Raw genomic sequence first — 144,179 nt, forward strand, 5'->3', positions numbered from 1 at the left:
AAACCAAGATTACAATTCTTCAGAAGTTTTATTGGTTTATTTGTCCCAGAGTACACTTGCTCCCTCTCTGCTCTGGTCATACAACTGCATACATAATAGGGATATGCATTAATTGTATCGTAACAAATACGTCTTTACAACAAGCTTTGACATGAAGCTGCATAAAAAGATATTAGGAAAGATGATCAAAACATTAGTAACTGTGGTAGGCTTAATGAGTGTCTTAAATGAAGAGACAGAGGTACAACAATAGAGACATTTTGGGTGAGAAATTGCAGACTCTTGACAGCTGAAGGGATGGCAGCCAATGATTGAGCAATGAACATCAAGGATGTGCAAGAGGCTAGAATTGGAGGAATGTAAAGTTTTCAGGACTGTAGGAGCTTATAAAGGTTGGGTGGCAGTCTTTTCTAGGCCACTGTTAAAGGGAACACAGGGTTACACCTCTAAAAGCAATCAAGTTTTCCAGCAGAGGAAATGGGATAAATTGATTATCGCTGTTGTAAAGTTAATTTTCAGATAAAAACTTAGGAATTGTTAATGGTATACTTAGAACAAATATATTGTAATGTATGAAATGCACAAAACTTCCTTTAAAAAATGCAGTGACTTTGTGCAAAATGTTTTTGTTTTATTTGCCACAAAATGTTATGATCATGAACCACATATTGAAATGTATCTTTGCATTTTGACATTTTCTTATAATGTAATTGTGAACAAAATGATGGGACCATTTGTCTTACACTGTTTCTTCCATGAAAGAATTTTTTTCCCGAACAGTATTTCTATGAAGACTTTATGCAATATAGTCAGAAGAACTGATTATACCCAACTGACAAGTTTTCTTGCAAACTGAGAATAGAACGTTTCAGTATAGGATGTGAAAAATAATTTAAAACCCAGAAAACTGAATGTAGTAAATTATTTCAAAGATTTTTCCTGTTCCACAGGTAGAGTCACATATTTGCATTTTGTTGACTTATTTACTGTTCAAAACAGTGCAGAGTCAGCTTTCTATATGATACAAGTGGCCCGAATGTGTATTGCAGGATGTAAGGGAATGTTAGGTGTCAGCCAACCTCAAGGCAGTAGTATGTTCAAGCAATATTTTGTTGGCGAAAGATTAACTTCAGTGCCATTTTCAAATAATACTTTTGATGTATTTAAACACTGTTCAGAATCGTTGATCAAATTTAGAGCACACTGAATTTTTTAGTAAATCGCATCAATCGCTGCTGGGGTGACCTGATAACACGAGTGTAAGTCTAGATTATACATTTAATTGCTGATTCCACCCCCACTCCAGGACTTCAGCACAAAAAAAATTTGGACTAGCATCTCAGTAAGGGAGAGGTGTTATCTCTTGAATCAAATGTTAAACTAAGGACCATCTGCACTCTTAGGTAGATAATATTTATGGAATAATGCCAATATTTGTTCCTCAACCAATATCTCTTAAGTAGATTGCCTTGTTTTTCATTGCTCTTTGTGGGATTTAACTGTGCACAAACTGGCTGCCATTGTTTCCTATATTGCAACCGTGACCACACTTCAAAAGTACTCAATGTCCATGCACCCACTGTGCTGTAAGGGATTTTAACCAAGCAAAAATGAAGGAATGATGATGTATTCCCAAGTCAGGATTGTGAGTGACTTGGAGGAGGACCTCCAGGTGGTAGTGTTTTGCAGCAACTGATATAGAACAATAAAAGATTCAGTAAAATGGTCAAAGTCATGATCAAAGAAATGTTTTGAAGCTTTTGAAGAATGGATAAAAGAGACATAAGGATACATTTCAAGACAGTAGGGTGAAGCTAGCTGAAGACTTGATCATTTCAAATACAATTATGTTGGAAATAAGATAATGATAAATTCACAGGATTATGGTGATAGAGCAAGAGGGTGGGCCTGGGTAAGATACTCTTTCAAAGAGTCAGTGCAGACTCAATAGGTTGAATGGCCTCCTTCTGCACTGAAGGGATTCTATGAATTCCATGGAGAGGCCAAAATACAGTAAGGTGTAATGAATGAAGTTTACAGTCAAAGTGAGCGTCAGTGGTCACTTTGATCAGAAAAATCCCAAGGCTGTGGACAGAGTTATGTGCATTGTACTTAGACAGGAAAGAAAGGTTACAGATTGAAAGCACAAAGCATTCAAAAATAGGCTTTTTGAGAAGGTATTAATAATGGCAGCTTTGCAATAATCCAGACAATTAGGTGGAGATATGTGTTACAAATTGCATCTCCTTACCCAGCAACCATACTTTCAACCAATTCCTTTTCATAGGGACACAATAAAGTCCAAATGAAAGTCCAGTACCACATACAATTAAATACAATGATCATGCTTTGAATTAGATGAAAACAATGCCATTATCAAGTACTAGGTTGAGGAAGAGTGTCAGGGTTGAAAGGCCTGAGGAAGAGGAAGTCTGCTTTATGTCTTAAAACTATCTGGTGAGGGAGGGACGAGATGGAGAGGAGGCTATAGAGTAATATGGGTCAGAGCTGGAACGAGAGATAGGTTGAAGTGTGGGTGGAAGATTCTGAGAGAAGTAAGTGGATAGTCTCAATATTGAAGATTCCAGAATTCACACAACCCTCATAATAAGTTTGGAAGATGAGGATGGAGGAAATGCAGAATGCTTAAACCAAATTCAAAATCCTTGGTTACTTTTTCTCAGTTACATCCAAATAACTTTGATCAATCCATAGCTTCATCACCCTGGTTCCTCTGAGTGATACAATGCTCAATTATCATACCAAGTATTGGCATACAATTGGACTAATATAACCCATTGTGATTTTACAATGTGTGAATCCAATCATCCGAATATTGGCCATTTGGATGAGGCCTAACAAGGAAGCAATAATATGTCCTGACTCATGTGAATGCAAAAATTGTGAACACCTAATTAAATGAGCTTGAAAAACAATATGATCAACATACACATAGGGAGGAGCAGACATCAAAATGCATTACCTGGAAACATAAGCCCTTGCAATTCTCTATTGGTGACGATGTGGACCCATGCAAATTGCTGGGATGGATGGATGATATTCTATGCTTAAATATTATTTTACTTCACAGAATGTAATTTTTATAATGTTGGAATTTATAAGATAATGTGTTCTGAAATGATGTAGGATTTTGCAGGTTATGATCAGCTGTTTATAAGTGCAGAAAAAAATAGCCTTTACTATTTAATAGAGAATATAAAATGGTCAACAATATGATGTACTATCTAAACTTGGAATTCTTGGAATTCTCATTCTGGAAACATGAAACCATTACATGCGAGTTATTTCAGCCTTTTACACTGCAATGTGCTTTATTTTTGTTGTAACATCAATACGAAAATAAAAACAGAAGAACATAACAATTAGGAGCTATAGGCCATTTAGCCCCTCAAACCTGCCCACTCAATAAGCCCACTCAATAAGATCATGGCTGATCTTTTCGTGGACTCAGCTCCATTTACCTGCCCTCTCACCAGAACCCTTAATTCTTTTACTGTTCAAAAATGTATCTATCCTTGCTTTAAAAACACTCAATGAGGTAGCCTCAACAGCTTCACTGGGCAGGGAAGTCCACAGATTCACAACCCTTTGTGTGAAGAAGTTCCTCCTCAATTCAGTCCTAAATCTGCTTCCCCTTATTTTGCGGCCATGGCCCCTAGTTCTAGTTTCACCTGCAGTAGAAACAACTTGCCTGCTTTCATCTTATCTATTTCCTTCATAATCTTACATGTTTCGATAAGATCTCCCCTCATTCTTCTGAATTCCAATGAGTATAGCCTCAGTCTACTCAGTTTCCCCACATAAGCCAACCCTCTCAACTCTGGAATCAACCTCGTAAATCTCCTCTGCACCCCCTCCAGTGCCAGTATACCCTTTCTCAAGTAAGGAGACCAAAACAGTACACAGTACTCCAGATGTGGCCTCACCAGCACCTTATACAGCTGCAACATAATCTCATTGTTTCCAAACTCCATCCCTCTAGCAATGAAAGGCAAAATGCCACTCGTTTTCTTAATTCCTACTGCACCTGCAAACCAACTTCTTGTGATTCATTTACAGGGATACCCAGTCCTTGCATACTGCAATTTTTTACCGTTTAAATAATAGTTCATTTTGCTGCTGTTCCTACCAAAATGGATGACCTCACATTTACCAACATTGTACTTCATCTGCCAGACCCTTGCCCACTCATTTAGACTATCTATATTCCTTTGCAGACCCCAGCATCCTCTGCACACTTTGCTCTGTCACTCATTTTAGTGTCATCTGCGAATTTTGACACACTACACTTGGTCCCCAACTCCAAATCATCTATGTAAATCGTAAACAATTGTGGTCTCAACACTGATCCCTGAGGCACACCACTAGTCACTGATCACCAACCAGAAAAACACCCATTTACCCCCCACTCTTTGGTTTCCGTTAGTTAACCAATTGTCTATCCATGCTAATTCATTACCTGTAACAACGTGTACCTTTATCTTATGCAGCAGCCTTTGGTGCGGCACCTTGTCAAATACCTTCTGGAAATCCAGATACACCACATCCACAGATTCCCCATTATCCACTGTGCACATAATGTTCCCAAAGAATTCCACTGAATTAGTCAAACATGACCAACCCTTCATGAACCCATGCTGCATCTTTCCAATGGGACAATTTATATGCAGATGTCTTGCCATTTCTTCCTTGATGATAGATTCAAGCATTTTCCCTACTACGGAAATTAGGCTAACCGGATTATAGTTACCTGCCTTTTGTTTACCTCCTTTTTTAAAAAGTGACGTCACATTTGCTAATTTCCAATCTGCGGGAACCACCGCACAGTCCAGCGAATTTTGGTAAATTATCAGTAATGCATTTGCTCTTACTCCTGACATCTCTTTTAGTGCCCTAGAATGGATTCCATCAGGGCCAGGAGAATTGTCCATCTTGAGCCCCAGTAGCTTGCCCAACACTACCTCTTTTGTGATAATGATAGTTTCTAGGTCATATATGATAAATAAAAGAAACTTCCTACAGCTTATATTCAACTCTTATAAATGGATGGGAAATCATAGTGATCACAGAAACTGTACATTGAAATTTCTGATATTTAATTTTGATCAGTGAGACTCCTAAATATTACATTGGAGATACATGCTAAACGATGATAGGGCCAATTTTTAAAAACAATTTGTGACACTAGTGAAAGCATAAATTCATCAAGTGGAGAAGGTCAGACATCTGTTGCAGTACTAGCAACTGTCCCAAACAGGGAGCTTTACTTGCAAATGTTCTTCATGACAGGAGCTTACTGATATTCTCTGTTGATCCCTCATTTAACAATGTGGTCAGCCACCTCGAATCAGCAGATTTTTAAAAAAATCATTGAATTTGCTCCATGCACAGACAGAAAATTGGCACTGCAGGCTGTTGAACAAATTGCAAGCATGGTTTGTCAATCGTGGATGTGTATTGTCCCTATATCTGTAATTCATCATTGTTGGGATGTATATTGGGTTTATTCAACATCTATACATAGTTAACCTTTTTGTATCAAATTATTAATAATTAGGTTCCCCCCACCAATTCCAGCTGTTGGTTGGAGCCACTTTTCAACCTAACTGTCCAATTGTAAGATTTTACATGTAAAATTGCTTCAAGCATTTGGCATTCATAGAATCATAGAACAGAATAATCAAATCCCTACAGTGCAGGAGGAGATGATTCAGCCCATCGCACCTGCACCAAGAACAGGTTTTATCCCTATAAGTTTACACATTTATCCAGCCAATCCCCCTGACACTAATGGGCAATTTATCATGGCCGATCAATCTAACCCACACATCTTTGGACTGTGGGAAGAAACCAGAGCACCCGGACAAAATCCACACAATCACAGGGAGAACATGCAAACTCCACACAGATAGCCACCCGAGGCCTGAAATTTCAACTTTTTACTTCTACTTTTCTGGTCACAGGAGAAGCATTGCATAGGAGTGGAATTGAAACTACCTCACTACTTGTGCAGGAAGAAGTGGAAGGGTTTCAGTCACTCGTGTTAAAAAGAAGTTTAGTCTCTCACTTTCCAGCTTGGTTTTCAGCTGCTCTTTATGGTGGTGTTGGAACTGAAGATGTGTGACTGCAGATATCTGAAACCCAACCAGGAGGCCTTTCAATTTTGTGAAAGGCAGCAAAATTGTCTCACTCAAAATGGAAAGCAGGATCTGAATGAATAGGTTAATTTGGCTCCCAGTTATGACAATAAAGAAAGTATAAATGAGGTAATTCAGCTCATGTCATCAACTCTGCAGTGAAGCTCAAGTGGTTTATAACTGTCATCTCAACCCCACGATTATATTGTTGCATTGAAATTACTCTAGGGTATTTGTTATTTTTCATAATATATACTATTAATTCAATGTGATGTTGCTGTTCAGCTTGGGATTTACTTTTATCCTGTCAGTGGTTGTCAGCATGGAGGCTGACTGCTGGTGTCTTTCCTGCATTATGATATTTATACTCAGTGATTAATGAGCATAACATCAAGAAACGATTTGCGATTGTCTCCCAGGAAATTCTATAGTTGATATACTTCATAATGTGTGCAAAAATATTATACATACCTTTAAGGCATTTGCATTGTTTATCAGTACAGCCCCTCTTCCAGTCAATTGACCCCATTAAAACCAGAGACTAATGCAGCAACATACTTCCTTCAACTGCTGTATGATATGGATATTTACGGAAAAGAATGGCAACCAAATCGATGGAGTTGCAAGAAAGATTGAAAGATATAAATCAGATGTTGCATCCTTAATAATGGGTTGGCTCCTGCTCTGACCAAGACTACAAAGGTCGTGAACAAAGCCCAGACCATCACACAAACCAATCTCCCATATACTGACTCCATCTACACTTCCTATTGCCTCGGAAAAGCAGCCAGCATAACCAAGGACCTTACACCCCCTGGACATACTATTTTCCTCCTTCTTCCATCAGAAAAAAGATACAAAAATCTGAGGTCACATACTAACCAACTCAAAAGCAGCTTCTTCCCTGCTGCCATTAAGCTTCTGAATGGATCTACCTCATATTAAGTTGATCTTTTTCCAAAGCCTAATTATGACTGTAACATTACATTCTGCACCGTCGCCTTTCCTTCTCTATGTACAGTATGCTTTGCCTGTAAAGCCTGCAAGAAACAATACTTTTCACTGTATACATGCAACAATAATAAATCAAATCAAATCAAAATCTCAGAAAAAATAAATAATACTAAATAGTTAAGTAGTCTAAGATGGATTTAATGCGTTTTTTGTACATTAGGTGATGTAAAAGATTTCAGCACTTCCCAATCATATTTGAAAAAGTAAAATGTAAACCTGCTGCTGATGGTATGTGAGGGCACAGGATGGTCTGTCCTGTGTGTGGTGGGGGATTTGCATTGCAAGTGCCATAAGACAAGCCAGATTCTTCACATAATCTTATACATGCTCCAGCAGTTATGCTTCCGTGCAAAAGAATTAACTCTAAATCTGATCCTGTGTTTGTCACGGTGATCCAAGCAACAGCGTAGTACGCAGATGTAAGTTGTGAGGTCAGATAGTTTGCAAGCTTTACAGTGCCTCTCACTAGAATATTGGGAAAAAATGTCAAGGGGCATTTTGTATATTTATGTCTGTCCATTTTATAGTGTGAACTGACAATATAAATAGGAATAGCATGTTGCATTCATTTGGATGGTGCAAGTAATGAAATTTATGTGATTGTGCCAACATAGAGTGTAAAATTCACATTGAACACTTTATTCTCCAAAACATTCACCAACTTCTGCACTCAAGGGTCAGAGTTCTACCGCTAGGTCAGCCACGGGAATTAGAACAGAAACCAGAGCAGGTGAGGGGTGGACCATGGAAAGGCCCATTGACCTCAGTGGGATTTTATGGTTTTCAAGATGAGTGCGGCGGGAAAATCCCGCCCAGTGAATTTGAGAATGCTAGCATGTGTTTTCATCGAAATGAAACTGCTAAATTTATGGTAAAAGCAAATTATTACGGATGCTGGAAAATCTCAGCAGATCTGACAGCATCTGTGGAGAGAAGTTTCAAGTCATCCAGACTGAACAGAAGAACATCCTGAGATTTTCCAGCATTTCCTATTTCTGTGCTAAATGTATGGCTCCCATACCGAGGCTTAAACTGAAAATTCACTTCCAACAGATTACAGAGATGTGCAACAGCCGCGAAACTACTCAGATGCGTGTATAAGAATATTAAAGGAACAGATTTAAAGGGAAATGTCTTCTTAAGACGATGCCTGGGTTTTAATCAAATCCAGTTTAATAAGGAAATTAGAATGTTCGAAACACGCAACCTTTCAACTGGTGTCCACTGACACATCATGACACTTCTTAAAGTTCTTAACACTGATAACAATGTACTCACTGATTTGCGTATACAGAAATACGTAACGTCGCTCTTGTGCCTATAATCATCCGTCAAGAAGGTTAATAAAAGGTTACTGATTTTGGAACACTTCCCAAATTTTGTGTAAAGTTTTCCCTTCCAATCATACGGATCACTTTCCCGTCTGACACGGGCTAACAGGAGGGACAAAACTATGGACTTCTTCTTTAATAAGCTAAAAATGAATTCAAGTATTAGTCACCACTCTTATCAGGCACTTAACGGGCAAATAAGAGTCAATCACAGTGTTAGGGTGGGAGTCACAAATATTCCAAATTAGGTCCCAGCCGATAAAGCCAACAATGTTCCTTCTCTGGTGCATATTAGTAATGCAGTAGGAACTTTAGGTAATCCCGCAGTTTCAGGGCCACTTATATTACCTTTTTTTTAAGCTCAGCTCAAATTCTTATACTGCCGTGATGGGACTTGAATCACGTTCACATTGCTTTATTAAGCCAGCTGTCATGATTCCTGGTCCAACAACAAAACCATTGCACAACCATAAAATGGGCATATAAAACCAGTGTAATGATGTCCATTTAACTTGGACTTTGATATTTAATTATTAGAAACAGTTTTAATTGATGCAGATCATAACACAGTTACTTTGGCAAACAGGACCAATCCTGTAACCATATATTTTTACTTTGTCAACTGCATTAGGCATTAATGCTTCACTAAGTGTGCAAACATATATCTATATTAGAAATACTATTAGGCTGAGATTAAACATTTATAGCATATTTGCACTTTTAATGCGCTGGGACTAATGTTCTATCCAATCATGCAACTGAGCAGTCGAGAGGACTTTAAACAAAATAATGGGAATGACGGAAGTTGCAAAGATTGCTAAATTTGCAGATGATACAAAGATATATAAAGGGACAGGTAGTATTGAGAAGGGGGGCTGCAGAAGGACTTGGACAGATTAGGAGAGTGGGAAAATAAATGGCAGATGGAATACAATGTGAAAAAATGAACAGTTATGCATTTTGGAGGGAGGAATGGAGACAGACTATTTTCTAAATGGTGTAATGTTTAGGAAATCAGAAACACAAAGGGACTTGGAAGTCCTTGTTCAAGATTTTGTTAAGGTTAACGTGCAGGTTCAGTCAGCAGCTTGGAAGGCAAATGCAATGATAGCAATCATATCGAGAGGACTAGAATACAAGAGCAAGGATGTACATCTGAGGCGGTACAAGGCTCTGGTCAGACCCCATCTGGAGTATTGTGAGCAGTTTTGACCCTGTATCTAAGGAAAGATGTGCTGGCCTTGGAAAGGGACCAGAGGATGTTCATAAGAATGATCCCTGGAATGAAGAGCTTGTCATATGAGGAATGGTTGAGGACTATGGGCCTGCACTTGTTAGAGTTTAAAAGGATGAGGCGGGTTCTTATTGAAACTTACAGGATACTGGAAGCCTGAGTGAATGTGGAGAGGATGTTTCCACTAGTAGGAAAAACTAGAACCAGAGGGCACAATCTCAAGCTAAAGGGATGATCCTTTAGAACAGAGATGAGGGGGAATTTCTTCAACCAGAGAGTAGTGAATCTGTGGAACTCTTTGCCGCACAAGGCTGTTAATGCCTTTAAGACAGAGATAGATAGATTCTTGATTAATGAGAGGATAAGGAGTAATGGGGAAAAGGCAAGAGAATGGGAATGAGAGAAAAAATCAGCCATGATTGAATGGCGGAGCAGACTCGATGGGCTGAGTGGCCTAATTCTGCTCCTTTGTCTTATCATCTTATGGTCTTATGATAAAATAAAGAGAGGGAAGATAAGAAAGCAGGAAATCAACAAGGGAAATGGTCATTAGAGTGTGGCAGGAAGGGACTGAGCGCACTAACATAAGAGTGTGCCAGCAGTTAAGGCTAGAGATTGCAAAAATAACAAGATAGACTTAAAGGCACTTATCTAAAGGCACAGAGCATTCACAACTTATAGATGAACTAATGGTACAAATAGAACTAAACAGATCTGATCTCATCGGCATTACATAAACATAGGTTGGGAACTGAAAATTCAAGGGTATTCAGCTTTTAGGAAGGATAAGCAAATAGGAAAAGGGGAAGGGGCCACACTGTTAATAAAGGATAGGATCAGTACATTAGCAAGAAAGGAACTTCGATCAGAAGGTCAAGATGTGGAATCAGTTTGGGTGAAGCTAAGAAACAGCAAAGGGCAGCAAACTTTGGTAGAACTTGCTCATAGGCCTCCAAATACTAGTAGTAATATAGGGTATGGTATAAATTAGCAAATTAGAGAATCAATAATCATGGGGAACTTCAATCTACATATAGACTGGGAAACTTGATTAGCACTAATGCGGAGCAGGACAAATTCCTGGAATGTATATGTGACGGTAATCTAGAACAGTATGTTCTGGAACCAACCAGAGAACAAAGTATTTTGGATCTAGTAGACTGCAATGAGAAATGGCTAATTAATAATCTTATTAGAAAGGAATCTTTCAGGAAGAGTGACCATAATATGATGGAATTTTACATGAAGTTTGAAAATGAAATAGTTCAATCCAAAACTAGAGTTTTTAATCTAAGCAGGGGAAACTACAAAGGAGCAAATTGGCTCAGATAGATTTGAGAAATTTATTAAAAGGTACAACAGTGGACAGGCGATGGATAGCATGTAAAGAATTAATACATGGTTTGCAACAAATTCACATTCCTTTAAGGTACAGAAAGCCAGCAGGGAAAACAATCCAACTATGACTAGCAGGAGAAGTTAAAGGTTGTATTAACTCAAAGGAGAAAGCATTTAAAGTAGCCAACAGAGCAGTAAGCCTGAGGTAAAAGCAAATTACTGTGGATGCTGGAACCTGAAATCAAAAGAGAAAACACCGGAAAACCTCAGCAGGCCTAGCAGCATCTGTAAGGAGAGAAAAGAGCTGACGTTTCAAGTCAGATAACCCTTTGGCAAAGCTCAAAGCTCAAAGCTTTGGCAAAGAGTCATCTGGGCTTGAAGCATCAGCTCTTTTCTGTCCTTACAGATGCTGCCAGAGCTGCTGAGATTTTCCGGTATTTTCTCTTTTGGTTTCAGTAAGCCTGAGGATTTGGACCAATTTGAAATTCAGCAAAAGAGAACCAAGACATTGATTAAGGAAGAGAAAATAGAATCTGAAAGTAAACTTGCAAGGAAAATAAAACAGTTTGTAAAAGTTTCTACAGGCCTGTAAGAAGGAAAAGCTTGGCAAAGGCAATTGTGGACCCATTACAGGCAGGGAGTGGGGATTTATAATGGGTAATAAGAAATGGCAAAGAAGCTAAACAAATACTTCGTGTCTATCTTCACAGGGAAAGATTAAAAAAAAAACTCCCTGAAATATTGTGGAGCCAAGGAACTTGTGGGATTGAGAACCGGAAAGAAATTAATATTGGTAAAAGACGTAATGTTGGAGAAATTAATGGACTGAAAGTTCATAAATCCATGGACTTAATGATCCTCATTCAAGAATGTTGAAAGAGGTGGCAGTAGAGTTAGTGAATGTATTGGTGATTATCTTGCAAAATTCTATAGATTCTTGGGTGGTGCTTGTGCATTTGGATGGTAGCAAATGTAACCACACTATTTAAGGAAGGAGGGAAAAGGAGAAAGGAACTGCAGACCTATTAGTCGGACATCAGTTGTCTGAAAAATGCTAGAATCTGTCATAAAGTATGTGATAGCTGGGCACTTAGAAAATAATGGCAGGATTGGGCAGAGTCAACATGGATTTATGGAAGGGAAATCATATTTGGCAAACCTCCTTTCATTTTTTGAGGATGTTACGAGCAGGATGGTTAAGAGTGAACCAGAGTATGTGGTGTATTAAGATTTTCAGAAGGCTTTTGATAAGATGTGCTCTTAGGCTGATTGGTGTAACAAATTGTCCTAAATTATTCTCTCCTTAATCTGGTTTCCAATGGGGGTACCATAAGCATAGACATGGGTCAAAGGTGGAGGAAGAAAAACACATTGTTAAGATGGTGGCGTGGGCTCGTTGGGCCAAAGGGCCTGTTTCCCATGCTGTGTTGTTCTTTGTTCTTTGTATGTTAGTAAGCAAAGCTGGAGCACATGGGATTAGGGGTAATATACTGGCATGGATTGATAATTGATTAATGGACAGAAAACAAAGAGCAGGTGTGAACAAGTCATTCTCAAGTTGTCATGCTGTGACTAGTGGGGCACTGCAAGAAGCAATGCTTGGACTCCAGCTGTTCACAATATACGTGAATAATTTGGATATGGGACTAAATACAATTATCCCACCTTTGCTGATGACGTAAAAATTGGTGGGAATTTGAGTTATGAAGAGGATGCAAAGAGACTTCAAGGGGATTTAGACAGGCTAAGTGAAGGACAAGAACATGACAGATGGGATATAATGTGGAAAAATATGAAGTTATCTACTTTGGTTGGAAGGATGGAGGTGTGAAGTATTTCTTAAATAGTGAGAGATTGGGAAGTGTTGAAATCTAAAGGAACCTGGATGCTTTGAATCACTGAAAGTTACTATGCAGGTGCAATTAGGAAGGAAAATGGTATGTTAACCTTTACTGCATGGGAATTTGGGTATTATGAGCAAGGAAGTCTTGTTGCAATTGTATAAAGCCTTGTTGAGACTGCACTTGGAATATTGTGTACAGTTTTGGTCTGCTTACTGAAGGAAGATTATACTTGCTATTGAAGGTGTACAACAAATGTTCACCAAATTAATTTCTACAATGGCAAGATTGTCCTATTGGATTGATTGAGGAGAACTGGGCCTGTATTCTCAGTAGTTCAGAAGAATAGAGTGAACTTGTCACCATAAGATACATCACAATTAAATCATTCAGCTCAAGGCTGCTCTGCTGTTAGATGAGATCGTGACTGATATGATACCAAAATCCTCAACTCTATTTTCCTGTTTTATCCCCATAAACCTTGATTCCCTTACTGACAAAAAATTATCTATCTTAGCCTTGAACATACTTAATGACCCAAACTCTCTGTGGTAAAGAATTGCACAAATTCAGTACCCACTGAGAAAAGAAATTCCTCCTCATCTCTGTCTCAAATGGGCAACTTCTTACTCTGAGATTATGCCCTCTGGTCCTTGACTCTTCCATAAGGGCAACTACCTCTCAGTATTTACCCTGTCAAATCCCCTGAGAATTCTACATATCTCAACATCGTCACCTCTCATTCTTCTAAACTCTAATGGGTACAGGCCCAACCTAGTCTTAAGGGAGTCCCTCCACTGGAATCAACTTAGTGAATCTTTTCTGCACTGCCTCCAATGCCAATATATATATCCTTAGACCAAAACTGTTTACAGTATTCCAGTGTCTTGAATAGTTTTAGCAAGGCTGCCTTGTTTTTGTACTCCATTCCCTTTGAAATAAAGGTCAACATTCCTTTTGCTTTCCCTATTACCTGCTAAACTTGCATGCTACCTTTTTGTGATTTATGCACAAGGACCCCCAAATCATCTCTGTAGTTTTATGCAGTCTTTCTCCATCAAAATAATATTCAACTCCTTTATTCTTCCTACCAAAGTGCATTACTTTGCATTTTTCCTGCATCACATTCCATTTTCCAAGTTTTTGTCCATTTACTTGATCTATCTATATCTCTTAGTGTTTTTGTGTCATCCTCGCTCCTTGCCTTTCACCTACTTATGTGATATCTGCAAACTTGGCAATCGTACTTACCTTGTCCAAGTCAATATGTACTTAAAGAATTGTGGCCTCAGCACTAATTCCTGTGGCACTCCATTAGTTAATAGGATGTCATTCTGAAAATGCCCCTCTTTTCTTAATTGGTGCCTATAATATTCTTACAGGGATCAACACGGCAGATGGAGGAAAGACGTTTTCCCTGATTGGCTGGGGGCTGAGTGGGAGGGGTAAGGATTCTAGAACCGGAGAAATAGTGCCCCATTAAGAGCTGGACCATTTAGGACACAGGTGAGGAGAAATGTCAGTGTGGTGAATCTTCGGTATTATATAACCCAGAGGACTGTGGAGCCCCGATAGATTTCTCGATATCAATGGTGCCAAGGGATATGAAGGTAGTGCAGGAAGATGGTGTTGATGCAGAAGAACAACCATGATCTCGTTAAATGGTGGAGCAGGTTCAAGGGGCATATTCCTGCTCTTATTCTCCTATGCTCCTAATTGTATATTAATTCATTTTAAATTACTTCCTTCTTGATGTGTCAATGAATCTTCCTGAAGAACAGTTTATGGCCCTTATGTTATAACTTAAGCATCTTTGCTCAGTCTTTGGTTTACTTTGGAGTTTCAGCATAACTCGGGAATCTAACTGAACATTGCTAGTCGACCCAGAGCCTGAACCTTTGAATCTGCAGTTTAAACACATCTATCTGTCAATAGATTACCTACCTCGCCACCTTTCTGTTTAACGTGCTTTTGTTCTGTGTTTGTCTATTTACGTTCCCGCTTCTGCTGGATTCTCATTTTCACTTCAGTTTTATTCGGCATTCTTATATCAATTCAATCACTTTTGCCTATTTTATTTCAGTCTGTCGGTTTCTCTGTTTTTATGTGCCTAGCTATTTGACCAATTCTATCACATGAACTGATATATGCCTAACTTTTAAGTTCGTGTCCAGTCTACAAAGAGAGTCATTATCCCATTACGGGTCGAAACTCTGCGAAACACTGCCCTTGTCCACTTCCAGTGTTCAACTAATTTTAATTTTAAAACAAGAATAGGAAGTTGCAATCAAAAATACATTTCTGACCGTTGAAAAGATGTTCTCAATCGTGTCCAGCCTTACTTGCCTCAAAGCAATGCGGTTATACACAGTTAATGTTCTACAGTGATCGTGAATAAATAATACACTTCAGGCCTGCTGGTGGTAACGTTGTCCCGGGTGTAAATTACTTCCTATTAATTTAACTTGTGCTTATAAAGGCGAATCTTGATTCAACGAAGACGGTGCTAAAATCAGACCACAAGCAGTGGTTGAGTCCTTCCCTCTATGGACCAACAAGACTGCAGTTAATATAATTCTCCGAAATTGAACAAAAATGCAAAAGAAAATCACGACTTTGAGCAAAACACTCTCCTTAAATAACCGGACGAAATAATCTATCGCCATCACCTCAACCATAATCCAATTATTAATCATTTGAGGTAATCCACATCAAAAGCTTGCAGTCAGACTCGAGGACGGCGAGGGCTATCAGCCGCTGTCGAACAACATCATAACTATGCTAAATTTCTCTTGGAGCGTCCGGTTGTCTCTAGTGAACGGAATATAAAATTTGCTGGATGAATTGGCATCAACCCAATTAAAGCTGCAGAACTTTTAACTGCAACTGACTTCACATTTCTTTATCGATATTTAAAATTGCTATTTCTTTCTTATTTCGCCTGATGGCGTTCATTAAACTATTTAAACATTTCTGATATTCAGCATCAGGAAGAATCTTGGCAGACCATAACAGCGAATATAATCTGTCCATAAAATCAACGCGATTACAATCTCCAAATTACCTGGTGTAGTAAATAATCTATAGCCAGCACATTGACCATTATTGATAGTTGTGATGTTGCTGCAACGCACACGGAAGCATTGTCGCTGCAAAAGTTTTTGAGTGAAGTCCCTTTTCCGCAACTGTTATTGGCACAGTGGATCTGATTATGGCATTTGGGTCCAATCATTCCCACACAACTGTCTGGAACGTCAATCTTGTAGTAGTGGAAATAAAAGTTTTGGATTTTTATTTTTTGCAATTTACGAAGATTGCGTTTGGAGCGCAATCTTGAGATATTAAGGGGGCAAATGTTAAATGTATATCCCGAAGCTCACAGAGATTGAAAAGAGGTTACACATGTTGGAACTAACTCTAGACTATATGGACCGGTTGATTAATATATTTACAGTTACCAGTTTTTATTGTGTTAATGTTTTAAAACACACCCGGCGAACAAAAGTCATTAGATTAAGCATTTTACATGATCATCGCGACTTTTTATATTTAGTTGTTAAAACATCGTTCCTTAATTCCAAGGATCTGGTGGGTCTGTCCTGTGATAACACTAATTTCACTAACTGTGACAACACATAATCAGAGATGACTTGAAAAACTTTAAATCGGTATTTCGGTTAGCTTTCTGTTTTTCGAAGAAACAAAGAATAACTTGCATTTATATAGAACGTTTCACCATCCCAGGATCCCCTGAAGCGCCTCAGTGACAGTCATTATTGTAATGCAGGCTGAGATAAAGTGGCCAGATCGCCTTTTTTGATAACATTGAATGAGGGATTTTTTTTAAACCAGTGCCTTCTGACAAAATCCTGGTCTTCTTGGAATGATAGCACTGGATCTTTTACCTTCATCCCCTAGAGGACCGGAGGGCCTCAGTTTAAGTCTCATCCTGAAGATAGCACCTCGGACAAAGCAGTGCTTCCTCAGTAGGGCAATGAAGTGCCAGTTTGGATTATATACTCAAGTATGTGTTGACTGTTGCTAAGTGATTTGGACCTTAGGCATACATGAAGTCATCATATTCGGTGGTCTAAAATGCGGGTAGTACACTTTATTCCAGTGCACACTTTTTTTCCAGTGCACTGGAGCTCAAAGTGAGACTGGGTACTGGCATACTGTCTTCTGACACAGTGGTTTGCAGTCTGGGAGCAGTTGAGCAGATTAAGGTGGAACATATGCCTTGAACGTTTAAGTTGTGACAGTAGCTACTCAATTCGCGGCAGGTGTGAATCGAATAGGCGGTTATACTTGTCAAGCGGTCTGCAAGGAAGAATAAAAGCGTTGTGCTAATGGAAGTAAAACAAAACAGTTAAGTTCTTAAAGCGGGTGGAGACCCTTATATTGTTCACAATGAAACAGAGAGTTACACCTTTCTGCCTTTAGAATTGTCTCTTTAATGTATATATTCCAAAGTTAGAGCAGGATCCAGGAAAAAAAGCTAATCTGATCTGACTGCAGTAAACTATCTAGAAAAGCACACAAACCTCATTCATGATCTAGATACTACAAATCATTTTTGAGACTCAAATGATCAAACACATTTATTGTAAGACTGCTGTAATGTTGATACTGTGCACCTGAAGTCAACCATAATAATGAGATATGTGAACGCCTTGGTTGGCCTCCGTTTTAGGATTTTGTGTGGGAACTAGAAACTCAAACTAGGGATTCAACAATTTTCACCAAATTTGCAATACACATTGAAGAATAAATCCATTAATGAAATTCAACTTTTTTTCCAAATTAATTTAATGGTGTTTTTCAGGGTGACTGAACATTAAGCTTAATCCTTTATGTGTATATTAATATGTTTCAATTATTCCTCGACTTATTTTGCAAACATTGTGAATCCTCTTGTCTATCAATAACAATTTCTATCAATAGCTTACTACTGAATTGCTCACAATATTGGTAAATGTAAGCATGCTTATATGTGTAAACATGTTTTACGGGTTCTGTTGTACAAAACAATGAAATCTGCATTTTGATTTGCATATATAGTATAGAAATAGCATTCTCGATTTATAGTGCATGGCTCCAGAATTACTATCTACTGTAAAGCAAGATTGCCATGGGGTAATCCTGGCAACATTCGTTGCCTTTTTTAAAATCTAAAGCTTATTTTTATGGGCAAGTTGCGACTGTTTCCTTTTAAACAATTTTTGAAATGTGGCAATCAACAAATGGCATTTAGTGCTTATAATCATCCGAGTTTACAGTTTTACACAGCTTCCATATGCGGCACGTTTCTTTTAATCCCTTCATCCATACAAAAGCAACATGACTAAGACTATTCACACGGTAACTGCTACACGTCTGGAGCCATTCAATATACACAAAGAACTATATATTTCAGTTCATCTATTAGTACAAGGGAGGGTCATCAAAATAACAACAGATGGAACATAACATTTGACCATTACGGTGCATATGGTACAACTGATAGGTCTGACTTGTGCAAGATTGAATTTCCTTCCGTTTAAGTACGCAGTGTGCCCGCCAAATTTAAAACGTCTCTGACACAGCAGACTGTATTGGTGATGAGATGCGATGCTGAAGGATGTAATTATCTCTTCAGACGATCTGCCGTTTATTAAAAGACACAATTAAGTCTGAACCTGGGCATAATGAAGTAGTAATTAGGACTTGAAAAAAATTCACAAATTGGGCAAAAACCGCAAATACAATATTCTTTTGGTAGCTTCAGACTTAACTACACACTTCTTACAAACTCGCTACAACTGGGGATTGAAGGCTTACTATAAGATTTTCCTGCAATTGTGCAAAAGTGAAATACACTAGAATGCATTGCTCGTCAATGTTAAAATTAAATCCAAATTGTATTTTTTTTAGAACAATTCAAATAGGCGATTACATTACTATTTCCAATCTAACCTGGTATATATAGTTTAGTAAAATGTTAACTCTATCATCGTATGCATTAGAGGTAATTTACAAATTTACAAAATGGTGAATAATTTATTGTAACCAAATGGTTAAATTGCTAATCTATATTGTTAATGGAATTTCATACTGTTACAAGACAGATTGGTTATATTGTCATCTCATAATGACATTTCTGAAATTTATCTTTTTGAGATTATCTGACAGACGGCTTTAACCTAGATTACGGATACTTAAGGTCAGTTTCAGACCCGCTGCATTTGTTGTGAAAATACCTGAGGTGCAGAATCTGAATGAGTAAATTGGCAAGAACTGAAACTTTTTTTCAGAAGGGAAATGCTAATGTTTGATGTGCCCTACCCTACATAATTTTCAGGTACAGGCGAACCAATATTACCAGACATTCAAATGTCCATTAGTCTTCCATTGAAGTCTTATATACCCATACTAACACCTGGCAAGAACTGCTTCAGTTATACTATTTAAAGTATTGACTTGGTTTCTCTGATTTTGTGAGTGTCATTAATGTTAACCGCGCACATCTATTAGTAAGGGCGCACATCAATTACCTCTACAAGATGTCTAAGGTTAACTGGACTAATATTGCAAAGTGTATGCAGAAGAAACACGGTGGTGTGAAGTAGCAGAGAATTTCACTTAAACAAAATGATATAATTAAATATAGATAAACAATAGCGAAGGACGTGAGGCGATAAAGCAGAAAGTAAATGTTTTGTTTAAAGCTCAACACTGTAGCATTATATGTGTGGAAATAACTTCAGGAGTGCCAAACGGTGAAATACATATTTGCTAAACAATAATGTGCACACGGTAAAGCAATAATGCGTTAATGATGAAACTGCCCCCTTTCTCTGTCAGAATCTCTCTTATTTTGATTGTTTCTACTCTATGTGGAGAAGATTATACATATATTCAACAGAGCTAATGTAATGTTGAAGGAGAAGGAACTGACCTTTTTCCACGCCTGGGTGATCACACTTGGACTTCACACAATGGAGGTAAATAGCAGTCGTGTGCCTTTGTCGATTTGTACAAAGGAAAAGGGGCCAGGGTGACAACTCTGGTTAATCTGCATGAGCAAAGACGAATGGTCTGGCAGACCCCCACACCAAAAACTTGGTTTTTATTATTCCACAGAGTTCAATGTTAAATCGCCTGCTGCTCGTTAAAACACAATATCCCATTTCTGAGTCTTGCATAGGCTCTATTTAATAACTATCTGGAAACAGGATATGCACATTGTCCTCTTGAACCTGTCCCAGCCATATAGCAGAGTGCATGTTATTTTCAGTACAAATTTATCAATGAAAATTAGACGATAGGAACATAATTTGTATATACATGTCGGGTGAAAAGCCTGACTCATAAATTAACAAAAAAGTGATAAATTGTTGGAGGGCAGAATTTGTGATTAAGAAGTATTTTATTTTAATTTACTTATAGAAGGGGTTATACTAGTAACTTATCCTTAAAACAGACATGTGTCCCGAGCAGAATAAGCACCCCTCTCAATCACCCATGCAGTGAAATATTCTAATCTAGAGATTGTAAAATGTATCTCCCTCGTGCGGCAGTTACGGAAACAGTAAAAATAGTGGGCTATTTAATAACCACGTCATCAGAGATGGGAGTGTCGATCCGCCCAATTACTCTGTTCACACACAGTAATAAGAAAGGACATCGTTTTCATTTTATTGTAATATCATTTGATATATTCAACTCGGAAAACTTCCTGCAAGTTGACCGAAGCCTTCCTAAAATGTGAATGATACAACACTTAATCCAATCACACAGAAATGCTAACCACCACAAACATTATTAGCAGTGTTAAAATATAAATAATAGTGGAGTTGAATTATAATTGCAAGGCGTGTTAAAGATTATGAAAATTGAGATAAATCTGAAATATCCATTTTAATAAGAACGAGCGCATGTACCGTAGGCTAGATATAAACCATTAGTAATAATATATCTCCTGTCCATTGCCATGTGAGAAAATCAATCAAAGTCAACAAAGTTGCAACACTCCTGGGTTTCGACTTGGTTATAATATTTTCCTTTATTTATAAAATAAAATATTACTTGCTTTAAAACTAAGAAACGCAGGGCTTTGCTTGAAAACAAAACTATCAAGCTTCTCTTAAAAAAATATCGAAGCCATTATGTAGTGAAACAACTCTAAATATGTCACATTCATCCGCATCGTTAACAAAATTGGACGCTTTCGTTATAAAATCATAGTAGCCACATCACTCTCAGAATAAAGCCAATTTAATAATGCCAGCATTTTTGTTTGGTTTATTGCGGGTGAAATCTCTACTCACTTTAAGCAGGTATGCCAGAGATCCGACAAAAGATCACTCCTTGCCTGATGCCTTCGAAAATTGCAATAAAGACTGACAAGATTTGGTATCGCAAATCCACCGTTACCGGAAAAAAGCACGAAAAACTCCCCAGTACAATTAACAAGTTACAGCAAGCTCGGCTGTGATGAGGAGAAGATACAATATTTATTCCGCGTCTCCTGGGATGCAACGCTTCTGTCTATTGTCTTCCCAGTTCAATGCTGATGCTTAATTTTCAAAACTTATATATTACCAAGGGACCTACGCCATCAGTTAAGAAAAAAAAACCGACAAGTACAAAATGTGATACAGGGTGTTGCTTTTGTGCAGAGGAAACGTTATTTCGCCTGGAATAGACGGATTCTTCCGGGGTGTAGAGAGGGAATATCATTTTGGGGGCAAATTAAGTGTTTTTATTAACTTGCTCGCACTGAACCTCTCTTTGGATTGAACATGTCAACAACGTTCCCGGGTCTGGTCCATGATACCGAGGTATTTTGATTATGCTGATGATTTTTTATTACATTTCTGAAGCTGTTGCAATCAATTAAAAGTTACTTTTCCTGGCTTTAAAAACGAATTTATTCGTTATGACATCTGTCGCGAGAGTGGCATTCGTTACACTGCAACAGTTGCCATAATGAAAAAAAAATGTTATCCCTAAAAAGATGGAAAGTTAAGTAGCCAGATTTAGATAAAGCACCGTGTGTTGTTTGAAGTGATTTGAACGTTTTCCATTGGTAATGGATAGGTTTAAGACGTTGTATTTTCTCGAAGGCTTTAGTGTTTGAGCGATTGAGTGGATTGATCGCACTTTTGTACCTGGAAGGTATAAGAAATGACAAACCAGATTTGTTTGCTATTTTCTTTTTCTCAGATGCGTCATGATGGATCAAACAGCTATCGTCTGATGCAGCTGGGATGTCTAGAATCAGTGGCAAATTCTACAGTTGCCTATTCATCCTCATCCCCTTTAACCTACTCGGCGAATGGAACCGATTTTACTTCACCTTATTTTTCCACCAACCACCAGTACACCCCTCTCCACCACCAGTCCTTCCACTATGATTTCCAGCACAGCCACCCGGCAGTCAACCCAGATGCCTACTCATTGAATAGCCTCCACCATACCCAACAATACTACCAACAGATCCATCACGGGGAGCCTGCAGACTTTATCAATCTTCACAATGCCCGGACTCTCAAGTCCTCTTGCCTGGATGAGCAGAGGCGAGAGCTGGGCTGCCTGGAAGCTTACCGCCGACATGACCTGTCTCTTATGAGCCATGGCTCCCAATATAGCATGCTCCCAGACCAGAGACTTCTGCCAGGTCCAAATCTAGGGCTGCCTCCTCCAGGATCTGATGACATACAGGTAACATTAGAGTTGGTACTAATAATCTAGTTAGAAAATGCCCAATAAGAATATACGGATTCGTTTTTTTTTCCTCGCAACTTCAATGTCCGCTTTATATTGTCACCCCTAACCCCGCCAACAAAATAGAGAAATGAATTAGTCAGTAATCTTTGTCTGCTCTTGGAGCACAGCAAACAAAGGTTGCGGCAATGAAGCTAAAGTTACTCACAACCAATGGAACTGGCCGATACTGTGCAAGGCGACATTTCATTATTGTTGATTCATTGCCAGTATCACTGTCCGAACCTTGAACAAATAATACTCTAAACTTTAAAAAAGTTTGTATCGGATACCCCATAAGCAACCGTGATTTCTCTGTCAAAGAAGGACAATGAAGTCATTTAGAACCATTGAGATCCAATGGTGGAGAATACAAACAGAACGGAAATAAATAAGCAGCCGCAATGTGACGAACATAATTGTATAGCTGTTACTATCTGGTCATTTTTAAAATCTTTTGTTTTTAAATACCAGCTGCTCCGAAATCCCTTAAAAAGAACTGAAGTGCAGCTGCCCAATGTATATTCAGCTAGCATATTTTACATTTTACTTATAACTTACAAACAAAATATGCTAGCTGTTCGATGGACATTCGTTGCTGCGTTGCGTGTCCTCCAACCGCTCCGAGGAACTTTCAGAATCTATCAGGATAAGTAGAAATAAAATCGTTTGACGTCAAGAAAATCATATTAAGATGAAATTAAACGCACTCCAGCGTGGTTTCAAAATGAAGATTAGAATGAAAGATCGGTTTTGGAGAAATATTCATTTCGGGAAATAATTCAATCAATTTCTTTATTTAAAAAACCAACATTTTTAGACAAAATTTCCGAGTCTATAGTTTGGCATTGATTTATTTTCAAATTGCGGAACGCCAGAAACGAGCTACAATTTACAATTTTATCTTTTTAAAAATTGTAATTCTCATTGGCAACATATAAACATTATACTCACGTTAAATTCCGCTTACGTTTCTTATTTCCCGTTTTCAGGACTGATGATCCTTATGCTTTTTTTAAAAAATGATAATTTCAGTACAAATTGGATTTTGAATAATGCTGTCCGATATCTCGTCCGCCGCAGTGCTGTGTGCGTGTCCCTCTAAGACACGGTATATCTCAGCACACTCTGTAATTTAAAAAAAACTTATCTCCTGGATCAGGAAGGATATTAAGACGATTAATGCACGTAAAACGTGACTTTCTCCCTTAGTTTGTTAAAGCTCGGGCAAGAAATTAAAGGACAGACTATCAGACCGAAAACAGAGAGCAGAGTTGTGGTCCGATTTAGAGAGAAGTTCTCAAATTGGGGCTTGGAAAATCTTAATTCAATGCAACCGCATTCTGCGCAAGTAAACCCCCTCTTTATGTTTTTTTCCCACTTTATTCAGCACGTCTGGTGCTGAATTTTATACGTGTACATTTTTGGTGCTTTTTCTGCTCACAAAGCGTGGTGTTTTTAGAAAAAAAGGATTAGGGAATTTGCAAGCCAGAAACAATAAGAAAATGCAATGCGCGGGAGCACCGTAGTTTATCCAATTTTCGACTTTATGTCACACATCTATTTACTTATGCAACGTCAACTGACCAGACTAGTTATTTCCTTTCTTTTTTGAAAAGAGTATGTGTTTAAAAAAAGAGAAGGACCGAATGAAACATTCATGGAAAAAAAACGGATATGTCTGTTGCTCGGCTAAGTTTTGTTCCTTGTGTAAATTCTGTGTTGAAACAAAAACCTCCTGTATTTTTTTACTGACGGCCCAGCAGCAGAAAACGTCGGTTTCCAATTTTCTGTCGGCTCCCTGGTCAATTGGTGCTGAACTCAGATTGACTAGAGCCTGCTTAAACAGTTGAACAGATGCAAACGCTCTTTCGGCAGTGGATGCATCTTTGAGCTCCCTAAAAAGATTTGTTCTGCCAAACAAAAGAAACTGTCACACCTTTTCCCCGTCACGAGTTTAATTTATGCTTGATCCAGGAGTTTTTTTTTATATTGATTTTATAATCACTTTAACCCCCAGAACATAAGAAAACGGGCTGCGAGTTTCTAAAGGTTTACAAGAGCGCGTCAATCGAGCTAAAATAGGAGAGAGCAAGGCAAATTCGAGCGGTCTTTAGTATGCGACACCTCTCTCAGAATTCTTTTCAAACTTCTCCATGGATTAGAAAGACCAAGGAGCTTTAGTTTTTTGTAGATAAATTGGAAATCCGTGCGTAAACAAAATACATGTTTATCATTAATATATAAATAGTAATGGGAAAAGTAATTCCAGCCAGAACCGTAAAATCAGTTCAAGTTTCCGTGGATTTATTGATCTGGTTGTGATCTGAGTGTTAACGCCCCTGCACTAATTGTCCTTTTGGTGAAGGGGGTGGGGGGTGGGGGGGATATTACACAGAATTAAAATGCTTCATCTGGCTCAAGGATTCGAACAAATATTGTACATTGTGCTAAACAGGAGGCCTGGGAAGCAATAGATGTAGCAATGCTGACCAAAAACACGTTTGCTGTATGTTTTCCATAACGGTATATTTACCAGGAAGTTTTCCCGGTTAATGAGACATATGACGAATCTTCTATAATCGCGTTAAGGCCAGATGTTTGTGCTATATATGGGTATGCAAACGACCAAATAGGGGAAAAATGATTTTGTTGCAGAAAAACCCGGTTAGATTATTAAAACCGGTTCCTGGAATGAGACAATGGCAAAATAAACGCATGTGTGCGAACTTTTGATGAAATGGTAGAACGTTCATTTTTAAAAATTGTAGCTTCCTTATCTCGTATTTGTTTTTTGATTTATAGAACTCAGTAGAAGCACAATGTGGATTAGTTTTAAACGGCCAAGGCGGAGTAATACGGAGAGGTAAGTCATCTGTCTCATTATTTCGTCGGCTTGTGACACGATAGCGATGTCATAACATTTTTTTTCAGAAGTGAGTCGGCCTTCATATGGATGCAAACCGCACTGTCTGTTATCAGTCCTTAAATGTACGGTTGGACACGGGTAGCCGGGTGTCAGACGGAGTAGAGAGAAGGAGAAACACCACAATCCGCGCTGAGATCTTGATCCATTCTGCTGTGTGTACGATTTGCTCAGACTCTGAGAAATGAAACCGGGACCAATAATATTCTAAAGCTAAAAATCTGATCAGACACAATTTGAATAACTGCTGGAGATTATTGCAGAACTGATAAGCGGCCTTTTTTTTGTCTCCGCACGCGTGTTTGTTGCTTTCGAATTCACTCGGCTGATATTGAACACTTGGTGACCCAGTTGGGAACATCACCTGACATTTAGTTCGGGTACATTTCTTCAAACAACTGAAGTTGTGAGATATCACATGGCCCTACTTATAGAAAAAAATTAAACATATACGGTCAGACAGGAGCAAACGGTCTAAAATGCAGTTGATTCTTACTGCTATACAAATGTATTAATTAAACTTTCAGGACACATTCCGTTCGATTCTGCCATTGTGAGGCACCAGATAATGTTTTCGATATGTACATATATCAGTGATCAAAAATTCAAGTTCTTTGGAATGTATTAAACGTACAGGAACACGAGTCAGATTTTATGATCGAATAATGTTCCCTGTTTCTGAGTACCTCCTACAAGTGATTCAAGTTCCCCACTGCCCATCCACGTTGGCCACCTTTCAGAGCCTAACCGCGAATATGGCACCAACTGGCTTTCTGCATTTCCGTCGTTTCGGTGGCTTGGAAGGATGTCCAGTTACAAACATATTAAAACGAATTAACATGAATACAAGTTAAGATAGTTCGGTTTATCAATTTAAACAGGAAATATGAACAATCCCAGAACCGTATTATTCCATTATTTAAAGTAATTCTGCTGTACACCACAACCGTAGCGGATTTGTGGATTGTATCTGTGTTTCCCTTTGAGGAGTGAACGTATCTAGCTTATGTTTCTTGGGAGAACCTTAGAAAAAATATTTGCAATCCCCAAGTACTTTTCTAAAAAAAAGCTGCAGTACCTAGAAATGCCATAAAATTTACGTGCAAATCAGTAGAATTATATTCCCCGTGTAATTGGCAATTTTAATTTAGTTTTGAACCTTTCCATATAAAAGGCTGGAGATTTGCTGATACTGAGAAGTTTATGATATGTTATCCAGATAAGAAGTTTAAATCTACAAAATAACTTCCCGTTTTCAAAAGGGTCCGTTGAAAGTAGATAGAACATGTTTAAATGATTAATATTTATTTGGAAAAGCACCTCATTATGTAATATGCAGTGTATTATGAAATAGCAAGATCTTCACAGTGTTTAAAATAATCATCATTGGTTACAGCGATTATTAGCCCTAATAAGGCATACTTCGCTTTGTAGACATTTGGCGCATTGATTTTTCATTGCAATGACCATTCTTTTGCAAGTACTTTATCAGATTTTCCGGTCTTTCACGGCTGAAATGCTTCTTCGTGACATGTGTAAATTAATTACTATTATTCTCAAAATGGATCATGTTATTTATGCTGATGTTGTCTGAAAGTGTTCTGAAATATGACCAGGACAAAATAAGATCAATTGGTGCTGAAAACAGCTTCATTCGCTTTAATCCTTACACACATCAGGTACTGTAACATATTTACCTGTGAAAATGTTATATTGGCCAATGCTTTGTATTTTGTTTCATTGAAGCCAGTGTATTATTTTCAGTGTATTAAAAACAAAGCATATAAATCAGCGGGATGCAAAACGTGATTTTGCTTCGAGTCCCTTGCCACAAAATGTGAATTCAAATCGCTTATCAATTCTAAGCGCCCCTACTTTAATCGTGTGCGTGTTGGCGTTGTGTTTATCTTAGTTCAAACATTCGATATAATATTTAGAACAGGCGACGTGAATCTTGAATTCACATCCTCTTAATATTTTCATGAGATAATGTTGGCCAAGAAGTTGTTAGTTAACCTTAGTAGTTTTGTTTGCAATCGAGCAGACTAATCTTTTGGCTTTCTTTCTTTGGGCTATTGGACTATGGTACATGATAATAAATAAGTAATCATTCCTTAAAGGCCGGCGAGTCTGGGTGATATTTATCTAGAATTCCTAAAAGTTGCTTTAAGGGGAAGGGAGAATGCTAATGATCTCACACATCAATGCCAGGAATCACTGACTCCCTTTGGAGTTGCCTTTCTGAGGCTGGGGAATATGATTCTGTTTGAAGCACCTATCCACCCTGGTGCCCCACAGCACAACTGGTGTTCCTTCTATCCACAAAAGACATAACCTTCTGAGTTGGAAAATCACACAGGTGTCTTGTGGATATCAGCGCCTCCCAGGATTCTTTATTGGCTCGCACATTGGAAGTGTTAAAAGTCCACTCTGTAATCCAGAGGAAGCAGGATGGATTTGGGGGATGGATGGGGCAGATTGTGGTATTGTATCAGTCTGCGAAAGGAACCACAACTATGTAAAATGCATCTAGGCTATGTCCACCAATGTTTGAAATGAATTTGACCGAGTGACTCCTGCGACACACACGAAGAGCACTGAAAGTTATGGGAGTACTTGGTCAAATTTTGGATCTTACTTAGCATGTGCATTCCTGATCCAAGACCCACATAAAGGCAGGTGGGAGACTGAGTGACTCTATGGCTCATAAAAGTGGAGTGAGTGACTGTTGCTCACTGTCACCTATCCAGTTTATTGTCGATCAGAAGTTTTGTGTTTTGTTATAAGGCCTTAGACCATAACTCCATTTCCCCCGTAGGCTGAGTGGTAAAGTTCCCATGGCACAGTACAAAAAGAACATGAGATTGTTTAAGGATGGTGTAGAAAATATTTATCCCTCAGCCAGCATCAATAAAACATATTATCTAGTCATTATCTTATTATTGTTTGTCGGATGCTGCTGCATGTAAATTATCTGGCTTATTTCCGACATTACAACAGTGATCACACTTCAAAAGTTGTTAATCGGCTGTAAAGGGCTTTGTGGCGTTCTGAGGTCAGAAAAGGTGCCATATAAATTCAAGTGCTTTTCATTGGTGATATGTTCAATGGCATCACAAGGAATCATGTTGGAATCTTGTCCTAGGTACTTTCAAAAGAAAGGTTGTGCTTCTTGCTGGGCATGATTTAAAATTAAGTAATCAATGCCTTGAATGTTGTATATTTGGACTTTCGGAAAGCATTTGATATAGTGCCACATGACAGGTTGGTTAGCAAATTAGAAATGCTTGGGATTGATGGGCCTTTGGCAACATGAATTAGAAGTTGGCTAAGTGATAGAAAACAGAGGTAGGTATAGATGGACATTTCTCAGACTGGAGACAAAGTGATGTTCCTCAGGGATCAGTGTTGGGATGCTTGCTTTTTCTGATTTATAGAAATGATTTAGAAATAGGTGCTGATGGCAAAGTCTCTAAATTTGTAGGTGATACTAAGTTCAGTAGAACAGTGAATTGTGAGGATGACACTGAGTGACTTCAGGGGGTATTGACAAGTTAGCCAAATGGGCAGACACCTGGCAGATAAATTTCAGTACAGCAGGATGAAATGTGAAGTAATGCATTTTAGAAGAAGAAATATGAGGAGACAATACAGGCTCAATGGTACAACTTTAAGGGGAATACAGGAGTAGAGAGACTTTAGGGTCCAAGTGCATAACTCTTTGAAGGTAGCCAGGCAAGTTGAAGTAGTTGGTAAGAAGGCTTCTTGTTTCCCTGTATTTAATAAAAAAGGCATAGAGTAAAAAGCAAGGAAGTGATGCAACACCTCTACAAATCATTGGTTAGACCACATTTGGAGTATTGAGTTCCGTTCTGGGCACTTTATTTAAGGAAAGATGTTAAAGTGCAAAGGACATTTACTAGAATGATGGCAAAAATGAGGAATTTTAGATCCAGTGAAAGATTAGAGACATTTGGTTTATTCCCCTTGAAGCAGAGAAGATTAAGAAGTGACCTTATTGAGGTGTTCAAAATTATGAACAATTTTAACAGTGTAAAGAAAGATATTCTGTTTTGACTAGTTGGTATGTCAGTGATTAGGTGGTCACAATTTCAAGATGGTCAGCAAGAGAGCTAGGAGTGAGGAGAGGAAAATCTTCTTTACTTGAGGAATTGTTGGGATTTGGAATGTGCTGCCTGGGAAAGTGGTGGAAGTGGATTCCGTAAGAGGTTTCAAAAGAGAATTGAAGATATATTTGAAAGTCATGAATTTAGAGGGCTACAGAGATAAGGCGAACTGGGTAGCTCTTTCAGGAGCTGGTGCAGAAATGATGGGCTGGATGGTCTCTTTCCAAACTATAAAATCCTATGATTCTATGACTTTATGATTCGATTATTTTGTTAGGTTCCTGTGTTCATTATTATTCCTCTGTGTCTCAAGTATTGATTAAAAATACAAGAGGCATTTATCCTAGTGTTTACCCATAATTGTCCACTTGTGGTGGTTGCCAACTTTAGCTTGAATACAATTCTTTGGGACTATACTGAAGATGGGTGAAGTACATTCTAATCTTTTTCTTCTCCTATCAAGACAGAAAAGTTACAATGCAGGTTAAGTTTGTGATACATAAGACCCACATCCAAATGATTCTCCTTCATCCATCATTATTACTGGCCATGCAACTGGCCCATGCATGAAGTTCATAACTATACAATGATATAGATCTTTGGTTAAAAAATGAGAAACAATCACATGGACAGAGGGATCCAGTCTCAACTAACTCAGCATCCCAATACAGTTTGCAGTATCTAAGCCTTAGCAATTGTACACCTGAACTGATGTTAACTGAGGTTAATTTGAGCGTGCTGTTTTCCTACAGAACACAGGTGCACCTTCCATATGTACAAAATATGTGAGAAAATCAACGTCATGCTGAAAGGTCTCCAACTAATATAGAATCCAAAAATGTGGATTTCCAATTATTTGGATTAAAGGTCTTTTGAGGTAACAATGTTTGTCTGCTGTTATCAGGCATGTGACTGTAATCATAGAATCTCTACAATGCCATTCAGCCCATTGAGCCCATTGAATGGAGGCCATTCAGCCCATTGAGTCTGCACTGATTCTCCAACAGAGAGTCACCCAGGCCCTATCCCCATAACCCCATGTATTTAATTTGCTAATCCCCCTAATTTACACATCATGGGACACTAAGGGGTAATGCGCAGAAACAAGGTGACTTTTTGCAAGCTGTGCCCAGCATACCTTCTAACCATCTTTTACTCTCATTCTATGCTTCTAAAACTTTATTCTAACTCTTTTAAACTCTCTCTTTGACTGTATCACTACATTCTGCACTCTCTCCTTTCCTTCCTTTTGTACAGTATGTTTTATCCATTTAGCGCGCAAGAAACAATACTTTTCAATATATACTAATACATGTGATAATAATAAATCAAATCCAATTTAACATCAATCTACTTAACCTGCACATCTTTGGACCTTGGCGATCCCAGAGGAAACCCATGCAGACACAGGGAGAATGTGCAAACCCCTAAAGCCAGAATTGAACCCGGGTCCCTGGCCCTGTGAGGCAGCAGTGCTAATTACTGTGCCATCATCAAGCCTTGACATCCAGGCCCTAACACCCAGCTGACTATGAAAAAAACTCTTGCTTTTGTCATTGTTCTATTGAATAAAATTGAATGGGAAATATGATACTTGAATTAATAAATTAAGAGAAACTGAAACAGTTTCCTCAAGACATTGTCTTACTTTTCTTCATTTACTTTTGGACACCTGTCCCCAGTTATTACATATAGACTTAGCACATAAAGCCATAAGGTTCAAAAAGAATCACTTCTCCATCTTGGAAGTGCCTATCTTATGTTAGTTTCTATTGAAGAAATGTTGAATTGATATTTCTCCAGGCTTGTTTTATTTGAGATGTTAGTTTTCCACAGTGTAATTTTGAAAATAAACTTTTACACTTATTCCAAATCTATATTTTAAAAGTAAAGACTTGGTATTATTGTGGTATAGCACTGATGCTGAAATCCCTTTGCTATCACTTTCAGTTAATGGTGTGCAGTGTTTAGCCTGAAGCTCCACTCTCCCAACCATCAGAACCAATAATCTTTACATTGCATAGTGCCCCAGTATCGATAGCTTCTCTTGCCTGGGGCATTTGCTTTGATATGTTAATATTTTTGAGTACCAAATTCAGTAGAGATCATATTAATGTTGTTCATACGGACTGGTGCTTCACTTAGATGAATATTCAGATCTCCTGTTTTCAAAAGAAAACCATCCCCTATTTACTGAAGTCGCATCCTTTCTGATCACCCTTGGTACTAACAATTCATCTCAACTTTCTAAAACCCTAACTGATCAGGCTTAAGATTGGATCTTTAATTAAGAAAGGTGCTTTTGTTTTAAATTTCAGAAATTAAATTTGACAGCAGATGTATTTTGAAGGCATATTGCTATTGTACAGCCATAAGGGATGTTAGGTGGTCTATACTCCAATATTTTTGCTATAAGGGTAACAAAGTGACATTTGGTCCATGTGTTTTTTCTAAATCTTGATGGCAAACTCCTAAAAAAGCTCCTGATTCGCCTTGTGATCATTCAGGCTTGCTGCCCCAGGCAAATTCAGCAGCTTAAACACTACTATAGCCCCTGGGCCATGCAAAAAGGACCAGACTGCCGGCAATAGCACTTTTCGATTGCTCTTGGCAACATAAAATACAAACTACTTTGAATCAAAACATTTTTGGAATTAATATGAGTTGAACCCCGCTTGCTACTCTGCACTTTATGAGAGTCTGGTTTGTGAAAACATTCCAAGCATGGATTTTACGCCTAGTCATGGAATCATGCCAGATCAAATCTAATTTCAACTTGTACCATTTATAATTCAACAACACTTGTTAAACCCAGAGTATTTTTTTTACATTTTGTTCAGTTTTCTCTCTTTCAAAGAAAGAGCCCACATCTGGTTTTATTTACACTTTTACCAGCAAACATTTATCACTGTTTCCCTTCTTTTCTATTTCACATTGTATGTACAAACTTGCAATATGCAATTTTTTTAGATTAAAAATTTAGAAAACAGTTTTTCAAAAGCAGTTTTATTTTATGTGTTGCTTCATTCTACAAGGCACTCCAGGTGAATGAATGTAATTTCACCTCATGTCTAAGCATTGCATGATATTGGCTGACTTTCCAATATTTGGCAGGGAGACGTGCAATTCAAGGAGTTAGCCCTTTTACTCAACTGCCCAAGAAACTAACAATTAAGAAAACAATGACTCTTATTTAAATGTTTGATTTGGAAGCTATTAAATATGATGATACATTTCCAAAGACTTTGGACACTTGGATGATAAAAAACATTTGCCTTACTTTCAATTCCTATTGCATACAATATTCCAATAATTAGATCAGGATGAATCACAATAATTTCCTCAAAATATATGTAATATCTGGGTCTAAATTACTAACCATTTGATGCACATATCAGTTTTTCACTGTGCTGATTTGTGTTTGAGTACCCAGGCTTTAAGGGTAACCTGTAGAAGGTTGGTTGTAATAACATTACTTAGCATCAATACAGAAGTTTGTTTCTTGATTAATTTTTCATTCAGTATATTTATAAATGAATACATGGCACCCAAATTTATTGAAAATAATATTTTAAGAAGAGCATTAACTTATAAATTTTATTACAAGAAAGCCACTGAATAAAGTAACTTGACTATACTTTTATAAAGGCATTACACCATAGTTTGATGTACGTGTGAAAGCAAGAGAACACTGCCAAAATGAATGAAATGTTAATGACATTTGTGATCAATAGACGTAAGACCATTGCAATCCCATTTACAAAGAAGTGCCATATGTATTTTAAAAATTATGTGCAGGCATGTAAAAAATGTTTATAAGCAAAGTGATCATCATTTTTAATAAGCCATACCTGGGTGGCCTGTTTTGTATATGGGTTTGTACATGCATTACATACATGTCCATGCATGTCTGTAGACTATCAGGAATAATACTAATGGAAACCTTTAATCTCTAAATAAGTTAATTACACAGAATGAAAAATACATGATAGGAAGAATTTTGTAGCAACTGCAATGTACATATAAATGCTTTAAAAATTCATGTGTTTACTACATTGCTAAACTTAGTGACCAGCGAAAATATTCTCCCAAAGAGATTTGAACCGTAGGATAGATTATCTAGTTTTAACAAACATCAGAATTTATAAGAGAGTCTAGAATTAGTTAAAAGAAATTAAACATCAGTTCAATATTCATTGCTTTAAAGTTGAAGATGAAAAGGAATAAATTAAAATTTAAAATAAAATGTTTGCTGCCATCTTAGCTTTGAATTTTAGAATTTTTTATTTGCATGGGAATGTTTAACTAAAGAATCTAATTCTATCTTTTTCTTCAAATGACGTTTTCCCTCCCAGATTAACTGGACTGCTTCAACATTGCAATAACACTTAAGTCACCTTTACAAATGTAATCTGGTATGCCTCATATGTTCCATACACAATAGATGTTTATAAATGTTGTGATCTAATTTATAGAAATGTAATTATTGTCACTTTTTTGACATTTTCTTTTGAAACACAAAGCAGTGTTTCTTTAAGACAAGGCATGGATAAGACTTCTCTTGGTAAGGTTTATTAGCAATATCAAAATGACACTGTAACGATACCCCTAATTTTTACCTCACATGAAATCATAAATAGAGACTTTGAGATGTTGTCATAATTTTCTTTAAAACTTCTTTTTATTGTTGATGATGTCACTAACAAATACAAATCAGAGGAAATATTTTTTGAATATTTTTAAGACAGAGCTAGGCGGATTCTTGATAAGAAAAAGGGTGAAAGATTATTGGGATAGGCGGGAATATAGAGTTGAGGTTGCAATCAGATCAGCCATGATTTTATTGAATGATGGAGAAGGTTCAAGAGGCTGAGTAGCCTACATCTATTCTTAATTCACATGTTCCTTCAGCTTTTATACCAATTAGTTTCTAAAACCATTACATCTATACATTATCATTGCTCTGTAATGTTAAACTGCCAGGATCCACCAAATGACATTTTGCTGTTGTTAACTCTGGATTGTATTTTACATTTTTGGGTGGGACTACTGTAACATACATGGATAGTTCATATTGATTAACAAGCACAGATTTATTTCCAACAAGTTTTATTTGAAAAGAGTTGCATGGAAAAGAGAATGCTGCATTTTAAATATTAGCTGAATGGTACAATCTATATAACTTCATAAATGCATTAAAACATTAACATTTCAATTATCATTTTCTCCATTGAAAATGTTTTTTTTAGAAGCAAGAGAGATGATATAGCATTATATTGCTTCAATTTGTCACAGACTTAAGCTGGAATGGAGAAATTGGTTAACACACTGTCCCTTTATATTCAAATTCTTGGGTTCAATTCTAACCAAGGCTGAATTCAGCCTTAACTATATTTATATGTGGGACATCCATAATCCTTTAGCATAGAAAATTTGAAAGATTTGAAACCACTTGGGTGAAAAATTTCTCCTTACCTCAGTCCTAAATGATTTGTTCCTAGATTAGTTAGCCAGGGGAAACAACCCCTCCTGTCACATCCCTTCAGGCAATTGTATGTTTAGCAATTTCACTTCTCATTCCTGGAAATTTCAGAAAGAATACACAGCATATCATTTTGGACAATCCTCTCAAACCACAAACTAGTCTAGAGAACTTTATTGTACTGCTTTCAAGACTATCCTTCCTTAAATATAGAGATCAAAACTATGCATAGCCTTGTACTCTAGGTGTGGTCTCCTCAAAACCCTGAAACAGCCAGATCCTAACTGGCGTCACACCACAGCACAAAATTGATTGTCTAGTTCAGAGAAGTTATAAGGCTGGCAAATTTATGAAGTGGAAATATCACATTGATATAATTGGACATACCCTTCTGTGATTAAACAAATACACATTGCAGGAGCAAAGTAGAGGTAGCTTTCTTCAACGTTTGACCTGTGCTGTTTTCCTTCTGAGAGTGCTGCACTTCTGACTAAATGTACATAGGGGAAATAGGTTTCATGTCCTCGTGTTATTATCCTTTATCTTGGTAAATAAGACATAATGCCAAAAAGGCATGTTGTATCAGGATATTTGAATGCCAAGGAGAGGGCCCATCATCTGTGATTAACCAAAAAAAATAAAAACAGTATTAAACTTAAAGAAAACCCATATGTTTGTACAAAGACAAGTGGCAGGTCAGAAGATTGGAAAGAATATAGTGAATGCCAATGAATGACAAGGAGATTGATAAGGAGGGAAAAATTAAATTATGAGTTAAAGCTTGCCAGTCACATAATGGTGGACTGTGTATGTTTCTATGTTTATTTAAATAAGAAAAGAGTTAACAAAGTGAGAATGGTCCTGTAGGAAGTGCACTTGGGGAATTGGTAATGGCAAGTAAGGCTATGACAGATGAATTAGACAGGTGTTTTGCATCAACCTTCACTAAAGAGGACACCAGTAGCATCCCAGCTATAAATCAGAAAATGGAAGGGAGGGAGGAACTCAGGAAACTTATAATCATCAGGGAAATAGTATTGAGCAAATTGGTTACTATATTTCATTGGTCACAATCTTCTAACATTCCCTGGATTTGGAAATGATTCCAGTGGGATTGGCAAAATGCAAAAGTAAATTGTTATTTAAGTGGAGGGAAATGGAAAAACTGCTGTTTTGATGCAGAAGGATCTGGGCGTTCTCATACGTGAATTATGGAAACCCAGTATGCAAGAAGAGCAGGTAATAAGAAGCAAGTGGAATCTTGGCATTTGTTCTGAAGGAATAGAATATAAATGTAGTGAAGTGTTACTGCTCCTGTACAAAACATTAGAGAGACCTCACTTAGAATATTATGTACAGTTTTGATCCCCTTACTTGAGGAAGGATGTAGTTGCATTGGAGGTGGTTTAGAGGAAGTTTACTAGATGGATTCCAGAGCTGAAACATTTGACTTATGAGGAGCATTTGAGTAGTTTAGCCCTTTCTTCTTGGAGTTTAGAAGAATGAGAGGAGGTCTGATTGAGGGGTACAAGATGCTAAAAGGGATTGACAAAGTAGATGTGGAGGATGTTTCTTCTTCGTAGGGCAATCTAGAATAAGAGGTTAAAGCTTTAGGATAGGGTAGTAGATTTAAAACAGAGATGAGGAGAAATTACTTCTCTCAAAGGGTCATAAGTTTATGGTATACACTACCCCAAAGCTTGGTGAATGCCAAGATTTTGAATAAACCTAGCGAAGAGGTGGACAGATTTTTAATTAGTAAGGGTTTGAAGGGCTATAGTGCACGGGCAGGTAAGTGGAGTTCAGGCTGAGATGAGATCAGCTATGATCATATTAAATGGTGGAGTAGGCTTGAGGGGCTAAATTGCCAACTCCTCCTCCTAGTTCTTATAATTCTTATGAAATTTTTGGGGCAGCAGGCTGACAAATACCCACGTCCAGATGGACTACACTGTAAGGTCTTGAAAGAAGTGGCTAATGAAATAGTTGATGCACTGGTTTCAATTTTTCCAAAGTTTCCTAGATTTCGGAAAGCTTCCACTCGATTAGAAAATAGCAGGTGTAACTCATTTAGTCAAAAAGCAGAAAACTTTAGGTCAGTTAGCCTAACTTCTTCATAGGGGAAACATTAGAAGCCATTATTAAAGATTTATAGCAGGGCAATTGGAAAAATTTAAGGCAATTAAGCAGAATCAATATGGTTTTGTGAAAGGGAATTCATGTTTAACCAACTTTTTGGAGTTCTTTGGAAGAATCACATGTGTTGTGGATGAGGGGAACTGGTGTATTTAGACTTACAGCAGGCATTTGATAACATGCCACATCAAAGGTTAATTTGTAAAATAAAAGCTCATAGTGTAGGGGATAACATATTGGCATGGATTGAAGATTGGCTAGCTAACAGGAAACAGAGAGTTGGCATAAAGTGGTCTTTTTCTAGTTGGCAAGATGTGATGAATGGTATGCCACAGGGCTTTGACTTTTTACAACTTAATATAAATGACTTAGATGAAGGGACTGAAAGTTTGGTTGCTAAATTTGCTAACAATGCTAAGATAGATAGAAAAGTAAATTGTGAAGAGGGTGTAAGAGGCTAGAAAAAGACATTTTTAGGTTAAGTGATTGATTTGATTTGATTTATTATTGTCACATGTATTTGTATAGAGTGAAAAACCTTGTCTCTTGCATGCTATACAGACAAAGCATATCATTCGTAGAGAAGGAAAGGAGAGAGTGCAGAATGTACTGTTACAGTCATAGCTAGGATGTAGAGAAAGATCAACTTAGTGTGAGGTAGATCCATTCAAAAGTCTGATGGCACCAGGGAAGAAGTTGTCCTTGAGTTGGTTGGTATGTGACCTCAGACTTTTGCATCTCTTTTCCAATGGGAAACGGTGGAAGAGAGTAAGTCCAAGGTGCAGGGGGTCCTTAATTATGCTGGCTGTTTTTCTGAGGCAGTGGGAAATGTAGGCAGCGTCAATGGATGGGAGGCTGGTTTGCGTTTTGGACTGGGCTACATTCATGACCTTTTGTAGTTTCTTGTGGCCTTGGACAGAACACGAGCCATACCAAGCCATGATACAACCAGAAAGAATGCTTTCTGTGGTGCTTGTATGGTGATTGGGCTAACATCTGACAAATGAAGTGGGCAAATGTGAAATTGTCCATTTTGTCAGAAAAATAAATAGAAGCTTAACATCTAAATGGTGAGAAATTGCAGAGCTCTGAGGCACTGAGCGATCAGAGTGCTGAGTACATGAATCACAAAAGGTTGAAATACAGGTACTGCAAATAATTAGGAAAACTAATCAAATATTATAGTTTAATGTGAAGGAATTGATTACAAAAGTTGGGACATTATGATTTGAATATAGGGCATTGGTGAAACTGGAGTGGTCTCATTTATTTAAGTAAATGTGTTACAAGCTGTTCAGAGAAAATTTACTAGACCCGTACCAGGAATAATGCAGGTTATTTTACGAGGGAAGATTGGAAAGTGTAGTTTTGTATCCAGTCGCGTTTAGAAGAGCAAAAGGCGTCTTGATTACCACCTTTGAAATCCTGAAGTGTATTGGTAGGGTGGATTTGGGTGTTTCCTCTGTGAGAGAATCTAGAATTAAGGAGAGGTGAACTTATCATTGCACCCCATTGGCCAATGGGCGGGATGTCAGTGAGATTGCCTGAGAGCTGAGAAATCAGGTTCACGCCCAATTTCACGCGATCTTACGGGCACCAAATACCCCATTTCTGGTGCGAGGCTGAATAACTTATTTAAATAATATTGAAATGTCTTTTGAATTGAATAATAAGCCCGGGACATTATTGTCACTTGGCTTTGTGGCCTCATTGGGAGAGGTTCTCTTTGGTGAGAATCACAGCTTCTCCCCAAAAATAGGGACCAATCATGATGGCCTTGCTGGCAGAACAAGAGGCATTGACACCCCGCGAGTGGGTGAGGGCAAAGGGTGTGCCCTTGGGGCAGTACCAACCTAGCACTGTCAGTCTAGCATCATGTCAGTGCCAGCAAGCCCACTGGGCACTGGGCAGTGTTAAGGGCCAGGGACAAAGGGTGTGGCATCCACTGGAGAGCAGGGCCAGGCTGGGTGCAGCCAGTTGGTGATAGGGAGGGCTGCTGTGCATTCCTCATTAGGTGGGGGAGGGGGGACCCATTGCCACTCTACATCAGGAATTGGTGGGGAAGGAGGGGATGATCAGGGCTGGAATAGGGGCGTAGGGGTAGGCCGGTGATCACAGACTAGTCGAGCCAATGATCAAGGGGGCGTCGGGCCGATGCCGTGGAGGGGTTGGGCTGGCGACCACAGGGGGAGTTGGGTCGGCGACTGCAGGAGGTCAGGCCAGTGATTGTCAAGGGGATTGGGCTGGCGATCACAGGGGGGTGTCAGGCTGGCAATTGCAGGCAGATCAGGCTTGCAATTACGAGGGGGGTTGGGCTTGCGATCATGGGATGGGGCGCTGGTTCAGGCTGGCAATTGCAGGGGGTTGGGCTGGCGATCGCAGGGGGTTGGGCTGACGATTGCAGCGGGGGCAGGGTCGGGCTGGTGATTGCAAGGGTCGGGCTGGTGATCATGGGGGGATTAGGCTTGCAATTGCAGGGTGTTTTGGTCCAGTGATTGAAGGAGGTCAAGTTGAAGATCATGGGATGGGAGAGGTGACCTGTCTGAATGGGGGTTAGTGGGGGTTGATCGGTCCAGGTGGGTGGGGGGGGGGTTGCGATAGGCTGCCACCATAACTGGTGGGTGGACTATGTGTGAAGTTGACTCAGAGCAGCAAAGACTGAATGATAGGCCTCTGCTGCTGGAGACCTGCCCATGCGCAATTGCGCCCTCTGCTGATCTCAGCCAGCATTCAGGAGATATAAGCCCCACCCCTTCACACCCCCCCCCCCCCCCCCCCAATCCCTCTTTTACAGGCGAGAAACCTTTTCTGAGCATTTTCTTTCCTCTAAGTGCATAAGATGTCAGATTTGAACTCACCTAAGAAACAGATCAGAAAATCTCCCGTTTTCATGCCGGTCCTGGACTTAAAATTTTTTTGGTAAGATTGCCCCCTAGGGATTGCTGTTAAAAATAAAGGGTCACTGACTTAAGACAGATGAGGTGAAATGTTTTTTCTCAGAGGTCCATGAGCCTCTGGAACTGTCTTCCTCAAAAGGCAGTGGAACATAAGAACATAAGAACATAAGAAATAGGAGCAGGAGAAGGCCATCTAGCCCTTCGAGCCTGCCCCGCCATTCAATAAGATCATGGCTGATCTGTCGTGGCTCAGTTCCACATTCCCGCCCTCTCCCCATAACTCTTAATCCCCTCTCTTATCAAAAACCCATCAACCCGCGTCTTAAAAATATTGAGCGAGGTAGCCTCCACCACCTCAACGGGCAGCGAATTCCAGAGATTCACCACCCTTTGAGTGAAGAAGTTCCTCCTCAACTCCGTTCTAAACCGCCCCCCCTTTATCTTGAGGCTGTGCCCCCTGGTCCTACTGTCCTTCCTGAGCGGGAAGAGTCTCTCCACCTCTATCCTATCCATCCCATTCATCATCTTATATGTCTCAATGAGATCTCCCCTCATTCTTCTAAACTCTAACGAGTACAAGCCTAGTTTATTCAGCCTCTCCTCATAGCTCAACCCCCTCAACTCCAGTATCAGCCTAGTAAACCTCCTCTGCACTCCCTCCAAGGCCAAAATATCCTTGCGATTACTTCAGCAGAAGCAGATTCCTTCAATATTTTTAAGGCAGAAGTTGTTAGATTCTTATTTAACAAAGGGTGAATGGTTATTGGGAGTGGGCAAAAATGGGGGAATAAGATTATTATCAAATCAGCTGTGATCTTACTGAATAATGGAGTCTGCTCAAGAGGCTGATTGGCCCACTTCTACTCTGAATTTATTTTGTAATTTCTGTTTGTTAAATCATCATATAGAATTATAGGTCATGGTATCTGGTGTTCTTTCAATACTTTTAAATTAGGTTCCCACAGTGCAATTGGAAGATTAATTTAAATGTAACACTTGAGTTTTCCAAAGGTCTGGGGAGTCAATGTGAGGTGTCAGTTCCACAAACACTCCTTGTTGGCCAGGAAGAGCTGGAGTGCTCCCTCATGTCACAAATAAGCCTTCAACCTTTCCAATGACAGTCCCAGACTCTCTTTTCCCTTGGCCTTGATTTCTGAGCCCTGATAACACTCTCACCAGTTGCAGCCAGCTGACCATGCTCAGCACACCACCCCCAGTCAAAGCACCGCACACTGAACTCCTGAACTCCCTAAACTGTGAGAGACCCCTCCACCCCCAGACCCTGTTATGGCCTCCTGCCACTGGTTTCCCTGTACAGCCATCAACTCGGCTGCCAATTTGGCCATCTGCTGGGTCGAAATGAAGAAACGCAAAGGTAATCAGGAGGGTTTCCTGTTAAGTTCAGTATTTAGGAGGACTTCTGTGTCCCCTCTCTTGTTGGATGCTGGCCATTTTTGTCCTTTCCTTGCATCTTTTTCAATATCTGTGCTTAAATCACTTCTTCCACTGGGAAAGAAATTACCAGTGTCAACTTTACATATTTCCTGCTTCCCACATATAGAATAACATGAGTAGCAGAAATCTGCCCTTTCAGCAAGAGATGGTGTGCGATGGTTAACAGTGGCAATATGAAATTACAACTGGTCTGTAATAGAATCAATCCAAAGAGAACTGGTTCTTCAACGGCCATTGAAAGCGTGATGATAGGTTAAAGATGTGAATTTTTGCTTATGTGTTTTTACATTTGTAACAGTCTAGATAAGAACTTAGCTGCTTAATGCAAAAGTTTCAGTTAAGTGAATCGTGATCTCTGAGGTGCTTCTATTAGAGGAGATAGCTTTGGAAGCATACATTGTAAATGACAATTATCTACCGTTTCATAATCCTGCATACTGAAGTTTTTTTAATGGCATTACAATATATCAGTTTACAGTTGTCTGCATGGAAATTTGTCTACTGAGTTTCAGCAAGTAAACTGTGCGATGTCAGTGTCACTTGTCTGATTTGAAAACTGCTGCAAGCAGTAATTTGTAATCCATATCAACACAGGCATTGAATATTACAAAGTACACACCCTCTGAGAGGGATTTCTTATGTTGACACCTTATGGTTCTGCTGGAAGGTCATAGGCCTGAAAGGTTCACCATTACTGCCTAACGTATTGTTAGTTTGTGGCATTTTCTGTTTTTATTCCATATTTCCAGTGCCTGCAGCATTTTGCTTATTGTGTCCTTGGTTTATGTCCCCCTGGCCTTTTATTTTGAAATATTGACATCCTTCATGAGGAAATCATTACAATGTGATGTGCCTAGCTTTCCAACATTTCTGACTATTGTTCCACACCAAAGGCTATTAATCTAAAAGCTCTGGGGATCTGTAGTAAATGTTGAGGGGATAAGAAATTGGTTGAAGTCTGGGAAACAACAATGCTGGGGTGGGGAGAAATGTTGCATGGACTGCCTTAGAGATAGGTATTGGACAACACTAATTTCTAATTTACACCAATGATAATTTGTGAAATTTATAGACAATGGCCAATGGAGAATTTACAAATCAAGTTGCACAGATTGTGTATGTGGACAGAACAATAATAGGCAAAGTTTAATTCAGACCAATGTGAAACAAGACACATAAGAAAAAAATGTGTTGTGTGAATGGTATTGTTGTTGAAAAGGATGGAGACTTTGTAGGTTTAACAATAAAGATGCCTAACTATTGCGCACAGTAAAGAGGCAACAATTAGAATGTTCAACTATCTGACAGAACATATACATTGACAAAAGGACATTGAACCATAGACTATACTACTTCCATTCTGATTATTGAGAAAGAAAAGCCTCTAGCTCTTATTTTGCTGCCAAAGTAACAGCACATATTAATTTATGATGTGAATTGCAAAATAATCTCAAATAGCCATCCTGGCATAAGCCTGGCAAGAACTGGAGCCCGCCGTCAGCCCTCCACGAGCGTGAAAAAATTGTAGCATTTGTGCTGCAAGTTAAACTGATGGACAAAATTCTCGGCTATTAAGTTGTGGCACGTGACATGCAGTGATGTTCCCTATAACTTTCCACTTTGAAACTTGTTAGCAAGTAATTCAAATTGCCCTCTGCATGCTACATAAAACACGTATCTAGGATGAAAGCTAAATGGGGAAATTATAAAACAAATTTTCCAGACAGAAATATAAATGCATTGGGGAATGCAGCTGAAAGACAGCACAGATTGACAAGTGCAAATGTTGCTGCCTGAGAATACATAGGATACTGCTGACGAAGGCAGAAATGTTTCTGCCCAGCAGAGCAGCATCTGATTTGCTGTGAATCACGATAAAATATATCATTTTCATTTGTAAATTGACCATTAAAAGGATTCTATTTCATTGGTTATGGAAATAGACTGTTGGTCCCAGCATCCAGCGATATCCCAGATGTCCCAGTGACTTCGCTCAACCTGCCATTATAATTAACAATCCCAGTAAATGGCAGTGCAAAATTAATTGGAGAGTGAGGACAACATTTCAACTCATGATGGTCACCACAAGATGCCCTACTCCATCAAAGTCTGGGTCTTTCAGATGTAGAAAACAGAGTAGAGAAAATCCGTGAGACTGATCCCTTGTGTTAGAGATTTGTGTTTTTGAGGATGGTTGGGGGCAATTTCAGAAAAACTTTGAAAAAAGGAGACCAGAAAGTTCTTTTAAACTGAAGTGTAGGACAAAAGAGCATGGATTCAAGGTAAATTTAGACCTGCTTGGAAAGCTTTCTTCATGTGAAAGAATGATTAATGTAGATTGTTTTGATGAATGCACATTTTGATGTAGAAGTGTAGAAACAAATGCTCTGTGGTTACTGAAGAAATGATTTAATGCCACAGTTGATGGGTTGGGAAATAGTGGAGGGGGTCACAATGGCATCTTTCTTGGTGGAGGCAATAGATAAATAGGACAATTTTCCTCATCTGTAGTTATCTTAAGGTCTTATGCAAAATGAATGGGGAAATTTGAATGGCTAGGTCAGCGAAAGTTCTACTTGGATGAAAAATGGAAATATTACTTTCTTATTAATGAATGACCTAGAAGAACACAGGAATTGAGGTATGGAGGTAATTTTAACAATTTTCATCCAGTGATAAATGTTAAAAATTGCCACTCTGAGTTTGAAATGCAAAATTTTTCAGAATGTAATTTTGACATTAATTTTGGAGAGAAGTATTTACTGATTTCATTAGAAGAGGAGTTTCAGTACAAAAAATTAAACTAAGCCAATGGGTCTCTTCATGGGCACAAATTTATCATTTATTGCATTTGCCTGGAGCTAATCTCAAGATAATTGCTCATAATTCATGATACTTCCCCTAACCTGAACAATTAATTTCCAGAAGATAGTCCATTGTGTCTCTATTTTTTATGATACTGCAATATTTGGAAAGTGCTTCATTTTATTAATAATTCAGTTACATTTATCTATGTGTAGTACTTTTGCTTCTGATTGTCCAGAGTCTTTGAGCACGTTTTAACCTTTTTGTGAGTGCTGCTCAATTTTATGTATAAGCCATTGTACCAAAAACAGTACTTTAATTTTATATCCATATATTGTGTTTATTATTGTGTAGTTAGAAACCCCTTGAAAGAACACAGATGGTAGCCAAAAAATTATTGTTAGCAGGATGACTTGACAAAAACCAAACATATTCCAATTAAATTATTTTGTCCACGGTCTTAACCTATTTATTTGACATAAATGTGTCAACAGTTCTTATGCTAATATTTCCAAATATCATTTCTTGCCTTATATCCTGCTAAAGTGGCTAAGACTATTTTCTCACAATAATTGGATGCTAATGAACACATTGAAACTATATTCCCATGATTTCATCATTTGTAAAAATAAATCTTCACTAATTACTCATTTGCTGGTTGCTCAAAAAATCTGCAATGTTGAGTACCAGCATGTATACTTTATTCTCCTAAATATATAAATCACAGTTTCAATTATCTCGAATGTGGTTTAATATATTTTTTAGACCTATGCCCTAGATAATTCTAATTAATCAAATTATGCAAAACGGGTTGCATGTTATCATACACGACTGATCTCATGTTTCCAGCAATAAACTTGGATCCCAGGAAGCAAGGGCCTGAAAGGAGGATGCAAAATTGAATCACGTGTATAATGTTGCATAGAGAAAGCAGGTTCTACTGAAGTCACGCACCTCCATATGGTGGCACAGTGCTTTAATGGGATAAAGTATGTGCTCATATGATTTGGTGGAAAGCGGCATCGATTCGGATATTTATAATGTGTTTCGCCGATCGCTGTTATGCTCACGAGACGTTCCAGTCACCTGCTTTCTTATCATCAAGGGCTTAAGCCTATGCTTGTAATTTTTAAATGACCAGTTCGTGAGTATACTCCTTTGAGGGAAATAAGTTTAATATTGAGGTGGCTCCATGGTGCCATTCCTGATGACGGAGGTTTGTAAACAAGTTGATCATTTGTGGGAGACTCTGAGAAATCTGATGCCTAATCTTGTTAGATCCACAATAAACAAGGGATGTTATTGATAATAAATCAGCCAGCATGGGTCACAGATAGAACCTAGCTTGGTAAATCAGTTCCTGTAGGCTGAGGATTATTTCTGTTCCAGAAAGCCCTCCAGGCTAAAGTCCTAATAGATATTAAGGTTCTGGCTGAACAAGCAGTGGATGTTTACAAGTGCCCTTTGCTTATTTGCTGCTCAGTTCTAGTATCATTCAAATAACCATTATTCATATTTGACTCTAAATAATGAGTGTCCACAGATTACCTTATCCTCACTCAAAGCCCACCTATGTCCAGTTGCAATAAAGGTTGCTGCAAAGCGACAATGGTAATTTGCACTTTGTAACACAGGACTGCTAAGGACAATTGTTGCATTCATATTGTTACCCTGATTGGTATTAGCTAATTCAATAGAGACAAGAGATAGAATCTAGGTCCTATCCTGGTCTCTTTGATTCAGCTGCTCATTGGATAAATTTGCTGTGCTATTGGAGAGTTAAGTGCAAATGCGTGAAAAGAACATTGAAATTGCTCAGAAATTGGGGTGTTGCTTCAAAATGAGGCTAAACTACAAGCTCTGCCAACTAGTTGTAGCAATTTTGCTGCTGCGCTGGCTCAAATCAACAAACTGATCACAGACTAGGGAAGAATGCTAAGTTCTGTATTGAGTTGAGCCCCATAATGCATGCTGCAAATAACCCATGGGAGATTTATTGGATATGGTTTGGTTCACATTACCTTTGAGTGATGCAGTGTAATAGTAATGAAATAGGAGGTTTTACCAGAACTGTCAGTGGGAAAAATTACAATTATGTGCCAACACACAAATCAAATTCAAACGTCTATGGTTGCCTTGTAACAGTTTTGGTGCAACTCTTTCTTGCTCGTGTTGGCAATTCGAGACACCTACTTTGTTGCTTCAGCTTGGTTACCACCAATGAAATAACAACTCACAGTTATCCTGTGTGAGATTTAATCTGCAACTCTGCAGAATATAAAAGAAAGCAGATTATCCAGCTGTTGGATAATTCAATGTTCAACTTCCAATACATCTACAAAGTAATTGTTGACATATTTAAAGGTAAAATATATTTCTGTGCACATGTTATAGAACTCTGCATGTTTCAGAAAGAATCACAATCTGAATCAGATTTGTTTCATTTATTCCAGGTAGCACCTGTGTTGTAAATCCGACAGACCTGTTTTGTTCTGTTCCTGGACGTCTGTCTCTACTCAGCTCCACTTCCAAATATAAAGTGACCATTGCAGAAGTGAAAAGGCGCCTGTCACCCCCGGAATGTCTCAATGCTTCCCTTTTAGGAGGAATCTTACGAAGGTAAATTTTAATACCAAATGACAATCTGCATCAAACCCATTGCAAGGCAAATCTTGATGTGGAGGTGATGATGTTGGACTGGGGTGGGCATTGTAAGAAGTCTTACAACACCAGATTAAAGTCCAACAGGTTTACTTGGAATCATGAACTGTGATAAACCCGTTGGGCTTTAACCTGGTGTTGTGAGACTTCTTACAAGGCAAATCTTGAAACATACATGTATCAAGTGGGCTTATTCAGCCAAATAGCCTCTTCTCATCCCAAACTTTCTTGTATTAAATAGATTAAGATGTTCAGTGAAGTAGTATGGTAAAGTACACAGCTAGAACCTGCGGAACATTTTATTGTCTTAGGGACTAAGTAGTAAATAACCTTGAATCCTGCCAATGTTGATGGCAAAAATTTTTCTTCTGTCAGATTATTGTGAAGGATTTAATTGAAATGAATTTAAACATTCCCAATCCAATTTCTAGTGGGTGACTCATCACTAAGTAGTTGGACTAGTAAAAAAGCGTTCATACTGTTACACAATGGAGCATTCTTCTGAGGTTGGGATTACTGAGAGTTAATACTGGGTTCCTGTTTTATCTGAAATTGAGATCCTTGGGAGACGATTGGATGGGAGTAATATCTCACTGAAGCATACAAAAATTCTTATACAGCTCAAAAGCAGAGATACAGAATGGATGGTTCCCCTGCATGGAGTGGTAGGGTAAGTGGTGGGCTCTACAGCCCAAGGAACAGTTTCAGAAGAAGGGATGGGCCACGTGGGACTGAGGAGAGAAGGAATGTCTTCATTCAGGCGGTGATAAATCTTTGGAGTTCTTTACCTCACAGGATTGTGAAGGCCACTGAGTATATCCAAGTCAGAGATTGATGAGTTTCTAAATATTAAAGGAATATGAGGTCAGTGCAGAAAAATAACACTGAGGTAGAAGGTCAGCCATGATCTAGCTGAATGACAGAGCAGGTGTGAAGGGCCAAATCGCCGACTCCTGCTACTGCTAGTTGCTACATTCCTATGATGATTTCCTCAACATGAGCATAACCATGAAGGGGAAATATGGAATTCGATTGTTGGTGGGTCAGGAAGGGGTATGGGCACAGTTTGAAAATGGTGTACCTGGAGCTGATGCTCATTCTTATCACCTTGGGAATTCTATGCAATTTTCAAAGGGATAGCAAGGAGGGACACAGTAGCAAACCCACTTGCTTCTGATTAATTAGCCATTAAACTCCTTGAAGAGCTTGATAATGGACTGGGGAGGGCAAGACACAATTCTCAAAGCTGGAATCAGAAAAATCAATCAACCTGGTACATGTTAATGTGGAGTTGTCAGGTTCAGGGCAGGCAAAAGGTAAAGATTTTATTTAATGTTGAAAATTACAGAAGCTGGGTGTTTTTGCACCAAATTGCATTCTTTACCTTGCATTTGTCCATTTGGTCACTTTTATGTGCAACAAGATGCTTTAAGACTCAGCCTTCTCTCCCCAGCAAGGATGGCATGGGTCCCGTTATGACTGCTGTTAGTTGCTCACGTTCTGAAGGCAGCTTCCACCTCCTGGTAATGCTCAGTGCCACTAATTGAATGCTGAGCTTGATTTTGGCCCAATTAGGGCAGCTACATTTCCACATAGTGTTGCAGGATCAGAACCCAGATATTGTCAAAGCGTCATGTCCCCAATCCCAATTTGAGAGTTCAGTTCCTGGGGTTGGATTTTTTACACAACCTGCTGCATGTTTTGCGGCAGTGGGAGGCAGCCTGTCTTTGGTTGACAGCGAGATCTTCTGGTCCCATTGCTGTCAATGGTGTTTCTGTTAAATACACCCCCCTCGCCGCTCGGAAATGCACGATGGGGGTGCACTGACGGCAGGACTAGAAGATCCTGTCGGTGTGAATAGTCGAAAAATTCCAGCCTTGCTGTCTGTTTCTTTAGAAATGTATTTCAATTTTTTCATGGGATGTGGGCAATGATGACAAAATCAATGTTTGTTGATCAACTTTAATTGCCCTTGATAAGGTGGCAGTGAGTTACCCTTTTGAACAGCTATAGTCTGTGTGGCTTAGTTACACTGTAGGAAGGGAATTCCAGGATTTTGACCCAGTAACAGTTAAGGAATGGTGGTATTTGCCTTGTATGGGAACTTGCATTTGGTGGTGTTCCCATGCATCTGCTGTCCATGCTCTTCTAGGTGGTAGGGGTACTGGATGTAGAAAGTACTCAGGAAGGAAGCTTGACAAGTTGGTGTTGTGCATCTTGTTTGGGCACACTGCTGCTACTGTGCATTTGTAACAGGGCCAGATGGAGATATCATGGATCTTGCTGTTTCTCCTCTTTCCAGGCCCCTTATTCCCCAGCAGACCTGGTCACTGTTTGCCCGACAAGCCTCCCCCACTGCACCCCACCACCCCCCCACCCCCACCCCCTGCCACTACCCTCCACTCCGCTTAAACTTACCACTCAACTGTGCATGATATTCTTCCCCTTTTCAAGGCACACCAATCAATTTATCAATCACAGAAAGGTACTTGTAAAACAATAACTCCCAGTGATGGCATCTGGTTATAAATAATATCTGATATATATGCAACATGGGCTGTTAATAGAATGAACATCAACTATATAATACTGTGTTAGTTTCTACAGGCAATCTCATCATGAGTATTAAAAAAATCAGAGTACACATTTTACGCAACAGCAATGTGCAATATTGTTAATTTGACAAGAAGATATCCTATTAGTTATTTATGCCACTGTGCAGACCATAACCCTAACTTTGATGACTTTTTCAACTGTCATTCATACCTTCCACACATTGCATCATTTGAACACAATGGTGTTACATTCATATTCGAGGACAAGATTCAATGCTTACAACCCAGGTGATCTGCATAAGATCTTTTCCATTCTGTAGAAGACTTTCTCTTGCCAGGGTGCAGGATATTATTCAGTAAAGTTATTTCATAGAAGGGGTGTAATTGGATTTTGTTTTGTCAGTCATCTCACAGGGTCAGAAGATCAAACTACTCCTGAGAAACAAAATTGAACGATTGAACAACATGGGTCTTCACTGGCAGGGAGAAACATTGAAGTCCTTGAACCTCTCTGTGTGACACAACCTTTAAGAGGCCAGATAGCAAAATCTGAGTGCTTCACAGTTGTATCTGAGTTTTTTTGATCAGCAAGTCTGAAAACTCTGCTGTTTCTCATGCAGTATGTTTTCAATATTGGCAACGCAACACAATTTCATCATGCTATTTAATTCCTCAAAAAGCTCACAAAAGCACCAAGATAGAATGGGATAATGGGTAAATAGACAAAAGGACAAAACTGAAATAAATGGAAACAACTGTGAGGATCATTTTTCTGGATGAAGCAGGATGTCACAAGAAGACCAGAGAGTTGGGATAAAAGGGGCACTTTCAGGATGGCAGCCTGGACCAAGTGGAGTGCCACAGAGATCAGTGCTGAGGTCACAGTTATTTACATTACATATGAATGACTTGGATGAGGGAAGTGAATGTACTATTGCCAAGTCTGCAGATGCCACAAAAATAGTTGAGAAGACAAGTGGTGAGGATGGCAGAAAGTATCTACAAAAGAACTTAGCCAGGTTAAGTGAGTGGGCATAAAATTGGCAGATGGAATATGATGTAGGAAATGTGAAGTAATGCACTTTGGTATGAAGAATAAAGAGCTGGATATTACCTAATTGAAGAAAGACTGTAGAAAGCTGCAGCAGAAAGAAATTTTCAGGGTCATTGTGCATAAATCACAAAAAGCAAGCATCCAAGTTCAGCTGATAATAGGGAAGGCAATGGAATGTTGGCCTTTATTGCAAAGGGGATTGAATATAAAAATAGCGAAGTCTTATTAAAATAGGTAAGACCACACCTGGAATACTGTGAATAGTTTTGTCCCCTTATTAAGGTAAAATATACTGGCATTGGCAGCAATCTAGAGAAAGTTCACAAAGTTGATCCTGGCTGGTTATGAACAGATTTTCTTATAAGAAGATGTTGAGTATGTTGGACGTGTGCACACTGGAGTTTAGGAGAATGTGAGGTGACCTTCTTAAAATATATAGGAGCATGGCAGGATCAGTGGTGAATGGCTGTTTCCCCTTGTGGGAAAGTCTTGGACCAGAGGGCATGATCTCAGAGTAAGGGTTGTCCATTTAAGGCCGAGATGAAGAGGAATTCCTTCTCTCAGAGTAGTAAATTTGTGAAATTCTTTACCAAAAAAGGCTCTACAGCCTGGATCATCCAATGCATTCAAGGCTGAGATGGTTAGAGTTTTACTCAGTAAGGGAATTATGCATTATAGTGACAAGGTGCGAAAGTGGAGTTGTGGATTATCACATCAGATCAGTCATGATGTCATTGAACGGAAGAACAGACTCAGTGGACTGAGTAGTCTACTTTTGCCCCTATGTTTTATGCTCTTACTGATTTACTAAGAGCCCTTTATTCGCTTTTGTCCTGGCAGTTTTGCCCCATGAAAGCTGCTCACAATAAACTTCCATTAGCAGAAAAATGAACAGAATTCCAGCCATGGTTCCATTCTCTGGCCGCGATTCTCCCATCCCGCTGCACAAATGTTTTAGCGCAGTGGGCCAGGAGATTCTTACGTCAGCCAATTTGCGAGGTTCACGCATGCGTTCCCACCCTGATAGCATCTCCCAGCATCGGATTTCTGGTGGCGTCAGTTCCGCACTGGAAATTGGCAGAGGCACCAAGATCATTTAAATAGTCATTTAAATATAATTTAAATTTCATTAGCGGGCCTGGGACTGAATTCTGTGGGCCTGGTTGGGACTAAGGGGATGGCAGTTGTTGCTGTCGAAGGGGAGAATTTTCGGAAGGGGAAAGATGGGGGCTGGCCCTGGAATGGTGGGGGGCCAGCGATCAGGCTGTAGGGGGGTTCGGATGGCCGGTGATGTGGGGGTTTCAGGGCTGGCATGAGCTAGCCAGCAACTGGGAGGCCAGCAGGCAGGGGAGGGGCCACTGTGCACATGTGCCAATTTTGGCGCTGACAGATTGGCTCATGTGCAATGGCACATTCAGAGTTATGCTGCCAGTCTCCTGGGTGGGAATAGTCCTCATCCATTGATTTTTAATGATATACATGCTAGTGACTTCTGCAGTGCACATTGTGGGAGATTCTTCTCTGAACTCCCACTGAAAACAAAAAACAATGTGTATTACTCCAGTTTTTCCGCGAATTCGACGCTTAGAATTTTTTTGGGAGAATTCCGTCCTCTGTTTACAAGATCATTACAGATGACAAAGGCCATTTCGTCCAGCTCATCCAGAATGATATATTATATATATATTTATTAAGAGGAGTAAGCCATTCAGCCCCTGCCAATAGGGAGCAAGCCTGCTTGCCATTTGATGACACTGTATTTAATAGGCTGTAAAGCGACTTGAGACATTGTGAGAGGTGCTGCATGAATATTGGTTTTCCATCTTCCATTACTCCAGCATACTGTAGGCAGACTGAATGTAGCAGTAGTGAAATTGGAGGCCCAGTGCTGAATCTCCCAAGATAATTAATTGCATAGTAATCTAATCTAGAAAGTTAAGAAAGTGACTATAACAAAAGCACTACATTTAAAAATCAATTCAACTACGTAGCTAATACAGCCTTACCATGCTGACCTCCTTCATGTCAACCCACAATATAGTATAAATTACATCTGCCCCTTTTACATTATGACATTATCCACAGGATTTGTCAATCTACCAGCAGCTCAGAAAAATATAGACTGAATTGTTGATCTGAATTTTTCAATGAAGAATAATACGAGGATCAGTAGGGCATTCATTCAAGATTGTTTCCCCCTCCCCCAGAAACTGTTATGTTGTATTACTTCCTTCCCCACCTCCAACAGCCCAACTTCCTTCTCTATGCTTCCAATACCTGCAAACACCTGTCCCGATCTCTCCAACTTGCCCAATCTCCTGCTGCCTCAACCCTACTAATATCACAGCCTGCTTTCCCACTGCTCAAACACTCCAACTTCCATCCCCATCCCTCCAACACCCTGAACCTCCATATCCCTCCAACATCCCAACTTCCATCCCCACTCCTCCAACACCCCAAACCTCCATCTCCATCCTTCCACTGTCCCAACTTCCATCCTCACCCCTCCAACATCCCGAAACTCCATCGCCATCCCTCCAACGTCCGAACTTCCATCCCCACTCCTCCATACCACTGAATCTCCATCTCCATTGCTCCAACATCCCAGCCTCTCTTCCCACTGCTTAAACACTCCTACTTTCATCTCCACCTATCCAACACCCCCAACTTCCATCCCCACCTCTCCAACACCCCAAACTTCCATCCCCATCCCTCCAACAACCCCAACTCCCATCCCCACCCCTCCAACACCCCTAACTTCCATCCCCATCCCTCCAACACCCCTAATTTTCATCCCCACCCCACCATCAGCCCCAACTTCCATCCACACCCCTCCAACACCCCAAATCTCCATCCCCACCAACAACCCCAACTTCCATCCCCACCCTTCAAACCCCTAACCTCCATCCCCATTCCTCCAACACCCCCAACCTCCATCCCCCCCCCCATCAACACCTCCCAAGCTCCAACCCCACCTGACCAACAATCCCAACCTCCATCCCCATCCCACCAACACTCTCCCAACTTTCACTGTCACCCATTCAATTCCCTCCCTACCTCTTGCCATACCCACCCATCCAAGAGAGAACCCAGTCTCTAGCTACAACCCTCCTGTGTTTCCCATCTCCATCTTCACACCTCCATCCTCTGTCCTAAAGGCCTACTGGGATCAACCTCACAGATGCCAAGTTACTGTAACTTGTTTTATTCAGACACCAATATATAATGGTCATAATTTTTTTGGAGCAAAACTATCATGGTGTGACATGTAGACTGTTGCTTTGAACATCCCATTGACCAGATATGTTGTAAAAATAATTGAATTTCTGTGCAGAATCACACATTTTATTTTTCAGTTAGCTTGACATCAACATTTTTAACTATTCCACTTCACATTGGCCAGCCTGGCCCCATGACACTGCTCAAGGGGCAAACTGGCAACCCCCAAGAGGCACCTTGGCACTGCCCACTGTGACAGAGGAGGCGGGAGCTATTTGGGAGATCGGTGGGAGTGGGGAGGTCCTGCTACCACTCTGCCAGAGGATTGCAGACAGAGGGAGGGAAGAGGTCGGGGCTGGCCATCGGGTGGTGGGGATGGTTGGGGCTGCTGGGGGCTTGAGCTGTTGTGGGGAGGGTGACTGTGGGGGGGATGGGGTTCGGGACTGCCAGTGGTGGAGGGAGTAGGGTGGTTGGTACTGTCGGAGCGGGTATTGGGAGATTGGGGCTGGCAGGGGTGGGGGGACATCAGGGCTTGGCTGGAGAGGTCCAGGAGGCCAGCAATTGGAGGATGGAGGGGTTGGAAGGCCAGCGATGGTGATTGTGGGATTAGGTAGCGATCAGACTGGCCAACGATTCAGAGGCTGGCAGTGTTGGGCCTGTGTGCATGCGTCGATCTCCACTCTGAAGATCGGCGCACATGCAGTGGCCCACTCAGTGCTATGCTGCCGACTGCTCCAGGGGGAATAGACCCCACCCCCTGATTTTCAGAGGGAATCTGTAATGCTCAGAGTGTCAGAGATTCAATCTGAAAATCCCACTAAAAATGTTGGCAAGGGTTGCTCCCGTTTTCACACAAATTAGGAACTTAGAATTTTTTTGGGAGAATCCCAGCTCATATGTATAGGAGTAGGAGATGGCCAATTAGCCCATCAAATGTTCAATTAGATCATGGCTGATTAAATTGTGGCCTTAATTCCACTTTCATGCATATCTCCCATGACCATTCACCCCCTTGTAGATCAGAAATCTGTCAATCTCCAATATATTCACTGGCCCAACCCCCACTATTCACTGGGGAAGAGAATTGCAAAGATTAATGACCCCCTGAGACAAAAAATGTATCCTCGCCTCAGCCTTAAATAGGAAAAACCTTGGGTAGGATTCTCCCCGAAATATTCTAAGTGTCGAATTCATGTAAAAACTGGAGTAAATCCCATTTTTTTTTCAATGGGAGCTTATAAAAGAATCTCCCACACTCCGGTGTGGGAGATATTAAAATTCATAAATATTAAAAATCATATTAAAATTCAGTGGGTGACTCTGATTTGCACTGGAGAGGCTGGCAGCATAGCGCTGAATGGGTCTCTGCACATATGCCAATCTGTCAGCATTGAGACCAGTGCATGTGCATTGACCCCTGTCTGCCAGCGTCCCGATCACTGGCCAACTCAATTGCTGGTCAACCCTGCGATCCCTCAGTGCCAGCCCTCATACACCCCATAGCCCACTCACTGGTCTCCCGGGCCAGCCTTGACTGCCCCCCTCTCCCCGCGCCCCCTCAACGCTCTCCTGACTCCCCCGATCCCCCCGACCCCAGATCCCACTCCTCACCAGCAGTCTCAAACCCCAATCCTGCAGTGCCGACCTCCCCCCCAGCAGTCCCAACACAGCCCCCCAAAGCAGGCTGCCCCCTCCCCCCATCCGGATGGCCTTCCTTCCTCCCCGACCCATCCTGACTGCAGCATGGCAATGGGACCCCCACTCCCAATGATTGTCTCATTAGATCCCAGCTCTTTGGCACTGCCTACTGCCCAATGCCTGGTGGGCAGTTTCAAGGTGCCCCCTGGGCTTGCTACTTTGCCCCTTGGGCAGTGCCAAAGGACCCAGGCTGGCACTGCCAAGGTGTCAATGCCCAGGCGGCACCCCCGGCACCTGACCCTCTGGGGGATCCACATTGCTCCCCTTCATTCCAGTGGTATTGGGCCACCAGCTCCTCGCAAATGGAGAGCTATAGTAATCCCTGCTGGAGTGAAATGCTCCTGGTGGGGGAAGGTGGGGAGGCTAGCAGGCCTGAAGACTTCCGTCTTGGGCCTGCTAATTGCACTGAGATTATATTGAAATTAGGCACTGCATACGTTATGCAGCTTCGTGCCAATTTCCAGCACAGAACTGATGGCACTTGAATTCCAGAGCTGGGAGAAGCGCTCTGGCCCGGGCATCAGTGGGAACCCCATGAGTCAGCCCCTGCTAGAATCTCCCGGCTTGCTGTGCTAAAAAAGCAACATAGCAGGTTGGGAAAATCGTCCCCTTATTTTAAAACTCTGCCACCTCATTCTAGGTCCTTTATGCATTTACCCTGCCAAGACTCCACAAACCAAAACACTACAGATGTAATCCAAGTGCAGTCTCACCAGTGTCCAGTATGGCTGGAGCAAGACTTCCCTACTTTTATCTATCAGTCCCCTTGCAATTAAGGCCAACATTCCAACTGTCTTCTTAATTACTTGCTGAACCTGCACATTAACCTTTTGTGACTTAGATTGGACACTCAGATCCCTCTGTGTTGCAGCATTCTTAATGATCTCACAGTTAGGGATCCTGTCAGAATGAGCGATCACAGTATGGTTGAATTTAAAATACAGATGGAGCACGAGAAGGTAAATTCCAATACCAGTGTCTTATGCTTAAACAAGGGAGACTGCAATGGGATGAGGGAAGAATTGGATGAAGTAGACTGGGAGCAAAAACTTTATGGTGGGACAGTTAAAGAACAGTGGAAGACTTTTCAAAGCGATTTTTCACAGTGCTCAGCAAAAGTATATGCCAATGATAAGGAAGGGCTGTAGAAAAAGGGATTATCAAATATGGATATCTAAGGAAATAAAGGAGGGTATCAAATTGAAAGAAAATGCATACAAAGTGACAAAGATTAGTGAGAAACTAAAGGATTGGAAAATCTTTAAAGGTCAATCTATGAAAAAAGCTATAAAGAAAATTCAGATAGATTACGAGAATAAACTAGCTCCGAATATATTTTAAAAATTGCAAAAATTTCTACAAATATATAAAAAGAAAAAGAATGGTTAAGGTAAACATTGGTCCTTTCGAAGATGGGAAGGGGGATTTAATAGTAGAAAATAGTCAAGGCATTGAATTTTGTGTTGGTCTTCACAGTGGAAGTCACAAATAACATGCCAAAAATTGATGACAAGAAGGCTACGGCAGGTGAGGATCTAGAAATGATCATTATCACCAAAGAAGTCATGTTGGGCAAGCTAATGGGGCTAAAGGTAAACAAGTTTCCTGGCCCTGATGGAATGCGTCCCAGGGTACTAAAAGAAATGGCAGGCGAAATAGCAAATGCATTTGTAATTTACCAAAATTCACTGGACTCTGGGGCAGTTCCAGCAGATTGGGAAACTGCAAATGTGACACCACTGTTTAAAAAAGGAGGTAGACAAAAAGCGGATAACTTTAGGCCAGATAGTTTAACTTCTGTAGTAGGGAAAATGCTTGAATTTATCATCAAGGAAGAAATAGCAAGACACCTGGAGATAAATTGTCCCATTGGGAAGATGCAGTATGGCTTCACGAAAGGCAGGTCATGTTTTACTTATTTAGTGGAAAATTGAGGACATAATGAGTGCGGTGGACAATGGGGAACCAATGGATGTGGTGGATCGGAATTTCCAGAAGGCTTTTGACAAGATGCGGCACAAAAGACTGCTGGACAAGATAAAGGTGCACGGCACTCTGGGTAATGTATTAGCATAGATAGAGGATTGGCTAACTAACAGAAAGCAAGGAGTGGGAATAAATGGGTGTTTTACTCATTAACGATCAGAGACTAGTGGTGTGCCTCAGGGATCAATGTTGGGACTGCAAATGTTTTCAATTTACATAGATGATTTGGGGACCAAATGTAGTGTGTCAAAATTCTCAGATGACACTAAGATGAGTGGCAGAGCAAAGTGTGCAGAGGACACTGAAAGTCTGCAAAGGGATATAGATGGTTTAAGTGAATGGGCAAGGGTCTGGCAGAAGACATACAATGTTGATAAATGTGAGGTCATCCATTTTGGTAAGAATATTGGACTATTGGACAAAATGGACTATTATTTAAATGGTAAAAAATTGCAGCATTCTGCTGTGCAGAGGTGCTTGAGTGCCCTTGTGCATAAATCACGAAAAGTTGGCTTGTGTGTGCAGTGGATAATTGAGAAGGCAAATGGAATTTTGTCCTTCTTTGCTAGAGGGATGGAGTTTAAAAATAGCGAGGCTATGTTGCAGCTGTATAAGGTGCTGGTGAGGCCACACCAGGAATACCATGTACAGTTTTGGTCTCCTTACTTGAGAAAGGATGTACTGGCATTGGGGGAGGTGTAGAGGAGATTCACTAGGTTGATTCCAGAGTTGGTAATGTTGGCTTATGAGGAGAGACTGAATAGACTGGGACTATACCCACTGGAATTCAGAACAATAAGGGGGGATCTTATAGAAATATATAAAATTATGAAGGGAATAGAGAAGATAAAAGCAGGGAGATTGTTTCCACTTGCGGTGAAACCAGAACTACGGGGCATAGCCTCAAAATAAGAGGGAGCAAATTGAGGACTGAGTTGAGGAGGAACTTCTTCACATAAACAGTTGTGAATCTGTGGAATTCCCTGCCCAGTGAAGCAGTTGAGGCAACCTCATTGAATGTTTTTAAGGCACGGTGATACAGTGGTTAAGGGTGGTACAGTGGCACAGCGGTTAAGGGCGGCACAGTGGCACAGTGTTTAGCACTGCTGCCTCACAGTGGCAGGGACTTGGCTTGGGTCATTGTCTGTGCAGAGTCTGCACATTCTCCCTGTGTCTGCATGGGTTTCGACCGGATGCTGCTGTTTCCCCCATAGTCCAAAGATGTCGGGTTAGGTGGATCAACCATCACGTAAGAAGAACATTCTGAAGCTAGGATGCCAAGAAGCTGACCCACCAAAGGGATCCTTATCACCTCACCTTGCAAAGGGTAGTACTTTAGTCCAAACCATGAGCTTTGTGATTCATTGTAACTAGCAGATATTCAGAAGAATAGAAAAGCAGAATGTTATTTAAATGGAATAAGAACATAAGAACTAGGAGCAGGAGTAGGCCATCTGCCCCCTCGAGCCTGCTCTGCCATTCAATAAAATCATGGCTGATCTTTTTGTGGACTCAGCTCCACTGACCTGCCTGCTCACCATAACCATTAATTCCTTTACTGTTCAAAAATTTATCTTTGAATCATAGAATCCTTACAGTGCATTGGAGGTCATTCAGCCAATCGAGTCTGCACTGACCACAATTGCATCCAGCCCCTACCCCCATAACCCCATGCATTTACCCTAGCTAGTCCCTGTGACTCATGGCTTGGACTTAAGTACTACCCATTGCAAGGTGAGATGATAAGGCTCCCTTTGATGGGTCATCTTCTTGGCATCCTAGCTTCAGGGTGCCCTTCTAATGTGATGGTTGATCCCACAAGTTTCCCTGCTGAACCTGCAAACTTCTCCCTTTTATCCAGCTTCTTCCAGCATAGAGAAAGTTATTTTGCCGTGTACATGGATGACCTATTGTACGTTCTCCTCAATGCTAGCTTGCAAAAGCAGTCCATATTTATTAACCTTGATCTGTCTTAGTAACCATAGCAATTTTATGTTGAGTACATCTTTTCACACTTGTTTGTAAATACAAGCTGTTTCTGTGTTGTGTAAGGTTGATTACTTTTCCCGTCATGCATTGCAGAAGTTTAACACTTTATTCATCTGGCTACAATCCTCCTTCTGATCCATTCAGCAGTAGTGAATTGTATCACCAAATGGAAGTTATCAACTTACTAGTCTTCTCTATACTTTCTTTTCACTAGAGTATACATCAATGTCAGATTGAAATATTCCATTGGATTGCATCCAATATCCCATTTCCCGTTTTGATCTTCCACCCTCAGTTACTCAATCACATCTAATTTGCTGCATCCCACTAGTCATAATCCTACGCCAGTCCATGAACCTTGGAGAAATTTTGCACACCAATAGAATATTCTCATATCTTTGAAACAGAAATCAAACATTTCTTTTTGATTTCAGGCAATAACATATCTGATTGCTTGTTCTTTATCTTAGGTGACATCAATTCAGAAGTAACTTACTAAATTACATTGTACTTTTTATATCTTAGAATTGTTGCAAATTCAAATAAGAGTGTTGTTGGGCTGACAGATTTCTATTAATGTTTATTTCATCCCTTCTTTAAAAGAAACTTTGTTCTAATATCCATCTAGACTGTGTGTATTTTTATCGTTTTCTTAGAATCCCTTTAAATGTCAACCTTTCCTTCATTTATTTTAGTGTACCAACTCGTATGAATTAAAATGAATCCATCCATTCAAATTTTTGTTTCCCAGCTTTGTTTTTTAAAAGTTTGTTACTTATTGGTCAATGTGTTTATATTGGATTTCCCAATTCCTATAAAAATATAAACCATCTTTAGAAGCTAACAGAGAAGAGTTAATTCACTGCTAATTTGAAAAGTGGTGGAGTAAAGGTTCTCAAATGGACATCCTTCTTTGTTTTAATTTAGGAACATTGTCTGGGATTCACTTTTATTTAGCAATCTGTTTTTCCAGTATCCGATCTCAAAATGATTTTTTTTCATTGTACCAGTTGTGGCAGGAGTAACTCTTCGGCTAGAATTTTACCAGCACACCTGCCCGACGCTCGTAAGATCACACCTGAGGCAAACAGAGATTGCCATTCTGTGAGCCTGGCCTGGCCCGAAATCAGGGCGGTCGTGCCGGTAAAATCAGGACTTTGAATCTAACAAGAAGCTTTAACCCACCCCAGCACAGGATTGATCATAATCATTTCAAATATACCAAATTTTAATTAACCGAATCAAATAATTAAGGACCCCACGTACCCCGGTCATTCTTTCTTCCACCTTCTTCCTTCAGGAAAAAAGTACAAAGATCTGAGGTCACGTGCCAACCAACTCAACAACAGCGTCTTCCCTGTTGCTGTCAGACTTTTGAATGGACTTACGTTGCATTAAGTTGATCTTTCTCTACACCCTAGCTCTGACTATAACACTACACTTTGCACTCTCTCGTTTCCTTTTCTATGAATGGTATGTTCATAGAAATAATACTTTTCACTGTACATTAATACAGTGAAACAATACTTTTCACTGTATATTAATACATGCGACAATAATAAATCAAATCAAAATTAAAACTTTCATTCTGAAATCGTCAATTTGTAACTGGACTAAAGTTGTCTCATGTTTATCAAAATATCCTGGAATTATGATTCTGACCAGTAAGCATGACCATGGATCATAAATTTGAAAAAAAAACTTTATTAAGCTTATTCTCACTAACCTAATTCAAAATACAACTGCATACATTGAACAAGGAACTTTTAAGCAATTAACAGAACCAGACCACAGTGGGGTGGTAACCAATTTACTTGAATGACAGAGGGACTAGACACAGACTTGAAAACAAGGGGGAATAAATTCACAGGCACAATAACACACAAGAAACTTACTCAAACACACATTTCCTTATCAACTCAGCCTGCAGCTCTGACTTTGTTTTTGAAATTTGCATTCAGAATTCGGTAGTTCACACTCTTTTCCAGATTGTTAGTTATCAGTGGTTATTCGTTGTGATGGAATTTATGGATGTGGGCATGAATGGGACTGATGGTTTCACTGCATATTTGTCTCGCAGAGGATTGCCCCAGGAGTCATCACTGTTGCCATAGCTATGGGCCTCGTCCACAATGCCCCACTTCCAATCTATATAACCGTCTAACAAGCACCTGTGTGCTGAAAGTGGAGACTTTAATTTGCCACTGTCTCCATCTACCCCTCGATCCTCAAAGTGCACATCATAACCTTTGAGCTGAGAATTGAGACTTCAATCTGTCACTCTCTTTATCTACCTTTATCTCTTTCTGGCACCTTGTATTGTCAGCTGATTTTTGCTACTGTTCTGTGCTTGACTTATGTAAGACCTTCACAGCAGCTTGTGAACCATTACATGCCTGTTCTAGCTTCACAATCTTCCTGTTAGCTGTGACCCTTTCTCGCATAGCTCCCTCTCTCTCTTGCGTTCTCTCTCGATCTGCTTTCCCACACTGTGGGCCCGATTTTACCATTTTCATTCTAAGTGCTGAATCTGGGCGTAATGCAGATCGACTTAGAAATCTGCTTTCAGGCACCCCCATACGCACTCAGCCTGAAAAAAATCTCCAGTCCCATTCACATTGTGGGTGGGGGCTTAGCGCTGCTGGAACGATCGGAGCGCTGAACTGCACATGCACAGTTGGAAAAAAATTTGAAAAAGCGTGCCCATATCAGATTGCTCCTGAGCCGCAGAAAGTGGAGAAAGTGGCTCGGGAGTGAAAAGCAGGAGTAATGGCCCCCACACTCATCACTGTCCCTCTTATCCACCCTCCCACTCCCCACACACATCACTGTCCCCCTTATCCACCCCCCCACTACCCAAACCGATCACCACACCTCCCCCCCCCCCCCCCGCAACCGATCGATCGCCCGCAGTGGCAGCGGACAACTCTGCCCCCATTCCACCCCCCCCCCTCCCCAGATATCCATCAGCCCCCTCCTACCTCCCCACCCCCCATAGACAATGGTCTGGCCTCACTCACCAACACCACCCCCCCACCCCCATCCCCCACCCAGAGGAACATCCGACCCACCTCCTCTTCCCTTCCCAACAGAGAACAATCAGCCCGCAAAGTGATAGCGGACCCCCCTGCATTTAAATCATCGCTGCATCCATTTTGGGCGCAAACCAAATTGCTGCCATTCCTGTTTCGGTAAAGTGACAATCTGCTCGGACGCGGGCACAGATCGCATTAGTGGCCTCACACCTGACTTTACCATGTTTTCAGGCCCTGTGTCTGCAGTTGACTCATATGTAACACTTGCATTTTAATATATAAAAGCAAAATATGGCAAAATCTAAAACAAAAACAGAAACAGAAAATGCTGGAAAATCTCAGCAGGTCTGACAGCATCTGTGGAGAGAGAGAGTAGAGCCAACATTTTGAGTCTAGATGACTCTTCATTCGAGCTCTGACTCGAAATGTTTGTTTTACTTGCATTTCATTCTTTGGGTCAACTTCCAAGGCTCTGACAAACCATGTGTCAGTTTGCTATTTTGCAGCACTCAACCACTGCTTCAATTTATCAATCTCTGTCTCCTTTTCACAAAAGGAGAGGCTAGTTTCAAATCCCATTTTTGAATGGCCAGTGAAACCACTTAAGATGATGGGTCATTTAGTTCGCCAAGATGGATCTATTCATCTGGATGTGTCAAGGGTGATGCAGGAACCTCCAGTGCCTGTTAAAATTTGGCAGGGTGGCCTGACACCATCATGCGCTCTCATTTAAACTGGACACTGAGGGTACAGGGAGTTGGGACAGTCCATCTTCATGACTGGAGCCATATGGGAGGGCCCCTGCCCTTTATCTCCAAGGACCTTCCAGTACATGAGGTCATGGGGGGTAATAATTTGAACCGGGTCCCTGATCTTTGGGGGGGTAGATGGTAAGTGAAGTGGTATTGCCCCTGTTCTAAGGGCATGATTTTCTTGGATATTTCTGAAATTGTGCTCCTATCAGAAATAGTGCTGGTTTCTGTGACCATGCCTCGAGTAATTGTTATTAGGTTCATTGGTACCTTCTCAAGTGGTGCAGCTTGTTGTAATATTGTGGAGGCAGATCACCCAAGTCATGCTTTCCTTCCATTTCCCATTCCCCACACCTGCGGGCCACTTCATCTAAACTGCCACAATCCACATTGTTATTGTCGTTCCTTTACACTGGCCCAAAAAGCACATATCATTCCATTGTTAGTGGCAAGTTGAATTTTTTAGTTGTTTATTTCTCTCTGACACTAACTCTGGTCAGCTCCTTTACATTCCCCTTCTAAGTTGGACTGGTGCCTCTTTCTCCTGCATTACTCTCTCTCTCTCCCTTGTGCGGTTGTTCATACTGAGATTGAAATTGACTCATGTGAGTGATGTGCCTTACATTCCTTCTTGCACACTTCCTTTCAATTTGTGCAGAGCAAGCTCTCACAAAAAGCAATGCACTGATGACCAGATAATGTGTATTTTTGGAATTAACTGGGGGCATAAATATTGACCAGAACTTCAGGGATAACTCCTACTCTTCTTCAAAGTCATGCCAAAGGATCTTTTACATGCACTTGAAAGGCCTCAGTTTAAGGTCTCATTCAAAAGCAAGGATAGCACTCCATTAGTGTAGAAATGTATGCCTTTTTTTTGCATTCAAATCATGGATTGGAACTTTGAACCCACCACCTTTTGATTCAGAGGTGAATACACCATCAACATAGCCATTTAACACATGAAAATGTGTTCTGTTTAACATTCAACCATTTAGTAAATATGCATTACATTAGGTTTGGATGTATCATGGATAAGCATTTGTGGTTATTTAAGACATGTATTTCAGCAAATTATTTAAACAGGAAACCTAATTACAAAATAATTTATGAGAAATATCACTCAAATTCAATATCAAAGTATCAGTAAATAATTACATAATTCACATTTGCCCTCAATTTTAAAAATATGCTTGGTTTTCTTACTTTGTTTCCTTCATTACTCTCAAATTCTTACAGGAAACATTAGTTGGAAGGGCAAGCAAACACTTATTGGATAGACAATTCAAATTTTTTGTCAGAACAATGTATTTTTGAGCACTGGTGGCTTCACACTCACATTTCTAATTGCAGTGTTGGTGGCCCCACATTCAGTCATGATGACCCAAATGTTTAGGTATATAATTTTGTTTCTTCTCAATTGTTTTGAATGAAGAATAGCATGAAAATGTTTGAAATACTTAATAGCAAAATCATTTATTTTTCCCTCTGTCTCTGTGAAGTACCTTTGGCATTTGTCCAGGTTAAAGACACTGCATAAATGCAAGCTATTGCCAGTGATATAAAATCTCGGTTTTGTCTACATTATAGTACTTACCCATGTTTCAAATTGATGTAATAATGAACATCAGTTCATTCCCTTGATCTAGTATCTTTTGACATCTGTAATACTATGGACAGAGTCAGGAGAAAATTGAAACATTTGTATCCTGTCCTTTATTGTCAGAGCAATCAGTGTAGTTTTGGAGAGGAAAGTGTCAATTCAAATAACAGTAGCAATATTTATTTGCACATTCATCTCAAAGGTTTAAAAACAATTTCAAGCAGTCATCACTCACATACATGCTTAAGAAAAAATGCAATGAAAGAGAATAGGATATTTTTATAAATTGTAAACAAAAACTAGTTCAGTCTGGCACATTATAAGAAACAGTTATTGTAAGCATGGTAAAGAAAGGAGCATTTTTCAGTCTTGAATTGTAGCTTAGACGAGTTCAAATATCGGAAGTCAAATATCAGGATTTGTGCAGGATCCCCTCAGAGACATGAATGTTCAGCAGTCTCAAACCTAGGTACTTGTGGCTTTTGTACCAGATGGTCAAGGTTTTTCACAAGCGGACTTTGTTTTGCAGACTGCCCAGGTATCTCTGAGTCTTCAGATAATGAACAGTTTTAGTGTCAGAAGCCCAGATTAGGTCATATGATCAACACTGTTACCAAACTAGAATGACTTAAAGTTTAAAGCCATTGCTATACAATGGAGTTGGATGATGGTCCTTCGCACCCATTTGTGGTTAATTGTTTTTCTGAAGTTCTCCTTTTGTTGATTGGCAAATGTGGAATATTGAGCAAAATTTTCATCCTCAAGGTAGCAAGAGTTGGCAAATTTGCCAGATCAACCTGCTCATCGCAGGAGAAAGTGGCTGTAAGGACAGGTGGTTGCAATCTGGCCAGCTGGGTGGGCAAAGGTTGGGAAGCAGCCACAGGAGTTCTGGCATGGGCTGTTTAAGAGGCATGCCTTGGTTCTGTGGGACTCTGTCCCAGTTATAATAAAAACAGAAACACTCTCCCTTTAATGCCCTACACACTCCACCTGCCTCATCCATGCCATCTCATGCCATCCACCCACTCCTATGGTCCCCATGCCAAGATGTGCCCCCAAGTACCCCTTATAAACCTTCCTACCTCTCATGCCCTGCAACGGCACTTCAATACCCTTTCATCTACCACACACTGTATAGAACCAGTGAACCTTATTGTGACTACAGGGCTTGTGAAGAAAAGGTTTAAAAAGCAGTCATTAATTTAAAACTTTCCACTTTCTTTAAAAAGCTTATTTTTACACAGGCAAGTAAAAGTGTAAATCATTGAAATTCATTAACATAACAATAGGTGAAACTGTAAGCACTTGAAACATCTTTATTTTGTGCAAATTAACATCATGAAATTGACAGCATAGATCAGAGAGCCAGAGCTGTCAATCATGCAATATTTCCTCTGGGACACTTCCAGTGGATTTTTGGGCTGTCAGACAAGTTTCATGGAGCCAGCCAGATCGTAATGCAGAGTCCAGATTGTGATCCAAACCAATCCACTACCCATAAAAAGCACTTCTGAGAAGTCTAAATCCCAGGAATGGGCTTGGGAATCTCAGAATTAGCACTGCTCGTCATTTTTACATAGTTTCTGGGTCATCCTGACTTGGTGTAAATCCAATCCAAAGAACCTAAAAGTCCATTGGTTCTCTGTTTGGAATAAACTTCAACAAAGGCAGCTATAAATTCCAAACAGGTTGTTGCATGAACATGTCCATTCAATGGGGTATCCCCCAGCCAGAGTAGTTTACTTTGGAACGTTCTGGAAACTTGTTGTCTGTATTGAATTTGCAAGTCACCTGACCCTATATATCTTATTTAGCCACCTGGTTGATGTCCACTTCAAAAATAAAGTTCCAGAAGCTGCCATATGAACCCCGCCCTTGTTTGAGGTTATGAATATGACATGCCTTCACTTGGCAAGACTGTACCTTCACTTTTATTGTTTATTTAAATTTCTTTTTGCAAAAATGGGCTCGCCTTTCACTAGTTTCTGTCCACACATCCATCTGTTGGAAAATGCTGCAGAATAGCACTGACTGTCGGAAAATAAAAAAGCTTAAAGATTAAAACAAAGAGGTCTGACAAAAAGATCTAAGTCCTCACATCAGAAAATCCATCTCTTTAAGTGACAAATAAAATCTGACCTGCTTGGCCTTGGAGGGAGTGCAGAGGAGGTTTACTAGGCTGATACCGGAGTTGAGGGGTTTGAGCTATGAGGAGAGGCTGAATAAACTAGGCTGGTACTCGTTAGAGTTTAGAAGAATGAGGGGAGATCTCATTGAGACATATAAGATGATGAATGGGATGGATAGGATAGAGGTGGAGAGACTCTTCCCGCTCAGAAAGGACAGTAGGACTAGGGGGCACAGCCTCAAGATAAAGGGGGGGGCGGTTTAGAATGGAGTTGAGGAGGAACTTCTTCACTCAAAGGGTGGTGAATCTCTGGAATTCTCTGCCCGTTGAAGTGGTGGAGGCTACCTCGCTAAATATTTTTAAGACGCAGGTTGATGGGTTTTTGATAAGCGAGGGGATTAAGGGTTATGGGGAGAGGGCGGGAATGTGGAACTGAGCCACGACAGATCAGCCATGATCTTATTGAATGCGGGGCAGGCTCGAAGGGCTAGATGGCCTACTCCTGCTCCTATTTCTTATGTTCTTATGTTCATCCGCAAATGAGCTTTGTCTTTTAGAAAAAAATGACAAAGGAAATCAGCTTGTATTTGTCAGTAGCAACAGATTTTTTGACTTAGTAAGAATCAAAATGATTCCAACTCTGTATACTGTAAACCTAACTGGTTCTTCAAACTTTGAATCTGCGTGTTATTTAATTCTTCCTTAGGAAGCAGACACTGAACAATTATTTAACATTAAAATTGTTCATCAGTCAGTAATATCAGAAACATAAAACACAAAAGAGCATATTTTTAAGAAAAAGTATTGTTGGAAAGCTTTCACCTTCATAAGGAAAATTGTCTCCCCTGTGACATAAATTATTTGACTGCTTGAACAAGATGAATAAAACATAAACTGAAAAAATATACCTATGTGATACAATGAATATATTGTATCATGAATGCTGCGACCTTTATTGAGTCTTCATCCCTGTGCAATATATTTTTTTTCTGTGAAGTATTTCCTTGAAGTAAACAATTTGCACAGATGCATAAAGGTCAATTTTAACTTGGGTGGGGGCATGGCCAAGCTACTGGCTGTTCCACCGAGAGGCGGCAGTGGGGAGACCCACCATTTTTAATGACTGGACCTCATTAATAATCAACAGGCCAAACTCCTGCTTGAACCTGGTGAGAATGACAAGGAAGCAAGGGCTGGGATGGGATGTTGACTGGCAGAATGCTGCTGCTGGACAGCTGGGAGAGAAGTCCCTGGCATAATGTGAGTGAAAGGATTAATAATCAGACACATTTAAAAATCACACAAGCTGCAATTAAAATCAAAGGTCTGCTTATAGGAACCTTCACAGACAGGCGCCAAGGTCATTAGTCTGGGCATAGCTCATTTAATCAGATATCTGTAACTAGGAGGAAGGGAGTGATTATGCGCTGGACTATGATAAGTTGAAGCCAAGATTTATTAAGTTTTCATGCTGGTTGGATATTACGATTAAGCAAGTGTAAAGTGATTATGATCGGTTTTAAAAATTGTCCTTTTATCTGATATTACCTTTTACAATTGGATAGAGATAACTCCGATTCTTTTATTGGTATATGCTAATTACTTGTAATTGAAGCTGAGATTTTAATAGCCTATGTATTTCTAATTTATTGGCTCTGAATTGTCTGAGTAATTTCATTCAGAGTCCCATAATTTCTTTAATAAATCATCTTGAACCACTCTGTGGCTTTGTCTAGCTAATTGAGGGGAACAATAGTTTTAAACTAGAAACAGTGCAGAAAAGATTTACTAGGATGCTACCGGGACTTGATGGTTTGAGTTATGAGGGGAGGCTGGATAGACTCAGACTTTTTTCCCTGGAGCGTAGAAGGCTGAGGTGTGATCTTATAGAGGCCTATGAAATATTGAGGGGCACAGATCAGCTAGATAGTCAATATCTTTTCCCAAAGGTAGGGAGTCTAAAACTAGAGGGTATAGATTTAAAGTGAGAGAGGAGAGATATAAAAGTGCCCAGAGGGGCAATTTTTTCACACGGAGGGTGGTGAGTGTCTGCCAGAGGTAGTAGTACAGGCGGGTACAATTTTGTTTTTTAAAAAGCATTTAGACAGTTACATGGGTAAAATGGGAATAGAGGGATATGGGCCAAATGCGGGTGATTGGGATTAGCTTAGGGGTTTTAAAAAAAGGGCAGCATGGACAAGTTGGGCCAAAAGGCCTGTTTCCTTGCTGTGAACCTCCAAGACTCTAAATATAACAAGAAAACCATTGCAATGGACCCGTAACAGTGAGCCATTAGAAGTGGCACTCAAAGACAGTCTCAGTAGGGTAAATGGAAGACATGCCTGGGCTAGAACTCCATTCCTCATGCCCTGCAAGCAAACTACAATCTTTTGAATTACCTTGTTGGATCTCTTCTGGCCCAGCTCCTGTTTCCAGTCTCCTTGACATGTTTGGAAGCCATAAGGGTGGATCTGGTGTTGTAATAATGTCACTGGTTTAGTAATCCCGAGGCCCAGCTAATGATTGGGGGACACTGGTTCAAATTCCGCCATGGTAGCTGGTGAAATTTAGATTCAATTAATTGGAAAAAAAAAACTAGAATTAAAAACTAGCCTCAGTAATAGTGACTATGAAACTATCATTTATTGTTCTAAGAACCCATTTGATTCACCAATGCTTTTTGGAGAAGGATATTTGTTATCCCGACCTGGTCTACTCTACATGTGACTCCAGGCAATGTGGGTAACGCTTAAGGTTTCTCGAGGGCAATTAGGGGAGGGCAAAAATTGCACACAGCCTATGGGAAACTATATATAAACTATCTCTTGGGACCTATATAGCAGTCAAGTTTCAATAATATCATTAGCTCCTGAACATATTTAAACCTGGACCCTGCCAGCTTCAAGATGAGATAACAAAGTGGACAGATATCAACTATTCTATTTCCCAGGGCTGAAATGGTCGCTACGAGAGGACACAGGTTTAAGGTGCTGGGGAGCAAGTACAGAGGAGATGTTAGGGGTAAGTTTTTCACTCAGACGGTGGTGAGTGAATGGAATCGGCTGCTGTCGGTGGTGGTAGAGGCGAACTTGCTGGGGTCTTTTAAAAGACTTCTGGATGAATATATGGGATCTAATGGGATTGAGGGTTATAGATAGGTCTATGGCTTAGTAGGTATAGATGTGATCGGCGCAACTTGTGGGCCGAAGGGCCTGTTTGTGCTGTAGTGTTCTATGTTCTATTCTGATATTGGATTTTAAGAAGGTGATCAATAAAGTGTCAGACAAAAGACTTGTTTGAAGAACCTGGTTATATGGCCTAAGAGCTGCATGGATAAACAAGTTACTTGATGAACAGGAAACAAAAATAGAGTCCATGGGTGTTGCATAAATTTGAGGTACATTGAAAATGGTGCCCCACATTTGTCAATGTTGGATTCACCACACTACAGAAAATATGATTTGAACCTGGATATAAACAGAAAATTTGACAATGACGACATACAAAATAGCCAAGAGAATGATATAATATTTCAGGAGACAGGGTAGCTGAATGATCAGAAGGTTGCAATATAAAATGGATAAGTGTGGAATAATCCATTTTTCTGACTAAAGAAACCAAGGAATATATAATTGATTAGAAACGCACTGAAATTTTTTGGATGAATAGAAGACCCAGGGATTCAAATGCATTGCTTCCTGGAAGTGAGAGACTGATATGATTTTGGGTTTTATGAATAAAATCATAGAGTGATGGGATAGAATTTCTGTGAGGATTCCCTGACCTCCCATTGTAACTCTGGCAGAAATGGTTTACAGGCATTTTCCACGATTTTCACCAATCTAGCACCAAAACTATGGTCAAGCACCAAGATTAAAACTCTGCCACAATTAATGCAAACTGCTATTTAGACCGAATAGGAGTGCTGTGCTTAGAGTCAAATCCCACTGTAGCTTTAGCTCTAAACTCTAGAGCATGACACTCCTGGCTGTGGCAGTGTGCTTTTTATTTCCACTTCATGCACCAGATATTGGCATTTCATTGAATCATAGCTGATTGCCAACTAGATCAACTGATACTTTTTCCAAGTGAAAAGAGTGTGAATGAATAACTCAGTATGGTTCTGAGGGAGATGCTCTCTTTCAACTGAGATATTTAACTAAGACTTTGTCCAACTTTTTGGATCGGCAAAAAATAGTACCAGCATTTGAAGGAGAATAAATGAGTTCTCCTCAAGCCTTGGCCAATATTTATTACTAATGCCAATAGCAGTAAAAATGGATTCACTGTATTCATTGGATCTGCTGTGAGTAAGCCATTTGTCATGATTTCCTATTCTTAACACCAGCAACCATGCTTCTTTGCTGTGGAGTAGTTTAGGGTATTCCGAGGATCATAGAAATTCTACAGTACAGAGAGAGGCTATTCGGCCCATCGAGCCTGCACTGACCACAATCCCACCTAGGCCCTACCCCCATATTCCTGCATATTTTACCCACTAATCCCTCTAACATACACATCTCATGACACTAATGGGCAATTTAAGCATGGCCAATCAACCTAACCCACACATCTTTGGACTGTGGGAGGAAACCAGGGCACCCAGAGGAAACCCACGCAGACATGAGGAGAATGTGCAAACTCCACACAGACAGTGACCCAAGCCTGGAATCGAACCCAGGACCTTGGAGCTGTGAAGCAGCAGTGCTAGCCACTGTGCTACCATGCTGCCCACAGATGCTTTCGTCTCTTTAATTCAGAACAGGTACGTGTTGCAGGCCCATGCTCATTAGGAGCGGAACTGATATGGACAAAATACATTTCACATAGGACCCTTGTTACCAGCAGGCAGAAGAGATTTTATCCCATGAATCTGGGCTGTATATCTACGTTCACAGAGTTGAAAACTAGGCCACCTTTGCATGGTGGTCTTCAAGATTCAGTAATAGCAGCATTGAAAAGGTGAAGCTCTGGGAGCTGTTTTTTTGAGCTGGACTTATCATCTTCACACAACATAAATTTGTATCAGGATGTGTTTATTTATCAGAGCATCAGAAGGCAATTGGTTATTGCATTATGGGGCCAATTTAGCTTTTGTAGGTGGGGAATCACAGGTGGTAAAAATGGTCATTTTCATTGAATCAAAAATCAGGCAGGATGAATAAAGGGCAGCCAATCTGCTTCTGCCTGCTTTCTGTCAGTGCCAAATATTAAAATCAGCGCCAAAGCCTTTACTGTACTATCTTAGGTTGACAGGGAAAAAGTTGGCAAGCTAAATATTATCATGTTCAAGGATTAGTATATCTGTTTTGGTGAGCTTCACCCTGTGGTGCCGGTTTTTATTGTGAACGACACACTGAAAAATATTCCTATCTACAGAGCAAAATCTAAGAATGGAGGGCGGTGTTTACGAGAGAAGTTGGACCGATTGGGACTGAACTTACCGGCTGGCAGACGGAAAGCGGCCAACGTCACCTTGCTAACTTCACTGGTTGAAGGTAAGGCCAACCTTCAGAAATAGTCAATCCCATTAAATTAGTGATATCCAGTGTAAGTGCATTTTATGTTTTGAGGGTTTATTAAAGCATACTTTAGGCTAACTTAGAATAGACAGAATTCATAACATATGGGTAACTCAAGAAAAACCCTAATGTGTCACATGTTAGAAAGTCACAAGTGAATTTTAAAAGCTTAACTTTAGCAGTAGAAATATAAATTTCTGGAATCATACTTTGAATACCATTTAGAGCATTCTTATATAAAGTAGTGATAAATTCATATTTTGAAATATAATTTGAGAGAAGGACAATCAAGTAATACCACAGGCTAATCATAGGAAAAATGACTTAAGTATTTTTTAGTGAATAATAATTTCCTGATCTGCTGCCTTCATTAATCATCCATATGATACATTTTACTCATAATGCTGGACATGGCAGAATCACTAAATAATTATTTTGCTTCAGTATTCAAGGGGAGGACCCACCACCCATGATTAACTAAAAAGGTTAAAGATTGTGAAAAATACATAAAATTGCACAAATGTAGGTGGCAGATCAGAAATTTGGACAGAACATACAAAAGAACAAACAATGACTAAAAGGAGGGAAAACAATAGAGGATGAGAGAAAGAAGTTAGAAGTATGAAAACAGAGTTTTGAACGATATTTAAAAAAAGGAAAGAATGAACAAAATGAGTGTTGGTCTTAAAGCAAGTGAATCTGGGAAATTAATAATGCACATAAGGGGATGGCAGATGAATTGAGCAGATATTTTACATCAACCTTCACTATAGTAGATGCAAGTAGAGACCCAAAAGTAGCTGTAAATCTGGAATGGGAAGGGACAGAGGAACTCAAGAGAATTTCTATCAGCAGGGCAGTGATACTGAGCAAATTGTTGGAACTGCAGGTTGACAAATCCTTGGATCCTGATGGATTGTATCCTTGGGTCTGAAAAGAAATATCCAGGGAGATAGTTGATGCATTGGCTTTAATTTTCCAAAATTCCCTAGATTCACTGAAGATTCCATTAGAATGGAAACTAGTGAACGCAATTCCTTTATTCAAAAAGGGAGGGAGTCAGGAAGCAATAAATTGTAGGCCAATATATTTAACACCTGTCAAAAGGGAAATATTAGAAGGTATTATTAAAAATGTTAGAGAAGGGCACTTACATAAAATCAAGGTAATTAAGGAGGATCAACATGGTTTTATGAAGGGAAATCATTTTAAATAAATTTATTGGAGTTCTTTGAAGAACTAAAATGTGCAATGGATAAAAGTGAACCAGTGGATGTACTGTACTTAGATTTCCAGAAGACATTTGATAGTGTGCCACATCAAAGATTACTGCTGAAAATAAAAGCTTATGGTATAGGGATGACGTGTTGGCATGGTTAGATTATTAGCTAGCTAAAAGGAAAAAGAGCAGGCATTATGGATCTTTTTCAGCTTGGAAGGATGCGATGAGTTTTCTGCCACTGGGATTTAACTCTTTACAACTTATATATATGGTTTAGATAAAGAGACCAATGGTATGGCTGCTAAATTTGCTGTTGATACAGAGATAAGTAGGAATGTAAGTTGTGAAGGGGACATAAGGAAGCTTCAAAATTATATAGATGCATTAGGTGATTGGGCAAAAATCTGGAAAATGGGCAACAATGTGGGAAAACTTGGACAGGAAGAATGAAAAAAATCATATTAAGTGGTTAGAGATTGCAGAGTTCCAAAGGATCTGGGTGTCCTAACATGTAAATCACAAAAGGTTAGCTTGCATGTTCAGCAAGTGTTTAGCAAAGAGTTGGGGACCAGATCAGAAGTCTCAAGGTACATTATGAAGTTTAGACCAGACCCCAGCTTTTTTTTCATTTCGGCATTGACGTGAGGATGAGATGTTTCACTCCACATGTGATTCAATTTGTGCACTTTATTTTAACAATACAGTTTAACATAACGAATAAATTAGGTTAGGTTTTACCAACTGAAATACTTAAACATGACAAGATACAATTCTTAACTGTTAATCTATTAGTTCCAATTTAAGCAATATTTCTCTTATAAACTTAAATTCCTCTTCAGAACCATTTAGCAAACAACACCGGATTATGTGTTTTTACTTGTTAACAGTCCTAAAGCCTTTGAGCATTTTTGGAGAGAGATTTGGAGAGATGTCTATCTTCTGACACTCAAACAGCAGCCTCCAGAGAAAGAGGGGGAAACAGCATTTGCTAGTTTCAGGATCAAGCAGAAACTAAACTGTCTTTCCCTGTAAGCTTGGTTCCACCCATTCACATGATTCTGTCTCTTGTCAATCAACCTAATTAAACCCTGCTTTGAAACCCCAGGGGAAAAAAACAAAACTATGCATAAATACATTAGCTCAGATTAAAACAAACACCCCACTATCTAAAACTAATTACTCACTTGCATTCTCAGCATAGAGCCACCTGGGTTGCAGATAAATCAGTACCATGCAAACCAAAGCTGAATTTTAAACATACCCCTCACAAGAAACATTATGTAAATACATTTCTTAAAGACGCAGTTTTGTCACACAAAACTAATAGAATATTATTGTTCATTGTAAGGGGAACGGAATGCAAAAGTAACAATGTTATGCTTCAGATACCGAGGGCATTGGCAAGGCCACATCTGTGTATAGTCCTTGTCTCCTTAGTTAAGGAGAGATGTAAAGGCATTGGACATAATTCAAAAGAGGTTTACTCGATTATTACTGGAATGGGCAGGCTTCTTATGAAGAAAAGCTGGACAGGTTAGGTTTGAATCTGCTAGAATTTAAATGAGTAAGTGGCAACTCGAATGAAACATATCAATGAAACACATAAGATCCTGAGGAAACCTGACAAGGTGGATGTGGAAAGGTTGTTCCCTCTTTTGGGAGAATGTAGAACTAGGGGTTACTATTTAAAAATAAGAGGTCATTCATTTAACTTAGAGATGAAGAGGTTTTTGTTTCTCGCAGAGATTTGTGGGAACTTGGAATTCTCTTGCTGAACAGGTCATTGAGACAGAGTTTTTGAATATCTTTAAGACAGAGGTAGATAGATTATTGATAAGCAAGGGGGTGGTTGTGGGTGAAAGGTTCTTGGGAGTAAGCAGAAGTATGGAGTTGAGATAAAAATTAGATCAGTCATGATTTTATTGAACAGTGCAGCAGACTCGCAGGGCTGAGTGGCCTACTCCTGCTGTTAATTAATATATTCATATTTAACAGGGAGATCAAAAAGGTGCATGTTATGTTGAATGATGAGATTATCAATGAGATATGTGCTTTTAAAATGAAAAAGGTTATGTGCAATGAACTATCCAAACATAAAGAGGATAAAGGTTCTTCTCCATATGGATTACCTTCATGTATTTTAAAATATTCTGATGATGAGATAGCAGGGGCATTACTACACATATTTAATAATTTGTTCGAAAAGAAATTGGCCAGAATTATCAAGTGTTGTAACAGAATAACAGAGAGAATTGGCAATGGTAATACAGTAGATGTAAATACTCTGAATTTTCAAAAGGCCTTTGATTAAGCTTCCCAAAATAGGGAATGAATAAGGTCAGAGAATGTGGAATAATGGGACAAGTGACAAAACAGATTATTAGCTAGCTTCAAGACAGAAGGGGAGTAGAGGGTACTCATTCAGAGTGGCAGAGGTGTAAAGTGGTGTTCCACTGCTGTTCACTCTTTATGTTAACAATTTGGATCTTGGAATCAAAAATACTATTTCTAAATTTGTGACTGTTAACAAATTGGGGTGTTAGTTAACACTGAGGAGTTCTAAAACAAATTACAGGAGGCCATTGAACGGCAAATTGTGCGGAGGGTGTGGAGAGTCTACAGAAGGATCTAGATAGGCTGGGCGAATGGGCCAGGAACTGGCAAATGGAATTTAATGTTGGCAAGTGCGAGGTGGTCCACTTTGGTAGGAATAATGGTAGGAAGGATTATTACTTACGTGGCGAAAAACTGCAGCAGGCGACGGTGCAGAGGGACCTCGGGGTCCTTGTGCATGAGTCGCAAAAACCCATCTTGCAGGTGCAGCAGGTGGTCAGGAAGGCAAATGGGATGCCGGCCTTCATAGCGAGGGGGATTGAATATAAAAGTAGGGAGGTCTTGCTGCAGCTGTATAGGGCATTGGTGAGGCCGCAGCTGGAGTACTGTGTGCAGTTTTGGGCGCCGTACTTACGCAAGGATATTTTGGCCTTGGAGGGAGTGCAGAGGAGGTTGACTAGGCTGATGCCGGAGTTGAGGGGGTTGAGCTATGAGGAGAGGCTGAATAAACTAGGCTTGTACTCGTTAGAGTTTAGAAGAATGAGGGGAGATCTCATTGAGACGTATAAGATGATGAATGGGATGGATAGGATAGAGGTGGAGAGACTCTTCCCGCTCAGAAAGGACAGTAGGACTAGGGGGCACAGCCTCAAGATAAAGGGGGGGCGGTTTAGAACGGAGTTGAGGAAGAACTTCTTCACTCAAAGGGTGGTGAATCTCTGGAATTCTCTGCCCGTTGAAGTGGTGGAGGCTACCTTGCTAAATATTTTTAAGACGCGGGTTGATGGGTTTTTGATAAGAGAGGGGATTAAGGGTTATGGGGAGAGGGCGGGAAAGTGGAACTGAGCCACGACAGATCAGCCATGATCTTATTGAATGGCGGGGCAGGCTCGAAGGGCTAGATGGCCTACTCCTGCTCCTATTTCTTATGTTCTTATGTTCATTAGGAAACATACAGAATAGGCAAATAATTGGCAAATACAGTTTAACAGATAAATGTGAGGTGGTGCATTTTGATTGGAGGGATTATTATTTAAAGGGTGAAAAGCTGCAGCATGCTACAGCGCAGAGGGACCTGGGGATCCTTGTGCACGAATTGCAAAAACTCAGTCTGCAGGTGCAGCAGGTGATCAAGAAGGTGAATGGAATGTTGGCCTTTATAGCGAGGGGGATAGAATATAAAAGTAGGGAGGTCTTGCTGCAACGGTAAAGACCACTGGTGAGGCCGCAACTGGAGTACTGTGTGCAGTTTTGGTCCCCGTATTTGCGAAAGGATTTATTGGCCTTGGAGGGAGTACAGAGAAGGTTCACCAGGCTGATACCGGAGATGAGGGGGTTAACTTATGAAGAGAGATTGAATAGGTTGGGTCTGTACTCATTAGAGTTTAGATGGCTAAGGGGGGATCTTATAGAAATTACAAGATAATGAAGGGGCTAGATAGGATAGAGGTAGACAGACTCTTCCCGCTTAGAAAGGATAGCAGAACTAGAGGGCACAGCCTCAAAATAAGGGGGGGGGGGGGCTACAGTTTAGAACAGAGTTGAGGAGGAACTTCTTCACTCAAAGGGTGGTAAATCTCTGGAATTCTCTGCCCATTGAAGTAGTGGAGGCTGCCACGTTGAATATATTTAAGTCACGGGTAGATAGATTTCTGATAGACAGGGGAATTAAAGGTAACGGGGAGAAAGCGGGAAAGTGGAACTGATCCACTTCAGATCAGCCATGATCTTATTGAATGGCGGGGCAGGCTCGAAGGGCTAGATGGCCTACTCCTGCTCCTGTTTCTTATGTTCTTATGATTGGAAGAATAGTAGGCCACTGATCACTTAGAAAGTGCGAGTATAGGTGAGGTGGAGGATAAAGGGATCTCAGAATAAACACACTCCAATTACTGAAAGATGTGCTGCAATAGGTTTGTCCAGCACTCAGTCCATGGGCCAGATCCAGCCATTCACCTCCTGCCTCAGCAGCCTGTGATTGAAGGAGCAGTGAACTGCGTGCTTTATTCAACCTGAAAACAGCAACAGTGGTAAATCTGCTGGGAGAGGACATAGAGACAGAAAGACTGGGAGGGGAGGGGGTAGGTGTGCAGGGTGAAGAGGCTGGCTGATGGACAGGGGATTGTAGGGAGAACCTTATCCTTCTGAAATTTGTTCAATGGTTCCTGAAATGTGAAATGTGGCTGCTTATGTGAAAAGGTTAGATAGGCCCTTATGAGAGATGGTGACTTAGTGATAAAGGCTCAATCTAGTTATCTAGAAACTCAAGCTAATGCTGCAAGGACATGAGTTCAAATCCCACTGAGGCCGTTGAATGAATCTGAAGCCAGTCTCAGTGATGGTGACTGTGGCAATTACCATTGATTATTGGAAAAATCAGCTTGGTTCACTAATGGTCTTTTAGGGAAGGGAATCTGCCATCCTTAACCAGTCTGGCTTCCACGTGATTCAGACCCACATAAACGTGGTTGACTCTTAACTGTCCTCTGAAATTAGGGTCTCAGCAGCAAATGTGACCATTCCTGCAACGCCCACATCCTATGAAAGAAGAAAAAAGACAAACTGAGCACAAGGTTTTATGTGGAAAGCATTGGAAAATAGGAAAGCTATTCTTAGACTGTAGCTTAGCATTTTGTGTAAAGTTCTGGTTGCTAAACTTACAGAATCATCATAAAATCATAGAATCTCTACAGTGCAGAAGAGGCCTTTTGGCCCATTGAATCTGCACCAACTCTTTGACAGAATGTCTTACCCAAGCCCTTTCCTTGCTCTATCCCCATAACTCTACACGTTGACCATGGCTAATCCACATAACCTACACATCTTGGGACACGCTGGGCAATTTAGCACGTCCAATCCTCCGACCCTGCACATCTTTGAACTGTATGAGAAAACTGGAGCACCCGGAGAAAATGTTTAATTTTTTAGAAAAGAGCATAAATAGAGATATGGTGCAGTGTCTAGTGTCACTGTCAATGAACCAGAAGCTCTGGGTTTGAATCCCACCTCAGGACCTGATGGATTTAACATGACCAAACAGGTTGAGGGTCAACCTGCAAATCCTTTCAGCATGCTAATGGCTGACAGTAAGAGCGGGAATGAATCCTGGTCAGCCATAGAAGCCTCAGGCAACAGACCAGTGCCTGTTCCAGAAATACTAGTTCTGGAAACAGACAAAATCTGCCTTAATGCACCATTAGGCGTGAGAAGACAATTGGAATCAATATCATATAGTCAGCAAAAAATCCAATTGAGAGAATCCAGAGGAAACCTCTTTACTCAAAGATTGGTGAGAATGTGAAGGATTAGTATAGGTGCATTTAAGGAGAATCCAGACAAGCATAAGAGAGATGATCGATTTAGATGAGGAAAGATGGGAGGAGGCTCGAGTGGAGCAACATAGTCTGGTTGGGCCAAATGGCCTGTCTCTGTGCCACACACCCTTTGTAATCCTGTATAATATTCTCAATGCCACTGCCATTCCTATCCCAAATGTTTTAGTACAGCTTTCATGATGCTAAATCTGAATTCTGCTAGGCAAATTCTCTCCCTTCAACATCCATTCCTAGTGTATAAGTTCTTACATGTGGTAATTTTAGAAATGGTTCATTTCCTAACATTCTCCATGATTAAGTATGTAGACAAGACAAACAGAATTACAGAATTGTTACAATGCAGAAGGAGGCCATTCAGCCCACTGTATGTGCAGCAGCTTTTGGAATGAATAATTTATTTGGTACCATTCCATGCTTATTTCCCCTGGTTCCTGTTAACTCCAGTTTTGCTAGGGTCTTTGATCCCACATTCAGTCGAATACTGCCTTTATGGCAAGACAGTCACTCTTACCTCACCTCACCTTACCATATATGGACAGAATTTATTATAAAATAAAGGAAATGCATTGTAAAAAATATTGCATGTCACTGGCAACCTGAGATGAAGGGATGTCTGTGTGTCTTTGGCATTCATCATTTTTAAGGGCTTTGGCAATATTTAAAATTGAAGTAACATCATTTTGGCACTGCAAATGTTTCTTGATACCACTTTGGTCCACTTTTGCTGTGAAAATTTATCTTGAAATATTTAAATAACCTGATGCCAAAAAGGAATGACTTACCTGATGAAGGAGCAGCGCTCCGAAAGCTCGTGCTACCAAATAAACTTGTTGGACTTTAACCTGTGCCCATCCCAGTTCAATGCTGGCATCTCCACATCCCTGTCACATTGATTTCACTGAATGCTCACAATCATCATAAACAATGCTCTGCTTTACAATGGAAATGATGACTTTGTGATTAGTCAATGATGGCATCATTGAGTTAAGTCAAGAAAAAATGCACTTTTGTTCCATAGACACAAAGGCATTTCACCACTAGAAGTACATTTAGTCCTGTCTCCATTTACTGAAGAAATCAGGCTATTCATTGACATCACTGGCTTGTCTAACCCTGCCCTGTCTGATCTCAGAAGGCAAACTGGGGCATGTTTGATTAATACTTTAAAGAAAGGTTTCCTGGGAATGGTAGATACTGTAGGTAGGTTTTTGATGAATGAGTGAAAGAATAAAGATAGTGTTATTTAACCTATTGCTTTTAATCCAATTCACAATGGCAGGATGAAAGTTTTCTTTCTCTACCTGCTAAAAAGATACACCTTAAAATGAGTTGTAGCACTTTCTCGGAAAACATGGATCGTTGAAAATAAAAATGCTTCCCATAGATCTTGCTTCTTGCAATTCTTAAGTTTCCATCAGCTTTGGGGATCTTTGGGCTTCACCTTTTGTTTCAAGTTGTCTGTAGACAGAATGGCAAGTGCACAAAGTCCAATATGAAAGTAAGAAATTATATCAGAGGTTGGTTTATTGCTGTGATATTGGTATAAAAAAATGACTTTTAGCGATGTTAAATTTAAATAAGTTTGAAAATCTTAAAGGATGATTTTAACCTTATTGTCCTGTGAAACCAAGTGGAACGGTATTTAAAACTGCCAGCAATAATCACTGGCTGAGTCCTCACAAGATCTTGCAGATTCCAATTTAAAGGATATCTTCCAGCAACCAATAGGGTCTCAATTTAAATGTTCAGACAATGCACATTGCACAATAGGACTTAGTAGGTTAGGGATTGTGGCTTTCATGTCTAGTCCAAATAAAAGGACCAGGCTGTTTGACATTGTGCTCCATCAGCTGCTACTCACAAACATTTTAGAGTGGGAAACTATCTGGCGCATACAGGTGAGAAACAAGAGTTAAAATCTCGACACTCAAAGGTCTAATTGCTTTCCACCAGTCTTGACCCTTCTTTTAATTTAATTCTGCTTATCTTCACTTTTCCCTTCTTCCCAAGTCAGATTTTCTCCCATAATATTTTTAATCTACTTCTTTTTTTAATTGTTTGTTGTTAAGTACCCTATTCTCTCCTTCAAGTTTAAATAAATCTCTTATCTGTTTCTCAGCTTTCCGTATTCTATTTTGGATCCAGTCTTGATCAATACTAATTTACATCACCCCTGGATTAACTAAAAATTGGCTCCAAAGGATGATTCTAAGCCAGTCAAGGGACTAAATACTGTAGTTTGACTCGGTCTCAACCTTCGGGCAACAGGATTAAACCATTTTGCTAAAATTGGGCTGACATTCAGACATTTACATCAGGCAGTGCAGCTAGCAGGATAATATGTCAATACTAGAGGCAGCTGAGTATTACTAAGCTAATCTTGTTGCAATTTAGAGTTGTTTTTAGCATTTTAATTTCAGAACCACTATGAAGGGAGGTATAATTGTTGACGCTGGTTTTAGTGCATGGAATTATAATGCAGAGGACATCTCATTGTGCATCCCTGCCTCTGAGCCAGAAGCTCCAGGTTCAGATCCTATCCCATAGGATGCTCAAACAGGTTGAATGTGTCAACATGCAAATCCTTCCGAACATGCCAATGGTAAGAGTGGGAGAGGCTCCTGGTCAGCCAAGCTTGACGTGAAATGGTGCCCCTCAAGCTATTAGCCCCTGGCGACAGACTAGCGACCTGTTCTGGGAATCACTGGATGGGATTCTCCGATCTCATCCGTTCTCTGCAAGTAAGAACAGAGAATTTGGTATTCCTGCCAAAACACCATTCACTTTCAGCAGTGGTAGAGAATCCCAGCTGTAAAGGGGATGAAGATTTACAATGACTAGCTATGGAAACAGACGAAAGCCTACCATACTGCACCACTAGGTGTGGGAAGATAACTGGTAATTGGATTATACTGCTGGCTTCATATCATTTTCCTTTTGATTTTGATTTGATTTATTATTGTCACATATATACAGTGAAAAGTATTGTCCCCTGCACAGTATACAGACAAAGCATACTGTTCAGTGAGAAGGAAAGGAGAGAGAGCAGAATGCAGTGTTACAGTCATAGCTAGGGTGTAAAGAAAGATCGACTTAATGTGAGATAAGTCCATTCAAAAGTCTAGTGCCAGCAGGGAGAAGTTGTTCTTGAGTCTGTTGGTACAGCAACTCAGATTTCTGTATCTCAGGGAAAGTGAACCGCGACTATATATATTCCATGTATGTCCTTTTGACTACTGCTTAATAATTTTAACATTTACAGGGTACAATCTAAGAATTGGTTCATTTCAATAGAAATAATTGGAAGGGCAAGGGGAGATGTTGTTTTAATCTGAGGTTAGCAGGACTCTAGGGGAATAGGTAGTGGGGCTGCTGTTTAACTATGTAAAATAACCATTAGCTGATGCTTTAACTCATAATCGTGACTTTAATTCTGTGCGCATGGGTTTCCCAAGCTTCATAAAACTCGTTAGGGAAAACAAAGTGAGATGTGAGAGGGATTTGACAGGGACTTTTTATTAATTCATGGGACATGAGCATCACTGGCTGGCCAGCATTTATTGTCCTTCCCTAATTGCCTGAGGGCAGTTGAGAGTCAACCACATTGCTGTGGTTCTGGAGTCACATGTAGACCAGACCAGATAAGGGCAGCAGATTTCCTTCCCTAAGCAACATCAGTGAACCAGATGGATTTTTCCAACAATTGACAGTGATTTCATGGTCATCAATGGATTTTTAATTCCAGATCTATATGGATGGGAAATTGATAGTGGAACAATGTGCCCTAACTACTAACATCTGCTCCCTTGTTTAAATGGGAGAGTTTTCAAGCAGGACTTGTACGGCACATGTGCTTTCACTGCCTAGGAGATGATTTCCATTTCTTTGGAGGTCATTTTTACCGTCAAATTTGCTTCTGCAGCTCCCAGCTGTAAGCTTTAACAGACGCACAGGAGGAATCTCATGCAACTCGACCATGGATCTCAGGAGTGTATCAAAGGGAGCAGCACCTGCAGCAGCACCAGCCAACTCCTGCTAAACCACCCACAGTACAGAGGAACTGAACACAGAGCTCCAGCTCACAGGAGGCAGTCCTCCCAATGCAGAGCACACAGGCGGGGGATTCATTTTCTGAACAAGACTGAGTGCCAGACTTTCCTGTAAGGAGGTTGATGATATTTACAGTCTCCTGGAAAAAGACCCTCTGCAAAGTGGGCCAAATAGGGAGATGTTGTCACTGGCGGTCAAGGTCATCACAGCTCAGAATTTCTTTCCCTCCTTCCAGGATTCTGCTGGTGCTTTTTATGGAATCTCAAAATATGCTGCCCACAAGTGCATCTCAAGGGAAAGCATGGCATTCTTACATTCACACTGCAACAAAGTGACTACGAAAATCCCCCATCTACCATACTCCGGCACCTGTTTGGGTACACTGACGGAGAACTTATCATGGCCAATTCACTTAACCTGCACATCTTTGGACTGTGGGGGGAAACCTGAGCACCAAGAAGAAACTCACACAGACATGGGAAGACCGTGCAAACTCTACACAGACAGTGACCCAAGCTAGGAATTGAACCCGGGCCCCAGGCCACAGCTAACCACTGTGCCACCGTACTGTGTTAAATTTCAATCTGTGCAGTTCATGACTCTCAGAATCCATCTAAAGTGCTTTGACACTTTACAACTGATGAGACCAGTCAGAATGAACATGCACTTGGATTTTTTGTTTTGGCTGGATTCTCACCAATCTCAGGAGTCATGAAGTGCATACTTGCCTCAATCAAAGAGCCCCCACACCATCCGAGAAGTCTTTGTCAACTGAAAGAGATTCCGCTGCATTAATGTTCAGCTGGTCTCCAACTACCAATAGGTCTTCAGGCATGTATATCCAAGATTATCAGAAACTGCCACGATGCGTTCATCCTGTGCCAGTTACATAGAAGTTCTACAGTGCAGAAAGAGACCACTTGGCCCATCGAGACTGCACAGACCACAATCCTATCCAAGCACTATCCCCGTAACCCCACTTATGCACCCTGCTAGTCCCCCTGGCACTAAGGGGCAATTTTCTATGGCCAATCAACCTAATCTGCACATCTTTGGACTGTGGGAGGAAACCAGAGCACCTGGAGGAAACCCACGCAGACACAGGGAGAATGTGGGCTCATTGAACCCAGGTCCCTGGTGCTGGTGCCATCCATCTTGCAGAGGTATTCACACTTCAAAGCTGAGACATTGAATGGCTCATTGGAGGGTTACTTTCTGAAGATGATGCCATCTGTGTGGATCCTAAAAACTAACACCCAGGAGAGGTAAAACAGATGACCCGTGAGCACCCAGATTTGTAACTTTGCAGGAAGCTTTTCTGTCCTGGTCAAGTTATCAAACTTCTTGTGGCATTGTATCCAGGAGTGAGGCAGCACACTTCTGCTGCTGGTCACCTCATCCACCTCCAGCAATCACTGCTTCCTCTCTGAAGCTGACAGAATCTCCCTGAGGGCCCGTATGGTCCACAACATTATCACGAGGGAGGCATCGCTGAAGCGTGGCACTGTCGTAAAGTAAAAGTAAAAAGTAAAGTTCATTTATTAGTCACAAATAAGCTTAATTTCACACTGCAATGAAGTTACTGTGAAAATCCTCCAGTCGCCACACTCTGGCACCTGTTTGAGTACACTGAGGGACAATTTATCATGGCCAATTCACATAACCCGCACATCTTTGGAATGTGGGGGGAAACCTGAGCACCAAGAGGAAACTCACACAAACATGGGGAGAATGTGCAAACTCCACATAGACGGTGATCCGAGCTAGGAATTGAACCCCGGCCCTGGGCCACAGCTAACCACTGTGCTGCCGTACTGTGTTAAATTTCCATCTGTGCAGTTCATGGCTGTCAGAATCCATCTACAGTGCTTCGATTCTGACCATCAGAGGATGCCTTGAACTGTTGGAGTTGAGGTAGACTAAGGTGAGTCGTCATCATGATTGCTTACTGTAATTGGGTCAGGAAATTCAGAATCCAGATGCAAATGCAGTAGATGGGTTAAAATAAAACTGAGAAAACACAGTGTTGAAGCTTTCAGATTCTGGACACACTGCTGGCCTCTCCTCACTGTGAATAAGTCTAAAAGTTAAATGGCAGCACGATTTTGGCAACTGTTTATGGGACCTTATTTTGTGCAAATTTACAGCTGTGTTTGTCAACAAAGCAGCAATAACTACATTTCAAAAGTAATTTATAGGCTTAAAAGGCTTCAGGATTTTCTGACAATGGATAAGGGATGTATCAATACTGCCTCTTTTTCTTCATTTTGGAGATTTTTTTAAGCTCACTAGTTGCTGATTCATTAATCAACATTGTAGAATTAAGCTCCAACAAGGATTTAACACTATGGGGGGTGGGGTGGGTGGAGAGAGAGAGAGATGTGGAGGCGTGGTGGTGGTGGTGGTGCGGGAGGGAGGAAGAAGCGAGAAAGAAAAGTGTTCAACATGTTCACTGAAGACTTTGTCAGGTTTTCTCCACACCAATGGCACTTACACTTCAGCCGACGTATTTGAACCAGTGTGGAGCTATAGTGATGCAAGATACACCTCCCAGCCCCTATCAAATCTGATATATTTATAGTTTAGCAATTTCTCTCTTTTTATATTTTCTATGATTCAGTGATCACTGCACATCCATAAAAACCTTCAATTTAAGGATACAAAAGGTACCAAGCCATGGTTCGGTTGCTATCAAACCAACTTAGCTCTGAACAAGAATGTTGCGGGTTCAAGTCCCACTCTGGAGCCTTGAGAGCCAAAATCTAGACTGAGACTCCAGAACAGGACTGATGAGGGCCTGCTGCATATTTGAGGTGCTGTCAGTTGATGAGATATTAAAGTCAGGGTCTTCCTTGTCTCTCAGGTAAACACAAAAGATCTTGTGAAGCTATTTTCAAGAAGGGCGGAGGAGTTATTCCTCATATTCTAGTCAATAGATACCTTTTAATCAATATCACAAAAACATATTACCTGGTCTTTGGCTGCAGTGTTTCCAACATTACAACAACAACTACAATTCGCTGTAAAGTGTAAAGATATATTGAAATTATGAATGATGCTATATAAATACAAGCCTTTCTTTCCCACAAGTTATTGACTCATTTTTCTTAAATTCAATAAAATCTATCTAATGTTTTTAGAAACGTTGCAACATGTTTTGCTGCCTCCTGATTTTTGATTACCATCTTTGTTCTTGGCGCAAGTTAATCTGTAATAATGTGTTTTTATTAGCTTTTTTTTTAATTTTAGGTCCCACCAATGCGGCCACACCTTTCCTTTGACCTTCAGAACACGCTAGCCTCTCCTGCAGTTTCTCCGTGACAGTTCTAGGTTTAACTTCACAGAAAGACAACAGGGAGATTCATGTCTGCGGAGAGTATGAGGACTTTCCCTTTCCTCCCTCGTAAAGCATTCTGACACCACTAAGTGCACCATCTAGTGGTTTGACTGAAATAGGAGTAACTGTATCCAGTGATAATGTGCAATAAGAGGATTTGAATATGGCAACTAAACCAAGTCAATTGTTTGAAGTTTCCAGATATTTCAGCTGACTACCGAGATTACCTATTAATCAGAGGAACATCCTGCAGCCGCTTCACTGCACAATGAAGTTTATATTCATACAGTGGAATGTGTACCCTTGTGCAACATAATACATCAATTAAAGATGTATATAGGTTCAGCTCCGCAGTCAATAATGCTGCGATTGTTTACACGATCTCGCAATGATCAAGTTGAGCGTGAGCTATTTTCCTGTCATGGTAAATGTCATGGTGCTTAATTCAAGAGTTTCATTAAGTTACATTGGATACAGTTCCAAACTTCTCCAAGTACTTTTGCCTCTTAGAGTTAAAAGTGATTTCTCTTCTCCCCATAAGGTGAGGCCCTCCACTTGGCCCGGGATTTTGGCTATACGTGTGAGACAGAGTTTCCTGCCAAAGCAGTGGGGGAGCAACTAGCCCGGCAACACCTTGAACCCAAAGAACAAACGCCAAGGAAAAAGATGATTCTAGCAACCAAGTATGTAATCTCCGTTACACTTTTATTTTAAAATGTATTGCAAGCCCCTCACTAACATGCCTCCCCCCTTCCCCCACACTACCACCATGTCCGAACTCACCCACATTCATCTCTTCTTTTATTGATTGTCGTCTCTATTAGAATCTGCAACTCAGTGCAGACTCAGTGGCCGGAACTCTTATCACCTCGCCCGCGAAGGAATCGGTGCAGGTGAGAGTCCGACAATGGAAATTTCCATTGACCTCAGGCTGGAATTTCTGGTCTTGCCCGAGCGAGGCTGTAAAATCCCGCCCAATGGACTGAATAGTCTCCTTCTGCACTGTAGGGATACTATGGTTCTCTCCAATAACTTCCTCAGTAACCATGTAAAATGGTGTGTTTTGCAGACTATCTGGCAGTGAAGATGTCACAATCAAAAGTGATGCTGTTTTAATTGGACACTGAGGAGGTTTAATTCTGGAGCACACACTTATTCCATCACATAGTGGTGAGGCTCAATAAGATTGGGCTTCAGATACCAGCACACTGCAACAGGAATGGATTGAGGATCTCAGAATTGATGTCAGGCAGTTGAGGATGAAGATTTAAGAAGTCTGGTTGTCAGGACCAAAGTGGTGGAGGGTTGCTGATTGGGGGTTTGGGACTTTGGTAGTGGATTAAGGCATATAGAAGATCAAGGAAGCAGCAGTGATTGTGTAAGTAATACTATTTTTAAAGAGTTGGCTTTCCCCAAGGCAGCTATCAATTCAAACTGTAACACTGACCTGATGCAAGCAGTAAGCTTGTATATGCAACTGGCCTACTTTAGGTATGGAGAAATATTGTTTTTTGAATACCTTACCCAATATGATGGACATGAACTTCTGGCCAAAAATCTAACATGCTTCCTACCCATGATTTTAGGAGCATAGGAGATCATGTAATGCCTGAAATATAGACACTACCATGCGCAATGTCACCCACCTGCCATTTCCAGGAAGGACGATGAATAGCAATCAGGTGTAGTTAACATTCCAAAGACTGAAGCATTTGCAACAGTTAACAGCCGTTAGTGCTGAGTGGATGATCCAGCCTGGTCTCCTCCGGAGGTCCAATTGCAATGCCAGTCTTCAGCCAATCAGGTTAACTCCATGTGAGATCAAGAAATAGCTGAAGGCACCGGATATGGGAAAGGCTATGGGCCCGACAGCACCTCGACAGTAGCACTGACATCTTATGTTCCAGAACTTGCTGCATCTTTTTCCAAGCTATTCCAGTACAGCTACCAACTGCTGTCTCCTCAGCAACATGGAAAATTGCTCAGGTATGTCCTGTCCACAAAAAGCAAGAGAAGTCCAACCCGGCCAATCACTGCAACATCAGTCTACTCCTAATCATTAGTAAAGTGATGGAAGGGGTCAGTGACTGTGCTATCAAGCGGCATTTACTCACCAATAATCTGCTCACTGATACTCAGTTGGGTTCCACCAAGGTCATTCAGCTCCTAACCTCATCACAGCCTTGGGCCAGACATGGACAAAAGAGCTGAACACCAGAGGCAGCTGTTAGTGAAATATGGCATCAAAGAGCCCTAGCAAAACTGGAGTCAATGAGGATCGGAGAAAAACTCTCCACAGGTTGGAAAATATCTGGCACAAAGGTAGATGGCTGTGGTTATTGATGATCAATTGATCGATTTTGAGGATTCCCATGGCAACTCCCTCTTGACTGTATACCACTGTGCTGCCACCACCTCTGCCGGGTCTGTCCTGCAGTGAAACAGGACATACCCAGGGATGGTGATGCTTGCGTTGAGACATTGTAAGGTATGATTCCATCAGTATGACTACATCAGGCTGTTGCTTGACAGATCTGTGAGACATCTCTCCCAATTTTGGCACAAGCCCCCAGATTCAGAGAGCTAGGAGATGTTAAGGATCTAGAGGAGTATAAGGCTTGTAAAAAGGAGCTTACAAAGGAAATTAGGAGAGCCAGAAGGGGTCATGAGAAGACCTTGGCGGGTAAGATTAAGGAGAATTCCAAGGCGCTCTACAAATATGTGAAGAGTAAAAGGATGAGAAGTGAAAGGATAGGACCTATAAAAGGTGAAGGGGGAAACGTCTGTGTGGAACCGGAAGAAATGGCAGAGGTGCTTAATGAGTACTTTGCCTCGGTTTTCATGGTGGAAAGCGATCTGGGAGGTTGTACTACAGGTTTGCGGCAGACTGAAAAGATTAAGTATGTGGACGTTAAGAAAGACGATGTGTTGGAACTTTTAAATTCTGTCAAGATAGATAAGTCGCCGGGACCGGATGGGATGTACCCCAGGTTACTGTGAGAGGTGAGGGAAGTGATTGCAGACCCCTGGTGATGATCTTTGCATCATCGATGGAGACGGCAGAGGTTCCGGAGGATTGGAGAATTGTGGATGTGGTTCCTATTTTCAAGAAAGGGAACAGGGATAGCCCGGGAAATTACCGACCGGTGAGTCTAACCTCAGTGGTTGGTAAGTTGATGGAGAGGATTCTGAGGGACAGGACTTATGAGCATTTAGAGAAGTTTAGTATGATCAGAAATAGTCAGCACGGTTTTGTCAAGAGCAGGTCGTGCCTTACGAGCCTAGTTGAGTTCTTTGAAAATGACTGAACACATTGACGAAGGAAGCGTGGTGGACATGAATTACATGGGCTTCAGCAAGGTGTTTGATAAGGTCCCCCATGCAAGACTTCTTGACAAGGTGAGAGGGCATGGGATCCAAGGGACTTTGGCCTTGTGGATCCAGAACTGGCTTGTCTGCAGAAGACAGAGAGTGGTTGTGGATGTGTCTTTTTCTGCATGGAGGTCGGTCACCAGTGGAGTGCCCCAGGGATCTGTTCTAGGACCCTTGCTGTTTGTTATTTTCATAAATGACCTGGATGAGGAAGTGGAGGGATGGGTTAATAAGTTCGCCGTCAACACGAAGGTTGGTGGTGTTGTGGATAGTCTGGAGCGATGTCAGAAGTTGCAGGTTGACAAAGGATGCAAGACTGGACAGAGAAGTGGCAGATGGACTTCAACGTGGATAAATGTGTAGTGGTCCATTTTGGCAGGTCCAATGGAATGAAGGAATACAATATCAAGGGTAGGAGTCTTAGCTGTGTTGAACAGCAGAAGGACCTTGGGGTCTGGGTCCGGAGGACTCTTAAATCGGCCTCGCAGGTGGAGGATGTGGTCAAGAAGGCATATGGTGTACTGGCCTTCATTAATCGAGGGATTGAATTTAGGAGTCAGGAGGTAATGCTGCAACTTTATAAGACCCTTGTCAGACCCACTTGGAGTACTGTGCTCAGTTCTGGTCGCCTCACTACAGGAAGGATGTGAAAGCTATTGAGAGGGTGCAGAGGAGATTTACAAGGATGTTGCCTGGATTGGGAGGCATGCCTTATGAAGATAGGTTGAGGGAGCTAGGTCTCTTCTCCCTGGAGAGACGAAGGTTGAGAGATGACCTGATAGAAGTTTATAAAATGTTGAGAGGAATAGATAGGGTGGATTCTCAGAGGCTATTTCCCAGGGCTGAAATGGTCGCTACGAGAGGACACAGGTTTAAGGTGCTGGGAAGCAAGTACAGAGGAGATGTTAGGGGTAAGTTTTTCACTCAGAGGATGGTGAGTGAGTGGAATCGGCTGCCATCGGTGGTGGTAGAGGCAAACTCGCTGGGGTCTTTTAAAAGGCTTCTGGATGAGTACATGGGATTTAATGGGATTGGGAGTTATAGATAGTTCTATGGCCTGGTAGGTATGGATATGATCGGTGCAACTTGTGGGCCGTAGGGCCTGTTTGTGCTGTAGTTCTATGTTCTATATTAGTAAGGAGGACTTTGCAGGCTCAACAAAGTTGGCTTTGCGGTTGTCGATTCTGGTGTCTTGATGGATGCCAGGTTTTCTGTCTGGTTTCATCTCCCCCAGTTGCTTGCCTCCCATCACTGCTGCTCTAGGGCCTGCTGCAGTCCTAGCAATGGCCACCCAACCTGACGGTGCGACTGGGGCAGAAAAACTGCTGGCCCTCTGTTTGTCCAACAGCATTTGGAGTCGGAACATTCTGCTCCAGAGAAGCAGATGCTGTGACTGCAGACAGTTAATTGATGGATGGCTTTGAGGACTGGCGGGGTCACCGTCTCCATGTAAACCTTTGGCCAATGTTTCTCACATACTTTGTTGAAGGATTAGGCAAACCCATTTTAATCCCTGAAGAGATTATGCCATACAACAGCCCTCAGCTGCCTCATGCCTCAGAATATAACTAATCATGTGTTTTAAATCAGACTGATCCATTTTGATTGGTTTTGCTTTTCCCCTGCGGTTTCAGTGCCATATCTATTTTCTAATAAAATATGGAAGAAATGCCCGTTGATTGGAAAAATAGCAAAGAATGTAATTGTGGGAATGGGGTCTTCTAATATGATTACTTCTATTCTGTGTAAAATAATAAAACGGAAAATTGATTTCGGAAACAGAGAATATTACCTGAACAACCTCTTCAACTTCTTTGAAGGAATGATGGGAGGATTGGGAAATCTCACAGCCTAATATACCTCAATTTTCAAAATGCATTTGACAAAATTCTACATGGAAGTAAATGGTGTTGTTTCAAAAATTGTTGAAATCTTTAATAAATTTTGGGAAAGAACTGATTAATAGGGGGAAAATAATTGGCACTTGTTGGATGAATTATGTTGGGATGAAAAGTATTGGCTGGAGTGTCTCAAGGTGACTTGGATTCAGAAATTAAGTGCAACACAGTACAATTTACAGCTGATAGGAAAGTAGGAGGGAGAGCAGGAAAGGGTGAGGAAGTCCAGAAATTGCAAAATGCTGGCTGGCTTCACCAGGCAGTGCGCTGTTGTTGCCGATAGGGAATTATCGTGTGACCGTTGTTTGGCCACGAGCTGGCAGGTAAATGGCAAGGAAGCAAATCTCAGGTGAGTCATGCCAGTAGGTTTCTGGGAAGGCCCTGTTCACCTTGGCTCCACAGAGCGAGTCTTTTCATTTACTTGGAGGTTGGAAAGACAAATGACTCAGTGGGATCTGTAACCTTTCTGTTAAAATGAAATAGTGCAGCATAAACACATAGAATTGTTTTGGAATTGTATTGGAATTGTATTGCTCTTATGACCATGGAAATAACAAGGGTTATTCTTAACTTTGTTACCTGAGTAGTAACCCAATGGGTCAGGTCAGCAGTCCATTGTAGAACCCATCTGGTTTTCATCCCACTAAAAGTGGTTTACCACCAGGATGGTCACGTTGAAAACTCCTCTCTATGGTTAATGGTGAGTAAAATACAGAATCTGATAAAACTAAACAACATTGCTAAAGCAAACATACATGAGAGAAATGATTTCTGCTGTTGGTGGAATTTCCGGATAAGTGTTGTTAGAGACAGGCCTTTCAAGAGTAAAGTGGGGAAATACTTTTATATGCAAAGGATGGTTGGTGGAAGTTTGGACCTCTCTGCCACAAATAGCAGTTGATGCTGAGTCAATTGCTATTTTAACTCTGGAATTAATATATTTCTGTTAAACACTGCTGTTGAAAGATATGGGGCAAAGGCAGGCTTATGGAATTGGTCATAGATCAATCATAATCTGTGGCAGAACAACCTCAAGGGCCTTACTCCTATTCCTACACTCTGCATCCTCAAAAGAATATGATTATCATTTTTGAAAACAATATCATTGTCACATCTACAAATTTCAGTGCCGTAATGACCATGCCAACTTTTCACCCAAGATGATGTTCTGATAGAGTTTTTATTCATCGTATCCAATTATCAATCTTAGCACTCTGACGCTTATTGAAGTCTTAACAACGCTTAACACTTTCACAATGTCTGTGATTTTGCAGAGGAAAGCAAAGACTGATTGACACTTGAAATGCAGGATTTTCTGGCCTCGCTCAAGCGAGACCAGAAATTCCCGCCCGAGGTCAACAGACATTTCCATTGTCCACCCCTCGCCCGCTCCATTTCCGTGGTGGATGGGGCAGTAGAATTCCAGTGTGTATGTGCTACCTGATCTTGGAGAATCAAATGTTAAAAACCCTGATGATGCAAAAACTTAAAAGGAAAGTAAGCATCTTGTGTGTCTGTACGTGGGCAGTCAGTCACAGCTCCACATCAGAGGAGTTAATACAATCTTTTACAGCTTCTGATAAAGAGGATTGACTCTTCAAACCTACTGTACTAATTCAAAAATGTCCTCATTACCTTATGGGTAATTTTGGCAAATGTGTCTGACACCTGTAACCTCCTTGGATTGGTATTCCTACAATTGTAAGGCACTGGTCACTCATATAGAACAATGCAAAATAATTGACTGCCACACCTATATACAGGAAGTTAGCATAATTACCAGTGACCCATATTACTAAATTTGACACATGTTTCAAAATCAAACATCCGAACCACCAATCCCTCAAAGCCAGAAGTAAATTTGTATATAATTGCAAGCTGTGAAATGGTCACAAGTCAACTGTCTTCATTTATTTTACTTCCAGCTGAACAGAGAGATCCTTTTAACACCTTATCCAATGGATCCATAACTTCTGAATGCCTCACCATCTGAGTATTGTACTTAAGTACTAGTACACAAGAGTTCAGGTCTAATTGTGGCACTCAAACCCACAAGCTTTTAATGCACGAGCAAACAAGCTAATAATTGAATGTATTCAACTCAACTGAAATAGAGATTGAATTCACATTTCTCAGAAATACAGCATATAAAGAACATAAAGTCAGAAGGAAAATGTTAAACTTGGAAATCTGAAATAGAAGCATATAATTTGAACAAAGGCAGTATGTGTGAGTCTATCTAAAATGATAGCTTAGTATTTTAGGTGGAGAGTTTTTCTGAGAATCCAGTCTATCTTTACACAGATGCTGACAGAACAGATGGCAATCTCCAGCATTTATGAATTTTTATTTCCAATGTAACAAAGCAATGACTGTCACATTGAGCATGTATTATACTTTTCAGAGATTGGAGTCTGTGGCAGAAGGGATGTTTCCCCTGAGTGGATGGCATCTAGAACCACAGGACACAATGTCAGATTGGGAGCGAGGCTATTTAGAACTGAGATGAGGAAGAATTTCTTCACTCAGAAGGTGGTGAACCTTTGGAATTCACTACCCCAGAGGGAAGTGGGAGCTCAATCATTGAGTGCATTCAAGACAGAGACCGATAGATTTTTAGGTATTAAAGATTTCACAAGATATGGGGATAGTGTGAGAAATTGCATTAACATGAGCCAAGAGCTAGTTGAATGGCAGAGTAGGCTCAATGGGCCAGTGGCCTACAGTTGCTTCTATTTTCCATGATCCTATATTCAGAAGCCTTTGGAAGAACATTTGATCTCCCCTTACAACATCCTTCCTTGTCTTGAGCCTATATCAACAGAGAAAGTTAGGGCGTACTGTCAAACATGGGTCCTCACTAATGTAGATGAGCAGCTTCTTAGTCCCATTAGATTGAGGGAGGAAGAGACCAAGCTCCCTAGGTTATAGCAGGCATTGTTACTGGTCACTCATATAGAACAATATGGCTTGCAAACATTGGAGGAGGTCTCTTTTCAGCTGGAGCCATTGTCGTTCTTTGCATTTATACATTTCTGGGGGGGTTATTGGTATGTTAAGAGTGCTTTCTTTAGTTTGCCTCCATGCTGCTTTCCACTTCTTAGCTCCTCCACTGTTTGACAATTTTGTCAGTTTTAGGTCACTTTATGCTTCTTTCTTTCTTGCTCACGCTTTAACATGAATACTAAACAAGCATCATTAAACATTCTCTTCCACTAAAAGGCAAAATTTTAGAAAATTAGAGAGAAACCTTTCAATCTATTAAGAAGCTCCTGAACCAGCAGAAAGTTTGTTAACACAGGAACAGCATCAGCACCACATGTTACCACGAAAGATCATTTTGATGGATATTTGTAAAAGTAAATGTCACTTAAACTAATAATCATGCAAAAAAATGATTCCAGCATTATATAAATAATGATACTGCTAGCTCCAGTTGATAGAGAGAATTAACAGTGGCTGCTGTTGATTGCAACAAGGAAAAATCAAATTTACTGAGCATCAAAGCAAATGTAAAGATAAAAGAGCTGATGACCAGATGGAAATCCAGATTTCAATGTTATTAACAGGCGTGGGACTGAAATCTCCGGGCCCGCAAGCACCCACCCCCCCACCCCACACGACAGGATAGACATTCCAGCCACATAAAAGAAAACCCCTTTAAAAATGGCTGTAGCCAAAGCTTTGGTGGTACTGAAAGAATTGGTGGGGGAGGGACAGAATTCAAACAATTCTGTTTTAAGGCCATTGTTACCACATTAACTCTGAGTTGACTGGATGAAAATCGGCTCTGATGAATCTCAGCTTAAATGCTTTAGACATCTACCTGGACATCCGTTCCTTTATTTGCCATTTAGTGGTATTTAAATGGAGTGTCCTGGAATGCTGAATTGTTAGGTACAGTGTGCATGATTTAAAACTGACCCTTATATAACCAGAACAGAAACTAAAACAAAAATATTCAGCAGGTCATATAGCACCTGTGGAAGCAGTGGAGTGGCTCTCGGACCACACTGAAGTTGTATCCCCCCTCGTTTTATGTTGAAAACCCTCGAGGAATGTTTCTGTAATTAACATGACCACAGTAGTCTATTAGTAGTGACAACCCTTCTCAAGCGTTTCTATGCCAACAATAGAACCACGTTTTATTTAAAAAAGGAAACACAAAGTGAGACTGTGTTAGTCTTTGAAAAGGAAAGATTTAACCTTGAAGTTCAGGTTTCCTGTTCCCTTTAAACATTACTTTGCCCATATCTTTTTAAAAATTAATTTATGGGACATGTTGCTGGCTGGCCAACATTTATTGCACATTCTTAGATGCCCGAGAGCAGTTGAGAATCAACCTACATTGCTGTGATTCTGGATTCATATGTAGGCCAGACCAAGTAAGGACCTCAGATTTCCTCCCCTAAAGGACATTATCCTTACTGTAGAATCATAGAAACCCTATAGTGCAGAAGGAGGCCATTCTGCCCATTGAGCCTTCATCAACAACAATCCCACCCAGGCCCTATCCCCGTAATCTCATGTATTTATCCTGCTAATCCCCCTGACACTAAAGGGCAATTTAGCATGACCAATCCACCTAATCTGCACGTCTTTGGACTGTGGGAAGAAACCGGAGCACCAAAGGGAGAATGTGCAAGTTTCACATAGACAGCCAGCTGAGCCTGGAACTGAACCAAAATCTCTGGCTCTGTGAGGCAGCAGTGCTAACCACTGTGCCACTGCACTGCCCTTATCCTTGTAGTTATCATAGCCCATGTTAAAAATGACATTAAGTGGAGGGCTGTATTAATTGGGGCCCCATAGAGAGAGATTAGGACTCTTCCTCCACTCCCAAATTCTGAAACGTTTCTGAAATTTCTTCACCTTCTCATCTTGTTGCCAGTGATTCTTTTGTTAGCATAGGGACAGCCTCCAGCTGCCTGGATTTCGATTCACACCCACCAGTCGTAAGTTGCTTCCCAGCAACATAGAGATGAGTATCTTAACTTCAATGTGTCTGGGTCGTGTGGTATCAAAATCAGACTTGTTAGGCACTCATTGCCACCTCCTCCTCACTTCTGAAGTGCCGTTTTCAGTTTAAAAAAAATCCCCTTCAGATTCTGCAAAGTAACAGAGAGATTCAGAACAAATGGAGCTTCAGAAAGTTTTCCTTCGAAACCAAAGCAACGTCTTTTCTCGGACAAAATGTGTTTAGCATATTGTGTACAATCCGTTTTATTGATTTAGAGAAATATCCTTTTAGAATCAGCCACATCTGAATATTATTCATAAAGGTGAAATTAGGATATAAACTTTAAAAAATACATTATAATTTGGTTCCATTGAGGATTGCTTTGATTGCAACATATATAATTTTCCAATAAACTAAATGTTAATATAGTTTCTTGAGTATAGACTTTTGTAGGCTTGAGTCAAAAAATGATCCACATGGGTCTATGTATGTAATACAGTGCTAAGGCTAACTGGTTGTGTATTGACCTTTTTCCTAAAGAGATGCATTAATTGCTATCAGACTAGCATGATTGACAGATAACACAATGCTGCAGGAGTAATTAGAATGACCTTTATTTGGTAACTACCTGAAAACACTAAAAAAGTGGGCCTCAGGTAGAACAGTCAAGGACTAGTGGTCTTACACATCACATAGAAGCTGTATCAATGTGAAGCCAAGAGTAGTGTTTAAAGTTTGCTTTTCTTCTATTCTCTTTTAGAAATAACTGTTCCCTGAGGTGATTTTCAATAGCGACTTTTTATGTTTCTCTGAAGCTTGCCCAATGTAGTAAAATGGAAAATGCACCATAGCTAAAAATGTTTTGCTTATTCTGGGAAATCTGCCAACAAAATAAACATGGGCCAGAATTTCACTCTTTCCCCACTGGCAGGTTTTTAGGAGGAGGGATGAGAAGGGAATCAAAAGAGCAGGATTCCCTCTTGCCTGCCCCAAGCACACAGTGATTATACATTGAGATAGGCAAGGCCTCGCATGCGAAAATTGCCCTTGCCTCAACTGAAGGTCTTAAGTAGTCAATAACTGGCTAGTTAAGTGCCTTTTCCAGCCCAGCCTCAATTTGTCAGAGGATTGAACTTCCATAAGGGAAGCAGAAAAAGCAATGAGATTACATCTTGGATGGGAAATTGTGGGGTTGGGTGTGGCAGGTAAGGGGAAAGGGTGGGTGAGGGTGGAGAGTGACAGTTAGGGGGAAAGGGGGTGTGAGGGTGGGGGAATGGCAGGTAGGGGCAAAGGGGAGATAGCAGGCACATTCATCAGCCACCGCCTTCTGAAGATAGGCACCCACCCAGGACTTCCCTCCCCTCTCAGCCCTGGTATCCCTTGCACTTAGCTGGACCTCCAGTGCCTGGACATAGGCTCCAATGTCTCTCTGAACTTCTGGTTCTACCCACTGCAACACTGTCACAGTTGGGGCAGGGCTGGAGAGCTGCCAACCAATCTGATTGGCTGGGAGGTCTCTAAGACTGAACTTCTTCATGGGTGAGGGACAGGTGTCCCAACTACAGCCTCTTAACGCTCATGCAAATGAAAAATGGCTGTGGGGCACTCAGAGCTGGCACTCCTCAGATGGTGGGAGGCGAGAGCGCTCCCTTCCCTATCACCATTTAAAAAATTCAAATCAATGTTCGTTCTATGTCGCCCAGTTATTCTACCTTCTATCTCTTATTTGTTTTTGAACATTTAAGGTAAAGTTCCAACATCAAATGATGTTTACGTTCCTTTCAATTTTTTCCTCCTCTCCTGATGGTTCTTATTTCTACTGGAGTACAGCTCTACAGGCTTTGATTGTTTCTTATAACTTGGCCAGGTTGAAATCCTTCATGTGGAAGCCCAGGTAATGAGAGTTGGCAGGTTTTACGATAGCAACCATTGCAGCAAAGCCCAATCTGGTCATTTAAATCCAAACATGGACATTTTCTAGTGGTGAGGGCGATTGTTCCCATTCATAGTCCAGGAACACTGAGACCAATTATAGAACCTACGATGCTCTCTAAATTGAGATCAAGTGACATAACACAGGTCAGAATGTGACCTGTAGAAGTCAACTTTGATTTGGATAACAGTCAAATAGCCAATAATGATTCAGTGAGAAATGTACAATATGCATTTGAATTGATTTTACACTCAATTCTACAGTCTCATCCAAAGTCAAAGCTACCGCTACAATCTCTTTGGTTTGTTTGATCCAGTTACATACTGGGGTAGTCCTTCATCAATTGAGCGACTGGGTAACAGAGCCAACAGATTTTTAATGAAGATAATACACCTTCAAGAATGAACTGCAAATACCATTTTGTATCACTTAATCTGCATAGTTCATAATAGCTTCGAAGTGAATGTCTTTTCACACCTAAGAATGGTCACGATGGCCTTTTCTCCACCAACACATCATCCTCAATCCATTTCCTCTCTTTCTCACCTCTCCTGAAGATACTGCAAATGAGTTTCATCTGGCAAATGCTCAATTCATGCTGATAAATGGAGCAGTAGACTTTTTTTTGTGTCAGCAGTGCTCACTCGGTCGCACTCACACTTGAGTCAAAGATTGTGGGTTCAAGATCTACTTCAGGAATTGAGTGCAATAATTTACGCTGACATACTAGTGCAGCATGGAGAGAATGCTGCACTGTTGGAATTGCAGTCTTTCACGTGTTACATTAAACTATTGGTTGGATTGTCCTCTTGGGTGAACCTAAAATATCCATGGCATTGTTACATTGAAGAATGAATGAGTTACCACCAATTTCATGTCCAATAATTATCCCTCCAAGCAATATCACAAAAATCACAGGTTATCTGGTCATAATCACATTGCTATCTTTGGATCTTCTGTGCATAAATTAGATGCTATGTTTCCTACATTGCAATAATAAATGCAGTTCAATAGTATTTCATAGGCTGGCCAGCACTTTGGTATACCTGGCAGTCAAGAATCTACCATAAAAATGCAAGTCTTTCTTTTTCATCACACACTGGCAGCCCAGGCCCATTGGCCTTGAACATTGCATAGGTCTTGACAAAAAGTGTGAGCTTTACTAAGCTGTACATATTGAAGTTCTTTACTGTGTGTGAGACCATGGTAAAGTTCTCAAGTACCAATGTGTGAAGGCTGGTTCCATTCGTACTGGACATTCATATCACATTCATACTAAGCAAAGACCATCTCTAATGAGAGAATCTAACCACCTCCCCTTGACGTTCAACAGCATTATCGTCACTGTATCCTGCACCATCAACATGCTGGGGATTCCCATTAACCAGAAATTACCTGGACCAGCCATATCAATTTGCTGCAAGCGGAGATTAACCATATAAATACTGCAGCATCAAGGGCAAATCAGAGGCTGGGAATTCTGCATTGAGTAACTCACCTTCTAACTTCCCAAAGCCTGTTCCACTATCTACAAGGCTCAAGTCAGGATTGTGATGAAATAGTTTCCACTTGTATCAAATTTATTTGGCTTTTTTAGGCAGCAGAGCCAATAGATACTAAAAATAGAAATAGAATCAAAAGAGTTAAAATGAACTATGAAAGGGGAATAGCAGGAAATATAAACAAAGATACCAAAAGCTTCTATAAGTTATAAAGAGGAAGAGTCTTGCTAAGGTAATTGTTGGTCCTTTAGAGGACAATACTGGTGCAGTATTAATGGGGAACACAGAGATGGTGGAGCTGCTAAACCAATATTTTGCCTGGGTCTTCACAGTAGAGAATAATGAAGATTTTCCAAAAACTGTCATTAATGCAGAGGACCTTGGTGCAATAATCATCACTAGGGCGAAAGTAAAGGGAGTAAAGACAAATAATTCTCTGGGACCAGATAGCCTGCACTGGAGAATATTAAAGGAGGTGGCAGCAGAGATAGTGGATGCATTTCTTGTGATATTTCAAAATTCCTTTGATTCTGGTAAGGTCGCTGTGGATTGGAAACATGCTAATGTGACACCCTTATTTAAAAAGGGAAAGAGACAAAAAGTGGGAAATTTTAGGCCGGGTAACTTGGCATCTGTGATGGGGAAGTTGCTGGAATCAATCATTCAGGAGGAGATGAATGAGCATTTGGAAATACAAAGCTCAATCCACCATTATCAGTAAGGATTTATTCAGGGTAAGTCATGTATCACAAACTTGCTTGAGTTCTTTGAGAACATACCAGCAAGATGGATAGTGGGAAATGTATGGATGCGGTATATCTGGACTTTCAGATAGCATTTGACAAGATGCCACATAAAAGACTGATCCAGAAGGTGAGATCGCAGGGGATTGGGCATAGAGTACTGGATTGGATTGAAAATTGGCTGACTGACAGAAATCAGAAGATCAGGATAAAAGGGTCCTTCTCTGGCTGGCAAAATGTAACTAGTGGGGTGCCACAGGGGTCAGTTCTTGGATCTCAACTGTTTACAATCTGTATAAATGATCTTCAAGCAGGAACAGAGTGTAACATAGCAAAAATTGTAGATGATACTAAAATAGGTGGGAAGGCAGGCAGTGAAGAGGATATATAGATTCTACAGACAGATATAGTCTGTAAATTCAACCCTTCGAGTGTGCTCCTCCATTCAATCAAACCATGGCTGATGGCTCCCTGGTCTCAACTCCACCTACTACCTGTTCCCCAAATCCCCTTATCCTTTTTTAAATTAGAAATTTAATAGAAATATATCTATCTCCTTCTTGAAACCATTCAACAATTCAGAGTCCATTGCACAATGGGGCAGAGAATGGATTAAAATTTGGTGGATGGAATTTAATGTGGATAAGTGTGAGAATGTCCATTTTGGCAGAAAAAATAGAAAGGCAAATTATTACCTAAGTAGAAAGCAGATTCAAAATGCATCCAGGCAGAGGGATCTAGTGTCTATGTTCATGAATCGCAGGAAGTCAGTATGCAGATGCAGCATATAACAAAAAAGGTAAATGTTGGCATTTATTGAAAAGGGACTGGAGTATAAAAGTAGAGAAGTGTTATTGCAATTGCATAGGGTGTTGGTGAGTCTACATCTGGAGCATTGTATACAGTTTTGGTCTCCTTATTTGAGAAGAGATGCGGTGGCATTGAAGGAAGTTCAGAGGAGGTTCACCAGATTGATTCTGGAGACGTATGAGGAGAGATTAAACAGCTTGGGCATATACTCGTTGGAGTTTAGAAAGATGAGAGGGGATCTGACTGAGGTGTATAAAATTTTAAAAGGGATCGATAAAATAAATGTAGACCAAATGTTTCTTCTTATGAGGCAATCTCAAACAAGAGGTCACAGGTGTAGGTTGGGAGGCGGTAGATTTAAAACTAAGATGAGGAGGAACTACTTCTTGCAGAAGGTGGTGAATTTGTGGAACTCAGTGCCCCATAGTGCAGTGGAGTCTGAATTGCTGAATAGTTTCAAGAAGGAGATAGAAATATTTCTATTAAATTTCTAATTAAAAAAAGGAAAAGAGGATCTGGAGAACAGGTAGTAGGTGGATTTGAGACCAGGGAGAAGGGTTGAATTTGTCTACTTCTGCTCCTAATTCCTATGTTCCCATGGTCTTGTTAAGTTTCTAGTCAATAGTAACCCACAGGATGTTGATAGTGGGGAAATTCAGTGACGGTGATGCCTTTGAATGTCAAGGAGAGTTGGTTTGATTCTCTCTTGTTGGAGATGGTCATTGCCTTACATTTGTGTGGTGTGTATGTTCCTTGCCCAAGCCTGAATGTTGTCCAGTTCTTGTTGCAAACAAACATGGACTAATTCAGTATCTGAGGAGTGGCAAATGGTGCTGAATATTGTGCAGTCATCAGCGAACATCCCCACTTGTGCCCTTATGATCGAGGGGAGATCATTGATGAAACAGCTGAAGATTGCTGGGCCTAGGCCACTACCCTGAGAAACACCAGTAGCAATGTCCTGGGACTGAACTGATCAAACTCCAAAAGCTACAACCATCTTCCTATGTGCCAGGCATGAATCCAACCAGTGGAGAGTTTTCCTCTGATTCCCATTGACATAAATTTTGCTAGGGCTCTTTGATGCCGCACTTGATCAAATACTACCGCGTTGTCAAGGGCAATCACTATGTCCACCTCTTTTGTCCATGTTTGGACTCTGGATGCAATGAGGTCAGGAGGCAAGTGGCCCTGGCAAAACCCAAACTGAATGTCATTACTGAATAAGTTGCACTTGATAGAACTGTTGACAATTTTTCCATTACTTTTCCAATTGATAGGGTAGTAGTTGACCAGGTTGAATTTATAAAACTTTTTGTGGACAGGACATACCTGGACAAATTTCCACATTGCTGGGTAGATGCCAATGTTGTAGCTGGACTGGAACAGCTCAGCCTGAGTCATGGCTAGTTCTGGAACACAAGCCTTCAGTACTGCTGCTGGAATGTTGTTAGGGCCTATAATCTTTTGAGTATCCAGTGCCTTAACTCATTTCTTGATAGCAATTGGAGTGAATTAAATTGGCTGTTGACTGGCATCTGTGATACAGGGATCCTCACGATGAAGCCAGTATGGATCATCTACTTGACAGTTCTGGCTGAAGGTGATTGCAGATGTATGATACTGAAAAGTTGAAGAAGAAAGGTAAAATAATTTAAGAATTGATGTTACAACAGAATATGCATGGAAGAAAAGAAGGTTTGGGACATGTTATATGATTGTAACATCACAGAAGGGCCATGATCTTGGCACTATTATATTTTGAGCCTCTCACACGGTAAGATAATGGGACTTTTCATAACCATAAAATGCTTGCTATTCTTACAGAAAGTCCCATTATCTTTACCGTGTGAGAGGCTTAAAATATAATTTGATTTATACACTGGTTTGTTTTTGCCAATTCAGTCTGGTAAGCTTTCTTGAGATTTTCAATTCAGGGTTGTACTTCACCAAATCCAAGATCCTTTGAAGCTACAAGTGACAAAATGTTTATATTTACAAATTGTGTTTTTTTTTATATTGCAGGCAAATCTGTAAGGAATTTCAGGACCTATTAAGTCAAGAAAGATCACCCTTGGGCTCCTCAAGACCAACTCCAATTCTAGACCTTGATATTCAGAGACATTTAACACATTTTAGGTATTTCGACCTCTTTTCATATTGACTGGACTTGCACTAAAATTCTTATTCACCTGTTACTGTATCAGTAGCAGTCAGTTACACTGCTTTTGATAGAAACACTGTTTTAAATCATCTTATGGAGTACATAGGAACATAGAGGCGGGAGTCAACCACATAGCCCTCAAGCCTGTTTCACCATTCATTGAGATCATGACTGATCTGTGACCTAACACCATATATTTCATCCATTACAGTAGATTTGCTATGAAGATGCTGAGAAGAAAACACGCCCTCAGTCATGTGGAGCAAGAAGACCTGGGCCTTGATGGTCTGGGAAAACCATAAGCATCAGAGAAAATGAGGTTGACAATTCACCTGAACAAGGTGTCCGCGTACTCTTTGTAACCTTTCACACACCTCAGCTAATATTCAAAAAGCTTCACAATTTCAAGCTGGAGTCTCGAGACTGCAATCTGTTAACATGGCACTTTTTCAATTCTCCCCCGACTCTTTTCCCCCTTTGTTTTTTCCTCTAATAACAGACGCTGCAGAAGAATCTGCTGTGGAGAAGGATACTCCTCTACAGATTGCACCATCATGCACCCCATTCCACACAAGCATCACAAACATTGGCACTCTGTGTGGGTTAGATAGTGAGCAGTAGCACATACTTATGGCAGTGACAACCTGGCAACCAGCACACTAGGCAGTGTGGTTCTTTCCCAGTACTGCTAATCAGGACACAGATGCAGATTTCAGGGGCTCAGCTGCAAAATGAAAACTGCCTGCATCGCTCAAGTTGCTACGCCAGGTATTGGAAGGCTTGCGAGGTGTTTCGGCACTTCAGTTGAAAGTATTGAGGCAGCTGCTCCTATCCTACATGATGTCTTCTTGCATGATATCCCCAGAGACACTACAGCCATGAGCTCACAAAAAGATTCAGTTCCATCAGTCTTTTCAGCTTTACTGGAAACTCAAGCTACTGATATGTATTTCAAGGAATCTTTCATCTTGTAAAATCTCCTTTCTCACAGACCAATGAAACTGAGAAGCCCCACCTCCAAAGAAGTAGCAGTGACCTCTTACATCTGCCTGCTGCTTTGCCTACTCCTTCAACCCAATGCCCATCAGGGTCGGCTAAGCCAGACTGCATTGGCAGTTGCCAAGGTACAACAACCTGAAGCTGGATGCTCAGAAGATCAAACACCAAGAGGAAGGGTTGCCAACACTCATGGATTCGCCTGGAGGCCCCAGGAATTGAAGATCAATCTCCAGGACTTTGCTGTATGCAACCCTGGAGGAAAATCATTGAGATATTAAAAATATTGTTTGTCTTTGGTCATTTTCTTTGAACATTTTCAAAATATGGAAAATATGAAGAAAAAGGCTGTATGGCTGACAGTCAAACATCATCCAATTGGGTAATGAATCTATCATGGTCAACATCAATCATCTGCCAGCAGAGCTGAGGTAACTCAGAGAGATCATTGTCAGAGCACTGGAAATAGTAAATCTTATAAGAATGGCACTATGTATTGAAACTTCGCTGAAAAATTAGCATCAGACAACTATTATGCCAGGGGTTAAATTCATCACCATCAGACCATAGGAGCAGAACTAGGCCATTCGGCCCATCAAGTCTGCTCCGCCATTCAATCATGGCTGATATTTTTCTCATTCCCATTCTCCTGTCTTTTCCTCATTACCGCTGGTCCCCTTATTAATCAAGAACCTACCTATCTTTGTCTTAAGGACACACAATGACCTGGCCTCCACAGCCTTCTGTGGCAAAGAGTTCCACAGATTCACCACTCTCTGGCTGAAGAAATTCCTCCTCGTCTCAGTTTTAAAGAATCGTCCTTTTAGCCTCAGATTGAACCCTCTTGTTCTAGTTTTCCCTACTAGCAGAAACATCCTCTCCATATCCACTCCATCCAAGTCTCATAGTATCCTGTAAGTTTCAATAAGATTACTCCTCTTCCTTCTAAACTCCAACGAATACAGACCCAGAGTCCTCAACCATTCCTCATACAATAAGCCCTTTATTCCAGGGATCATTCTTGTGAACGTCCTCTGGACCCTTTTCAAAGCCAGCACGTTCTTCCTTAGATATTCTCCTTATTCACATTTGGCAGTTTGAGCTGCAGTGCAATTTTTTTTGAGCAGTTTTTGAATTTGTAACATCAGTACAACATTGATATAATAACTGGCTGAGTGATTTTAATGTTCTTTAATACAGAATGAAGGGAATGGTATGGGTGGCAGCTTTAATGCAGATGTGCGCTGGATCGTTTTTCAGTGCAGGAGAATGAGCAAGTTACTGAAATTTCTGAGCAACTAATATCCTCACAGCCCCTTCTGCAGGACAGTGAGTTGGCTGTCCATTTCATGCTGTTTCCTGACTTTTCCCTTGGTCTGACTCATCCAATAGCAGCTACTTTCACTGTTGTGCAGGCCTTCCAGTTCAGCATGATGATGCAGGACCATCTCTTTGACGCAGGAGGAAAGAAACCCTTTCTGAGCATATTGTTAGGAACACCTTCCACTGATCTGTCGAGACATCTGAACCTCTGCTTCCACAACCTCATGACCTTTCTACCTTGCTTATGGAAGGGTGGAATATTAATGAGATGGTAGGATGCTGCAAGGTAAATGGATTGTGCAATCAGCTAGACTACCTTGGAGAAACTTGTGGCTGGAGACTAAAGGAAATTAATAGAATGGTAGCCTTTCCTATTCAGAAATGCTGCAGTGATTGGTGCTCTAATGTTCTGAAGGCAGGTCCTGTGCAGCTCATGGTACTCTGGATACAAAGGAAGCCAACCACTGCTGCAAATTGCAAACCCTATGCTGTTGACTGTTGAGGTCAATGGGGCAGGTAATATATTGGTCATTCCTGGTGAACATAATTTTTGCAATCTGTTAAATGTAGCTATGCACTGCAGATTGGGAGATGTGGGAGATGCTCCTGTGACAGATTGGAAAGAGTCTATGGCAGACAAGTTAAGAGCTGGAACCCATGACCACTGCTCTATAAGGACAAGGGCAGCAGGTACATGGAAACATCACCATTTGGTGGTTCCCCTCCAAGTCACTCACCATCCTGACCTGGAAATATATCACCGTTTCTTCACTGTTGTGGGGGCAAAATCCTGGAACTTCCTCCCTTACAGCACTGTAGGTCTACCTACACCTTAGGGACTGCAGCAATTCAAGAAGGCAGCTCACCACCACCTTCTCAAAGGCAACTAGGGATGGGCAATAATGCTGACCTACCCAACGATGCCCGCATTTTTAAAATTTATTTTTTGAAAATAAATTCTATATAACTGAAAAAGCATGGCCTCCCAGGCAGTTCCTGTTGAAGGAAACTGTGTGTTTCAGCGACAGCCTCTTTTGGGGAACAGAAGCTTCCTGATTTCACATTGATCCAATTAAGCAAATTCTGGATTGTACACCCTATGTTGGGCAGGTCCCCTTAAATGGAACTAGCTTTGACATTCATGATAAGCTGATAAACCTTTCAAAAGATCTCAGAAAGATGCAATATGGAATCCAAAATGTCAACTGGCGAAACAAACATCTTAAAAGCACACAGACGCCATGATCCAGTTACACGTAGATATGCTTTTAAATACTTCTTCAGCTGAAAAATCAATCCAACTAGGCAGGCTGGGTCTTCTGCATTTTCATATGAAAATTACATTGGGATTGTAACTATGTCAAGGAGAGTATTAAGCTAAGAGTACTAAGTAGAAACAAAAAGCATAGAAGGAGGCAAAAGTCAGTGATAGCCCTGAAAATAGCCCTGGGATAAATTCAGAACCCAGCAAAGGAGGACTAAAACCACAACAGGGAGAAAATGAACTACAAGGGCAAACAAGCAAGAAATAAGAGCTTCTTTAAATATATAAAAAGGAAGAAAGAGGTCAAAGTGAAACATAAGCCCCTTAGAAAATGAATCTGGGAAGATAGGTATGGGTGACAAAGACATGGCAGATGAGTTGAACAGGGATTTTGCATCAGTCTTTAAGTTGGAAGATATTTCGAACATCCCATTAATATTAAAGAATACAGGGGAGGAATTCAGTATCATCACTAGGTAAGTGGTATTAGACAAACTAATGGAGCTAATGACAGATAAGTCCTGGTGGCTTGCAACCTAGGATCTTAAAATATGTAGCTACAGAGATAGTGGATGCATTGGTTGCAATTTTCCAAAACTCCTTAGATCCTGGAGAACTACTGAAAGATTGGAAAACTACCAATGTGGCACCCCTATTGAAAAAAGGAGGGAGGCAAAAAGTGGGTAGGTTTCAGCCAACTGCCCTCATATCTATTGTTGGAAAATGTTAGAATCAATTATTAAGGAAATAATAGTAGCACATTTGGAAAATCATAATCTAATCAAGCAGAGTCAGCATGATTTCATGAAAGGGAAATCATGTCTGCCGAATTTGTTAGTGATTTTTGAGGAAGTCTCAACCTGGGTGGATAGGGGGGAACCAGAAGATGTGTTGCATTTGGACTTCCAGAAGGTGCTTGACAAGGTACTTCACAAAAGGTTGAGTCATAAGATAAGAACCCATGGTATTGGGGGTATTACATTAGCATGGATAGTGAATTGGCTAATGGGCAAGAAACAGTGAGGAGTGATAAGGGGTTCTTTTTCAGTTGGCGACCTGTAACCAGTGGGGTTCCACAGGGATCAGTGCTGAGACTGTAACTGTTTGCAATATATATTAATGACTTGGGGAAAAGTGAATGTACTGTCATCACGTTTGTAGATGACATAAAAATAGGAGGTAAGGCAAATTGCAAGAGGGACACAAGCGGTTTACAAAGAGATATTGATAGATTAAAGGGGCAAAAATTTGGCAAAAAGAGAAAATGTGGGAAAATGTGAAGTTGTTTATTTTGGAAGGGAGAACAAAAGAACCATGCATAATCTATATGGAGAAAAACTGTAGAAAGCTGCAACACGAAGGGACTTGGGAGTACTTGTGCATTAAACACAGAAAGCAGCAGGTAATCAGGAAGGCTAATAGAATATTGGCCCTTATTTCAAGAGGTTTGAATGTCTAGCTACAATTGTATAAGGTACTGGTGAGACCAGTGAGATCGAACAAAAACATCATCAATTATTCAAAGGCATGTTGAACTACTTAAAGAAGACTATTTAAAATAAATCCAAGAAAATACATATTAAAAATGACTGCCAGAAATCACTTGATATGATAAGTTAACCACTTCTCTAGAAAGTTCCTATATGAATTATAGAACTGGAATACTGTAAACAGTTTTGATCTCCTTATTTAAGGAAATATAATACTTCATTGGATGCAGTTCAGAGAAGGCTGATTCCTAACATGGAAGAATTGTCTTTTGAGCGAAGGTTGAACAGGTCAGGACTCTACTCATAGATTTTAGAAGAATGAGAGGCAATCTCATTGAAACAAATGATCTTTAATGGGCTTGATATGACAAATGTTGCGAACATGTTTTCCCTCATGGGAGAGTCTAGGGTAAGAGGGCATGGTCTCATAATAGAGGGACACCAATTTAAAATGTAGATGAGAAGGAATTTCTTAACTCAAGAGATTATGTGTGAATCTTTCGAACTCCTTGCCACAGAGAGCTGCGAGGCAGAATCCTTGTGTTTATTTAAGGTAAAGATAGATAGATTTTTGATCAGTAAGACAATCAAAGGTTATGAGAAAAGAACAGGAAAGTGGATGTAAGGAATGTCAGATCAGTCATGATCCTATTGAATGGTGGAGCATGCTGGAGGGGCCAAATGGCTACTCCTGTTCCTATTTCTTATGGTTTTATGGGCTTATGGTCACAAAGATTCTAATTTCCATAAATATATGAGGCCTCCATCTGCCAGTATTCTGTATCTTGGACAACTAAAAACACCATGCAATTTAGATAGCCATAGGGGTAATGCAGTAGGAACTTACAAGTGTCATGACAGTAGGAAACTGTGACTGAACGAGATCTACTAAAAACTTCACCAGCTACTCGCAGGCACGTTGACCTACTTAAAGATGACCAATTTTAAAATAAATACAAGATAATACACATTAAAGATGGCTGCCAGAAGTCACCTGATACAGAAGTTACCTACTTCTCTAGAAAGTTTCTATATGAATTGTAGAACTGCAGAGCTGTTGCCTGAAATTTCACACTGGGAATCACCAAGGTCCACTTCAAATAAGGACTCTTTTTAAAAATACAATGTGCTGGACTTTCATCAGCTACAGTTCTATGAGGAGAAGGGGAATGGCTAACCAGCCAAATTTTCATCAGACATTCAAAATCCCATGTGAAGAATGAAATAACCCCATGTCCTGTTGGCTTTAATCTTGAAATGTGTCAAATGGTTCGAAGATGATAAAATCCAAAATGGGATTATTTGGTCTGTAGCAATGACTGCAAGTCATGCTACTTGAATTCCTTTCTGGAAATATGTAGACAAGAGTTTTATAAACTGGTACAGCCAAGCAGAACCAGGAGGAAACAGGAGAAAGAAACAACACTGTGATCAGAAAACACTTCTGGAAGAGAGCAGGAGATATCTTTTTCTCTTTGAAGCTGGAAAATGCAGATCTGAACCAAGTAAACTTCAGAATTCTACAGGAAACCAATTACCTTCAAATGGCCACAATGTTCAATAATCTACACCTCAGTAACAGGCAAAGGATTTAGTTGTACATTCTTTTTTTTTATTGGGTTCTAACTTCCTTGTGTCTGCATGTGTGTCGAAGCATTTTTATTATTTTTCTCTCAGGTTTAGTAACTAATAAATATACTATTTCTTTGACTGAAGAAAATTTGATTTGATTGGCTCTGTATTAAAAATAAATACATTTGAATTGGAAAAGACATTTATGAGGGAAAAAATTAAAACATTTGTTGGGAACTACCAAGGGGCCTGAGTAGAAAAGGAGGGAGCTCACTCCTCCTCACCCAGTCCTCACCCAACTTATTCTCAAAACATAGATTAAGGGTGGAATGGTGGCACAGTGGTTAGCACTGCTGCCTCAGAGCACCAGGGACCTTGATTCAATTCTGGCCGAGGGTCACGGTCTGTGTGCAATTTGCACATTCTCCGTGTGTCTGTGTCGGTTTCATCCGGGTGCTCAGGTTTCCTCCCACTTTCCAAAGATGCGAGAGTTAGGTGGATTGGCCATGCTAAATTGCCCTCAGTTTCAGGGGGACTAGCTAGGGTAAATGCATGGGGTTATGGGGATAGGGTCTGGGTGGGATTGTGGTTGGTGCATATTCAATGGGAAAATTGCCTCTTTTTGCACTGTATGATTCTATGTGACAATAATAATACTTCTGTCTTTGGGTTCAGGCAAGGTTTTTTGTGACCAGTGTGATGAATAAGCTTTACCATTATTTTTTTCAACCGTAATATTAGTTACAAGGAACAGACTTTCCCATTAAGCAGCTTTTCTTTACCTAGCTTGAGAATTTTGCAACCTATTATCTAGCCATCATCATGTTGCTGTTTGTTGAAGCTTGCTGTGTGAAAATTGATTACCATGTTTCCTGCATTACAACAGTGGCAAATGTTCAAAATACTTCATTGTTGTAAAATGCTTTGAGATATCTGGTGGGGGTGTAAAAAGCACAAAATGCATCTCTTCCTTTCCTTTCTTTTTTTCTGGTGAAAAGTGGGTTATAATTATGCATTTCTGATAATAGTTAACAGTAGTAAAAAAAAATTGCTTCATACGAGTATGCTCGGACATAACTATTAATATTTCTTGTTTTTACATCTGCTGTAGCCTGATCACACATGGATTTGGTACCCCAGCCATCTGCGCTGCCCTGAGCAGCTTCCAAACTGTCCTCAGCGAAATGCTCAACTACCTGGATAAGCACACAGTCACTAAAAACGGAGGCTCACCGGAGAATGGCCAGGGCAACGGCAACACAGAAAAGGCATCACTGCGGAAGAGCTTGGAGTCATCTCAAAAAGATGGCAAAATTGAGAAGACAGAATGAACTCAGTGAATGAACTTTTAAGTCACCAGAGCTTTCTTGCTGCTGAAGTCCACTTTTTAAACAAGGCATTATTTTTTCCTCTTGTAGGAAGACTGGAAAAAGGGGAACAAAAGCTCAACATGGGAGTCACTTTTTTTTAACAATGCTGGGACATTTAGTGCACATTTATGCTGTTTATATAGTGTTTATAGTGGTACACTAAACAACTTAATCACTGGATTCAAAAGTGCAGAATTCTCATTCAAATAACAGTCTACATGATGTGGCATGAAACCTGCTCATTATTTACCTCATGTAATTATTTGCATGATCACAAGATTCTGCAGATTATGATGGTTCCAGTATCCCCCCCGAATATCCAGAAATCTTTGAATTTTATATGTGTGGCTTCAACCTATACCCAGTGTATTTGAGTTCTGAACTGGTTTCCACAAGTCTGGTAGGTGTCTATTAAGGTTATGGCAGATGTAATTCAGATGGCTACAAATTTTTGCAGCCCATCATATTTCCAGTGATACATTATATAAATGATGGAAATGGCAGCATAGAAAAGCAAAAGCTGCTAAAGTGCTTATTCAGATTAATTTTTTGACTGATCGTGTTATAAATTGAAGTTGTCATAGTGAGCCATGTGGTATGATAAATTTCTCAATTTGCCAGACACACTAGGACATGGATTATAAAAATATACATGTCACATGGCTAGCCATATATCCTCTATCTGTTTTCATACTGATGTGAATCCAATCCCCCTTCACATCATTTGAAGTCTTGGCAAAATGAAGTTAGGTTTCTGTACATCCTGTGGTATTGTTATTTATGTTACAGCAGCACAGTTTAGTTCTGATGTCTCAGCATATGCGAACGTGAGTTTTTGAATAGTTTTGAATCATTGAACACATTCAAGGCTGAGATAGACTGATTCTTGAGCCATAGATAAGTCAAGCGTTCTGGAAAACTGGCAGTTAAGTGTAGTTGAGATCAAGATCAGATCAGCCATGATTTTATTTCTCAGCGGAGTAGGGTAAAGGACTTTGTGGCCTGCAGCAGCTCCTATTTTTTATGTTCTTATGTTTTCTTTTTCCAATACGACATCAGACTTTTGAATGGACCTACCTCGCATTAAGTTGATCTTTCTCTACACCCTGGCTATGACTGTAACACAACATTTTGCACCCTTTCCTTTCCTTTGCTACGAATGATGTGCTTTGTCTGTATAGTGCGCATGAAGCAATATTTTTCACTGTATACCAATACATGTGACAGATAAATCAAATCAAATCAAATAAAAATAAAAAACCCCGTGTTACCATTTAACATTAAAGTTAATTTGATTATTATTGTTAGTTTTACATTTTCAAAATATTAAAATGCATGAAAAAAATTTAATTGTTTATCTTACTACTAAAAGTCAGGTCCAGACAATACAGAAAATGAAAAAAAGGAAAGTGCCCAACTGGTCAAGCAACATCTGAGAAAGAGAAAGGTTCCTACTTTGGGTTTACTCTCTCCTCAGAATCAGGATCACACCTTAAAACATTTATGCATAGGAATCATAGAATCATACAGTGCAGAAGAGGCCTTTTGGCCCATTGAGTCTGCTTCGTACCACGGCAACACTTGACCTCCCTCCTAATTCCATTTATCAGCACTTGGTCCATTGCCTTGAATGTTATGCTGTGCCAAGTGCTGATAAATGGGATTAGGTAGGACATCAAGTGTTTCCAGGTACTCATCCAGGTATGTTTTAAAGGATGTGGGGCAACTCATCTCCGCCACCCTCCCAGGCAGGCCATTCCAGACTGTCACCACCCTCTAGTTAAAAATGATTTTTCTCACATCTTCCTAAGCCTCCTGCCCCTCACCTTGATCCTATGTCCCCTTATGACTAACAATTCAACTGAGGGGAACAGTTCCTCCTTATCCACTCTGTCCATGTTACCAAAGTTATTGTAGCCACACTTCCGGTCAATGATCAGCCTGTCATGCAGTTTTAGAATTCATTTTTCACAGATTAAAATTACATTCAATGCACTTATTTTCCTTTTATTGACCAGACTAAATGACTTGCAGCTTATTTCACTTGCAAAAGTTGTCTAGATAATTTGGTGTACAATTTTGTAAAACAATTTCAAACTTGGTAATTTGCCTGAAGTTTTCAGCTGAACAGAATTTAAATGTTTTCTCAAAATATTTCAAAAGAGGTGCAATAGTGTGACTACAAAAGCAGGTCAAAGGCTGGAAACTCTGTAGCAAGGAATTCATCGCCTTTCACCCTAAAGCCTGTCCACTATAGAAAATGTAAGAAGTCTGACAACACCAGGTTTAAGTCCAAACAATTTATTTGATAGTAAACTCACAAGCTTTCGGGGTTTGCCCTTTGTCAGGTGAATGGAGAGTTCTGGCCTCAGACAGAGCATATAACAGCACAGACAGTTTACAGATTACTGATTAGAATGTGAGTCTTTACAACTAACCTGCAGTTCAAGTCTTAAAGATGCCGACAATGTGAGTGGAAAGAGCATTATGCATAGGTTAAAGGGATGTGTATTGTCTCCAGACAGTACAGTAAGTGAGGTTTTGCAAACCCAGGCAAGTCATGGGGGTTACAGATAGTGCGACATCATGTCACACTATCTGGAGCCCCCCATGACTTGCCTGGGTTTGCAAAACCTCACTTACTGTGCTGTCTGGAGACAATACACATCCCTTTAACCTATGCATAATGCTCTTTCCACTCACATTGTCGGCATCTTTAAGACTTGAACTGCAGGTTAGTTGTAAAGACTCACATTCTAATCAGTAATCTGTAAACTGTCTGTGCTGTTATTTGCTCTGTCTGAGGCCAGAACTCTCCATTCACCTGACAAAGGGCAAACCCCGAAAGCTTGTGAGTTTACTATCAAATAAATTTTTTGGACTTAAACCTGGTGTTGTCAGACTTCTTACTGTGTTTACCCCAGTCCAACGCTGGCATCTCCACATCATGACCACTATAGACAATGCACAGGTCAGGAGTGTGAAGGAATACCCTCCACATATCTGGCTGAGTGCAGCTCCAACAATACTCAAGGCTTTGACATCATTCAGGACAAAGAAATCTGCTTGAATAGCATCCCTTTCAGCATCTTTAGCATTTAAACTCTCCACCACTGACAAACAGCAGCAGCAGTTTGTACTATCTACAAGATGCACTGCAGGAACTCAACAAGGGTCCTTCAATAGTGCCTTCCAAACCCACCACCTCTATCAATTAGAAGGACAAGGGAGGGTGATAATAAGATCATAAGAGGTAGGAACATGAGTAAGCCATTCATCCCCTCTGCTCACTATTCAATAGGATCACAGCAGATCCAATATTCCTCATATCCATTTTATTATTCTTTCCCTGTAACTCTTGATTCCCTTACTGATCAAAAATCTATCTATCTCAGCCTTAAATATACACAAGGACTCTGCTTTCATAGCTCTCTGTGGCAAAGAGTTTCGAAGATTCACAACTCTCTGAGAGAAAAATCCTCCTCACCTCAGTTTTAAATTGGTACCCTAGATGCATGGGAACACAACCCACCTGCAGGTTCCTCTCCAAGTCACACACAATCCTGACTTGGAACTATGTTGCTGTTCCTTCACAGTCACTGGGTCAATGTCCTGGAGCTCTCTCCCTAACAGCATTGGTGGTGTACCTACATCATTTGGACTGCAGTGGTTCAAGAAGGCAGCTCACCACTATCTTCATGGGGGTAATCAAAGATGGACAATAAATGTTGGCCTAGTCAACAATGATCACATCCTATGAAAGACTAAATAATAAAATAAAAATTATCTATTCCCAAGTTAGTTTCAGGTCAAATCTTTTAAGAAGCTGCTTTTCTCTTCATATTTTCCTTGACCCCTCTGCAATGTTTGATAAAGATGAGCACATCATTCTGCCCAATTACTTCTCCTCTCCAGGATTCACTTTGTGTGGATTCACTCCCTTTTTGACTAAACACAGCCAGCAGATCTCCAAGAATGGCTTTTCTTCCAGTGTCCATTATGTCCCCCTGAAATTCCATCTTTTTAAAAATTTGTTCATGGTATGTAGGCCAGCATTTACTGCCCATCCCTAGCTGACTTTGCGAAGGTGAAGATGTGTCCAGTTTCTTGAACTGCTGCACCCAAGTACCACTGGGGATGACATTCCGGAGTTAACCCAGTGACTGTGAAGGACTGGTGAGATATTGCCAAGTCAGTATAGTGTATGACTTGGAAGGAAATTGGAGGTGGTAATTTTCCCATACAACTGATGTCCTTGTTTTTCCAGGTGGTAGATGTCACATGAAGGAGCTGTTAAATGATCCTTAGTGAGATCTATTCTTGGGATCTTGCCCACCCTGCTCTATGTACTGCTTCTTATTATATCATCTGCTGTTACTAGGGGGTATAACTATAAGGTTCAAGGTGGGAGATATAGGAGGGATGTCTGAGGTAGATTCTTTACTCAGAGAGTGGTTGGGGTGTGGAATGCATTACCTGCTGTGATAGTGGAATCAGACACTTTAGGAATTTTCATGTGGTTATTGGATAGGCACATGGAGCACACCAGAATGACAGGGAGTGGGATAGCTTTATCTTGGATTCAGACATAGCTCGGCACAACATCGAGGGCTGAAGGGCCTGTACTGTGCTTTACTGTTCTATGTTCTGGAAACAAACTTATCTTCCATACACTTGTTGACAACACTTACATTTTCCTTTTCAAACAATCCCCTTGACTCTACAACAGATTCCCTGTGTTGCTATCTTAGCTCTATGATTTCTGATCATGGTTGAATCCAAATTTTCTTCATATGAACATTGAACATTGGGTTTTGGGGCAGAAAGGAGTCAATGTCATCAATTTCATCCCTTGATATAAACTTTTCTCAGTTGAAGTATATTCCTACCTCCTTCATGGCCGCCTGCTCAAGCTGTCCCTGATGGTGCAGATATTTGGTCTTCTGGATGACTCAAAACTGAGTTTCAGTCCCCACATCATTCCCCTCACAAAGACATTCATAATATTGCCTGCTTAAGCCTTTCCACCTCTAAAATCTTTATCCTTTGTTTTTCAAGTATGAACTCAATTTCTCCAATGTCCTCCACTCCAATCTGCTGTCTTCCAGTATCTATAAGCTCCTGCTTCCCCAGGTCTCAGTTCCTCATATTCAATCCTGCGTCAAGTCCTGCTCACCTACTGCCCTATTATCCATTGAGTTAACATTATCTCCTTGTTTAAAATCTTTCTTCATATTGTTAGACCCTGGACTTCCCTCATCATTTCTCTGCAGCCTATCCATTTTCTTGCTGTCTGACTTTGGGCTTTTGTGCTTCCCCATAGTTTCACTGTCGACACGTTCTTCGATCTGACTTTCTGGAAATTCCTGGCTAAGTTTCTTTCCCTCCCACCTCTTTCTCCATCCTGAAAATCCATTTAGGAACCCATCTTCTCAGCACTGGAATTTTACTTCCTTGCGCATCCCAGAATCTAAGCAGGCATGGCATGCAGAACAGCATTCTACATTGGTCTCGGATGGGATATTATGAGCCTGGGGCAGGCAAGATGGTAAAATTTTTTCAATCACTTCTAATTCTTGCAGCATCCACACCTTTACTCTCTTTCTCTTTTATTTCTCTTCTCAGCTCCCATTTCCCCAACCCATTGCTCTGTAAAGCATCTTAGAATGTTATCAATATAGAGATACTACATCAAAGCAAATTACCATTTGAATTAATCTGGTGCAATCAATTAGATTCAAATTTTAGCATCTCGACAGAGAGTGCATGGATCCAATATCCTTTAAGTGTCAGAAAAGTTTATTACTCATTACACTTATTTTCAAACCACTTCTATTTTAATAGTTGCTTCACCAAAAAGAAATCTGTTAAAGTGCAACTTGCACCCATGGGCTTTCCCAACCTGTAATCCCAGTTAAACAATATGACTTTTGGATATGCAAGTCATACTAAGTAATTATAGTCAATGATGCTGTGCCTGATGTTGCCTTTAAAGAACATTTAAGAAACAATTCTGAATGACAAATAGTTCTTCCACTTATGCTACTTTATAACTCCTGTGTAATGAGATTTCAGACTGACCTTGAGAGAGGTGGTAGAAAAGGATAAAATAGAACTTGAAATAATAACGGGTCTTTCCTCACTGTGCTCTTTTTGGGTTGTGTCTGACGCAGCCGTGTCATGAAATTTCCTCTTACTTGTTCACTCTTTTTTGTTAAAGGCAGCTCTGGAGGTGAGAGCAGTAACTAGAAGATGGTGGAGGGTGAAGGAGTGAGGAGCTGCCCTTTAGCTCCAACTGCAGTGAATAGGAAGTAGACCTGCATCAGTATCTTTAAAACATTAGCAATTACTTGCTTTTTACCATGAAAAAATACTTCATTAATGCATGATTGCACATATACAATGAAAGAGATCCCATCACTTTAAAATTCTCATAATAATGTGCCATGTTATTTATACCGATTCTTATGCATGCCGCATCAGCACTAAACATTAACAAAGGGAACATATGATATTTTAAAATCTTTTTAGGCTACTCATCAATATTTATTTTACTTTACCTCATTTTGTTTCAGGGACTGAAAGGTCTTCTACCCAGACTTAGAAAAATGGGGCTTTTTCACTTTGAACTGAAGGACATCTAAAAACAATTCTGAATGGCAAATATTTCCCCCACTTTAGTTACCTTGTAACTCCTGCCTATTGAGATTGTTTCCTTGAAATACCTTGTCATGTAAGAGTGAGTTGTGAGCATCATCAATGTCTTGTACCAATTATTTACTCATATATCCAATGGTTCATTAAACTAAATCACCTAGTAAAACCGTAACATGCAAAATTGATTTAACTCGCTAACTTGGAATGATTAGCTGTTGTCATCATCCACACTTGTAAGCTTGACAATGCCTAAAGGCACCCATTATATTGTATTTATGTATCCTTTCTCCTAGCTACCATTTAATATTGCATATCTTTACTTATACATTACATTATCAGAACATGAGGCATTCATGCCAAAGAACATTAAGCAGTTGCCCCAGGTAGGATAGTCAAAGAATGCAGAGATTTACATGCCAGAGTAATCTGACACTCCAATCCTCCAGCCATTAGATGAAACACCTTTGTCTTTACCTAACAAAGGCAGAGCACTGATGCTCCACATTTCATCTTTCTGTTAAATTGGTCACCTTTTCACTCATCATTGGGTTGGTGATGGCCACGAAAGTAGTCATAGCCTAGGCTGCCTTCTTCCTCCCACGTAAAGGCAAGGCTAATGAAGCCAAGGGAAAATAGAGATGACTTAAAGAAAAATGTAAATAAAAGACTTCAGAACCAAGAGAATATATTCCCATATCTGACATAAAAATTAAACTTGTAACGTTTCACACGGTATATGATACTGCATTCTTTAATAGGTTAATAAATATCCAGAACAGAAAGGGTTAAACATTGCTTGTGATCTGATGAGTTTCCTATGAGATTTGGTGAATGCACACAGTGGTAATCAGGGTTTTTGGCAGACTGAAAGCTTGGTTTTCTTATTGTAAATTGAAGAAATACAGCAGCTTGCACAACGCTGGCTGTTTTCTTTTCTACCGTTGCATTCTATAATATGTATTGTACATGAACTGTTGTATTTGTAATCTAATATATGTGTGCACTTGGTCACAAATAAAAATCAAAGTTCTAAATGTTGTCCAAAGAAATGCAGTGAAACATCATTGAGTATGGTGTTAATATACTGAGTTCACGTGGTAATTGTTCAAAAATAGTCATAAAAACATGCATTTATGTGAAGATGTTCGCAGAAGCATAACAGGACAAAAACTGAGACAAATCAATGAAGAGGGCATTGAAGTAGAAATCAGTATGCATTTCACAAGTTTATCAGGTGTAAAATGGTGGAAATCATATGGAATTAGTAGCAGGAAACCTTCCACCCTATTTTCACATGGTTCCAATGTTAAATTTATGATGCATATTTCTGATGTACCCAGGGCAGATGCCTGAAGTAGATACTCTAGGCCTCTTGATTATTTTCATGAGAGGTTAATTCCTTCTGAAGAACCTGTTTGCAAAATTAGTTCTTGATGTCTGGATCAGACATACTTCTTCAATAGCGCCTGCAGCCACCAACCAGAGATTAAGTTTAAGTTTTTTTTAAGTGGAGCCAGGAGGAGCATGATTGCTCGCCAAACTCCATGAGTTCTGCAATTGGCTACCCTTGTAGACTGCTCCAATCTCTCTACTGGGGCTTAGACGCAAAGGGTCAATTTCTCTCCTCATTTGAACCTCCGAGCTACAGGTACACATTTGCTCTACAGTGTCATGTTTGAGCTGAAAAATGAGCCTTGAATAATTTCTACCCTCTTAAGAGCTGGGATAAAACTTCAGTGAAAATAATGTGCTTCAAGGGACTGTGAAAGAAGGAGAGGGATTTGAAGAGGTGGAAGGTTTAGTGAGAGGGTTCCAAAGTTTGAGACTAGAAAGCTGTACGTACATTTGGCAGACAGAATGTAACAGAAATATAAAATTATGAAGTAAGAAAGAAGCAGAGGCAGAGAGATTTGTGTGCAAAACAAGGCGAGATTGACTATATTACGCATCGTGGATTATGTGGTATAATGCTTCAGTGATGATAATAAAGTGCAGGCTCATCCAGCTGGTGGTAAGAGAGCAGCAGTGGAGTGGCAATTCTGATTGCTGCTCCATTTGGATTTCAGGCCCAAATAAACTTTCAGTAAGCGATTAAATAGGAACAGTCAGCAAAGATTAACTTTAAAAGTATTATTATTCTAAGTGACTGTTCGAAAGTCTTTCAATCACGATCTTCAATTTCCACTAAATTAAGAAAATGAAAGTACAGAGAGTTAGGTATTGCAAATGCTAAATACATAAATTTATACCAACATTGGGTTATAACATCCGAGCTTCTCAGCATCAGATTTTGGAGCTGTTGATAGGAGTGACCATTGAATAGTCCTCCTTGTTCATATGTTCATAATCTGCCAATTGGCCAAGTTTCTGGCAACTCTGGAAATGGATAGCCAACGCACATGTCTGATGGACTTCACACTTGCCATTGTCTGAACTCCCTACAAAACACAAGAGCAACAGGCCACCCTGGCTATGACTGTAACACCACATTATGCACTCTCTCCTTTTCTTCTCTATGAACGGTGGGCTTTGTCTGTATAGCATGTAAGAAACAATACTTTTCACTGTGTACTAAAACATGTGAAAATAATAATAAATCAAATCAAATCAGACACTCTTATTCCAAAACCTGCCAGGAACAAAGAAGAACTGATGAAACTAATTATGAAAGGAAGGTACTAAGCATTTAAATAGCACTTAAATATTAAGATTTGTCTTGCATCCTTTTGGGGCTGGTAAGATCGTGAGAAGGAAGAAATCCAATTTTTTGGCTCTCTCACAATCTAACTGGCTCACCCTACACATTGGCCAGCGTCACAGAATTCAGGGCATGTTTTCACCTTTTTCAATAAGTTTTCATACTTTAATTTGAATTAATTGTAAAAATGAAACTAATTCCTTACTTAGTAACTCAAGAGATTTGACTGGCTCATTTCTTCATGTAAATTTACATATTGTGAAGTACACATTGGACAGAAAAATTAGATATTTTTAAAAACTCAAATTCTGCTATAGCCAACCACAGGAGTGGGAAAGAGGATTTTTATTTAAAAGTAAAGTTTATTTATTAGTCACAAGTAAGGTTTATATTAACATTATAATGAAGTTACTGTGAAATTCCCCTAGTTGCCACACTCTGGCACCTGTTCAGATCAATACATCTAACCAGCATGTCTTTCAAACTGTGGGAGGAAACTGGGGCACCCGGAGGACTTGACACTTGCCATTGTCTGAACTCCCTACAAAACACAAGAGCAACAGGCCACCCTGGCTATGACTGCAATACTTAATGAAAATACTTAATGAGCACTTTGTATTGATTACTGTAGTTGGATATTTATCTTGATATACTGTCTGCCCAACCTTGTCCTAGCTTCACCAATGGCAAATAGAACTTTGTTGTTCATTAAATATGTAATGTTAAATGTATAAGAAGTTTTCTGGGAAAGTTTTGATTTGGGATGTTCAATAAATTCAAGAATATATAATGAAGTTCATTTGTTAAACCACACAGAGCAGATTTGTTGTTCAAGAATACAAATCCATCAGTTAAACTAATCATACCTTAGGAATGAGATCTTCATTTGCATATTGTGGTCATTGATTTTTATTGCATTTGGATTCAGAATTTTTATCAATTTCCTACATTTCAGCTCAACCTGGTGGATCTGAATTAAAGCAATCATTCCAGGCCAGTTTAGAAATATGTATTCTGTCACAGGATTTTTCAAAGTTCCTTTCAGTTTCCTCCAGTTTCTTGACCATGATTTTATATTCAATGAGCGTGGGAATACTAATAAGTTACCTTACAGAGATCATCTTTTAGCATATCTAACTTTAATGTGCCATATTGTATAAACAGTCACCATTCATTTGACATTGGTTTCTTTACGCAGCAGGAAAGTATGTCCCAAGGCATGGTAGATCGGTGAGACGATGCAGATGCTATAACAACGGATGAACGTACACCACATGACAATCACCAGGCAGGAGTGATCTCTTCCGGTCAGGCAACATCTCACCAGTCAAGGGCATTCAGCCTCTGATCTTCGGGTAAGCGTTCTCCAAGGTGGCCTTCAAGACATATGACAACGCAGAATCACTGAGCAGAAACTGATAGCCAAGTTCTACACTCAAAAGGATGGCCTCAACCAGTATCTTGGGCTCATGTTACACTATGTGTAATCCCCACCATTTGGTCTGGGCTTGCAAAATCCTGCTAACTGTCCTGGTTTGAGTCAATCCACCCCTCTTTAACCTGTGATTATCTCTCTCTCTCCACTCACACTGGCTGTATCTGTAAAGACTTGATTACCTGTAAAGATCAGCATTCCAACCATTATCTTGCAATTGTGTCTCTGTCTATATATGCCGTGTTTGTGAACCCACCTCTCCACTCACCTGATGAAGGAGCAGTGCTCTGAAAGCTCATGATTCCAAATAAACCTGGTGGACTTTAATCTAATGTTGTAAGACTTCTTACTGTGTTCACCCCAGTCCAATGCCGGCATCTCCACATCACTGATATTCTTTGGGTTAGAAATTGGCCTGGCGTAGTAGCATTAAATGGACAATATTGCACTGGATATCTGTTATCGTGCTATGTTATCTGTTATCATGTTATATTTCAGCCCATGAAATAGCCAATTTAATTACAGTCAATGGAATTATATATGGGGCAGAAATCATAACAGGCAATGGTGCAATGCCACCTATTTTGCACTTTCACTTGGCAAATTTCTATCCCAGTGAGGTTTGTTCAACCCAACACTAATGCAATCCTTACCTCTATGTTTTTGTACGATAGATGAATCTAAGGATAGGCATTTCTCTTTAATAGCTATACATCAGTAGCTATAGATTTGGCCAATAACTTTAAATCAGTAGCTTGTAGATTTGACCAGCTGGCAGAGAATTCTACAGTTTCCTCATCATCACCAGATGCTTCCTCTCAACATTGAAATTTCACTACGTTTATTGCTGTCTTCACTTTGCAACCATTTTATATCTTTTGCGTCATACATCATGGAATATCATGGAAATGCCGACCAAAGAACAGTGAATAAAGTTTTTGACCCTACACAGCCTACATAGACATAAGCCGACATTTAATTATCGTTTAATGTGCTTAATTAAAGTTAATGGCTTTGATAAGCCAAGAATTTGCGTAAGAAACTTCACAGAACAGTCCATGTTACTTAAAAAAGTGCTTGAATAGTGTTCTACTCATCGTACAAGAAAATAGGAGGTAAAGATTGCATTACTGGGTTGAGCAAAACTCATTGGGGTCGAGATTTGTCGAGTGGAAGTGCAAAATGGGTGGTATTGTACCATTGCCTGTTATAATTACTGCCCCATTTATAGTTCCACGCAGACCCCCAACCTCTCACTGACAGTCTCCATCACCACCCACCTATTCCCCCTTCCCACACAGCCCCCACCTCATCACCAGCCACCTCTGAACATGCATTGTACAAGTACAGCAGATGTGAAGATTTGCCTGGGGATACAAGGGAAAAACATTTGAGAGGGGTGTTCGCTGCTGTAAAATGTATTATGCTGCATAAAAGTAATTATTGGAAAGCATTCAAAGTATTCGAAGCCTATGTGAGAGAAGTTTAAATCCATAGGTTAAGGTAAGGTCTCCTCTCCTGACAAACCTGATGATTCAATTGAATTTTACATGAAATATTAAATGGTCCTGTAGAGATACACATATACGTCCAAATTCTGCCAGGTATCCTAAAGTGTTCATCTTGAGTCCATTAATCGAAACAAAGGACCCCTTCCACCAGGACACAGCATTGATCTACAGTATCTCGATGACCACCATCTGATAATTAAGGACTGAGTGGTTGAAACAACTTTATAAAGACCTCTCTGCAATTTATAATAGCTTATTGATATATACACACCATTAGAAACAACTAAGCTAATTTAACCTGACAGTGGACTCTAGGTCCTGCAGTAGCATTAATTTCTCACCTAATAAAGTTGGGTGGGAATGTTGGCTGGGATTCTCCCAACAAAAATTCTAAGTTCCCAACGTGCGGGAAATTTCCAGAATGAACCTCTGACACTCTGTGCAATGCAGAGTTCCTCAGTGGGATTCCCTCTAAAAAGTAGTGGGCAGGACCTATTCCCGCCCATGAGGCCAGCAGCATAGTGCACAGCGACCACTGAGCATGTGCCGATTTGTCAGCACGGAGATCAGCCCACGCTCATTGATCCCTCCATCACTGGCTTCTAGATCACCAGTCAGCCCGATTGTTGACCAGGATCCGCAACACCTCATCGCTGGCCTTCCAACCCCCTTCCCCCCACCCCCTCTGGCCCCCCAGGCCTCCCCCACCAGCCCCGATTTCCCCATACCAACCCTGGTCAGCTCTCAACTCCCCTTGAAAGTCCTGACCCATCCCTCCAATAATCAGCTCCAGTAGCCTTGACCCCAACCCCCTCCCCCCACCCCCCCCAACACCCGTCCAGATGGCCAGCCCTGATCACCCTCCATCTCCCATTGATCCCAATTACAGAGTGGTTACCACCATACTGATTGTCCCCCCAGTAGGCCCCACCCCCCCAATAGGTCCTGCCCCCTGTCCCTGACCCTTGGCACTAACCAGTGCCCTGTAGGCAGCTCCAAGGTGTCTCTTAGATAGTGCCAGCTTGCTCTTCTGGCAGTGCCAGGCTGCCAGGTTGGCACTACCATGCTGCCACTGCCCAAAGGCACACGCACTTCCCCCCCCAGCCCCGCAGTCGACCTCTCAGCTGGCCTCAATGGCTTCTCTTCCCTCAGCAGGTTTGGGCCATCTATTTTCTGTTAGTGGGGCACACTTGTAAACCCCAGAGGAGGTCGGATGGTAGATGCTAGTGGGCCCAGAGAATTCCATCCCCTACCCGCTAATCATATGGAAATGTTTCTATGATATTTCCGTATGATAATCAACTCTGTTTACGTCAGAAAACTTAAGCTGGAAGACACTCAGAGGCCGTAACATCCAGCAGGAATCCCGCAGAAGGGCCGCCGCTGGTGTTTCCTGGCCCCCTGCATTACTAGAGCAGTGCAGTGGCTGTGAGAATCACTCCCATTAGTTTCATTGGGTGCTCTTCTCAAGAGATTGGAGGTGGGATTGGCATTTTGCTGCAGTACCCAATTTATGCCCAATCAAAAGTCAGTATGAAAACAGGAATGGGTTCAATTACAAATGAACCAAATTGTGAAAATATGCTGGGGGTGGGGGAGCTTTTTCCGCCAGGTGGAGGTGGGTTTGGGTGCATGCAGAAAATTAAAGTCTGAAATTGAAATCAGATTGGGATTCTTACATCTTCCGATTATGTTTCTGCGGGCAGGGTTGAAAGTGAATGGAGAAGCACTTTGGATTAGCCAGGTGAGAAATTCAGGTAGTTCAGAATTGAATTAAAAGCTGTTTTAACTCCCAGTTTTGGGTTTCCCAACTAGGGCATCTATTTCCTAACCTTCAGCAACCCACCAAAGCAAGTGTACAGGGAGAAGATCTCCATAGGAACCACTTAGCCTCTTTGATCAGTGAAATTGATGTGCTCCAGCCATTGAAGGGCTGCTGTTCAAAGTGTGTTTCTCTCAGAGAATGTCTTCATTGCTTGTCAGGTGATTGCCAACTTCTTGGAAGTCACTCTACCCATCTAGTTCTTCATTCACCTTCAGCTGAAAACCCCTGCCACCAGCCTTCATCAAGGCATTTTATACAGTTTCAGTCTACTGAGGAGCAAAAGCAGAATCAACACTACCTCCATTGGCAGCAGCAGGCGTGACACCTAAGTTGAGGCCTTCTCCTCAACTGCATGATGGATGGGATGAGCACTAAGATCCAGTTTGTAGAAGGCGAGATCTCTAACACAGGCTCTAGTGGCAGAACATCAGCCCTCTCTATGTCTGAGCACCAGTGCATCAGAGAGATCAGGCAGTTGTGGCAGGTCACCACTGACATTCGCAGATTCCTGAACAAGACCACGTTCAGGGAGTGAGAATTCATCTTATCCTTTTGTTTTTTCATGAGATGTGAGCCTATTGCCCATCCCTGATTGCCCTTCAGCTGGTTGACTTGCTGGGCTATTTCAGAGTGCAATTGAGAGTCAACTACATTGCAGTGGATCTGGAGTCACATGTAGGCCAGGCCATATCAGATAAGGGCATTAATTAACTAGATGACATTTTGCAACAATTGGTGGTAGTTTCACGGTCACCTTCACTGAGGCTAGTTTTATTTTCTAGATTTACTAATTGAACTTGAAATCCACGGGATTTGTATCAGGTCCCCAGAACATTAGCCTGAACCTCTGGCCCAGTGAAATTACCAATATGCCACTGTGTCCCCATGTATTGAATACATTGCTGTTGGTCAACCCTAGGTGCTTGTCAAAGATAGATACTAGCCATACATTGACAACCAATCGCCTCCCAACACCCCAACAACCCCCACCTGCATCTCCACAGCCCACTGCAAATAGTCCCTTCTCCCACAACACACACACACACACACACACACACACACACACACACACACACACACACACACACACACACACACACACACACACACACACACACACACACACACGGTGGTTTTACTCACTGCCAAGTTGTGTTCTCTCTTCTCCTGCAGAGAGAGAAAACCAAGAGTTATTGATGCTAGAAATGGATTGTGTGGATATGGGGAGGGGTAGGCCAGCACTTTTATAGGTGATTGTGAAGCGTGAGTGTGAGAAGATAATAGGCTGAGGGTTGGAGTGTGACTATTGTCTGTTCTATGGGCTATAAGATTGAAAATGATTTGCAAGGTACGTTGTTCTTAGGAGAGAAGGGCTGGGTGATGCTGGGAAAGTCAGAGTGAGGAATTCATCACCTGAATGTGTTATGAGCTCACTTTTCCCACCCTCCTGAGATCCTGGATTGTCTCGATGCACTTCTCCAAGTTGGAGGGACCACACTGCTGCTGCCTACTTTTAATGTCACTTCCATCTACATTTGCTCAGTTGGAGAGGGTGTCTTCTTTCTCTTGTCCTTGGGAAAGTTCATCTCACTGTAGCATCTCTGATCCTGTAGCAAGATCATGGGGTAAGAGTGAGAGACTAAGGGAGCAGCCTTTTCAGATCCATTCCTGTGGATGATGTGGTTTCAAAAATCCAATTACTGTGATTCCTTTAATTAGAAATCTTTCCTTTGAATGATTGAGCATGCCATCCTGTTTGCCCTCCCTGACTGGTCAGGCAATGTGGAGATGGAATGGTGTGACTCTGATAGATAGCCTTGGCATTCACCACTTGGGCCCTAACCAGCAAATGGTGCCATTTTTCCAGCAGAAATTAAGTCCAGAAGGTATTGGCATGATCTCTAAAACAGGCATCAACTCCAGAGTCTCACATAATAAGACCAGAATATGAGTATTCAGTTGTATAAAGCAATGGTCCTGTCTCTACTAATAAATTCTCCGTTTTGTTAACTGATTTTTTTTTCATTTAATTTTGCTGAGAATGTGCTCCACATGCCAATGATTTCACAAGGAAAGGAAGTTAATCAAATTTATTTTGAGGCTTATCAATTTTGAACCTGTGTTCCTGATATTTACATTCATAATCCAAGTAAAGTACTCTGCTTCCACTCCTGCCTCTTCGCATTTCAAAAATTTGGATCAAGTTGTTATCAAACCTCTTTAATGGGAATAAGTTTACCTGCATGAATCTCTGATCATGGCTTAGTGCTTGATTCTCAGAATAATCCTTTCTCATTGTCTCGTGTGGAAGTACATAGTATCTGTTCATGCTTCTCTTTGCTGTTAAAGCTGAGATCTGGAGCTGTTGAATGGCAGCTCATAAATCATTATATCTAGTTTCAGTTTTCAGTAATGGGTAGGGCCTATTAAGAGATACAAAGCTTAGATTTTCTGATCGGCATAATTTTAACTTTGCAAATAAATGAACTAAACCTGGCATTATATTAACATTAATCATGAAATCCTGGTTGCAATTTTGAATTTAATTTTAGAATGCAGCAAATTCGAGAAATGCCTGATTTAATTACATAGAAAGTCAATTCAGTTGCACAGTTACAGGGTTCAATTTGACAATGTGCTTCTACTTGTTTTTTTTATTGCATTTCCATTAATGTACTGGGAATTCAGCCATTGAAAAATATGCAAGATGGATACTTTTGTAATTGATGTACATCCACTTTAAATATTTTATCAATTTACACACTCAGCACAGAACCTAATCTGCTGGGAGCATCTGCTGAGAGGCTAATGTTTATGTGGGAGCGTATACACTCCTCACCATTTTAGATTCACTCGGTTTAATGGTGGGGAAATTGTAGGTGATGGTCATCTGAATTCCTAATAGAGAATTGAGAAAAATGCTGTACAGAGACCTTGAATTTCACAAGGGTGAAACCCTTGGAGTTGGCATGGTAGCACAGTAGTTAGCACTGCTGCCTCACAGCTCCAGGGACCTGGATTCGATTCTCACTTGAGGCACTGTCTGTTTGAAGTTTACACATTCACCCTGTGTCTGCGTGGGTTTCCTCTGAGTGCTCCTTGTTTCCTCCCACAGTCTGAAAGACCTGCAGGTTAGGTTGATTGGCCATGATAAATTGCCCATAATGTCCAGGGATGTGTAAGTTAGAGGAATTAACAGGGTAAATATGTGGGGTTGTGGGGATAAGGCCTCGGGTGGGATTGTTGTGGTGTAGACTCGATGAGCCAAATGGCCTCCTTCTGCACTATGGGGTTTCTATGATTTTTACTTAGTAATAGAATAGAATATTAAAATTCTACTCTATTATTATTACACAGTAAGAGTAAGGAGGCCATTTGACCCATTTAATACATGCAAGTTGGGGAAGAAACTGATTATGGTCCCTGTATGAATGATTCTCTCTGAAAGCTGAGCAAACACGAACATTGAATAACAATGCTGTGGAGAATGACTTTAAAGGCCACCATAAGACTACGAACCATTGCATTCTGCTAACAAGAATAAATGAAGCTGTGCAGCTGACTCCCCCTCCAGGGTGCTGAGAGACACATCAAAATGGGCAAGGAGCCCTCACTTCCTGCAAGTGTTTCCCATTTTCTTCCCCATACTTCCACTTCACAGCATGGTCCTGGACTGCGTACATGGACGACAGGAAGCCCTTCTGTTGCTTGCCTTGAAGCACTAAACCATGAAGGAGAATTGTTTGGCACAGGTCTCATATGCCACAAGCTGAACCTGCTTTTGAGACTTTGCTGTCAGTGAAAACAGATGAAAAAGATCAGATTACCCTGCTCAGCCTCATCTTGGGAAACTGTGCCGAAGCAAAAATTGAAATGCACCAGAGCCTCCAGTACCGATAGGAATAAACAACTGGGACAGGCTCTCCTGGTATCTTTTAATTACAAACTTTGTGATTCCCTCCTGACCCGAACAGATCTGTGATACTCTCTGCTTGGGGGCACCCACCAACATATCCTGCTCAGTCGTCCATTGCTTATTGTGGCAAGTGGTGTATGGATCCAAAGTCTAGTTTAGCATTATCTGGGAGAAAAATACTTTCAATTCTTTCTGAAATGCTTGAAATAAACATTCTGAGAAGAATGCCATCCAATCCCTCATTGAGAAAAACTTCAAATAAGGTGGAAGTCGACAGAGCAGTGTCACTCTTGTTTAAGATTCAGTCAGCCTGTTTTCTAAGCTTACACAAATCTTGAAGCTGAAGCACACACATGGATAAAATATAAGCTTTGACCCCATATTTCTGGCACATTCCTTTGCCTTGCATCATGCTCATAACAATATAGCCTCATGGGTTTATGGGCACTTTGCTTTCAAATAAATTGAAAATTGACTCATTGCTCTTGAAACAAACTGGAGTTGAGATGTCAGCTAACTTTCTTTTCTGTCAAAATACACAAAATTACATTAAGTCCCGGAAGCCAGCCTGTATGTCTGGGCAAGACATTAAAATGCAAACGTCCATTTGGGGCACTTCAGCGAGAATGCATTAAAATGCAACAAATCTGTGTTGCCATTATCCAAATGTTTCACAATGGATTTACAGATTGCTTGGCCTTGGAGAGAAAGTCCAAAGAATGGGTGTTGGAAAAATCTCACGGAATCACAAGGTGGTGTAAATGTGTGAAGCTCGAACACCATTGTGTGTCAATGGCCAAGGTGTTGGAAACCATTCATGGGATCAATGAAAAACAGATGCTGTGGTCACATTACAGAAACCAGGGCTGAATTTTACGCTCTAAGATCAGAAACATATCCCGGTTTGTGGAGCATGTCATGATGCGATCATGTCGGTTTCTGATAGTCTGACAATAGGTCATCCAGACTCGAAACATTGGCTGTATTCTCTCTCCACAGGTGCTGTCAGACCTACTGAGATTTTCCAACGTTTTCTATTCATGTTATGAGACTTCTTGTGGTCAAAAATCTAGAAGCTTGGTTTCCAGGTTAATTTTGAAATCGGAACAGATAAAGTTCTGCGGCTGCTTGTTGACCTGCAATTAGTTTCAGAATCTGGTACTCCGACTGGCTGATAACTGATAGTTCTCACAATGCAAACATGGTACAACCTTTCTCTGCAGCATTTGCCTTGTTGGTGTTCTTCTGCCAACTGCCGAGTTCTTTCCTGGGACTTGGAGCAACAAATGATCTCAGTATCATAAGCCAGTTTTAGTCCTTTGATCAATTACCATTGTTTACCTATAACGATGTGAATTGAAATGTCATTTTTATACAATAGCAGTTAAATTCCACTTAACATATGAATTACTGGTCTCATCAGTTTTTCTTTGTTGGGATGGGGTAGCACAGTGGCACAGTGGTTTGCACTGCTGCTTCACAGTACCAGGAACCCAGGTTCGATTCTGGCCTTGTGTGTGGAGTTTGCATGTTCTCCCCATGCCTGCGTGGGTTTCTTCCTGGTGCCCCGGTTTCCTCCCACAGTCCGAAAGATGTGCAAATTAGGTGGATTGGCCATGCTAAATTGCCCCTTAGTGTCAGGGGGACTAGCTAGGCTCAATGCATTGTGTTATAGGGGTAAGGTCTGGGTGGGATTGTGGTCAGTGCAGATTTGATAGGCCAAATGGCCTCCTACTGCACTGTAGGATTCTATTCTATGAAGATGCCCATCCAACATCTCTATTACCTTGAGCTTCCCCTTTGTACCTGTTTGGCCATGGCTTTTCCCTGTACTATGACTAGCAATGTTAATTCAGCACACGTTAGATACCATATGGCACATATGTTTCTACGTCAAAGTCAATCATCATGATTTCTGTTAAATAGTCATTTGGTAGTAGAGAATTTGAGTATTGCTGAAAAAAGGTGGCATGTTGAAATTTTGTGTCTTACACTCATCAGAACATTTTTGCAAGATTTCAAGTATAATGGAAAAACAACAATTTACGCCATATGAGAAGAGTGTTCGTTGGTTGGCAAGTGGATTCTGATTGGTAGAGGTGCTGCCATGGGGAATGCACCATGTTAGCTACCAAACATTGTTTGAAATTTAAACCAGGCAGCTTGACACTAATTGGTCAAGGCATTGCCCTGGAGAATGAATTAGCGAACGGTTATTACTTATTATGTTTAGTTCAAATAGTTGTACATGTTTTTTTTGTCTGCAAAGGAAGGGCCTTGTTCATGGAAACATGCCATACAATGAGCCCAACTGATAATCTTCAATTGTTTGTCAGCATAATTCTTAGGATTATTTAACAAATGTCCACTCATGGAATTAAACCTAATTAGGGCAGCATGGTGACACAGTGGTTAGTACTGCTGCCTCACAGTGCCAGGGACCCAGGTACAATTCAGGCCTCAGATCACTGCCTGTGTGGAGTCTGTACGTTTTCCCTGTGTCTGCATGGGCTTCATCTAGGTGCTCTAGTTTCCTCCCATAGTCCAAAGATATGTGGATTACGTTGATTGGCCATGCTAAGTTGACCCTAGTGTCAGGGGGATTAGCAGGGTAAATGTGTGGGGTTATGGGAATAGGGCCTGAGTGGGATGCTGTCAGTACAGACTTGATGGGCTAAATGGCCTCTTTCTGTACTGTAAGGATTATATGATTCTAGCGTCAGACACTAAGTTTTGAGTTTTGTAAGCATGGGCTGGTTGGGTACTGTTTATACTTTGCTCATTGTGGTCAGAAGCTGGGACAATCTGTTTGATGCAACCTGCCAGTCCTTAGGACCTACATAGGGCCTACAGAGCTGGCATCATATTGGAACTGAAGTTCATACACCACATTAATCATTTGTGTGATAGGCAGAACATCTTTTTGGTTTACAGCAGCATCCTGTTAGTGGTGGCACCTTGCGGAGAATGCAAGAGGAAGTCACTGAGTCACCGGGACAGATAGCCAGCAGTTCCTAGAGGAGAATCTGAAAGGAGGATACCAAAACAGGCAATTATCAACAAGTACTTAGAGGAAAATGCAGGGAGAAATCTGAGTGCTAGCTTGAAGTTTGGAGCTCCTGAGGTGACATCAGGATTCAAAAGTGATGTGGGACAAGTGAAAGCAACTAAATGGGTGAATACAGTTGGTTAAATATTTACTACTTTTATCGCTGATAGTTCGTAAGGGTAGTTCGTTACTCTATTCTGTAGTAATAAGGAAGACCGACCCTAGAGTAATTGATATTATTTGACTTTAAGTATCTTCTGAAAGATTTTGTTTAAAGGGGTAAGCCATGGCAGGAGAGCTCAAAGCTGTGGTGTGCTCCTCCTGTTCTATGTGGGAAGCCAGGAATGTTTCCAGTGCCTGGGACTATTAGCATGTGTGCAGGAACTGTCTCTAGCTACATTTCCTGGAAGCTCAGGTTTCAGAGCAGGAGCAGGGGCTGGGAGCATTGTGGAGTACCTGAGAGGTGGAGAGTATTGTGGATATCACATAATCTCATATAGAGTGGCGGGCACACCACAGGCCAGGACTCCACAGGCAGGAAGAGAATGGGTGGTCACCAGGCACAGCAACAGTTCTGGGCAGGCAGTGCAGGAATCTCCTGTGGGCATTCCCCTGCAGATATACCATTTTGGATACTGTTGAGGTAAATAGTCTCTCAAGGGAAAGCAGCAGCAGCCAAATATATTGCATTATGGTTGACTCTGCTGCAGAGGGGAGGAGAAAGTGTGGGAATACAATAATTATGGGACACTCAATTGTAAGGGTAACAGATAGATGTTTCTGTGGCCACAAACAAGACTCCAGGATGGTATGTTGCCTCCCTGATGTGAGAGTTAAGGAAACCTGAGAGCGGCTCTGGGGTATTCTGGATGGAGAGAGTGAACAGCCAATGGTGGTGGCACACATTGGTACAAACAACATCGGACAAAAAGAGATCAGGTCCTAAAAGCAAAATATAGGGAGTTAGGAAGTAAGTAGAAAAGTAGGACCTCAAAGGTCCTTAGGATCACTAGGATCTTAGGATCACTACTCAGGGCATATGCTAATCAGAACAGAAATAGCAGGATATATCAAATGAATACATGGCTGAAGAGATGGTGTGAGGAGGAGGGTTTCAGATTCCTGGGACATTTGGATCAGTCCTGGGGGAGGTGGGATCAGTACCAACTGGATGGGTTGCACCTGGCAGGTACAGGATTGATGTTATAGAGGAGTACTTGCTAGCGTGATTGGGAAGGGTTTAAACTAAAATGGCACGGGGATGGAAACCTTCACCTTGGAAGCAAAAGCAAGAAGGCAGATTACTACCTGAATGGCTGTAAATTGGGAGAGGCGAGTGTGCAACAGACCTGGGTGATCTTGGGCACTAGTCACTCAAGGTAAGTATGCAGGTGCAGTAGGCGGTAAAGAAGGCACATGGCATGTTAGCCTGCATTGCAAGAGGTTTTGAGTATAGGAGCAGGACTGCAATTATATAGGGTCATGGTGAGTATCATGTGCAGTTTTGGTCTCCTTTTCTGAGGAAGGATGTTTTCGCTCTTGAGGGGTTGCAGCAAAGGTTTACCAGACTGATTCCAGGTATGGCGGGACTGATATATGCGGAGAGATTGACTAGGTTAGGATTGTTTTGGCTGGAGTTCAGACGAATGAAGAAGGATCTCATAGAAACTTATAAAATTCTAACAGGACTAGACAGGGTAGATGCAGGGAGGATGTTCCCAATGGTGGGGGAGTCCAGAACCAGGGGTCACTGTCTGAGGATTCAGGGTAGACTATTTAGGACGGAGGTGAGGAGACATTCCTTCACCAAAATAGTGGTGAGCCTGTGGAAGTCATTACCACAGGAAGTAGTCGATGTTAAAACACTGAATGCATTCAAGAGGTGGCTGGATATAAAATTGGGGTGAATGGGGTCAAAGGTTATGGGGAAAACAGAATTAGGCTATTGAGTTGGATGATCAGCCATGACTGTAATAAATGGTGGAAAAGGCTCGAAGGGCCAAATGGCCTCCTCCTGCTCCTATCTTCCATGTTTCTATGTTTCTATGCAAGGAGTCAGAGGAGAGGGAAACAAGGATAAAAACAAGACAGAAAGGGGAATAAATAGGGTTATAGGAAGAGCATCAAACAGGGCCACAGTGATAAATAATGGGAATTGGCCAGGGAATGTTAAAAAGGCAAACCTTAAGGCTTTGTGCCTTAATGCACAGAGCACTCTCATTAGAGTGGATAAATTAATCATGCAAATAGATATAAAAGCATATGATATAGTTGGGACTACAGAGACATGGCTGCAGGGTCATCAGGATGGGAATTGAATATCCAGAGGCATTCAGTACTTTGGAAGGGCAGACAAAAAAGAAAAAGTGGTGGAGTGGCGTTGCTGGTTAAAGAGGGAATTAGTGCAGGAGCAAGAAGGATATTAACTCCAGCAACGCGGAATCTTCCTGGGTAGAACTGAAACACGTCAAAGGGCAAAATATATTTCTCGGTGCTGTACATATACCCCAAACTGTAGAGGTGATGTTGAGGATGGCACTGAACAGGAAATTAGAGACACATGCAAAAAAGGAAGATTTGTTTTCATGGGAACTTCAATCTGCAAATACATTGGGCAAATCAAATTGTAACAATACTGTAGAAGAGGAATTTCTGGAGTCTATATGGGATGGTTTTTTGGATCAATACTTGGTTAGCTGCATTGAACCGAACAGGTGTCGGACTGTGGCGATTGGGGGAAATTCATAGTAACTTCAATGCAGGGTTAATGTAAACCTGACTTGTAACTAATACAAGTCTACTTTACAATACATTGAGGAACCATCTAGAGACCATCCTAGACCGGGTACTATGTAATGAGAAAGGAATAATTGGCAATCTAGGCCTGCAATGCTCCTTAGAGTGAGGGACCATAATTGAGGAGTGACACAGTTGAGAGTGATGTAGTTGATTCTGAGATTAAGGTCCTGAATCTACATGAAGGAAACTATGATAGTATGAGGAACGAGTTGGCTATAATGGATTGGAGAATGTTAGTTAAAATAATGAGGGTGGATAGGCAATGCCAAACATTCAAAGAATGTATGGGTGAACTGCAACAATTGTTCATTCCTGTCTAGTGCAAAACTAAAATTGGACAGGTGGCGAAACCATGGTGTACAAGGGAAATTAGATGGTATTAGATCCAAGAAAGAGGCATACAAATTGGCCAAAAGAAACAGTAGAACTGAGGATTGGGAGTAGTTTAGAATTCAGCAAAGGAGGACAAAGGGATTGATTGAGAATGGGAAAATAGAGTTTGAGAACAAGCTTCTGGGGAATATTAAAACGGACTGTAAAGCTTTCTATAGCGATGTAGAGAGAAAAAGATTGGTGAAGACAAGTATAGGTCCCTTACGATCAGAAAAGGGAATTTATAATGGAGAACAGAGAAATAGCTGACCAACTAAATACATATTTTGGTCCTGTCTTCACAAAGTAGGACACAGGAGGACACAAATAAGATACCAGAAATGTTGGGGAATACAGGGTTTAGTGAGAGGGGGAAACTGAAAGAAATAATTATCAGTAGGGAAATTGTATTGGAGAAATTGATGGGACTAAAGGCCACTAAATCCCCATGGCCTGATACCATACATCCCAGAGTACTTAAGGAAGTAGCTCTGGAAATAATGGATGCATTGATGGTCACTTTCCAAAAATCTATGACCTCTGGAACAGTTTCTACAAATTGGAGGTAGCTAAGAAAACAGAGAATTAGTCAGCTTGACTTTGATATTGGGGAAAAACGCTTGAGTCCATTGTCAACGATAAACAGCAGAACATGGGAAAGCAATGGCAGGATTGGACAGAGTCAGCAAGAATACATGAAAGAGAAATCATACTTGACAAATCTACTAGAATTATTTAACGATATAACGGGTAGAGTTGATGAGGGAGAGGCAGTAGATGTGGTTAATTTGGGCTTTCAGAAGGTCTTCGTCAAGGTCCCAGATAAGAGATTAGTGTGTAAAATGAAACACATGGGATTGGGGGCAGTGTATTGAGATGGATAGAAAAGTGGTTGGCAGACAAAAGAAAAGAGTTGGAATAAACGAATGTTTTTCCAAATGGCAGGCAGTGACCAGTGATTTGCCATAGGGATCAGTGCTAAGACACGATATATTCAGAAAGTATTTTAATGATTTAAATGAGGGAACTAAATGTAATATCTTCAAATTTGCAGAGGACACAAAGCTGGATGGGAGGATAAGCTGTGAGAAGGATGCTTCAGTGGGATTTGGACAAGTTGTGTGAGTGGGCAAATGCATGGCCGATGCAGTATAATGTGAATAAATATGAGGGTATTCACTTTAATAGCGAAAACAAGAAGATATATTACTATCTAAATAAATGGTTATAGATTGAGAGGGAAATGTGCAATGAGTCTTAGGTATCCTCATACAGTCATTGAAAGGAAACATGCAGGTGCAGCACATGATGAAGAAGGCAAATGCTATGTTGGTCTTCTTGGCGAGAGGATTTGAGTAGAAGAGCAAGGGTGTTTTGCTACAGTTATACAGAGCCTTGCTGAGACCATACCTGGAATATTGTGTGCAGTTTTGCTTTCCTTACCTGAGAAAAGATGGTCTTACTATGGAGGGAGTGCAGAGGAGGTTTATGAGACTGATCCCTGGGAGAGAGGACTGACATATCAGGAAAAATTGAGTTGGTTAGGATTATATTTGCTAAAATTTAGAATTATGAGGGTAATCTATAAGCCTATAAAATTTTAACAGCACTAGACAGAGTAGATGCAGGAAGGATGTTCCTGATGGTTGGAGACCCAGAACCATAGGTCACCTTCTAAGGATGTCATAGAATCATAGAATTCTTACAGTGAAAAAGGAGGCCATTCTGCCTATCAAGCCTGCACTGACAACAATCCTACCTAGACTCTATCCCCATAATCCCACATATTTACCCTTGCCCCAGACAAGAGGGACAATTTAGCATGGCCAATCAACCTAACCTGCACATCTTTGAACAGTAAGTTGGAACCAAAGCACCCAGAGGAAACACACACAGACAGGGCAACAATACACAAACTCCACACAAACAATGAGTGGTCTGAGGCCAGAATTGAATCCAGATCCCTCCTGCTGTGAGGCAGCAGTGCTAAGCACAGTGCCAGTGAGGTAGATTGTTTAGGACCGAGATAGGAAGAAATTTCTTCATCCAGTGAGTAGTGGGCCTGTGGAATTCTCTACCACAGAAAGCAGTTGATGTCATAACATTGTGAGAGCAAGTCTCCCAGCCCATTGCGCTACTCTAGCATCAATGGAAGCCATTTAGTGGGCTCCCTGTTGTGTGCCACGGCCTCTGTGCATCTCCGTGGGAAGGATTTCCAGTGTCATCAGATACTGGAAGAGGCTACCCTCTCCCCCTGCCAGGAATGGTTCACTGCAGCAGGGTTTACAACAGTTCCCCACTAATGGCGATGCCAGCCTGGCCCCCAGCATTTCCCAAGGGCAAACTGGCAATGCCTATGGGGCACCTTGGCATTGCCCACCAAGCATCCAGCAGTGCCAAGGCATTGGGGCCTATTGAGGGCCTGTTGGGGCAGGGCCTATTGTGGGACAATCAGTGGAGGTGGGGGTCCCATCGCTCTCTGCACAGGGATCGCTGGAACAAGGAGGGAGGAGGTGATCAGGTCTGACCATTGCGGTGGTGGAGTGGGATGGGGGGCAGGGGTGTGGTTGTTAGGACTGCTGGGGTAGTGGGGGAGGGGAGATTGGGGCTGCCCTGAGATTTTCGGGAGGCCAGTGATCGGGAGAGGTGGCGGGATCGGATAGCAGCAATGCAGTGTCATGGGGTGATCAGCAGACTGGCAAGGCAGGGCTGCTATACATGTGCTGATCTCAGCGCTGACAGATTGGTGCATGCGCATTGGCCTGCTCAGTGCTATGCTGCTGACCTCTCCAGTGGGAATAAGTCCACTCACTGATTTTCAGCCTGCAGCTACCTGAGGCACTCTGCAGTACACAGAGTGTGGGAGATTCATTTTGGAAATCATGCTACAAAAAACAGAGGGTGTTACTCCCGTTTTTACACAAACTGAGAGAATCTCAGCCTGTATGTTTTCAAGAGGACACTGATATAGCTTTTGTGGCCAATGGGTTAAAAATTATGGAGAAAAGCAGAAACAGGTTAGTGAGTTGGATGCTCATCCATGATCATTATGGATGTTGGAGATCACCCAAGGACCGAATGCCTACTCCTGCCCCGATTTTCTATGTTTCTATGTTTCTCTGAACACTACTTGTGTTGCTACTGCACAGTAGCTACGCGAAACAGCTAGCTTCACTTGTTGCTCAATTTTTTCAGATGTGTTGCTCTTCCTGGGTAATCTGAGGTAAACTGGGCACTTTTCAGTGGCAAAAGTAATGGCCTCATGTTCATGAGTTTGCATGATATACAATCTTGAATGATCTGATCAGGATAGACATCATCCCACAGGATGTCTTTGAGGTGCCCTATTTCAGCATCAATCTTGCATGGTGAACAAATGGTTTGGGCCCCATTTACAAGTTTGCTGATAAATCTTGTGGTGCGTGGAATGATAAGCATCCCAGTGGATGTTTGCAGTATGACCTGGTGGAGAACCTTCTGGCAGATTTCTCAAATACTATGCATATTCTTGTGCAGTGTCCTGATGAGTGCAAGACAAAAACTTCGACATATCTCTATTGTCAGGAATTATTTTATACAGTTAGTATTCACAAAGCTTACTGATGTTTCAATAAATGTGCTTATATCACTTTTTCCTTCTACTTCCAATTTTCCTATAAAGTCAGGTGTGACTCATTTGCTCCAATTGACTTAAATCCTGGATGAGCCCTGCAATCGGTTGTGGACAAAATGTATTTCTTACCATCCATTATCAGTATGGTTTGTGTAGAAATAAGTGTATCTTTCCAGTTTGCTAGAGTGTATGTTCCAACTAAATAATTCAGCAGCAAGCTTTCATGCATTTAAAAATAAGGAATGTTATTTATTGTCACATATTTACCCTGAATTAATGCAACATCACACACTCAGCCTCATGTATGCACACATACACACACACACACACACACACACACACACACACACACACACACACACACACACACACACACACACACACACAATTGAAGGTTAGATACAGATAAATATAGTGCACTTTTACAGATTACAATCCTAGATGTATGGTCTCCTACATGGCAGGCCAGTGGTTTCTTGAATGGTCTTGATATTTGATTTGGCCTATTGTCACATGTACTGGGACACAATGAAAAGTATTGTTTATTGTGCATAGGGGAGACAGAAAGGATAGGGCGCAGAATATAGTGTTGTAGTTGCACGTAGGGTGAAATAAAAGATCAGCTTCATATATATAGCATCATTTAAAAATCTGATAGCAGTAGAGACGATGCTGTTCTTGAGTCTATTGGTACATGTTTTCAGACTTTTTTATCTTTTTCCCGATGAAAGAAGGTGGAAGAGAGTGTATCTGGGGTGCGTGGGGCCCTTGATTATGCTGGCTGCTTTCCTAAAAGAGCAGGAATTGTAGATGGAGCCGATGGATGAGAGGCTAATTTGCATGATGGACTGGGCAACATTTACAACCCTTTGTAGATCCTTGCAGTCTTGGGCAGAGCTGGAGCCATACCAAGCTGTGATACATCCAGAAAGAATGCTATCTATGGTGCATCTATGTAAAAATTAGAGCGAGTCGTAGCTGACATGCTGAATTTTTTTTGCCTTCTGGGAAAGTAAAGGCGTTGGTGGGCTTTCTTAACTATGGCATCAGCTTGGAGGGTCCATGACAGACTGTTGGTGATCTGAACACCAAGAAACTTGAAGCTCTCGATCATCTCCACTTTATCATCATTGATGTAGACAGAGGCATGTTTTACATTACATTTCCTGAAGGCAGTGACTAGCTCCTTCATTTTACTGACATGGAGGGACAGATTATTGTTGTTGCACCGTTCCATCAAATTCTCTTTCTCTTTCCTTACTCCATCTCATCGTTATTTGAGATCTGACCCATTACAGTGGTGTCATCAGCAAACTTGAGAATAGAATTGGAGCAGAATTTAGCCACACAGTCACAAGCGTGCAGTAAAGGGCTGAGGACACAGCCTTGCGGGACATCAGTGTTGAGGATAATGTTAGAGGAGGTGTTGTTGCCTGTCCTTACTGATTGTGGTCTATGGGTTAAGAAGTCAAGGATCCAGTCACAGACGGAGAAGCCGAGCTCCAGGCCATGGAGTTTGGAGATGCATTTTGTTAGAATAATGGTGTTGAAGGCTGAGCTTGAGTCAATAAATAGGGGTCTGACTGAAGTGTCCTTGTTATCCAGGTGTTCCAGGCTTGAATGTAGGGCCAGGGAGATGACATCTGCTGTGGGCCTCTTGTGGTAATAGGTGAACTGTAGTGGGTCCTGGCAATCTGGGAGACTGGAGTTGATGTGTACCATGACTAATCTTTCGAAGCACTTCATAATGATGATGCGAGGTTGAAGTGAGCGTTTTGTAAATGAAGGGTTCAAAGCAGGTTTTGAGGTTTCTTGCAGTCGAGGAGGATGATTCCCAGATAAAATTTGGAACAAAAGCAGATGAAGTACTTTGGCCGCTTGATGATTCACAGCTAGTTTCAGATTCTGCTTCTCAGACTGGCTGCTGACCGATAGTTCTCAGAAGGCAAAGATAGCACTGCCTTTTTCTTCAGCTGCTGCATCTTCAGTGTGCCCCTGCCATCAGCCCAGGTCTCTGCTGGGTCCTGGGATAATAACTGATCTCAGCCTTAGAAGCCAGTTTGGCCAAAATGGTCACCCTTGGTAACAACAATTGTCCACCTTGAATTTCTTAAAACTAAAAGGCCACTGATATAGAATAGGAAGCAAATGGGGGTCTATCGCGCTTAATTTGTAAATAGCTGCTCTCATCCATGTTCCTTTGTTGAATTTTAAATCTGGTGACACAAAGGGGGCAATCTAAGCATCACGCGCCAACAGCCAATGGGCAGGACAAGTTGGTCAGATCACAGGAGAGCCAAGAAATCAGGCTCACACCCAATTTATAGGCTGTCGTGATCTTACTGGTACTCTCCAGTAAGGTCAGCCTCACGCCCATTTCTGAAACAAGGCTGAAAAAGTTATTGAAATTAAATTTGAATACAATTTCCATGTAATTAGCATGTCCGAGATGTCATCGTCCAGTCTCAATTGGCTTTGTCACCTCGCCGAGGATAGGTCGGCCTGGGCAGAGGGCACCATGCGACGCAGAGGGCCCCCATGATAGCTAGAGGGAGGTACCTGCATCAGGCCATGGAGACTGGCTGAGAGCAGCAGAAGCTGAATGACAGCCTCTCTATTCTCACAGCATTGAGACCTGCACATGTACAATTGCACCCTCTGTTGCTCTCAGTCTGCATTTGGGTGATTTAAGCCTCAATTCCTGCCCCACAGATGAGAAATGGTTTTTGCTTTTTTTTCACTCTAAGTGCAAAAGATCACAGATTTGGACTTGTCCAAAAAATGGATCAGAAACTCTCCCATTTTCACATTTGTCCTGAACTTAGATTTTTTTTTCATAAGATCGCTCCCAACCTCCCCCTCCTCCCAGAGTCTAAGAATTCATTGATTCTGTGTTTTGAATAAGCTTCAAACAATAGCAGGTACTATTTTCATAGACAACATTTAGAACATAAGAACATAAGTGTGTGTAGATAACATTTGTCTTGGTATGTCCTTTCTAAGGACAAGTCCTCACCCATGATAATTCAATTTGGAACTTTCTGGAAACTTAATAGTCTGTGTTGAATGACTAAACATCACCTGAACTCTTGGAGGTCAACTTAACCGTTGAGGAGAGTCGATTTTAAGACAAAAGATGTTCTAGAAACTTCCATATGAATACAGAGAATGGAATTTTCCAGCCACTCATATCATGCCAGTGCTGCAAATGAGGATGGAGAATTTAGTCTGCAGTCAAATCTCTGTTCACTGCAGTGGGACTGGAAAATCTGCCAGAGTGAGCAGCTGGAAAATTCTGCCCATTATCTAAAGTTAGGACTAGCACATGTCTTCACTGAGCATGACAATAACTAAAATTCTTCTGATGGATAAAATTAAGCTTTGATGACATCTTCTAGAAAACATTGCTGGAAAATTTATCCAAATGTCTAGGGGGTAATTTATGCTCTCTTTGGCATTTCAGTCAATGAAACAACAACTTGCAATACCATAATGGGCGGGAACTCCTAGCCGTGCTCACCCCAAGATGGGAAAATCCCGCCTGGGTTCAACGTTTTGCATGGTCCACCCCTCCTGATACGATTCCCATGGTGGGCAGGATGGAAAAATTCCACCCAAAGCCTTCATTGTAGTAAAACATCCAAAATGCTTCATAGGAGTACCATCAGACTAATGCTGACACCAAGCCAAAGAATGAGACATTCAGAAAGGTGAATG

At 40.7% G+C, this 144,179-nt stretch overlaps 1 protein-coding gene across 1 annotated transcript; it reads left to right on the forward strand.

Moving 5' to 3' along the window:
• The first annotated feature begins 21,668 nt into the window (after positions 1 to 21,668).
• Positions 21,669 to 113,845, forward strand: tfap2d (transcription factor AP-2 delta (activating enhancer binding protein 2 delta)). The gene is made up of 8 exons (XM_080193352.1): positions 21,669 to 21,738; positions 22,124 to 22,621; positions 25,469 to 25,529; positions 46,945 to 47,110; positions 72,551 to 72,669; positions 87,732 to 87,873; positions 104,434 to 104,547; positions 112,329 to 113,845. Exons 1-8 carry the CDS (start codon positions 21,700 to 21,702, stop codon positions 112,546 to 112,548), a joined length of 1,359 nt encoding a protein of 452 aa, XP_080049478.1. The 5' UTR covers positions 21,669 to 21,699; the 3' UTR covers positions 112,549 to 113,845.
• The last annotated feature ends 30,334 nt before the right edge of the window (positions 113,846 to 144,179 follow it).

Source organism: Carcharhinus amblyrhynchos, chromosome 7 (genome assembly GCF_965287045.1).
Source record: "Carcharhinus amblyrhynchos chromosome 7, sCarAmb.v2.hapA, whole genome shotgun sequence".
Taxonomy (NCBI): domain Eukaryota; kingdom Metazoa; phylum Chordata; class Chondrichthyes; order Carcharhiniformes; family Carcharhinidae; genus Carcharhinus; species Carcharhinus amblyrhynchos.

Bases quoted from the DNA above. Each gene is read 5' to 3' on its own strand.
- tfap2d (XM_080193352.1), top strand. From the start codon at position 21,700: ATGTCAACAACGTTCCCGGGTCTGGTCCATGATACCGAG. The intron at 25,530-46,944 runs GTAAGTCATCTG...CATTTATTCCAG, and splicing joins AGGCGGAGTAATACGGAGAG to GTAGCACCTGTGTTGTAAAT. The intron at 87,874-104,433 runs GTATGTAATCTC...TTTATATTGCAG, and splicing joins AAGATGATTCTAGCAACCAA to GCAAATCTGTAAGGAATTTC.